The sequence below is a fragment of the Apium graveolens genome, chromosome 5, assembly GCF_009905375.1.
Source record: "Apium graveolens cultivar Ventura chromosome 5, ASM990537v1, whole genome shotgun sequence".
NCBI classification, from domain to species: domain Eukaryota; kingdom Viridiplantae; phylum Streptophyta; class Magnoliopsida; order Apiales; family Apiaceae; genus Apium; species Apium graveolens.
Window position 1 is genome coordinate 68,550,104 of NC_133651.1, and position 144,179 is coordinate 68,694,282.

Here is a 144,179-nt window from a genome sequence, read left to right on the forward strand (position 1 = left end):
AATAAAAATCATCTCCTGATTCATTTGTAGTAGGAGGATCAAATTCTGCTACTATCACATTTTCTTCAACCTAGGAAGACTGTACCATTCTTTCTGACTGTTGAGATTGTTGATGTTGTTGATCTTCAGCTACTAGAGCAGTAGACATGCTGACCACTCTTCCTTTCCCGTAAACTTCCTTCTGCCGAATCTGCTCCAACTCATAAGTCTTTAACACACCATAGAGCCTTTCCAAAGAAATCTCACTCAGATCTCTTGCTTCTCTTATGGCAGTGATTCTATGTTCGAGATGAGTTGGCAGTGTTAAAAGGAACTTTTTGTTGACCTCCCTGATGGAATAGTATTTACCATTAATGTTCAGGTTGTTGATCAATGCATTGTACCTCTCAAACACTTCAGTGATTCCTTCTCCTGGACTGGATTTAAAGTATTCATACTCAGAGGTTAGGATTTCTAACTTGTTCTCCCTAACTTCCTCTGTGCCTTCATTATTAACCTCAATGGTTTCCCAGATATGTTTGGAATCTTTACAATTCATCACATGTCTATTCATCAAGGGATCAAGGGAATCTACTAAAATTAATTGAAGGCTAGCATCCAGGGAGGCTTCTTATTTTTCAGCAGGAGAAAAATCCTCAGGATTCTTTACATAAGTTCTAGCTTTGGTGATCACCACATCATTTTCTATTACCTCTGGTTCAATAACCATTGGAATTTTTGGACCCTTCTTTAACACTTCCAGATATTTGGGATTAGTAAAAACAATAGCATCTTCTTCTTCCACATGATATAATTTTCTTTATCAAATAGTGGAATTTTAACGGTTCCAACTTTTTGTGAAGTCATTATGAATTTTTGAATAAATAAAAATTCAAGGAGTGAAAGAAACACAAAAGTCTAGGATCTTGATTTGTTCGTTAATCAGAAGGCTCTGATACCAATTGTTAGGTCCCAATATGTTTGTAGAAGGGGGGTTGAATACAAACTATACCGTTTAATCGAATAAAATGCGGAATAAAAAGGTGAAACAAAATTCAAGTTAAATAAAACTTTTATTAAACTTGAAAGGTGTTACAACAACGGTATCTGTTACAAGGGATTAATCTCAAATCAATTATTACAAATCTAGAATAAATTCGACATGAACTTTTTCTATTTTTGCAATAAAAAGATCAAATGCTAAATGCGATTTGAGATTAAGTTCTAGGGATTTTGATCCGCTAGATTGTTACACAAGAACAAGATAAATAATTCTAGTGGTTTGGATTTAACTTTACAATCTAGAATTTTGATCTTGAATAAAGCAGATGAAAAATGAAATGTTTTGCATTTGTTTCTGCTGTGTTCTTGACTTGGTTTTTTTGGATGATTGTCAGAATGAATGTCTTCTGCTTCTTTTATCAAAACAGCCGAATGGAAATGAACTGCAATGACAATCCCTTGGCTCAGCAAGACAATCGGTAGAACTATCTTTAGAGCTAGCAAGACAATCAGAATGAACTAGCAAGACTTTCGGTATGACTATCAATTGTCATACCGATTGTCATAGTAGTTCAAATCATATTGTCTTACTGAATTAATAATAGATTTTAATCTAATAAAAATTCTGTAAACCCTTAATATTAAATCTGAATTAATTAATCAATAAATTAATCTTTGCAGATATAATTTATTTTTTTAATTAAATTATATGACTTAATTAATTAATAGAGAATTAATATTAATCTTGAGCAGCAACCATTCTTCTGAATATCTTCTGAAAATCACTGAAAATTATGAATCAATTCCACCACTTCAATGTTGACACTCGATGTACTGTCTGGTTCATGAGTGACTAACTTCCGTGACGTTTCTTCATGCCTTGACCTTGATACTCTTGATTTTCTTCAGACTAAATCCTTGTAATTAATTGATACCCTGACGAGATCTCTGTCACTTGATTAAATCCACAATCTTGATTTATATCACTGAGGCTTGATCAATTTCTTGAGCTTCTTCCAGTGAATTAAGTAATCAAGTCTGTAGATGAACAATGCTTCTTAATCCTTTGACATATGTTACTCTGTGAGATCTCTCTGATGATAGATCCACTATTTACTTATTACATTCTTAATTGAGTTGAGTTAAATCCTCGAATAAACAAATAGGCTATAACATATGCCTTTCATTCTTGGATCGCTATTAAAGACCTCCATCTTTCCATTAACGTAAAGCTTCTTAAGGTAAACATACTGAACTACGAATTAAATATTATTTTTCGCATGGATCCTGCGGAGGGTTTCGGTTTTTTTTTAAGATTTAAATTTACGTTTTTGTTGCGTTTATGTGCTAAAAACCCTTCAATGGCATCAGAGCTACTTGCGAAAAGTTTTTAATTCGTTTATGTGTTTAACTATTTTCGATATATGAGCATGTACGTGATTCGCCGTGATTTGATGTTGATATTATATGCTTATATATGTATGATTTTGAATATATGATATTCATGTGAGTTGTATAATCATAAGATGATTATGTAATCTGTATATATACTGATATATACATGATTTATGTTTGTTCTAATTATGAGAATCATATTAGATACGGATTCTGAATTGGCTGCTGCAGATTTGCTAAAATCTGGGTCTGGTGTCCGATTTACGTAAATGAATACCCTATTCCATAGGTAAACGAGCGTCTGAACAAAACTGATAGCTAAAGCTATCAACGGCTCGTCTGTAAGGCGTTTGACGTCGTTTACTGCCCGTAAACAGTGATTCTTGTTTTTCTGATTTGATTCTAATTTTTCTGATTTTTGTCATTTTTTTATGATTAGATCATGGATAATATGATATGTTAAGATCAGATTATGTCTTTTAACATGCTTTTATGTGTTGTATGAGCATGGTGGATGGTTATGGCCTTTCGACCTTAGTGTAATGGTTTTGGTTTTAAATACGACTTGCATGTCGTCAATCTTTGTAATCATAAATCTCGAATGTTACTCGAGTTATTCTTGTAAGTTCATTAGATTAGTTTTACTTTCAATCTATGTAATGTAATTGAAGACTCAAGAAGGCTATCCAATGAAGGTGATACAAAGAAGAAGACGAGGCATACAAGAAGTCTAAATAAAGAAGAAGACTTATGTAATAAGTAGTTGTATTTATTTCCTTCACCATATTAGATTGACCTTGATCTTTATCATGAGCTTGATAAAGATCACATAGGATGGGGCCATAACCAAACACATTTACTTTATTGCACTTTACATTTACTTGTTTGTTTAATTTTATATATGAGATATATGCCTATGTTTACCATGCGATGATAGATTTAGGTGAACTTAAATTAATATAAGGCGTGCTCTAGAAAATCTAGAATAGGAATCGTTTCTTGCCTTAACAATAATATTATGAATACAATCATGAGATTCTTGTGTTTATGAAACACGTAATTAAATATGAATTTTCAATATTGAGAGAAATGATGATTCTGTCAAAAGCATATTTCTATCTGTAAGAAAGGGGTATTAAGTGACGCCTCTTGAAAATGCTCCCCCCGATCTGGGAATCATCTGATTTTCGATTATTGATTTGAAATATTTAATTTAAAAGGAAGAATCTCTTTATAATATGATTATGATTGTAACATAATATAATCCCTCTAAAATTAAATAATATCAAGTAATAATTGGCCAATGACACAACGGGCTTGTGTCGGTCATAGCCTTCCAACATGGTAGAAATTGGTTCTTATTTTTAAATCATTGTCGTTTCGTGCTACAGCCGAGGGCTTTGATTTCGAAATAAGAAATACTTGTCTATTACATAGAGATGTGTACATTGAATTAGAATCTAAAGGTCGTTACGTGCTACAGCCGTGGGTCGTTGGAGACTGATTCAATTGTACGAAATGTTGGGTTAGACTTGACTTAGAATATTGAGTTTGTTGTGCTACAGCCGTGACCCAATTATTCAAGAGGCCTAAGTTTTATTAAGGAATAACATAAGATATAATTGATAAGAGTTGTCTGCCTATTGAACATCACATGGCGTTTCGTGCTACAGCCGAGGTTGTGTGATGGAATATAGGATCCCTATTCCCACTAGCATTATGAATGCTTAATTTTCACTTAGGGGTTGTATAAATTAGATAAACTAGTGGGAGCCACTTATGAATAAAGACCCGATTCATATAGTGTCTTGAAATGAAATTGAATATTTGCTAAGTATTGTTATGTGTTCATCATTTACAGATTTACTATATTCGTTATGTCTTCTACACTATCACTCCGGAGTATACTAGATGCTCACAAGTTGACTGGTCCTAATTTTGCTGACTGGCTTCGAAATTTGAGAATTGTTCTCAGGGTTGAGAAGCTGGAATATGTGCTTGACTCACCTAAGCCTACTGAACCTGCTAGCGATGCACATAATGATGAACATGTTATATATCGTAAGTGGATAGATGATGCAAATGTTTCTCAATGCATCATGCTAGCTTCCATGAACATTGAGCTACAGAAGCAACATGAGCATATGGATGCTCACACTATCCTTATGCATCTACAAGAGTTGTATGATGTGGCAGGGAGGACAGCTCGATATGAGATATCGAAGGAGCTGTTCGGTTGTAGTTTGTCTTAGGGATCATCTGTGAATGACCATGTACTTAAGATGATCAATTTGATTGAACGTCTTGGACAACTTGGTTTTGCCATGGATGGGGAGCTGAGCCAAGACTTGGTCTTTATTAGGGCGAAAACACGCGCTAAAATACACACAAGTATACGCGTTCGCAAGTAGTATAAGATATAAATCAGATTCGTTCCCACAGAGACTGGTTTAGGTTAATTTTAATTTATGCACCTATGCAACAATGCATGGTTATCGCTCAATGCTAAGACAAATAACAATTTGGGTTTTGATTAAACTAAGAGATTATACTAAATAACAGTAACTAAGAGAATTGAGGTTGAATTACTATATATGACAAACATGGGATTCTAACTTCATTACTACTTCATTCAATAGCCTTTTCGTTCTTAACCTTAGCATGTGATGGTGATGACACTAATCAGATAACACGAAATTGATAAACGCCAACTTTGGTTGCACGAGTACCATTCTACCAGACATCCACAAAACAGATAGAAGCTGAATAGGCACCAATTATATTGAGACCCTATATGTCTATAGAATTTGACAACATAACGGTTTAAACATAAGTTATCTATCTTGATTACACAGGGCAAGTAAAACGGTTAGAGTTACCTACGAATCATGCATACACATAAATGAACCTATGCTAGCATGGCAAGTTCTAAACCTCTATATTCACTGTCGCTTCAATAGAGATTAACACGCTATCTTATATGTTAGCTACGCACATAAGACGAATAAGCACAACCAATACTAGGATATCAATCAATCACCACACACCAAGATATCGAAACAATTAACTATTGAAATCCATAAGTAAATCCGCTAGAATCCCACGATAACGATTAGTTCATAATTGAACTCATCATCACCATGGGTTCCAATGAAAGCATGGTATAAAACAAGGTCTTAATAAACTGAATAATGATTAAAGTACGAATAAACGAGATCTAGGTTCAACAAGAACGAAAACGAGCCTCCAAAGTTACAACTAATTCAAAGAATCACAAATTGAAAACAAGTTCTTTTTCGGAGTTATTCTGTGCTTCTAGGTCTTCTCCTTGGTATCCCAATCTTCCCGGATGATGAAAACCCTTTTTTTAAGTATATATACGCCCCTAGTGGACCTGGACCCTTAAAATCGTCAAATTCCACTCAAAAAAGGCTTTTTCAGCGAAATCAGCGACCAGCCGCGCCCTGAGCGGCCGCTCAGCAGCTGAGCGGGTGCTCAGCTCCTGGGCGGCCGCTCAGCTCTGCTGAGCGGGTGCTCAGCTACTGGCTGGGAAAAATTTCTGATGAATCTTGATTTGGGCCATAACTTGAGTTCTACTCGTCAGTATTAGGCGATTCAACTGCCCACGCGAAGCTAACGAGATTCTCTACAACTTGACAATGGCCTTGGCTTCCAAATCTGATCACTTTTCATCATATTTCCTTTAAAAGCTCATTTCTTCATATAACTAATACCTGAAATGCAATAACACAAAAACACATCAAAATACCAACAACCTGAGTCCAAAACACCAATTTAAGCTTGTAATAAAGCATTCCAAGTGGATATAAAATCCACTTATCACACCCCCAAACTTGAATCGATGTTTGTCCTCAAGCATAAACAGACTCAAAACTACAAAACAAACCTAATGCATGAATGCAACTACGTGAATGCAACTAAATGATAATGCAATCGATCCCCTCTGAATAACCATAACCAAATGAATAAGCCAATGCCTCTAAGAATGCAATAACTTGAAACAGAGTTCGAATAAATCCCACAAACCAACTCACAAACCAGAAACGTGCGTGTGTGGATGCTTAACAAATATACTCTCGATACTAGATCAATAACCATAACTTATCTATCATCAAAACAATCAAAAGTTTATAAACAGAATAGACAATAAACGCATTATGACTCACAACACCTCCTTTCTACTAGAGTTATACAAGGATTCACACTATTATTGAACACATAACAAAGATGCTTATTTGATCGTGCAATGAATGAGGTCCCAAAAGACTTATGCAATAATACCCATGTAGCGAGCGTTAGGTTAGCGGATCCCAGACTATAAAAGCCTTAGGTCACTAGGCACAAAGTCCCCTAGAACTTAATAACTCGAGTATTAAAGAGCTCACTCTTGATCAATTATGCATAATCACATATTTTTTTCTTTCTTTTTTTTTCTCTTTTTTCTTTTTTTTCTTTTTTTTCAATAATTTCTGAATGAGTGTGTTTCACTCCATCTCATTCAACCCTAGACTACTCATAAAAATATGAGCCGGCTACTAGCCATTTGACGCCTAGCCTTACAACAACTAGCAATGAAATCCAAGTTTTTCTCCAGATAAAAAAAATCAGTGTTTTTACAATAATTTCTGGAATATCACAAATTCTAAATATAACCAAGTGATTAAATCTCAACAACAAACAAGTATGATCATGATCTAGATCAAAAGCAACCCTATAAGACTTTGTGAAAATATTTGTTTCTGGCATGCATATCAATTCATTAGGTCTTAAACATCCCTCTATTCGTCATCACCACACTCAAATCATCATCAACTTATCAAATATCATAGTTCATCTTAAGGGATCATGCTAAATATGCATGCAAATGCAACTATATGAAATCACATAAAAACAAACACATATGTCCTAAATGAACAATCATACAAAAATATGAATGAACTACAACTAAACATGCAACATGAATCTATATGAATCTATATGGACACACACACTACTAATCCTTACATTCACCCACAAACTTAAAATTTTCATTGTCCTCATTGAAGGTAATAATAAGGATTTCAGGCATACCTAATTAGCGGGAGAATCACCCTCGTCGGGTGGAGGATCAGGTGGCCAATCAACCTCGCCACCAGTGTCTCGAACAACAGTACCGAAAACGTGTGTCAAATCTTCAGAAAAATATCGGTGGATGACATGCATGGCCTCCATACACCTAGTTAATCTTCTATACTGTGCATCACCAATACCAGTCCTATCAACTACTTGTGGCGCATGAGAAGAACCCTCCGTAGGCACTGGAAGATCCGTCCAACCACTCTCTACATCATCAAAAATATATCCCAAGCCCTTATCATGTGGTGCACCTAAGAATGCATAACTCAAGTGATCGGGTAGTGGGTTGAGCTCAAGTGTGGGAGCATCTTCAATAGACGGCTCGAGATGCTCTTGAGAAATTTTCAGCTCTGCTAACCCAAGAGAATCGAATGGTATATCCAACTTCTTCTCCCACGGAGGTGCATTCAAAACCTACAGTTGCTCTACTCCTCCTTCATCTTCAAAAACTGAGTCGACCCGCTCTATTTTAAAGCACTCTTCTTTTTCTGTGGGTAACTTTATTGCCTTGAGCACATTAAAAGTGACCTTCTAATCATGAACCTTCATCATAAGCTCTCATTTTTGCACATCGATCATAGTTCGGCCTGTAGCCAAGAATGGTCTTCCCAAGATGATGGGAATCTTCTTATCTTTCTTGAAATCAAAAATTACGAAGTCAGCAGGGAAGAAGAGTTTATCCACCTTAACCAAGACATCCTCCACTATACCTCGTGGATAAGCGATGGAATGATCAGCTAGTTGCAATGACATGTATGTTGGTTTTGGATCAGGCAGACCAAGCTTCTTGAAGATAGATAAGGGCATCAGATTGATGCTAGCTCCTAAATCACATAAACACTTGTCGAATGACAAGTTTCCGATGGTGCAAGGAATAGTGAAGCTTCCAGGATCTTTAAGCTTCGGAGGCAACTTCTGTTGCAGCACAGCACTACATTCCTCCGTTAGAGCAACTGTCTCTAAGTCATCGAGCTTCACTTTTCGAGAGAGAATACCTTTCATAAACCTTGCATAGCTAGGCATATGTTCAAGAGCTTCAGCGAAAGGTATGTTGATATGAAGTTTCTTGAACACCTCCAAAAACTTCTCAAACTGCATATCCGGCTTTTTCTTCTGCAGCCTCTTAGGAAAAGGAGGTGGAGGATAGATCTGTTTCTCCCCTGTATTACCCTCAGGAGGAGTGTGTTCCATAGTAGTCTTCCTTGGTTCCACCTCTGCTTCCTTCTGCACACCTTCTTCAGCCACAACTGCATTTTCTGAAACTTGAGATTTTTCAGGCTCTTCGTCTTGCTGAATTTGGGGGCTTGCGACCTTTCCAGACCTTAAGGTAATGGCGTTCACCTGTTCTTCAACTTCCCTCTTGACTGGATTGGCTTCTGTATCACTAGGAAGCATTCCTGGTGGCCGATTTAATAAGGCATTAGCAATTTGCCCTATTTGGTTCTCCAGAGTCTTGATAGAAATAGCCTGGCTTTGGCATATAAGAGCCTGGTTTTTGCACATAAGCCGCAACTCCTCCAATTCAGATTTTTCATTCGAAGATAGACCTGCATCATGATTTTGTTGTTGAATTTGGAGTTATTGTTTTGGTGTAATTTGTTGCTGAAAACCAGGAGGGTTGAATAGCTTATTTCCAAACTGCTGGAACGGTTGTTGCGTTGCATTCTGATTGTTGCTCCAACTGAAGTTAGGATGATTCCAGTTGTCAGGATGATAAGTGTCTAGAACTGGTTGTTGCGATCTCTGAAAGTTGCTCACAAACTGAGCTGAGTCACTAGATATAGCGCATTGCTCCGTCACATGCGTACCGGCACACAGCTCACAAACACTATTTATCTGTTTAACACCATAGTTAGCCAGAGAATCGATCTTCATAGACAACGCCTTTAGTTGAGCAGTGATAGCCGTAGCTGTATCCACTTCAAGAACTCCTGCTACCTTGCCCTGTGGATATCTCTGGGTTGGATACAGATATTCATTAGCAGCCATCAGTTCAATTAGATCATAAGCTTCCTCATAGCTCTTTGCCCATAATGCTCCACCTGATGCTGCATCGAGCATGGGTCTGGACTGTGCTCCCAACCCATTGTAAAAACAAGTGATGATCATCCAATCAGGAATTTCGTGATGAGGACACTTCCTAAGCATCTCCTTGTAGCGCTCCCAAGCTTCACTTAGCGATTCTCCCGTTTGCTGCGCAAATTGAGTAATAGCATTCCTGAGTGCAGCTGTCTTCGCCATAGGGAAGAATTTAGTAAGAAACTTGTGAGCAAGATCTTCCCAAGTAGTAATCGAACTAGCTGGTAGAGAGTGTAACCAGCTCTTAGCCTTGTCCCTCAGAGAGAATGAGAACAGTCTCAGCTTCACAGCATCTTCGGAAACACCATTGAACCTGAAGGTGTCGCAAATCTCAATAAAGTCCCTAATATGCATATTAGGATCTTCAGTTGGAGAACCCCCAAACTGGATTGAATTCTGCACCCATTGAATTATGCTAGGCTTGATCTCAAAGGTATTAGTTGTGATAGCTGGCCGAGCAATGCTAAATTGAATTTCATTGATCTTGGGTTGAGAAAAATCCATCAAGACTTTCGTTCGTGCTGCTGGATCTCCCATTGTAATGAGTACCTGAAACACAAACAAATAAACCATGAAAGTAAAAGAATCCGAGTCAGTGAACTATAACGCCTACTGATGATAAGCACATAAACTAAAAATTAACACCGAGTCCCCGGCAGCGGCGCCAAAAACTTGTTAGGGCGAAAACACGCGCTAAAATACACGCAAGTATACGCGTTCGCAAGTAGTATAAGATATAAATCAGATTCGTTCCCACAAAGACTGGTTTAGGTTAAGTTCAATTTATGCACATATACAACAATACATGGTTATCGCTCAATGCTAAGACAAATAACAATTTGGGTTTTGATTAAACTAAGAGATTATACTAAATAACATTAACTAAGAGAATTAAGGTTGAATTACTATATATGACAAACATGGGATTCTAACTTCATTACTACTTCATTCAATAGCCTTTTCGTTCTTAACCTTAGCATGTGATGGTGATGACACTAATCAGATAATACGAAACTGATAAACGCCAACTTTGGTTGCACGAGTACCATTCTACCAGACATCCACAAAAGAGATAGAAGCTGAATAGGCACCAATTATATTGAGACCCTATATGTCTATAGAATTTGACAACATAACGGTTTAAGCACAAGTTATCTATCTTGATTACACAGGGCAAGTAAAACGGTTAGAGTTACCTACGAATCATGCATACACATACATGAACCTATGCTAGCATGGCAAGTTTTAAACCTCTATATTCACTGTCGCTTTAATAGAGATTAACACGCTATCTTATATGTTAGCTACACACATAAGACGAATAAGCCCAACCAATACTAGGATATCAATCAATCACCACACACCAAGATATTGAAACAATTAACTATTGAAATCCATAAGTAAATCTGCTAGAATCCCATGATAACGATTAGTTCATAATCGAACTCATCGTCACCATGGGTTCCAATGAAAGCATGGTATAAAACAAGGTCTTAATAAACTGAATAATGATTAAAGTACGAATAAACGAGATCAAGGTTCAACAAGAACGAAAACGAGCATCCAAAGTTACAACTAATTCAAAGAATCACAAGTTGAAAACAAGATCTTCTTTTTCAGAGTTGTTCTGTGCTTCTAGGTCTTCTCCTTGGTATCCCAGTCTTCCCGGATGATGAAAACCCTTTTTTTTAAGTATATATACGCCCCTAGTGGACCTGGACCCTTAAAATCGTCAAATTCCACTCAAAAAAGGCTTTTTCAGCGAAATCAGCGACCAGCCGCGCCCTGAGCGGCCGCTCAGCTCTCCTGAGCGGGCGCTCAGCTCCTGGGCGGCTGCTCAGCTCAGCTACTGACTGGGAAAAATTTCTGATGAATCTTGTTTTGGCCATAACTTGAGTTCTACTCGTCATAATTAGGCGATTCAACTGCCCACGCGAAGCTAACGAGATTCTCTACAACTTGACAATGGCCTTGGCTTCCAAATCTGATCACTTTTCATCATATTTCCTTTAAAAGCTCATTTCTTCATATAACTGATACCTGAAATGCAATAATACAAAAACACATCAAAATACCAACAACTTGAGTCCAAAACACCAATTTAAGCTTGTAATAAAGCATTCCAAGTGGATATAAAATCCACTTATCAGTCTTGCAATCACTTCCGAGTTCGTTCTCGCAGTTTGTTGTGAACTTTCACATGAATAAGCTGGATATCAGCCTGCCTGAACTTCACAACATGTTAAAGACTGCGGAATCGAATTTTCCCCTAAGAAGAGTTTTGTTCTTCTAATTGGTGAAGGTTCCAATCCTAAGAAAAGGAAGAAGAACCCTTCGAAGAAGAAGAAAGTAGGTGAGAAAAAGCCGGTTCCACCAAAAGCTGAAGACCCCAAGAGCAAAGCTGTTTGCTTTCATTATAACAAGGTGGGGCACTGGAAGAGGAACTGCAAGGTTTACCTTGCAGAATTGAAGAAGAAGAAGGGTAGTGAGACTACCGCTTCTGATTCAGGTATGTTCATGATCGAAGTTAATATGTCACTAAGTCAAATTTCTACTTGGGTATTAGATACCGCCTGTGGTTCTCATATTTGCAATTCATTGCAGGGACTAAGGAGAAGTAGGACTCTTGAAGAAGAGGAGGTGATTCTACGGATGGGAAATGGAACAAGAGTTGCTGCTGAAGCTGTAGGATCATTTCATTTACATATGTCTACGGGCAAGACTATTGTTCTAAATAATTGTTATTTTGTTCCCTCGATTGTGAGGAATATTATTTCTATTCCATGTTAGACTTGGATGGATTTTCGTTTGTTATTCAGAATAATAAATGTTCAATTCTTAGAGATAACGTTCTTTATGGAAGTGGTATTTTAAACAATGGTCTGTATGTATGTGACGTAGAGCATAATTTACTACAAATTGAACATACTAATAAAAGAAAAAGGGATGATGAAAATCTCACTTTCTTGTGGCACTGCGGACTTGGTCATATTAGTGAAAATAGACTGCGGACATTGCATAAGGAAGGGTTACTTGACCCCTTTGACTTTGAATCATATCCTACATGCGAGTCTTGTCTATTGGGTAAAATGACCAAATCTCCATTTAGTGGACATGGAGAGAGGGCTACAGATTTGCTAGGATTGGTACACACAGATGTATATGGACCAATATCTACGCAAGCCATGGGTGGATTTTCATACTTCATTGCTTTCATAGATAATCGATCTAGATTCAGATATGTGTATTTTATGAAACACAAGTCTGAAGCCTTTGAAAAGTTCAAAGAATATAAGTATGAAGTGGAGAAACAAACAAAACATAGTATTATAACTCTTCGATCAGATCGAGGTGGTGAATACTTGAATGGAGAGTTTCTAGCTTATCTCAAAGAAAATGGTATAGTCTCCCAATGGACTCCTCCATATACTCCACAGTTGAATGGGGTATCTGAAAGGAGAAATCGAACTTTGTTAGACATGGTTCGGTCCATGATAAGCTATGCGAATCTTCCAGTATTTCTGTGGGTTTATGCATTGGAAACCTCAGCATATTTGGTGCCTTCCAAATCTGTTCCTCAAATTCCATATGAGATATGAAAAGAAAGGAAACCGAGTCTTAAACACGTTAAGATTTGGGGATGTCCAGCTTATGTCAAGAAAGTTGACCCAGATAAGCTGGAATCTCGATCTGTAAAATGTAATTTTGTGGGATATCCTAAAGAGACTTTAGGGTATTACTTTTACACTGATCATCGGGTGTTTGTCTCTAGACATGCTACCTTCTTGGAAAAGTAGTTTATCCTTGAAGGAAACAGTGGGAGCAAAATTGAACTTGATGAAGTTCAAGAAGCACAAACTACTACGGATCAAGTGGAAACACCTGTTCAGACTGAACAACCTTCCGTGGAACAGCCCATTCGTAGGTCAGGGAGTGTGTCTCGCCAACCTGAGAGGTATTATGGCCTTGTCATTGAGAATGATAATGAGTTGTCCATCATTGATGATGACGATCCTGTGACCTATAATGAGGCTATGAGTAGTGTTGACTCAGAGAAATGGCATAGTGCCATGAAATATGAAATGGAATCTATGTATACCAACCAAGTATGGACTCTGGTTGAGGTGCTAGAAGGTGTTAAGCCTATTGGGTGCAAGTGGGTATACAAAAGAAAGATTGGAGCAGATGGCCATGTGGAGACCTATAAGGCCAGGCTCATGGCAAAAGGATTCAAACAAAGGCAAGGGATTGACTTTGATGAAACTTTTTCACCTGTAGCCCTGTTAAAATCAATTCGGATTTTGCTTGCGATTGCTGTTTACTACGACTATGAGATCTGGCAAATGGACATGAAAACGGCCTTCCTCAATGGGGAACTTGAAGAGGAAGTGTATATGACACAGCTAGAGGGTTTTCTTTCCAAGGGAAATGAACACCTAGTGTGTAAGCTGCTGCGAACCATATATGGTTTAAGGCAAGCTTCTCATAGATGGAACATCCGTTTTGATGAGACAATCAAAGAATTTGGTTTTATCAAAAACATAGATGAATCATGTGTCTACAAGAAGGTTAGTGGGAGCGCGGTAACATTTCTTGTATTGTATGTGGATGACATACTTCTTATAGGAAATGTTTTGCGACGCTTTCATCAGATTAGGGAGATTGTTGAAAGAGGAGATGTCAACGTCAAGAGAGTTGACAGACATAACAACATAGCAGACCCTTTAACAAAGACACTTTCTAAAAGTCACTTTGATCGTCATAAAGACAAGATGGGTATTAGATACCAGAGTGATTGGCTTTAGTATAAGTGGGAGATTGAAAGAGATGTGTCCTAAGTCCAATCATGTATGATGATTTAGGAATAACTTTTATGTAATCTGCTTTGATTTCATTGATACTAATAAAAGACTTGTTTTGGTTTTATTACGGGCTTTATCTATTTAAGTGTTTAAATAAGATATATCATAGTTTAGAGTAAAGTTTTTTATGGATTATAATGTGATCATAATAATGAGACCTAAAAGATGATAACTCTGAACTTAAATATTTCCTGGTCGTAGGATTACTAACTGGTAATTAGTAATCCGCAAAGATCGGTACATACTATACTTGCTTCATTATGAAGGATGTCTGTTCTCATAGATATTTGTGTGGTGATACTATAGCTAGTATGTAGGTGCTTATTATAGAATAAGTTCACTGAACATGACTCGCACAGCTGAACAACTGATGGAGTTCACTCACGTGTAGCAGATGTTCACATAGTGATAGTTGTACAAGTGTCCTTAGACTTGAGGTCATCATAGTCATCTTGTGTACACTGAACTATACTTTGGTTTAGTTCTTAGTCTCTAGGGATAATAATAAGGGCTCTACTGGGTGTAGGAATTTGTACAAGAAGATAGTGTATGATCAATAAAGGATCTACCCCATCCAGTGAAGGAAGAGAATGTTCAATGCTCATCCACTTATGCTAGTTCAGGAATCTCTGGCCAGAGTGAATGAAATTAGAAAGGAGTTTCTAATTTACATTAATTAGAACTAAGCATAGTGAATGGGAAAACATATGATTAAATAAGATAGGCTTGACACAAGTTCCATGCCTTGTATTTAATCGTGACATTGCAGGGTAGAAGGAATTGATTGTACGGTAACTACTCACTGAATAGGTTCTTGGTATTCTAAGCAGTGAATTCGTATTATCCGGATAGTCGCGATATGCTGAGAAGTATCCCTCACGATGTAGAATAAATATGATTAATTTATTAATTAATCATATTTAATGAATTAGAGAATTTATATAAATAATGATAAAATAGTTTTATTATTATTTATTTCTACTACCGGCTTAATATTGAACCTACAGGGTCACACCATAAAAGAGAATGATTTAATGGTGGAGGAATTAATTAATAATGGCTGATAATTATTTATTTGTAAAATAAATAATTAATTAGCAAATTTAATAATTGATTAAATGAGATTTAATTAATTATAAATTAATTAAGAAAAGTTCTTAATATTATTAATTAAGAATTTAATTTTGGAAATTAAATCAAGTGCGAGAATTATTTTTCTAAAGTGTTTAGAAAAGGTATTAATGATTAAAAGGTGTTTTAATTATTAGTTAATTGGTTAATAAGAATAATCAATTAAAGGGTTAATAATAATAATATTTTATGGAAAATTTTCAGCTGAAAATTTTGCTTATAAATATACTATTATAAACCCTATTTGCCTTAACCCAAATAGTTAACCCTAATTCTAAAGTAGAACAAGTGGGAGGCAACTAATTCTCTCAACCTCTTCCTCCTCCATCACATTGTACTCTTGGTGGATACCGGTGGAGTGCTTCACACTTGAGGAGCAGCTACTAGGGATTTTTGTTCATCGTTCTTGGATCGCTATTAAAGACCTTCATCTTTCCATTAACGTAAAGCTTCTTAAGGTAAACATACTGAACTACGAATTAAATATTATTTTTCACATGGATCCTGCGGAGGGTTTCAGTTTTTTTTTTAAGATTTAAATTTACGTTTTCGTTGCGTTTATGTGCTAAAAACCCTTCGTATTCAACCCCCTTCTACAGTATTGTGTGACCTAACAAAGGGTGAAGTAAAGTTTATAATTAGAAGGGCTAGGTGGGATGGTCTCATGTATAACTTAGGTAAGCACTACTGCACACACCTCATGGGAGAGTTCTACTATAACATGAACATCATAAAAGGGGTAGATGGCATAATGCATTTCACTACATCAGTCAACAAAAAGGTCATTTGTGTTAATAACAAAAGCATTAATAGGGCACTGCATTTACCTTTGCATTTGTGTGAGTTACCTTGTGATAATAAACAAATCTGAATTTGAACTAATGCTTGGCACTTTTTTTAAATCTGACATTCCTGATGGTCTATGTGATGTTAATTGTGGTATTCATTTCAAACACTTCACTGGCACATTTCAGCATCTTGCTCTAATCATTAGGGCAAATGTTATGCCAAAACCAAATCAAAGTAAGTACTTTGATTTCTTTAATATGAAAATCATGTATCTTTTATGCACAAACAAAATTCACTTCATTATATTTTATGTTATTCTTCTAAACATGATCAATGCATATCTTGTAGATTATATGCCTTATGGTATGCTAATCTCATCCTTCTTTGCACTTTGCAACATTAACATGCTTGAAGCATTTTCTAATCTTGCTTATTCTCAAATAACTAATGAACACATTAGGCCATAAGTGCCCCTGATGCACTTTGAGCCTCAAGAGGCAACTCCCACAGTTATTCCTCAATTCATTAGAGAGGAAGATGTGTTTATGTCTAAGTTTGAGTCTGTCAAAATCATGTTTCATGAACTAAAACTTGAACTTAAGAGGGTTAAGGAAGAAAATAATGAGATTAAAGAAAAAGTAGGACAATAAGAGAGTCTCACTGCCTCTTGCAAACATAGGATTGCATATTTAGAGCATTTGGTTGCATCTACTCTAGGAACTCCTTGCATGAATGATCATGACATTGTCTCTTCCTTTCAAGTCCCTATGCATGATAACACTGCTATGATTTATGAGTTAGAAGAGGTTAATGTGGGTGCTAAAGGTCAACTGATTGATAATTTACCTGATTTGGTTCATATCTGTGATGCTGTTGGAAATGTGATTGGTTAAGTTTGCTTGATTCTGCTGGTTGATGAAGTCTGATCTGTGATGTTGTATTGGTACTTGTTGTTATGTACCACTTTTGTTGTTTTCTGATGTATTTGCACATTGTAAGGATTCTGTATTATCTGTTGCTATAAATATTCAAACTCTGTTGATCTTGAATTTCAGAAGTGTATGCACTTCTTTGGTTTGTATGACTTAAAACAGGTTCAGGATTTTGTTCTAAATAATCAGTGAACCACACTGATTATTTAGAACACTTTTGGTAATATATCATGGCTTGTTTCTCTATTATGATAAAACTGCTAGTATAAGAGTCAATTATGTTTTGTCTGATTCAGTCTTAGTGTACTCTGCCATATCTAGTGTTCTGTGGTACTAAGTAGCTTCTGATTTCTTCTTAACTGAAATACTTACAAAATCAGAAATCAATTTTTAACCATTTTACAGAACTTTCATGATAAATTTAAATTGATATATAAATTTGTTGTATTAAAACTGACAGATTACCAAAGGGTGGTCCTTGTACTATATTTAATTAACATGCTGGAAAAATGCCCCTGAGTGAACTCCAAAAGCAAAGAATGACAAGGTTAAGTCCTTTGAAGCCAGCAAGAACCTTTCAGAAGCATACAAGGGACACAACTTGACTTCCCAAGAAACCTGTCAAAGTCAACAAGGTAAAACAGGTATAAAAATTCTCAACTTTTGCTCCTTTTACTTCACATACACACACTAGGTTAATGTATGGTATCTCAGTCTCAAACCAATCCAACTGTGGAAATTGACTTTATAAAATTATTGAGTATCAATAATGTGGATTTATATGTACTGTTTTGGTTGTTTTAGAAATGTAAATTTTCCTTAGAATGTATTAGATCTCCAAACTGTGTAGTCTGTTACTCAGGCCTAGAATAGCCATAGATTGTATTAGTGTTAGAATTTGTAACATGACAATATCCAGCAAAGTCGATTTGACCAAATAGTATGTATTAGATCTCAGACTTTGTAACCTGAACATTGATTGTATTAGTGACAGTCTTTGTAAATTATGATTGAAAATTATGTATGCTAGACTGTAAATCACTAAGGTCGTGGTTGCATAAATCATGTTATGTTACAGACTGAAAAATAATAAAATTGGCTTAATACAATTGGTCTAAAGTTACATGTAATCAGTCAAACTGAAATGAACTTACTAAAACTAAAAAGACTGTTCTTTGATTTGAGTATAGTTCAAACAGACGGCTAAATCACACAATCATGCAATTATTCTTATAAAAATTGTTTTGACTACAATCTTTGGTAATCAAATTGAAAAGTGATCAACTACTGATAGATATAATTATTATTGGCTATTAAACATTACATCCTATCTTTTAAATCAAACCATACATGCTTAAAACAGTTCTTCTATTTTTGATCTGCTAAACTGACTATATCTCAACAGTATTACATTAACTGTTTTCTTTCAATACATGCAAAAATAGATCAACAATATCATGCATAAAACTCCTACTTGATCAAAATACATGTACTAGACTAGATCTATGATCCAATTGTCATGCTTACCTAGTCAATACTTTTAGATAAAACTTTTCCTCATAAATATATATACACTCATTTTGGCATATACCAAACAAAAGGGGAAGAGAAATTATGATCATATTATGATAAATTTGAACAAGGATAAGAGAATTGGACCCCTCTTTTTCAAAATTTAGAAAATTGCTATATTTTTGATATACAAGGATCTATCTGTGCTTCTATTATTGTATGATACATCTAACAAAGTATTTTGCAGGATCTCAAGAAAGAGATTTAATCTCTAAGTACATAAAAGCTTTATGTGCAAAATATTTTTCAAAAAAGCATGCATACACCAAGGGGAAGCACACACTATTAATTTTATGTTTGTTTGGCAAATACCAAAAAGGGGAAGATTGAAAGGATATCTTCGATATATTATTTATTTTGGTATTTGTACGATTAAACATAAAATTAAGAACATGTAGATCCTCTCCATTAGGACATGAATTTAATTGATCCGAATCAGAGTCAAAAAGTCAAACTAGCAAAATCATGTCTTTTAAACAGATAAAAGAGATATTCCATTTTTGCAAAATATCAAAATTATATCTTTATGGAATATATCTCTAAGGCAATATGATCAAAGAAGAAACATCAAGATATGATATTTCTTAGATCTGTGTTGCAACAGGAATATAGCAACAAGCTCGAATAAGGAATATTGCAGAAATATTATTTAGAGGTCTCGTGCTATATCAAAAATATTTAACTCTTCACTCCAAAATATATCTCTACATATATTAAAAGAGTTTTTATTCAAAAATTAATAATATTCAAGGTTGGAATATTAATATCCAGTTCTGCAACTCATTCATGAATACTTACAGTAATTTTCTCCCGTTTCGTAAAATCAGCATTTCTCGGAGAAAATTATTCAAAAATACTCAAACACATTTCCTATCATCCAAATATACTTTATATATTAGGAAATATATTTTAAGTATTTATACAAGTCAAAACTTTGGTCAAAAGATCCATCTCCTTTATTTCAAGACCAACGATATTTTTATTCGGAAGAAAGACTGACAGAACAGTTTCATTTTTAGATAAAATACTTCCACATGCTAGAATGACTTAAATTTGGTATGGATCATTTAAATGGTATTTTTTAAGTATGGTAAAAATTTCATAGCATTCAGAGAATTTTTGTCCCGGCACAAAAATCGAGGCAGTTGGTCCCACAGTTGACCACGTTTGACCTAGTTACCATTGACTAAAGTTGACCAAAACTTTTAGGACATCATTTTACATTATTTAAATATTTATCATATTTTTTATGGTATTTATTTAGGAGTTTTTAATATGGTCATAATTAATGGTGTTTAATCCTTAATTAAAGTGATTAAACAATGATTAAAAGAAAAGAAAAATATATATTTAATATATATATATATATATCAGCTGAGATTTGAATGAATACTAGCTTGTGTTTCCTTCCCACTTGCAAAGAAACACAACCTACTTGCCATGTCATCAATCCATGTGATACACTTCATCCACCATTCATTCCTTCTCAAATCTCAACCATTCAATCCACCCAACTTTTCCTATAAATAAACCCCCACCCCAACCCATTTACTTCAAGATAAAGAGCCACAAAGTTGCTGGAATTTTTTCAAGAAGTGCTTCTCTTCATCTCCTTCAAATTCTATACACACACTTCTTCTCAAAAACCTTCTCTCTCTTCTATATACTTACATATATACAAGGTTTTTGAAACCCAAGCTTAGTTTCACCCAACCAAACTTTATCCCACCAAGTGAGCTCATCCACTACCACTTTCCGGCCTCCCTAAGGGCTGCCCAAGTTCGACCAAAGTGCCAAAATCCGGCCGAACCTCCGGCGAATTTTTCCGGCAAACTTTTCCGATCGTTCTTCAAAAGTGGTAACTTTTAGCTTCTTATTTGAGTTCTTTTTATTTGAGTTTTGTACTTAATTTCTCTACTTCATCTTAAGCTCTAATACAAGATCTCTTATAAACAAAGTTCTCAAGAGAACTAAGATTCGAACTAGGAATTCGAATAAGTACTTGATCTTCACATAAATCATCTCAAAAAGAAGATCTATAAACAAAAGTACTTTATCTCCAAAGGGGAGATTATATTTGACCCAAGTTCACGAGTTAGCCAATTATTTTTATTATTGGATCTTGGCTAACATTATTCGTGCACATAAAATATTACGAAGTAAAGTTTTAATCCCTTCTAACATCTCTAGTGTTCCGGGGGATTATAAATCGATCTATAAATACTTCGTAATTTGTCAAATATCAAAATGGATTTAGTTCACGAGTTAGCCAATTACTTGCACTTTATTTAATTGGATCTTGGCTAACACATTTTGTTCACATAAATTATTACGAAGCATAGTTTTAATCCCTTCTAACATCTTTAGTGTTCCGGGGGATTATAACTCGATCTATAAACATTTCGTAATCATCCATTAAAATTAAGGACAAATCAAATCCATGAGTTAGCCAATTACTTTCACGCTATTTAATTGGATCTTGGCTAACATATATCGTGTATATAAACAATTACGAGTCATATCGTATAAGCCACTTCTAACATTTTTCAGTGTTCCGTGGGGTTATACTACGATATCTATAAAATACTCGTAATTATTCGTCCAAACTTCGAAAGCACAATCTTATGTCAATTACTTGCACTTATTTAATTAGATCTAGGCTAAGACTCATAAAATCTTACAAACGTGCTTGAAGTTAAAAGAGTATACTTTGACCTTATAATCGTTAATATACTAGTATACCGTAAAACCTTAAGTTGATATACTTAAAGGTAAATTACAACTCCGAGGTTGTAATTAAAGTACTCTTCGATCTATAAATACTTAATCGAAAGAAGAAGAATACTAAAGAAGTCATAAGCCATAAGTGCTTAACATAAAAAGGGACTTCTCATATTACTCCACATCTTTATTAAATCTATAAAGGAGTAATTATAAATATACTTGACCATCTTGTATTATTCTTAAGTCAAGTATTGTTAATTAGTTTTAATATTCTTATTTGAATATTATACTACTTGTGGGCTAGTACAGTAACATACTATTTCAAACCATCTTTTCTATACTTGGTTTGTTTCGTGGATTGTCTTATAGTTTTGTAGTGAGGTGAAGTGACGTGAGGTGATTCTCATTCTAAGACCCAAGTCCTAGACGTAATAACGGGAAGTTAGTAATCTTCGCACAGTGAAGAAGAGGAAAGACCCAAGACTGGATCACTAAGATCCAAGACCGGCAAAAGCTAAGGAAGCCAAGTCCACACAAAGGCTCTAAAACAACTTTGAAGAAATAGCGTGGAGTTATTGTCTAAGATAAGTTGTGTAGGTAATACATTTATTTTGAGGTGGTGACCCTTGTGTTACGCACCAAGACAAATACTTGTAAAGGGTGTAAAGGCTTCTCCGGCTACTAAAGGAGCGAGTTTATTAAAAGGGAAAATCCCGAGTCCGAGAGAGGAGCTCGGGGACTGGAGTAGGGGTGATCGAATCTATTAGAGGTTGCGTCATCGCAAACCAGGATAAAATCACCGTGTGGTATTTTCTTTCCTTACACTTTATTTTCCGCACATATAAACTGCATAACCACTCGGTAAAGTTTTAGAAAGGGATAAAATATTTTTAAAATGCCACAACAATTTTTAAATTGGTAATTAAGCTATTCAACTCCCCATCTAGCTTAAAATAGCCCTCTTACGGGACCTTACATTTTCCTTTATAATAAACTCACTTTTTTAGTAGGCGGAGAAGCATTTACACCCTTACAAATATTTGTCTTGGTGCATAACACAAGGGTCACCACCTCAAAATAAATATAATACCTACACAACTTATCTTAGACAATAACTCCCCACTATTTCTTCAAAATTGATGTAGAACCCTTGTGTGGACTTGGCTTCCTTAGCTTTTATCGGTCTTGGATTTTAGTGATCTGGTCTTGGGCATTTCCTCTTCTTCACGGTGCTGATACTACTAACTCCCCGTTAGTACGTATAGGACTTGGGTCTTAGAACGAGAATCACCTCACGTCACTTCACCTCACTACAAAACTAATAAGACAATCCACAAAACAACAAGTATAGAGAAAAAGATGGGTTGAACTAGTATGTTACAGTACTAGCCCACAAGATAATATAATATTCACTTAAGAATATTAAATATCAACTATGTATACTTGACTTGAGATATAGAATAGTATGTCAAGTATACTTTCGATTACTCCGTCTTTATAGAATATATGTTTCTTGGAGTAATATAAGAAGTCTTTTTTATATATAAGCAATATAGCTTATGACTTCCTTAGTATTTTTCTTCTCTTGATTATGTATTTATAAATTGAAGAATACTTTAGTTACAATCTCAGAATTGTAACATATCATTTTTAAGCTCGTAGGCTTAAGGATTTTAGTATACTTATATTTTGACAATTATAGAGCCAAAGTATACTTTTAACTTCGTGTACAATTTATAGGTTCTATATAAGCCAAGATCGAGATAAAAGAAGTGCAAGTAATTGGATTTGGATTTGTGTTTTTGAAGTTTAGGTGGATGATTACGAAGCTTACTATTTATCGATTTATAATCCCACGGAACACTAAAGATGTTAGTGGGGATTATACGATACTTTTCGTAATGGTACTATATACACAAACTATGCATTGGCCAAGATCTAAATAAATGAAGTGCAAGTAATTGGCCAACTCGTGTGATTAAATCCACCTTTGAAGCTTAGACGGATAATTACGAAATTTACTATTTATCGATTTATAATCCCACGGAACACTAAAGATGTTAGTGGGGATTATACGATACTTTTTGTAATGAAACTATATACACGAACTATGCGTAGGCCAAGATTCAAATAAATGAAGTGCAAGTAATTGGCCAACTCATGTGATTAAATCCGTCTTTGATATTTGAGAAAATTACGAAGCTTACTATTGATCGAATTATAATCCCACGGAACACTAAAGATGTTAGTGAGGATTATACGATACCTTACGTAATTATTTCTATATTCATGAAATATGTTGGCCAAGATCGAAATAAATAAAGTGCAAGTAATTGGTCAACTCGCGAGGTTTTTCAAATATGAAATCTCACTCGTGAGGAGTTATAGAGATTTATGAAATCTCACTCGCTGAGGAGTTATAGAGATTTAAATACTTGTATTTTGTATATCTTCTTTTAAAGCTTCTTTTTGAAGATCAAGTACTTTATTCGAATTCTGAGTTCGAATCTTTGTTCTCTTTTCTTAGAGAACCTTCTTTATAGGAGATCTAGTATTAGAGCTTGAGATGAAGTAGAGAAATTAAGTACAAAGCTCAAATAAAAGAAACTCAAAAAAGAAGCTAAAAATTATTCCCTCCATCCCACTGGATTGTTTACGTTACTTTTCGGCACACTTTTCAATGCTTGTTTAAAGTATAGTTTCATAATATTTTTTTAATTTTTTTTTTGAATAAAAGTTTTATGTTTAAACTTTTATTCAAAAAAAAAATTTGAAAAACATTATGAAACTATACTTTATAGAAGCCTCGAAATGCGTGCCGAATAGTAACGTAAACATCCCAGTGGAACGGAGGGAGTACCACTTTTGTAAAACGGTCGGAAAAGTTCACCGGAAAAATTCGTCGGAGGTTTGGCCGGATTTTGGCACTATGGTCGAACTTGGGCAGCCCTTCGGGAGGCCGGAGAGTGGTAGTGGATGAGCTCACTTGGTGGGAACAAGCTTGGTTGGGTGAAGCTAAGCTTGAGTTTCAAAAACCTTGTATATATGTATATAAATTTAAGAGAGAGAAGGTTTTTGATAAGAAGTGTGTGTATAAAATTTGAAAGAGATGAAGAGAAGCACTTCTTGAAAAAATCCCAGAAACTTTGTGGCTCTTTAGCTTGGTTGAAATGGGTTGGGGTGGGGGTTTATCTATAGGAAAAGTTAGGTGGATTGAATGGTGGAGATTTGAGGAAAATGGATGGTGGATGTTATATGTCACATGGATTGATGACTTGGCAAGTAGGTTGTATTTCTTTGACATAGCCATATAATACAAACAACTTTATGGGATTCAAAACTCAGTTGATATATTATATTTTCCTTTTTTTAATCATTGTTTAATCATTTTAATTGTTAGGTCTCACACACTGTAGAAGGGGGTTGAATACAGTGTTTAGCATAATCAAATCGAATATAAGAACTCAAGTAACAAAAAACAGATTTTATTCAATACAATAAACTCTGTTACAATATGGAACTGTCCTCTCTCAATGATGAACAAATTATCACGAGAGTTGCTAGGTTACAATGAATAATAACTTCGATTATGATAACACATATAGTGTAAACCCTATGTCTGTGTTTATATACTACACAGTTACAAGATAAATTCTAATTGATATCGAATACAATTCTACTTCCTAAAATATATCAATCAGTTATCTTTTCTTCCAAATATTTTATTCCTTATAGAATTCCTTATTCATGCATATCTCTTCTTGCGTTTGTCTTGATCTTCTTTCCTTTCAATCAGCCGCCTTCCTTATCTGAAAGTCTCCTTAAGTCCTGATATTATCTCCTGATAAATATCTCCTGATAACTTAAGTTCTGACAACTTAAGATTTGACTTCAGCATAAGTACTGATTTCCAGTTAAGTACTGATTTGTCCTGTTAAGTAAGATCTGAAAACTAAACACAAATCATATTAGTCATGACATTATCAAATATATCTAACAATCTCCCCCAACTTGTAAATTAGCATAATATACAAGTTTAACATATATTTGATGATGTCAAAAACATTAAGTACAAATGCATGAGAATTTGACTAGATAACTACAACTTACAGTCCTTGTAGCTTTACCATCTTTAACTTCTGATAATAGCTTCAGTCTGTATATACTTCAGAATTTAAGCAGTTGTAGATCTTTGACTTGGCTTCAATTACTGATCACTTTGATATCAGGAGTTGTTCTGACATAATTCCTTAAAAGACATCTCTTAGCATATTCAAGTTCATTAACCATCCTCCTTTTAGCATTCTTCAATTCAACTGTATCTTCACCAATTTGAAAGATAGCAGCCCTGAGATCATTTATTCTAGCTTTTCTTATGTCCTGATCTAGTCTGATCAAATATGCCTTGTCAGACTCAAGATTAAATTCCACTGCCTTATAACCCAGAAAAGTAGTTATAATCTTGGCAGAGTAAGGCTTCATCTCGACAATATCACCTTTGTGATCTCTGTACTTGGGACAGTATGTGTTGTCAGACTTTACAGAGTAAAACTTCTTCTGTCTTTGAATTTGGTCTTCAAATAATTTGCAGCACCATCTGTTACACTTGAAGTAAGAATAGAACATGATCCAGTTCTTTAAAATACTTCAGTGGTATAGCATTCTGCCTAATATGGTATACCCTTTCATCTGTCATAAAATATAACAAGATGTGTTCTTTCAAGAAGGTATGGTAAACCATCTGTACAGATTCAAGCTGATTCAATCTTTCAGGAGTTGTTCCAACACCTGGTTCACTTAAAGAAGTTGGATCATTGGTTGTGTTATGTATTCTTCTTTCATCAGCACTACCCAATCCAGATTTATCTCTTGCTTCTTTTCCTGTAACCACTCTTGCTTCAAAACCACTTGTTGCAGTCTTCAAAGGTTGAGTCTGTTTAGCTTTGGTGAATCCTGGTAGGAGTAACTTTGAGGGTTTAACATGAGCAATGTCAGAGGTTTCCTTTAACTTATCTTCTGATATCAAGCCAACTTGAGCTATGTCAGAGGTTGCTTGCTTCACTTTCATATCAGAACTTACTATATCTTGACTCTGAACAACTTGAGCCATGTCAGAGGTTGTTTGAGAAATCTTCTTTGAATCATAGTAAGATTAGCATCTTTATCAGATATTTCTTCATCCATAGCAGGTACATAAACCTTTATAGTTTCACCAACTTTTTCTTGCCCTTGGACCTTAGATCTATCTCCATTTGTGATTTGGCCTTTGTTGCCTCAGGATTTGTCCTTTCTTTTATCACAATGCCTTTAGCCTTAGGAAGTTTCTTTTCACCAACAGAAGCTTTAGATTTGGAGTTGACTTTTTCTAACTTAAGTCTAGCTTCTTCTTCTTTTAGACTCTCAAAGTCCATTCTTGGATTTTCTTTCAGAAATAACTGTCTTGAAATTTCCTCATCAAGTTCCAGATGTTCATCAGAACTTATCCTTTTACCAGTATCAGAACTTATTCTTCTCCCAGTATCAGAACTTGTTCTTTGACTTGTAGTTCCAGTTTTGCTTGATGAAAAACCTTTTCTTTGATCATGACCTCCACCCATTCCAGAGTTTCCCTGGTCATCTTTTTCATCATCCTTTCCCTTCAGTGTCTTAACAGTTTTGCATTTAGACTTAATTACTTTCTCCCCCTTTTTGGCATCAGCAGGTAAAAGAAGGGAGAGAAGCAATTCTACTGAGGATTGGATCTCATTGAGTTGATTTTGATGAGAAGCTTGATTCTTCAAAATTTCATCAATCTGAGCCTGTTGCTTCTCCTGAGTTTTCTCAATGTATTCAACTTTGTCAAAGGTAGGTTTGAAAAACCTTTTCTTGTAAAGCTTGACAAGCATATCTTGCTGATTTATAGATTCTTGAATCTTGTCTACCTTGGCCCGAGTTACAGATTGTTGACCTTGAAGGTGCCTTGTACTTAGTGCAGTAACTCTGAGCTGTGTCTTGAAATCATCATTGACTAACATCTCATCAGCTTTGGTCAAGTGATCAGCAAGTATGGTTGAAGAAGGAACAAAATCAACTTTGTTCCATTCCTTAGTCCATTTCTGTCCTCTAGGAGTTTCACTCCAAGGTACTGGTGCATCTCCTCTAACAAACTTTTTAACAAGATCAGCTTTTGAAGGAGCTTGTGGAGGTGCATGTCCAGATGGACCAGCTGCATCAGCATCTACAGTAGCAGCAGCTTCACCAGTAAGTTCATCATTAGCAGCATCAGAACTTATAGAATCAGCATCATCAGCATCCACTGATAAAAGAATAGTATGAGAGGCTATTGAGGCTTCAACATCATCCTCTAAGTGCTGATCTCCAACTAAGTTCTGATCAACATCCATATTCTGATGCTCACCTAAAATCTGATCTTCAGTATCTAGATGCAGAGAAGGTGTTGTAGGCAATTCTGGATTAAAATCAGCATCAAGAATTGGTGTTGTTGGTGGAGTGATCTGAGTTGGTGGAGCTTCTAAGTACAAAACCTCAAGTACAATCAGATTATGAATATCAATCTCAGCACTTGTACCTGGGTCATCAGTATGTACTTGTTCAATTACAGGAGACACGGGAGGTGTAGGCACTTGCTCTGAAATATTCCTTTGTTCTTAAATAGGAGATTTTTGAGTTGATTCAGCAGTAGGAAGTAATTCAATTACTATAGGTTCTGTTGGGATCAGAGATTCCTGACCCCCTTCCTTAGCTGATTCTTCCAGAGTTTTTTCAGAGTGTGATGATACACTGACAGCCCTCCTGGCTCTTTGCTTTTTAAGTCTCTTTGCAGAACTAGAGACTTTGGGAGCTTCATCATCAGAATTTAGCTTTCTAAGCCTTTTTAGGGGCCTAGAACTCCCAATTTCAGTATCCTTCTGAGAAGAGACCTTCTCAGCTTCTACAACAACAGGTTCTGATATTGGAACCTGTTCCTCACTGTCTGACTCATCTCTCTGAACAATCCTCCTTCTCTTCTGTTGTGTCTGAGGTACAGTCTTTGTCCTCTTAGGTTTTGAAGATGAAGGATTCACAGGATGTGCTGAAGGTTGAGATTGAGATGACTGTGATGGTTTGAAATATGTCCTGATTGAGGGTTGAGTAGGTTGAGGTTGAGAAGTTTGAGGTGTTTGTGTAGATGTGGTATGTTCTGATGGCTGTTGTGGTGGCTGGGTTATGGGTTGAACATCAGGGTAAACAGATGTGTAGGTTTGAGGATCAGCATTTACCAGTATCTGTTTCACTAACTGAGGTATTTGTAAGGGCCTAACCACTCGTTTCTTAATGTCAGCATTTAGCAAATCATTAAAAGCCCTTTTTACAAGCTTAAAGGGTGGAATTAAATCAGTGGTAGGTTGGGGTTCATCAGCACAACAAAAATTATATATAAGCTGACAGAATCTAGCAAAGTATACTACATTCCTATCCTCTGTCATCCTATCCCCTATGAAACCTAGCACATCACTTGTAAAATCAAAGTGAGTTTGATGAATAAGAGCATACCCGATTTGCTGACTCATGATGGGAATAGCATCAAAGTTGGAGCACTTATTGGCGAATGCCTTAGTGATACAATCGAAGAAAAAGCTCTATTCCTTCCTGATATTTGCTCTTTTCAATTGTCCAAGCTTTCCCAAACTTTTCTCATAGCCCAAACTGGCCATGAGCTGCTGTAGAACAGGGTCCTCCACTGTTGAGAATGTACAGCCTTCTGGTAAGTGGAGAGCTTTGCGAACTGCCCCAGGAGTAACTACATGTTCAACATCATTTACTTCAAATACGATGCTTGGAGTACCAGTAGCACCACGATCATCAAAATGCCCAGTCCGCCAAAACGTCAGTACTTGTTGGCTTAAAATAGTTTGAGGTTGGGTCAAAGCATACCCAATCTCACTATTTGCTAAGAAATCTTGCACAAAGTACAAATCTGATGGAGCTTCAGCCTTGTTCAAGATTGCAGCATAGTTGTTTGGTACAAACTTGGCTCCATCAACAATTAAATCCTTGGGTGCCATGAGAAATGAGTGAGAAATAAAATTGCTTGTAAGGTGTTTGATAAAATGTCTATAGAGAAACCGTCAAAAAAAATGAGAGAGAATAAGAAAGGAGAGAGTAGAATAAAATGAAAATAAAAGATTTAAAAGTCTTTTATCTCTTTTACTTAGACACCCCACGTGACAGCAGTTAATAAGGAGTGGAACAGACCTTTACACATGTCAGACATGCAGCAGTTAAGGAAAAAGTTAATGGGCACGGTAAATAAGCAATTATTACATTGAACGTTCAGTTTGAAAAAAAACTGTTCCCACTAAGTAAATGATTAGTACTACTTTATCTCTCATAAACCAATATTCTGAAAAAAATGACCGTTGAGGTAATGACCAAAAATAAACCAAGTAAATAAATACTGCCACCTCAGCAACAGAACTTGATTATTATCATAATTTAAAAGTCATCAGAACATGGCTTCTTAACTCGAAACGTGAATGTTTATTCCTGTAATTCTTCACACAAATACTGATGTGGGTACATCAGAACTTAATCATCGGAACTTCCATCAGAACTTGTCCTCAGAATTTATGCAACTAACACTTAAACAGTTCATCCAAAATAACATTTATCACCACAGTAATTTTCATCATTCATATGGAGTGTATGTGTGTGCATTAAGCTAAATATCAGACAAACAGTAAAGTCTGATTCACTTCAGTACATCTTAGAAATAAGGCATAACTAAGAACTTTGCTTAAAATCTGTCATGTTTCTGAAGTCTACTATAGAATGAGTTCATGTAAGAGTCCACCTCAACTGTTTTGTGCTCATTTTATGCATCTTTTGAAATTCCTTTTTACAGTGGCTTCTCAGTGTGAGTGAGTCACAAATACTTATCAGAATTTATGCTATTATCAGAGTATTTCTCCAGTAATCATAGAGTGTGAAAAGTCACCAAGAAAATTTTATGTTGCTTTTCTAATGCATATTACTTAATACCAGCAATGCACTTGGGTCTTCCCTTCCACATTTTTACTCTAGATCTCAAAGGAGTACCTGATTTTTATTTCTTTTCTTTTCTTTTTTTTATAAGTGAGGCTTATCAGCACTTAGTTCATTCACCAGATTTAATAACATCAGAACTTAAAAAGTAAGAAGCACTAGTCTAGTTTTTGACTTAGTAATAAGATACACAAAATAAACTTAACTAAGCTCAATATCAGAATTTGCTTGTGTTAAGAGATTTCCACCTAAATAATTACTTCAGACATGGGATCTGTAGTATATTAAAGACTACTAGTTCAGCATCTAGCATAATTATCCTCATTGGATTGAATAGTCACAGAAACATTCATATCACTATCAGTTTAGAAATTCACATCAGACAACAATCAGCACTTTGAAAATTTTCAATTAAACACAGAATACACAAAGATAGTAATATCTGTACATACTGATTATAAAGTCTGATGTATCAGAACATAAACTAAGCATATTTAGAGAAAGAACCTAAAACCATTCCAAGTTCATTTACCAATCTTGTAAAAGTAGCTTCACATTGTGGTTTTGTAAAGATATCTGCTAGTTGTTGATCTGTTGGAACAAAGTGCAATTTCATTGTATCTTCATCCACATGTTCCCTTATGAAGTGATACCTAATGCTGATGTGTTTTGTCATTGAGTGTTGAACTGGATTACCTGTCATAGCAATAGCACTTTGATTATCACAGTAAATAGGGATTTTAGAATATGTTAACCCATAATCCAGTAACTGATTCTTCATCCAAAGAATCTGTGCACAACAGCTTCCTGCAGCAATGTACTCTGCTTCTGCAGTTGATGTGGAAATTGACTTTTGTTTCTTGCTAAACCAAGAAACTAATCTGCCTCCAAGAAATTGGCAGCTTCCACTTGTGATTTTCCTGTCAATTTTGCATCCTGCAAAATCTGCATCTGAGTAACCTATTAGCTTAAAGTCTGATTCTCTAGGATACCACAATCCCAGATCAGCTGTACCCTTAAGGTATATGAAAATTCGTTTCACAGCTGTTAAGTGAGGTTCTCTTGGATCTGCTTGAAATCTTGCACAAAGACAGGTAGCATACATGATAGAAGGCCTACTTGCAGTTAAATAGAGTAGTGAGCCAATCATACCTCTGTAATCAGTACTATCTACTGATTTACCAGTATCCTTATCCAATTTTGTTGCAGTGGCCATAGGAGTGGATGCACTTGAACAATCTAGCATTCCAAATTTCTTCAACAAATTTTTGGTGTACTTAGATTGACAAATAAAAGTTCCTTCTTCATTCTGCTTGACTTGAAGGCCCAGAAAATAGCTAAGTTATCCCATCATACTCATTTGATATCTTGACTGCATTAGCTTGGCAAACCTTTTACAAAGTCTGTAATTTTAAAACCAAAAATGATATCATCAACATATATCTGCACCAAAAGTAAGTCATTTCCATGGTTGAGATAAAACAGTGTTTTGTCAATAGTCCCTCTATTAAATCCACTTTCCAGAAGAAACTGAGCTAATGTCTCATACCATGCTCTTGGAGCTTGCTTAAGGCCATAAAGTGCTTTGTCAAGTCTGTAGACTTGATTAGGAAATTTTGAATCCACAAAACCTGGAGGTTGTCCAACATATACTTCTTCTTCCAATTCTCCATTAAGAAAAGCACTTTTTACATCCATTTGAAAGACTGTAAACTTTTTGTGAGCAGCATAAGCCAAATATATCCTTATGGCTTCCAATCTAGCAACTGGTGCAAATGTTTCATCATAATCAATTCCCTCATGTTCAGAATATCCTTTTGCATCCTGCCTTGCTTTATTCCTTGTAATTATGCCATCACTATCAGTTTTGTTTCTGAACACCCACTTTGTACCAATAACAGATCTGTTCTTTGGTCTTTATACTAGGGTCCAGACTTTATTTCTTTCAAATTCATTTAACTCTTCCTGCATTGCTTACACCCAATCAGCATCTTGAAGAGCTTCTTCTACTTTCTTTGGTTCAGTCTGAGAAAGAAAAGAATGATAGAGACATTCATTTGATGTAGTTGTTCTAGTTCTGACACCTGCATCGGGATTTCCAATAATTAAGTCAGGTGTATGTGCTTTAGTCCACTTCCTTGCAGATGGAAGGTTTTCTCTAGAACTAGATGCTCCCCCATGATCCATGCTGTCTTCATCAACCTTTTCCGATGCTCCCCCTGAAATTATGCTCTCTGAGTTGGATCCTTCAAAATTGGAGTTCCCAGAATTATCAGAACTTGATGAATCAGAACTTAAAGAACCAGTTGTAGGTTCTGATGCTTCTTGAGATGTGGTTGTATCTTCAGTATGCCCCCCCTGCACAGGTGCATCTTCCTTTGGCGTAGTCACCACAGTTTCAATAACATCAGTGTTTAATCCATCAGAGTTTGCAGTATCAGGATTTAGATTATCAGGATTTAGACTGTCAGGATTTACAGTATCAGAATTTAAAACTTCATTCTCAAATCTCAGCTGATCATGATCATTGAAATCTTCAAGCCCTGTAATCTTCTTATCATCAAAAGAGACATTGATAGATTCCATGATAACCCTTGTTCTTAAATTGTAGACTCTGAAGGCTTTTGTGGAAAGTGGATATCCAACAAAAATTCCTTCATCAGCTTTTAGATCAAATTTGGATAGCTGTTCAGGATGAGTCTTAAGAACAAAACACTTGCATCCAAATACATGAAAATACTTCAGATTTGGCTTCTTTTTCTTCACCATCTCATATGGTGTCTTTCCATGCTTGTTAATGAGTGTTGTATTTTGAGTAAAACAAGCAGTCTGCACAGCTTCAGCCCAAAAATAGGTTGGTAACTTTGCTTCATCAAGCATTGGTCGTGCAGCTTCAATAAGAGTTCTATTCTTTCTTTCAACAACTCCATTTTGCTGAGGAGTTCCAGGAGCAGAAAATTCCTTCTTGATTCTATGGTCTTTGCAGAACTCTTCTATGATCAAATTCTTGAACTCAGTGCCATTATCACTTCTTATGATCTTCACAGAATCTTTGACCAATTTATCCAGTTGTTTGACATGATCAATCAAAATAGATGCAGTTTCACTTTTTGTGTGCAAGAAATACACCCATGTGTATCTGGTGAACTCATCCACTATGACCATAGCATATTTCTTCTTTGCAATAGACATGACATTCACTGGACCAAATAGATCAACATGTAGTAGGTGATAAGGCTCAAGAATTGATGATTCAGTCTTGCTCTTGAATGAAGATTTTCTTTGCTTTGCCTTCTGACATGAATCACAAAGGCCATCAGGAGCAAATACTGATTTTGGCAGTCCTCTCACAAGATCTTTCTTGACTAGTTCATTTATATTGTTGAAATTTAAATGAGAAAATTTCTTGTGCCAATTCCAGCTTTCTTCAATTGATGCTCTACTTAACAGACAGATTGTAGAACCATCAGTACTTATTGAAAGCTTGGCTTCATAAATGTTACCATGCCTGTATCCTTTCAGAACAACTTTGCCTGTAGATTTACTTACAACTTCACAGTGTTCTTCGAATAAATCCACATGATAACCTCTGTCACAGATTTGACTAACACTCGGCAAATTGTGTTTAAGTCCTGAGACTAGAGCTACTTTATTAATAATGACATTCCCAAAGTTAATATTGCCATATCCCAAAGTTTTTACAATGTTGCCATCTCCATAAGAAACACCGGGGCCAGCTTTCTCCACAAATTCTGATAACAGGGCTTTATTTCCAGTCATATATCCTGAACATCCACGGTCCAGAATTAGGATATTTTTCCTGTTGCCCTGCAATCACAAAGACCACTAATGATTAGTTTTAAGGACCCATACTTGCTTGGATCCTTTGGCCTTATTAAGTTTGTTAACATTTGCAGCGGATTTAGCATCAGAATTTATGTTAACAGTTTTCTTATCAGCATTTACAGTTCAGACTTTGCATCAGAACTTACACTAGAAGGAACAATGCTAACTTTCTTTAAAGAAGGTTTTATTTGATAATAATCACAGTACAAACTATGATATTCCTTAAAAGTATAAATGGAATGCCATAAACTACCACAATGAAAATAGGAATTTTGTGGCATATATCTAACAGACTGACTCTTAACTCCTGACTTTGAAGGTAAGGAGTTTATATTCTTATTCTTCCTGCAAAAAGAAGCCAAATGGTTAGAATTTCCACAGTTATAATATTTCTTTCTAGGAGCATTAGGAATAGGCTTATAATCATTGCTTTTATTTACACCTTCCTTTCCATTCCTATTTTTCCTAGGTGGCTTTACCCTGTTTACATTCTTAACATTTTTCAGCTTATGCTTAAGCTGCTTCTTTGTCATTAAGCCTATGTTTACTTCAGTTGGCTTACCCTGTTTTGGTTTGTCAGAAGTTAATTTCTCTTTAACTTCTGATTTATCAATATCAGTCTTTACAGCTACAAACTTAACAGGATTTACCTTTGGCTTTTATTTAACAACAGTAGGCTCAATCTCTACAGTTCCCTTATCATCTCCATAACCTAAGCCCTCTTTCCAGTTTCCACTACTAAGAATATCCTGAGTTGCTTTACCAGAGTTAGTCCAAGTCCTGATAATCTCTCTTTCCTTTTCTAACTCAGTTCTTAGAGATTCATTCATTTTAAGTACTTCATCCCTAACATAGAAAGCATCATCTCTATCTTTCGGAGTTTGATGGAACATGACTAACTCTTTTTCTAAATAATCATTCCTTTTTTTATAAGCAAGATTTTTAGAAGTTAATCTTTTACATGTTAAAGTTTGATTTCTATAACTAATGAACAAGGTTTTAAGATATCTTCTCAACTCATTAATATCATCAGTATGAAAGGCATAAGTAGTTTGAGGTACCTTTAACTCAGCAGCATCAGAACTGCTATCAGCATTTGCCATCAAGGCATAGTTCACCTCACTTTCAGAATCTGAAGTGTCTGTCCAGCTTTTCTTCTTTATGACAAGAGCCTTGCCTTTGTCACTCTTCACTTTCTTGCAATCAGGAGATATGTGGCCTTTCTCACCACAGTTGTAGCATTTGACATTTGTGTAATCTCCTCTGTCAGACTTTTCTCCTTTGTCTTCAGATTTTCTGAAACCCTTCTTATTAGAACTTGCACCTTTCCTGGAAAATTTCTTTCCCTTTCTGAATTTCCTGTATGCAATCCTTGTGATTCCTTTCACCATAAGAGCACACAGCTTCATCATATCTTCATCAGCATCCATCTCAGGTAAGCTTTCAGTTTCTGAGTTATCATCACTATCAGAACTTGATGACTCAGTATCAGACTTTTTGATGAGAGCTTTTCCTTTGCCTTTTCTTGAGGCAGCTTCTTTGGGGGATTCCTCCTCAGCCTTTAGAGCAACTGCCCTTGACTTTCTTCCATTCCTCTTGCTTCTTTGTTCCATCTCAAGTTCATGAGTCTTGAATATCCCATAAATTTTATCAAGAGTTATTTCTTCAAGATTATAGTTGTCTCTTATAGTGGTGGCCTTCAAATCCCAATTTTCAGGAAGAGTTAACAGGAATTTAAGGTTTGAATCTTCAAGATCATATTCCTTGTCAACTAGTGATAAGTCATTCAAGAGTTTGACAAATCTGTCATATAAACCAGTCAATGACTCATCAGGTTTTGAGTCAAAGTGCTCATACTCTTGAGTGAGTATAATCTTCCTATTCTTCTTAATTGAATTAGTTCCCTGGCATCTTGTCTCCAAGGCATCCCATATCTCATTTGCAGTCTTGCAGTTAATTACCCTGTTTGACATTACATTATCAAGGTCACTATGCAGCAAGTGTCGTACCTTAGCATCCTTAGCAATTGATGAGATATCTTTAGCAGTGTAATCACTCTTCTCCTTTGGTACAGACTTTGCTGGTTCACCTGCAACTACAATAGAGAGTTTGGTTGGTTTGTGTGGTCCTTTATTGATTCTATCAAGGTATCTGGATCAGTAGCTTCCAGAAATATAGACATCCTCACCTTCCATATGGGGTATTCAGATGGTTTTAGTATGGGAACTCTAATAGTCTCATATCGACTATGGATTTGAGTTTTTGGAGGTTCTTCAGTTTTGGTGGGCTTGGTTGGAGTTTGTTCTTCTTCAGACATGATTGTTTTTGGATCTTAAACTGTTTGTGTGTTAACAGATCTGCTCTTATACCACTTGTTAGGTCTCACACACTATAGAAGGGGGTTGAATACAGTGTTTAGCACAATCAAATCGAATATAAGAACTCAAGTAACAAAAAATAGATTTTATTCAATATAATAAACTCTGTTACAATATGGAACTGTCCTCTCTCAGTGATGAACAAATTATCACGAGAGTTGCTAGGGTTACAATGAATAATAACTTCGATTATGATAACACATATAGTGTAAACCCTATGTCTGTGTTTATATACTACACAGTTACAAGATAAATTCTAATTGATATCGAATACAATTCTGCTTCCTAAAATATATCAATCAGTTATCTTTTCTTCCAAGTATTTTATTCCTTATAGAATTCCTTCTTCATGCATATCTCTTCTTGCGTTTGTCTTGATCTTCTGTCCTTTTAATCAGCCGCCTTCCTTATCTGAAACTCTCCTTAAGTCCTGATATTATCTCCTGATAAATATCTCCTGATAACTTAAGTTCTGACAACTTAAGTTCTGACTTCAGCATAAGTACTGATTTCCAGTTAAGTATTGATTTGTCCTGTTAAGTAAGATCAGAAAACTAAACACAAATCATATTAGTCATGACATTATCAAATATATCTAACATTAATTAAGCATTAAGCACCATTAAATATGACCACCCTAAAAACTCTTAAATAAAAATCATAAAAAATTATAATTACCTAAATATTATAAACTGATGTCCTGCAAGTTTTGGTCAACCTTGTCCAATGTTAACTAGGTCAAACGTGGTCAATTGCGGGGCCATCTGCCTCGATTTTTGTGCCCGGACAAAAATTCTCTAAATATTATGAAAATTTTACCATGCATAGAAAATACCATTTAAATGATCCATACCAAATTTCAAGTCATTTTAGTAGGTGGAAGTATTTTATTTAAAATACAGACTGTTCTGTCAGCCTTTTCATCTAAGTAAAAATACCATTGGTCTTGAAATTAAATATATGGATTTTTTTACCAAAGTTTTGACTTAAATAAATACTTAAAATATATTTCCTAATATATAAAATATATTTGGATGGTAAGAAATATTTTAGAGTATTTTTGAATAATTTTCTCCGAGAAATACTGATTTTACGAAACGAGAGAAAATTACTTCACGTATACATGGAATGGGTTATAAAAATGAATATTAATATTTCAATCATGAATATAAATAAACTTTGGATAAAAATTATTTTAATGGACGTAAAAATATATTTTGGAGCGAAGAGTAAAATATTTTTGATACAGGACGAGTCTTCTAAGGAATATTTATGATACATCCCTTTTTCGAGCTTGTTGCCTTATTGATGTTGCAACTGAGATCTAAGAAATATCATGTCTTGATATTTCTTCTTTGATCATATTGCCTTAGAGATATATTCCATAACGATATAATTTTGATATTTTAGAATAATGGAATATCTCTTTTATATGAATATACTTGAAAATAATTTTGTTAGTTTGACCATTTGACTTTGATTTGGATCAATTAAAATAATATCCTAATGGAGAGGATCTACGTGTATTTAAATTTTATGTTTAATCGTATAAATACCAAAATAAATAATATATCAAAAATATCCTTTCAATCTTTCCCTTTTTGGTATTTTCCAAACAAACATAAAATTTAAATTTTTCAAGTGTGTGCTTCCCCTTGGTGTATGCATGAGTTTTAAAAATATTTTTGCACATACAGTTTGTGGGATTACTGCTTGATTCCTCTCTTAGGTAATTCCTGCAAAAACTTGTTAGAGTATTCATATAAATATAGAAACATAATATTTCTACTAAAATTTCAAATTTCTTTTAACTCCTCTTCCCCTTTTGTTTGGGAGATATCAAAAAGTGTTTATCAGACAGTGTTTATCATGTAACAGCATTAAAAAAATGTTGGTTATACAGTGTTTATCAAGGTAAAAGCATTATTTGCATATAAGCATGTAAAACAACATTGTTTTTGCCTCTTTTAGATTTACCGTGCTTGTAAGGTAGAGTATTTTATGATTAATTGAGGTGTAGTTTTATATCCCTAGAAGATAAGCCATGCATGTTTATTCAAAATTAGTTGCATAGAGAGGCATTGTAATTTATTTGATGCATATAGTATGTGAAATTCATTTATGGTTTAACACTTAGAGAAAGATGTGGTTGTTCCTTTTATTTAGACAGACATTAGTAAAGTCGGGTTTGTATTCTATTTAAGCAAATTGAGAATAATGTAGTGACACAGTTCCTTTTTAACAAGATTTATATAAGTTATATTTGTCCTTTTTTGCATGCATGTTTTTTTTAGAAAGACAACTTAGTTTTTGTTTACACAATTTTAATGCCGTTTATCTGATAATATAACCTGAATCTTTTGTTTCAACATTTAGAAGCATATGTTTAACCAGTTTGTACTATAAGTGATATATATTAATCTAAATACAAACCAAATGCTACTTCTTAGCAAGAGTTACATGTTAAAGAACCTACTACAATCTATCATTTGAGTAACTACAAACAGACTCGCAGAGTTTACACAATAGGATTGGCTTAATACAATCTAGTTCCTTTTAATCATACAAACTACATGTTTTACACATTTCTTCAAGCTAATACATTCTATATAGAAGAGGCTAAACTTAATTATACTAACCATACATCAAGTCTAATCCATTTAACTAAGTACATAATCTGAAGAGCTATACATGTTCTTACCTTGTCAATTCTGGATGATTATAGCTTTGGGTTGGTTTTGAACAAGTAAGAAAACAACTATATACTCTATTTACCTGGGTTTTGAATTTGGAAGGTGCCGCTGATCAACACAGGTGATATTCTCAGTAAGTCCATGTGTTATTCCTGCAGAGTATTAGATAGTGCACAAGTGCAAACTAAAGCCACAGTTAGTATTAATACATTAATTCTGATTATAACAGAATTCAATGTGCAGTACACATATAGAACAAAACCAATTTTTTTTAAGTTTCATGTTATTAGATAACCAGCAGTCTGAATAAGAGCGAGTATCATGACAATCTAATTATGCTAATAAATCAACCTGGTTAGAGATCATGAATTGGAATCAACAAGTTTAAGAAATTAACAGTAGTTTGAGAGTAATAATTTACACAACATATTTATAGTATTTTAACTTCAATAATCATCATGTCCTTGCATAAGTTAAATAATCATTATAATAACAAGGTCAGGTAGTATCATTTTGTGGGCACAAATAACTTAAACATAATGCAGATTATATTTAGATGAAGCAAAAGTGTTCATATCAATCAGTGTGGTTTACTGATTAATTAGAACAAGGTTATGCACCTGTTTAAAGATTACAAAGCATTAGGAGTGCATACACTCCATAAATTCAAAGTGAAGTTAAGGTTATAGTCATCCAGGAAAAGTACCATAACAAGCCTAAACAATACAAAGTTCTTAAAGTACAACAGAGCAAATACAGATTAGCAAAAGCAGTCCCGAAACAGTAGCACAATACAGCACATAATTATCCAACAAGCAGCACATAGCTCACCCAATTACATTTCCATCACCATCACACACATAAATTAAATCAGGCAAAGTTTCAATAGGTGGTCCCCTTGCATCCATACTTATGTCCTATAACTCATGAACCATAGCTAAGTCATCAGAAATTGGAACTTGGAAGGCATTAATATTCACTTGGTCAGTCATACAGTGGTCTCCTAGAGTAGATGCAGCTAAGTTCTCAAGATATGCAATTCTGTTTTTACAAGACACAGTTACACCCTCTAGGTAGGTTACCTTTTCCTTAATCTCACTATTTTCTGTTTTAACCCTCCTAAGTTCATTTTTAAGTTCATTTATCATGAATCTGACAGAATCATAGTTAGAGAGGAAGACATCTTCTTCTCTAATTATAGGAGGAATCACAGTAGGTTCAACCTCTTATGGTTCACAGTGCATGAGAGGAATTTGTGGCCTAATGTGCTCATTTGTGATGTGCGAATCACCTAGATTAGCACATTTATCAGGAAGATGAATATTGCACATAAGAAAGAAGCAAGTGATGAGGAGTCCATATGGCATGTATCCTACCAGATTAGCATTTATCATATTGAGAAGAATGACATAAGAAATGCTAAAGTTGATTTTGTTGTTGTAAAGAAGATAAATCGGTTTAACATCATAAAAGTCAAAGTATTTACTTTGATTGGGTTGGGGCAGGACATTTGCCCTTATGATAAGTGCAAGGTGCTGAAAAACTCCTTTAAAATGCTTAAAATGGATTCCATAGTTAACATTACATAGACCAGATGGAATATCAGACTCACACAAGACACCAAGCATAAGTTCATACTCAGCTTTGTTGAACACAAACAAGGAATAGATATCATGACATGGAAATTCACACAAGTGTAGTGGTAGGTGTAGTGCCCTATTAAGACTCTTATTATCAACACAAATGACTTTCTTGTTCACATTGGTTGTAAAATGCAAGACTCCCTCTACACCCTTAATGATATTCATATTACAGTAAAACTCACCCATGAGATGTATGAAGTACTGTCTACTCAAATGAAATACTAATCCCTCCCACTAAGCATGCCTAATAACCCTCTCCACTTCACCAGTTAAATTCACACAAATAACAGGCTGAACATTCTTGACTAAGTCAAGGAATTTCTTGGAATTAGAAGGGTTAGCAAGGTCTGGTGGTGGAGGCTTAGAGGTGTTAGGGTTTGTGTTTGTGTTTGGTTCCTGTCTTAGGTTTGATTTTCTGGTATAGACTCTGGCTTGAAAGGGTTTGGCTGGTCTAGGGTTTGGAGAGTGAGGAACTTGAAATTTCCTACTCTGATAGAAGGGAATAGTGTGATTTTTGAAACCTTTTCTGTGGTTTCTTGAATGATATGGCCTTTGGTGACTGTTCATTGGATTTGAAGAATTTACATTTTTGAATGATGAGGATTTGTGGTGAATAAACTGTTTCTTTTCCATATCTTCCAGCATATATGGATTTGTGATGGCTGGTCTTGGCTTAGGGTAGAATGGCCTAGCATTTGGGTTCATAACTGATGAAGTGAAGTATGCAAATGAACTATGTTTGTGTGTGAATGCAGCAAATGTAAATATAAGTATATAAGCATGCACATAGCACATAATTCAATATTAGTTAGGAAAATAATTTTCTGTGAAGTAGCTTTTACTGTTTATGAACAGTGATTTTCATTAAATGCAATTTGCAAAGAGTTGATGTGTAGAGGCACGGTTTGCATAATTATAGATCCTAGGTATCTGTATAATACAGCTAAGTTATGATGTGTGATAGCTGACATATGCAAATAGTGACAAATAGTGCTAGAAAATACTATTTTAGTACTGTTAGAAGTACAAAAAGTACACAGATTTGGGAGAATGTGTGACATAAAGGTGAAATGCAGCTCACTCTACAACATAGAACCTAACAAGTGACAAACAATGTATTTAAGAATGTTCAGTTTTTGAGAAAAGATCAGTGCAGAAAGGTTATCACCTTTTTGAGAGAAATTAATTTTATGAAAACTTTTGAGTTTTAATAAAGAATGTTACATTCATCTCTTTAGACATATTGTTATTAATGAGATGCAACCAGGAGACTGTTATGCACATTTATCACAGAACAATGCATATATATATTAATGCACAATCAGTTTTCATTTAATTCAAATAGCTTTCATGGTAACACAATACTCACAGAATAATCAGGTTACAAGTGACAACAGATATAATACATTAACTGCAATGATTTTTTACTGAATTTTCACCTAGAATTCTAAGTGGCCATTAATCACAGCAGTGATCCAGATACAGGGATGCTCAAGGCTCCCCTGCCAGGTCTTTCTGTGAGGGCTGGTGTGTGAGTGATTAATTTTTATCTTTGTTAATATGAGATTACACAAGCCAGTCTTGGTTATACTTTACCTGAGTTCTTATGACTGCACAAGCAATTGTAAAATGCATAGTATAGTAAACAGTGATGCACTCAAGTTCACAGATCATATATATTCAAGTAAGTATGATGCACATAGACTTAGTACAACTTTCAATAGACAAGTAGAGATTGAAGTTTAGCAAGACAGTTCTTGTCCAGATACATAGTATTCATCTCAAAACAGTAATCAGGATTACTTGCATATATTAAGGTGTTTAGATAAAAAAATTGTTTACTATATGAAGAGCTTTTATGAATACAATTTAGGGCACATACTTATACAGACTGCTTACTTAATTAATATCTTAGTAAGTATAGGTTAATCAGGTAGATTTTGAACAATCAAGATTTTATCAAGGAAAATCATAGATAACATATAAAGAGTCCAGTTCAAACAGGTAAGCAAGACTATCAATTATCATGCATTCAAACATATTTTATCAGTTAAGAATTGACAATTCAGGTTCAATTTTTCACTAGACTTTACTCTGATATTGGTATTAATATTATCTGAATTCAAATTTTATTACAATACACAGTTATACTATATCTTAGCATTAATGCACATAGATCATATAATGTTCAGTTTTGCACATAAACTTTTCTTCAATGAATAGAAATCAGTCAAACTATCCCATTACATAAGAGATACTAAGTGAAATTTCCTCAGAAATACAACTTTATTTAATTTAATTTATAAAACAGGATAAGATAAGTCATTGTTTATTTTTAGACCTTAATACACAGAAAACATATACTTTCCTAGCTTCCAAAAGCTGGTTCTTAGTTGTAAAATACAGTTTTGGTAATCAAAATCCACAAGCCCTTTAAGTAAGTACAATAATTAATTTTCCAGTTGATTCATTGAAGTAATTATACCCTTATCTTGATTATATATCAAAAGCAACATGAACCATATTCAAATCTATACTCCCTACTCGAGTATACCAAAAATATTCATTAATCATACTCGAATTTAACAACAAAAAAAAACTTGAATCACATTCAATTTTAACTTGAATATATCAAACACATCATGAACTTCATTCGAATTTAACTTAAATGTCTCAAAACCATAAACCATGTTCAGATTCGATATAACAAAGATAATAATCACAAGTCATATTCCGATTTCTACTCTCAATTATGAATAAGATCAACAATCAATCACATGCGAACACTCTTAATCACAGATTCATAAAAATTCCAGTATGAACATCACATTCTCACAATTTTAAGGACCATAAAAAATAACTCTTACCTGAGCCTATAGCCTGGCCTGGCTATTAGGACTTACCTAGTTGACTCAGTCGCGGACTGAGTCAGCATCCAATTCGTCGATTCAAGCTACATGCACCTTTGTATCTTCTTCACCGAATCGATTTTGAATTGATTTGGTCTTCTCCTGTTGTGAAACTAAAGTAAACGTTAGGTCTTCAGAGAGTTGATCAACCAAAACTGTAAATACATATATATATATATAAATTAATCAGTTTAATGTTCAATTTGATGATTCTCGTTCGATTTAGATAGAAATCGTCAATTTTTATCATCTAATTCGATTTGTTTTTACCAAACCAAACAATAAATTCATCGAATCAATCTTGAATTTGATGAATATGTATATATATATAAGTAGAGATTGCAAGAATATCTCTGATATTTCATCAGATTAGAGAGCGATTGATCGGAGAAGAGAGTTTAGGGTTTCGAAGAAGAAGAAGAGAGAAGCGGCGAGAATAGGGTTTGAGAGAGAGGTGTATGACTGACACTGTACAAACAATGTTTTGTATATATATTTTACTAAATCAACGATCAGGATTAGTTAGGGTTATAGATGAGTGGTTGAGATTGAAATATAGAGACTGGGCTTTTTTATTTTAAATGGACTGGGCTAAAAAAAGGATTGGGTTTTATTTTTGAAAATAGATATGTATTTATATATATGTAAAATATATATGGGCTTATATAGTGATTTGGGACAGATATAATTTATGTTTGGGCTGGATATAAAATTAACTCAGAAAATATATTTATATTTTTTTGTAAAAAATATTTTTCAGAATATCCATGAGTATAAGAATATATGTATATTGATATATAATTATAGCCTATGAGAATAAAAAAAACCTTTTGTAAATCTCACTGAGTAAAAATATTTACTCGGAATAGTTTTATTTTCCCGGTTAATCTGAGCTATTTAAGATCTCATTAAATCCGATCAATAAATTTCTTTATTAACAAATCTGAATTCACGAGACTTAACAACTAGATCGGGAAAATATCTTTTTCGTGAGATGGCTTAAATAAACCTCAGAAGGTAGATAATATACTTTCTTTTATTATCTATTTATTTTACTGATTCAAGCATTCCTAAATCCAGATGGAGTTTAGAGAATCTTTCGGAATTCAGTGGTTTCGTGAATATGTCAGCGAGATTAAACTCAGTATCTATATGAGTCATCTTTATGTCGCCTTTATTGACATGATCACGTAAGAAGTGATGTCTCACATCTATATGTTTAGATCTTGAATGTAATAAGGGATTTTTGCTAAGATCAATAGCACTCGTATTATCACATAAGATTGAGATCACATCAAACTTTATATTATAGTCAGCTAGTGTTTGCTTCATCCACAATATTTGAGCACAACACTTTGCAGCTGCTATATATTCAGCTTCTGTTATTGAGATGGATACGGAATGTTGTTTCTTTGAAAACCAAGAAACTAGGCATCCACCGAGAAACTGACAAGTACCACTAGTACTTTTTCTGTCGACTAAATGCCCGGCATAGTCTGAATCAGAAAAACATACTAAGTCAAATGGTATTCCTTTTGGATACCAAAGACCTACATCAGTGGTTCCTTTAAGATATCTCAATATCCTTTTTACCGCAGATAAATGAGATTTTTTTGGTGCTACTTGAAATCTAGCACACCTACAAAGACTATATTGAATATCGGGATGACTTGCAATGATATAAAGCAAGCTACCAATCATTTCCCGATATTTCTTTGTGTCTACAGGAATTCCTTTTGGATCTTCCGTTAATTTATCGGATGTCGACATAGGAGTAGAGATGGGTTTGGCATGATCCATTTCAAATTTTTTCAACATCTCTTTACAATATTTTAATTGAGAGATATGGATGCCTTCATCAGATTTCTTTATTTGAAACCCTAAAAAGAAGTTTAATTCCCCATCATACTCATCTCGAATTCTTTACTCATATTATCAGAGAATTCTTTACATAGTGCATTATTTGTTGAACCAAATATGATGTCATCTACGTATATTTGTACGAGCAATATATCATCTTTTTCTTGTCTCGTAAATAAGGTTTTATCGGCCGTTCCCATTTTAAATTTATTTTCCAAAAGGAACTTGCTCAACCTTTCATACCAAGCTCTTGGGGCTTGTTTTAACCCATATAGAGCTTTATGTAATTTATAGACATACTCTAGATGGTTTGTATCTTCAGTTTTACATATACTTATTCTTTTAATATCCCATTTAAGAATGCATATTTCACATCCATTTGGTATACTTTGATATTTTTATGACATGCATAAGCTAATAGCATTCGAATTGATTCAATTCTTGCTACCGGTGCATATATTTCATCAAAGTCTATACCTTCCATTTGGGTATATCCTTTTGCAATTAATCTTGCTTTATTTTGAAATACCGTTCCATTTTCATCTAATTTATTTCAAAATACCCATTTTGTACCAATTATAGAGGTATCTCGAGGCTTTGGGACAAGTTCCCAAATTTTACTACGAGAAAATTGGAGTAATTCATCTTGCATTGCAGAGATCCAATCTTCATCTAATAAAGCCTCTTTCGCGGTCTTAGGTTCTATCTGAGATAGAAAACTAAGATGATTCACAATGTTTTAAACTTGTGATCGCGTTTGAACTCCCTTCCTTAAGTCTCTAAGAACATTATCTAGTGGATGACTTTTTATAGTAGGAATTGCTTTGGGAAGTTCATCTTCTTTTTCGTCTAATTCTAATGGATTTTTATGAATGGGAATCCCGATATCCATATTTTTGAATTGTCGAATAATATTTTCAATATCATCTTGTTCGACATTTTCTTGGTCAACAAGATCTTTATATTTTGTGGGTAGTTTACTTTCATCAAATGCTACATTAATTGATTATTCCACCATGAGCGACTTTAGACTAAACACTCTATAAGCTTTACTATTATTCGAGTATCCAAGAAATATACCTTCATCCGATTTCGGATCAAATTTTGTAAGGTATTCTTTTGAATTCAATATGAAGCATTTGCTTCTGAATACTTGAAAGTAGCTTAACTTCGGAGTTTTGCCAAAATAGAGCTCGTAAGGAGTCTTTTGCTTTATAGGTCGTAGAAAACCCGATTAAGAATATGGCAAGCCGTTGACATAGCTTCGGCCCAAAAATATTTAGGTCAGCGATATTCATTTAGCATTGTTGTGGCACCCCCAGATCCGGGGTCAGGGATCCGGGTCGTCACGGTCTTTCTTTCCATAATATCACTTCACTTAATTAATAATAAATAACCTTATGTTGTGACCCCACACTAACACACACCACAGCCCGTTATAGTCTCAGAGATGAAATTGAAATAAGTACAAGTCCTTGAATCCACAATTTAAAAGTTATTACAACCCAAAATGATTACTTGATAAATTTACAGTTAGTTGCCATTATCTGCCACAAGTTATAATTATACAATATTTGGTTCCCAAAAGTAGAATGCCTGATCTACCAATAGATCTACCTCTGCAGCTATAACAGCTACAACATCAACGGGAAGACGCGGGACGCTTCCCACGCGCTTGCGCTGGGTCTGCTTGAGTCTGGCCATCTTTCCTAACTACTGTTGTGTGATGAAGAAATGAAGCAAGAGCGAGCATTACAGCTCGCAAGATAATATATAGTGTAAACAATAATGCAAGTATCTAAATGGATAACTTACTAGAATCCTTTATCAAGTGTAAGGTAATTACTTACTGGATATAAGTTTTAAAGAAGATGAAGTTACCAATTACTTCATTATACTTATACCATTTTTAGAAATCTACTTGAACTATTACTGTTCAGAGTATAATAAGTTTCAAAAGGTCATCCCATAGATGAGACAACAAGTTAAGACTTGAATAGATTCAATATTTGAAATATTTTTAAAGGAAATGAAGTTACGAGATACTTCATTCAATGGAAACACCATTATAACTGTTTGACTCTGTCAATGCTTCGAAAACCACCCATTCGTAGCCTTTCGATCGAAATACTATGGGTAGTGTTGCAGAATTATCCAACTGGATGATGAACTCATTACAGGAGTTTTGTCGTGCCAGGAAGACCACTTACGATGATCAGTCGTAGTAGTGCAACCCCACCATTTTCTACATGTAGAGGAGAACCTGTCGGATTTACTTGTCAACCGAACACTGGACTCCTAAGGAATGTACCGTCTTAGCGGAACTTCCAGGCCATTTGGGCCAATATAATAAGGCTGGGCCGGCGCCACTCGACCACTTACGCCACTCCTAGTTCAGATGAAATCCATGACTCTGAAACATAAAGCTCGTCCTCACCTTCCCTAAGTAGAACTTGTTGATACGACTCCACCAAGAAGTCGTATCTAGTTGGAAAGGAAAACTCACCGATATTTCCCAGGCGATGCCTGTTAATCGATTAACTTGTTCCAAGAATTTTACTTCCCGAGTATTGGGTAAGTAATCAAAAACTCTTTTATCAAGACAGCAACCTTTTTGCGAATATAAAACACACCACAGAGCCGGATCCCTCAGGTTTTGAGCGAGTATTTAAATCCCCTTCGAAAGGAGGATCTTAAATATAAAATGAGTTTTGGGATCCGCTCTAACTTTTAAAATCATTTTGAAGACTCGCAAAACATTTTTAAGAATGTTTGGAGTAATGCTGATTTAATAAAATAAATCAGTCTCAGTATATTAGAAAATATCTGAATATTATTATTTAAATAATATTCCCATAAAGAATAATCTTTATAATAATTGAAGTAGAAGTTGTAAAACTTATACTTGAAATTAATCTTAAATAACCAAAGATGTACTATGAAAGTATTATCTTTATTTGAATAATCAAAAGTAAGTTTGATTATCGACACATTATTCTTCAATAAAATAAAGAATATTATTTAGTAAATAATCGGAGTCATAAGTCCTCGAATGAATATTCAAATAATAATATTCATTAATAAAATAAACGGGATCATAAGCCCTCGAATGAATATTCAAGATAATATTCATTAATAAAATAAAGTTATCGAATAAATCTTATTCGATTCATAGTTTTGAAAACTATTCATATATATATATATATATGTATATATATTATACTCGGGAGCCTCGACTCCCGGTTTTAGAAAAAGTTCACCTTTGGGTCCCCTATACTAAGGGTATATGCAAATTACCGCTTATCTCTAGCATAGGTATTATCAACTGAATCAACAGATATATGTGTCAAGAATACGAAATAGGCATGCATATATACCATATCACATGCTACAATATATCGCAAGAATTTGCTAAATAACCATTATGCATCTATCGCAAGATCATGCATGTACAAATGTATACATCACAACAACAGTATAACGGATAGAAAACTTGCCTGAGCGACTGGGGGTTATAAATGGCTTGGGATGAGTCTGGTAACCTATAAACAACATATAAGTTGGAATTAAACCAAAGTCACTTATAAATCTATATTTTAACCAATTTAGACTCTAACGCTCGCTTTGCGCTTAACGATTCACTTAAGTCGCTCGAGTACCCTCGGCTCCATCATTTTTAATAAATTAACCATTACGAGTTTTAAGGCGATTCTTTTGCGAGTGTCTTATCAACTGCCTATTACACTTTACATAAATGTTTCATACTCCAATTAGTCCTTTAAGGTCTTTAACCTATGTTTCAAAGTAAGGCGAGGGGTAATGGTTCGTTCGCGAAATGTCATTACTTAAAACGGTCGTTTCTCCTAAACCGTACATCGGAATCAAACGAACCACATATCAAAACGAAGCTCGTAACATGAACTACCTAATCATGGCAATGGTCAAAACCTAGCAGGGAGTTATCGGGTCCTAATGTTAAGAACAAAAACAGCCTAAAGTAAATCGGACATTACGACGGCTATGTTTACGCGATTACCCAAATTTAAAACACTCCAATTCAACCCATAATCAATCCACAATCACAACCCAATCAAAACTCCATCCATACTACATCATAACAGCCCCAACAACTCAACATTAACAATTTATACTTATTCTTAAACTTGAATTTAACTACACTTAAGTTCATTAATCAACAATCCAAGAATTACCACTCCAAAACTTCATAAAACTAACTAATCTCTACATTCACAATAAGCAAGCCTCTCATGAATTAAAATCAACAAAACTAAACCTAATTACTCAAATAAAGTTAGGGTTTGGAGGGGTTATACCTTCCTTGGAGAGTGGAGAATCAAGAGAATGACTTGGAATCACCCTTAAAGTCCTTATCCAAGCTTAAACTAAACAAAACTTCAAGAACAAAAATTTTAGTTCTTGAAAAACACTATTCACCATCTTCTTCCATGATTTTTAGGAAGAGATTGTGAATGATTTAGGAGCTCAAACTTCTAGGATATCCATAACTATGCATAAGGAGTCTTAGATAATTACCTTGTGATTTAACAAAGCTTGGAACTTGGTTTTTGATTTTCTTGCTTTGAAGAAAAAGGAAAAGCCGAGAGCTCCTTGGATGAAGAAATGAAATTATTTTGTGTTTTGCTTTGATTTGTTTTGGTTGGTTGATTTTTTGATTTGTTTTGTTTTGATTTCTTACCTTTTTACCATGGTAACTTTTGTGTGGCTCACAATCATCCAACAATTCCTTCCCTTATGTCATGCTTTTGTCATCATGTGATGTCACCCTCCCTCCTTTGTCCTCTTCTCATTGGTTTGATGACATCATCCCCTCTGATCTCTTTGATTAGCTTCTAATTACTTGGCTAATGACCGCTGATCTGTTATACGGTTCGCTTAACTTTCATTTTCGTTTATCGTTTGAGGGATCATACCCGGGATCTTATTACTTAGGTTCCCTTAACCTTTCTCAATACATTATATTCCTTTTTATGATCCTCTATTAAAATCCTTGAATTTAAATCCTTTTTATCCTGTTACCTTATACTCAATTCTTTCGATATCTGGTGGATTTTCGGGAAAAATTAAAAGGTTCAAATTTGGATTCTGACGATCTTTACATACACTTATATATCATATAGAGTACCAATAAAATCTCAGAATATCCATAAAAGAAACCCTACATAGTGTGGCATGAACAGTTTTCTTATTCAGCAATATCAGCAAAAACACTATTCATAAGGGTTATAAAAAGTTCAAAATTTTGGGGTTATTACAATTGTGCTAGCCATTTCTTGGAGTGTTCTATTTTTCCGTTCAACTACTCCATTTGATTATGGAGTATATGGAGCGGAAAAATTATGTGTGATGCCATGTTCATCACAGAAATTGGTAAAACTTGAATTCTCAAATTCTTTACCATGATCAGTCCTTATATAGACTATGGTTTTATTTTGTTGATTTTGAATCCTTTTACATAAAGAAGAGAAGGATTCAAAAGCGTCACTTTTGGCTTTGATAAATTCCGTCCATATAAATCGTGAATAATCATCTACGATTACCAACGTATATGAGCAACCTCCATGACTTTGTATAGGAAACGGACCAATAAGATCCATATGTAACAGCTCGAGAGGACTTGAGGTACATACCATGAATTTTGCTTTGTGAGAGGCTCGAATTTGTTTACTAATTTTGCAAGCTTCACAAGTATGATCTTCATGATAGTTTAGCTTAGGTATACCTCGTACATGGTCTTTAGTTGATATATTCTTTATCAACTTCATGTTGGCATGTCCTAATCTTCGATGCCATAGCCATGGATCATCATTTATAGTGATTAGGCATATGCTTACTTGCTTGCTCATGTCACATGTATATACATTCTTATTTCGAGGGCAATTGAGGACCAACTTTCCATATTTATCAAGAATCGAGCAATGAGTAATGTAGAAAATTACCTTATATTCATTATCGCATAATTGACTAATGGAGAAAAGATTGTACTTTAATCCAGTGACTAATTGAACGTCGGAAATCTTAACTTTATCATTACCGATATCTCCGATGTCGACAATGTTTCCTTTGCTACTATCTCCAAATGTTACATTCCTTGCGGTGACTCTTTTAATGTTGTTCAAGAGTGACTTGTTTCCAGTCATATATCTTGAACACCCACTATCAAGGTACCATATGTCTTGTTTCGCGGCAAGACAAACCTACAAAACCGATTAATTAAATTTATAGGTACCCCTTTGTCTTGAGGGTCCTGGGGTTAGTACATCATACATAACATTTGATTTTTCATGAAAAAATCTAGGCATAGTATACTTATCATTAGGCACATAAAAATTTCTAGATGCATAATGCCTAGTTTGAGGTTGATAATACCTAGAGCTATCATGAAATCTAGAAGGATCATGATAAACAATATGTTTATTATTAGCATGGTAATTTGGATACACATTCCTATTGAGAGGTTGTTGTCTTCTAAATGCATTACCATTGACATGATATTTTACGTTTCTATCTTGAAACATGGGAGGTTGATGAGACCTTTGTTGCCTTTGATCTTTATATTCCCTATTCTTGTAAGGCATTCATTTATCATCTTTCTTGTATGATTCCTTGCGAATCCATACATGCTTCCCCTTAATTTCACCATTCTTGAATTTGCAATATTGAACGGTATGTCCAACCTTATTGCAATATGAACATTTATATGATGGTGATTCATGTGAAGTCTTTATTGGTGATACAAATCTCCGATTACTTTCTTTAGGAGGAGAATTCTTATTATATCCCAAACCTTCATGATTATATGAGGTTTTTGTATGCACCATTTAATCCAACATCTTATTGCCTTTTGTAAATTTTTGAATGACTTCTTCAAGATTTTTATTTTCTTTCTTTAAGGCATCAATCTTGTTGTTAAGGATTCTTTCTTGATCCATAACTTGAGCTATGAGTTTAGATTTTCTTCTTTTAACCTTAGAACTTCACTTTTAAGCTCATTGGTTTCTGATAGCTCATTTTCTTTATCAAGATTGTTTTTGTAAGATGTTTCATTATCTTGAACATTTGATTTATTTAGAATTTTTAAGCTCAATAGATCAACGTGAAGTTTACAAATATTATCATTCAATTGTATCTTTTCACGTTCCATCTCTTCATCTTTGAGAATCAGTGATATATTCTCTGTCTCAAGATTGAGTATATTTTCTTGAAGTTTATTTACCTCAATCTTGATGAGATGGTTTTGATCTTTTAGAGATGTAATCTCATTCTCATCTTGGACTTTTGAGTCCATCATCCTAGTATATTCTTTATTTTGAGTATGATGAATTTCCTCAATTTTCATCTTCTCAGACCATAGCAGGTGAAATCTTTGTTCAACATCTTTATACTTATTTTTATAACTTAATACAAGTTCAATTAAATCATGCTTATTCATATCTAAGAGAGATAAGTTAGATTCATCTAATAAAGATTTAATTGAGACATAGTTAGATGTTACCTCTTGAATTGAAGAGGAGATTTCCGTTGAGGTAGTTTCATCTCCGAGAGCCATTAAGCATAGATTGACCACTTCTTTACTAGTTTCAGGAGCTTCTTCATCTTCACTAAGATCCCAACCATTTTCGGCCATGAGACTTCGTCCCTTTGAGAGTTTAGAACATTCTCTTTTGTAATGACCAGGTTGTTTACACTCAAAATACACATCTTGTGTTTCCTCCGGAGATGGATCTTTAGGTTTTGGATGTAACGCCCTCCAAACCCGGGGTCTAGATTTGGGGGTCACTAGCCAATAAACTATAATAAAATAATCACAGCGGAATAATATAATAAATATGACCCATTGCATGCACTGGATCGATCACAGGTTATAGTATGAAGCAGGCACTAAAAACCAAGTGTTATTACAAACCATAAGTCTAATTAGTTTTACAACTTATTCAAATTTTATTACAAACCATTATACTATTCAAGCGTCCCAAACTGTCTACCTGGAAAACACACCAAACTATTTACAAGCACTTGACCTCTAATCAAACCTGGAATTCAAGCCTGCTCTGGTTTAGCTGAAAGATTAGATTAATAAACAGGTATGAGCGAAGAGATGTTCAGCAAGTAATATAAAGTTTGTAAGTGAACAACAATAATAATATCTGAGTTAAAGTCAAAGCTGATATAAACTATAAAGTTTAAGCGATAATTTAATCAAGCACAATTATGCACTATGTTGTTCCTGATGATCAGTCACGAAACAGCACCGGTATCCCGCAGCCATACCGTAAATATAGGTATCGATATCCCGTAGCCATACCGTACCTATTGGATATCCATAAAAAGGCATATACTCGCCTAGCAAGATATTACACTTTCGTATAATAGCTCACGTTGGACCGGTGCCTCGGCCTCTTACGCTAACCAATAATCAATTCACAAAATAAATTTTGATTAAAGGAGTCGGATCAATGACATCCTTATCCATTCAACTCCCCATGTCACATGGTCCGGAGTTATCTCAACAACTGATGGTGAAACAAGTAGAACAATTAGTTATTCGCTAATCTCAATTCAAAGTTTCACTGTATAGAGTATATCTGGATAGTATAGTTATTCACTATCTATCAAATCCAATGATTGGTTCTAGCAGAATGATTGCTAGAATAAGATAATGTCAATAAATATAGGAGTATTGATATTCAATGCGCTATCAGAGTATTTATAAATAGTTCTTATATTTTGAATATGTAAAACAACAAGCTATTCTGAATTTAGAATAGGGGAGAATACTTGCCTGATATGCTCAATAACTTTTCACTAAAACCCCGGCTTATAACTGCTGGCTATCAACTCCGTCTAGCACTTGACCACACTCCTTGCTACTCGATTCTATAAACAAAAGGACTATCTTAATTGACAAAACCAAATTTAATCGACGTAACTATACGTCTTGACATCTACCCGATCGTTTATAACTAAGCATCACATTTTAATATTGTAAACAGATAGCATGCATATCACATAGCACGTAATCATGTCATTCATATATCATGTAACTACATATTTCATGTAACATATAAGTCAGATCGTAAAAAGGTATGTTTCAGTACGTTCAGAATTAAAATCAAGTCAATAATAATATTCACCGATCAGATACTGACTCAAAAGGACTAACAAATCAAATGTCATTGCAATACAAAAGAAATTAGGATTCAAAAGTATTTTTATTGGAAGCGTAATGTTTTTCGTTTCGTATTAAACGGACGAACGGTTTAATTATTATGAATAAAATAAGAAATACATAGAATTAAATCAATTAATAATAATATTAATTGATTTTTAAATACCAAAATCTAATTTTTAAAAGCTTAAATTTTTTTTAAAGAATTATTTGAATTAATTATAAATAATTTATATTTTATTTAACTATTTATAAATAAAATTAATTGATTAAATGATTTTAATCAATTAATTAAATTCATTAATAATTAACCAAAATGAATTATAAATAATTAAATCAAATTAGATTTTTGACAATAATTAAAGAAAATAAGTTTAGGAATTTAAAATAATTAATAACTAATTTTTAGAATTAAATAAATTGATTTTTGAAAATAGGAAAAATGATTTTAATAAAAAGTAAAAAAAAAAGAAAAAAATCAGAAACGTTTCTTGGACTTTGGTCGTCCCCTTCAGTGAATCAAACCTCAAGAGCATTCGACGGAAACTGGAAACAATTCCAGAATCCGGCGAAACCACCCGGAAATCCGGCGCCGCCCAGCAACCACACCACAGCTCCAAAACATAGCCAAAATCGATGGGTTTTTATACCAATCGATTCCAATCTTTCCCAGAAACTCAACTTCAACCGTATTAACCTCCAACCTCAATCCGAACAACAACTCCGATCAAATTCGAACATTTTCCGACGAACCAAATCGGAAAACCCGATTATAACCAAATTAACACCAAAACTTGAGTTCTCGGTATCAAAACGAAGCCCAGAACAATTAAAAACTAACCCAATCATCAAACATAACCAAGAACATCACTATAATCAAGAAAATCGATTTGAAAAATCCATAAAAACTTAGAACTCGACTTTTACATTCCGGGAATCAAACAACACAAATTTATAATCAAATCGACTGGAAATCATCATCTAAATCTATTTGTAACATCAAAATCAATCAAAAATCAATACAACTCAAAAACGATTTCAAGACAAAAACAAAAAAAATGATTTTAATCATCAACTCACCTCAGTTTGTGATTTTGGTACCAAAAGATCCGTCTTCTCGAGAGGATTGCATTGATTACAAGAGCGTTAACAGAGGTTTAGTAAATCTCTCAAAATCAAGGGATTTGTGTCAAGAACAAGATTACACCCCCAAAATTATATTCTTGATTTTTGTTTTTAATGAAATTAAAATGAATTAAAAAGAAATAATGGGCTATTTCTATTTTTATAAAAATTATACCCCAAAATAAATTAAGGGTGTTTTTCCCCCTAATTATAACAATTAGGGCCCCAAAATAATAATTACGGGGAATAATTTTAAAAACGATAAAATACAAAATTAATGTCAAAATTCCCCAAAAATTGCGAATAATCCAAAAATGCAAAGATATTGGGTAATTGAGATACAAAAAATTTTATAAAAATAAAACACATATTTTGTGGGGTTTGACGTCCCGGTGGAGTCCCGGTCCGCTGATTTTTGGAAAACAAAACGATACCTAAATTAACCGAAAAACCCGAATATGCTTAAAATACATTCCATTGCATATAAATGAGATAAAACAGGTACATTGATAAAGACATACTTAAATACGGGTCCAAATTACAGACTAATTCATATAATTGCTGTTTAAACGCATTTTAATCAATCGAAAAATTTCCGGGTTCGCACGGAAACACACATAACAGTTATAACATCTAATATAATAGCAATAAGCACTTTAAATTTATAAAACACGTAATATTTATTTATGTAACACATAATATTCACATAATTTTCCCGGATATTACATTGGAGGAGTGTAAACAGGATGGTTTGCAGATGCATTGGCATTACTATAGGTATTTGTATTTTGATTATTTTTGCCTTTATTGTAACTCATTGACGGATAATTACTCTTATAGTTGGAAGAATAATTTTGAGAGTAACTTGGCCTTCCGTTAGAGTTAAAAACTCTTTGTTGATTATTTGATTTTTGGAAGCCTTTTCTGTATCTTTGAGCTTTGCTTTGAAGCACACGACGAAGTTGTCTCGTGAGTAGAGCAATTTCACTCTCATCGAGATTTTGGAGTTCCTCATTTAACTCCTCGTCGTTTTTATCTTCATCAATTAATATGGCCTTTAGAGCCATATTTTTCTTTTTATCCTCCACTTTTGGAGCAACTTTTTCCGGAATATTATCTTCTTCGTAAGCACGAAGATTTCTGAATAGGTTATCGATTTTATACTCATTTAAATTGTGCATCTCTTTTATAGTAGCAACTTTGACCTTCCAACTAGGAGGGAGAGATTTGAGCACTCTTCTATTTTTTTCATTTTGAGTATAATTCTTTCCATGTTGAGATAACTCATCGATTATACGAGTAAATTTTGATTCCATATTGATGATATTTTCTCCTTCTTGGAGTTTAAAGTTCTCGTATTTTTGGATCAATGTTTCCATCCGAGAATCTTTTATATCAGTGGTTCCTTCATAGGTTACCACTAATTTATTCCACATTTCTTGTGCTGACTTGCAATTATTTACTCTTTTATATTCTTTTTCTGTAAGTGCACTTGTGAGAACCATTTCCGCCTTGGCGGCTATATTCATTGTGGCTTCTTCCTCTAGATTGTATTCACTAACCTTCTGATGATGATGTCATCGACAGTTTTGGTAGGAACGCGAACACCATCTTCGATAGCTATCCAAACTTTGACTCCTTGAGATCTAGCATAAATATGAAACTTCGTTTTCCATGTTGCAAAGTTGGTGCCATCAAATAGAGGAGGTCATGAGCTTGACAGTCCTTCGCCACAACCAACGAGGTTAATATACGCCATTTAGGATCACTTTTTGTTGTGCCTGTAAATCACTTAACAAACACGTTAAAAACACTGCTCTGATACCAATTGATAGGTCCCGTAAAAGGGATATATTAAGCTAAGGGGGGGGGGGTTGAATAGATTAATTACCAATTTAAAAATTATTATGGCATTTTAAAATAATTTATCCTTTTTTTAAACTTTACCGAGTGGTTATGCAATTTATATGTGCGGAAAATAAAGTGCAAGCAAGGAAAATTCCACACGGTGATTTTATCCTGGTTCGCGATGGCGCAACCTCTAATAGATTCGCTCACCCCTACTCAAGTCCCCAAGCTCCTCTCCCGGACTCAGGATTTTCCCTTATAATAAACTCGCTCCTTTAGTAGGCGGAGAAGCCTTTACACCCTTACAAATATTTATCTTGGTGCGTAACACAAGGGTCACCACCTCAAAATAAATATAATACCTACACAACTTATCTTAGACAATAACTCCCTGCTATTTTTTCAAAGTTGATGTAAAACCCTTGTGTGGACTTGGATTCCTTAGCTTTTGTCGGTCTTGGATTTTAGTGATCCGGTCTTGGGCCTTTCCTCTTCTTCACGGTGCAGATACTACTAACTCCCCGTTAGTACATATAGGACTTGGGTCTTAGAACGAGAATCACCTCACGTCACTTTGCCTCACTACAAAACTAATAAGACAATCAACAAAACAACAAGTATAGAGAAAAAGATGGGTTGAACTAGTATGTTACGGTACTTGCCCACAAGATAATATAATATTCACATAAGAATATTAAATATCAACTATGTATACTTGACTTGAGATATAGAATAGTATGTCAAGTATACTTTCGATTACTCCGTCCTTATAGAATATATGTTTCTTGAAGTAATATAAGAAGTCTTTTATATATATAAACAATATAGCTTATGACTTTTTTAGTATTCTTCTTCTCTCGATTATGTATTTATAAATCAAAGAATACTTTAGTTACAATCTCAGAATTGTAACTTATCATTTTTAAGCTCGTAGGCTTAAGGATTTTAGTATACTTATATTTTGACAATTATAGAGTCAAAGTATACTTTTAACTTCGTGCATAATTTATAGGTTCTATATAAGCCAAGATCGAGATAAAAGAAGTGCAAGTAATTGGATTTGGATTTGTGTTTTTGAAGTTTAGGTGGATGATTACGAAGCTTACTATTTATCGATTTATAATCCCACGGAACACTAAAGATGTTAGTGGGGATTATACGATACTTTTCGTAATGGTACTATATACACGAACTATGCGTTGGCTAAGATCCAAATAAATGAAGTACAAGTAATTAGCCAACTCGTGTGATTAAATCCACCTTTGAAGCTTAGACGGATGATTACGAAATTTACTATTTATCGATTTATAATCCCACGGAACATTAAAGATGTTAGTGGGGATTATACGATACTTTTCGTAATGATACTATATACACGAACTATGCTTTGGCCAAGATCCAAATAAATGAAGTGCAAGTAATTGGCCAACTCATGTGATTAAATCCGTCTTTGATATTTGATAAAATTATGAAGCTTACTATTGATCGAATTATAATCCCACGAAACACTAAAGATGTTAGTGAGGATTATACGATACCTTTCGTAATTATTTCTATATTCACGAAATATGTTGGCCAAGATTGAAATAAATAACGTGCAAGTAATTGGCCAACTCGCGAGGTTTGTCAAATATGAAATCTCACTCGTGAGGAGTTATAGAGATTTATGAAATCTCACTCGTGAGGAGTTATAGAGATTTAAGTACTTGTATTTTATAGATCTTCTTTTAAAGCTTCTTTTTTATTCGAATTCCGAGTTTGAATCTTTGTTCTCTTTTCTTAGAGAACCTTCTTTATAGGAGATCTAGTATTAGAGCTTGAGATGAAGTAGAGAAATTAAGTACAAAGCTCAAATAAAATAAACTCAAAGAAGAAGCTAAAAATTACCACTTTTGAAAAACGGTCGGAAAAGTTCGGCGGAGGTTCGACCGGATTTTGGCACTATGGTCGAACTTGGGCAGCCCTTCGGGAGGCCGGAGATTGGTAGTGGATGAGCTCACTTGGTAGGAACAAGCTTGGTTGGGTGAAGCTAAACTTGGGTTTCAAAAACCTTGTATATATGTATATAAATTTAAGAGAGAGAAGGTTTTTGATAAGAAGTGTGTGTATAGAATTTGAAAGAGATGAAGAGAAGCACTTCTTGAAAAAATTCCAGCAACTTTGTGGCTCTTTAGCTTGGTTGAAATGGGTTGGGGTGGGGGTTTATTTATAGGAGAAGTTATGTGGATTGAATGGTGGAGATTTAAGGAAAATGGATGGTGGATGTTGTATGTCACATGGATTGATAACTTGGCAAGTAGGTTGTGTTTCTTTGACATAGCCATATAAGATAAACAACTTTATGGGATTCAAAACTCAGCTGATATATTTAATTAAATATATATTTTCCTTTTTTTAATTATTATTTAATCATTTTAATTAATCACTAAGCACGATTAAATATGACCACACTAAAAACTCTTAAATAAATATCATAAAAAATATGATAATTACCTAAATATTATAAAATGATTTTCTGCAAGTTTTGGTCAACCTTGGTCAATGATAACTAGGTCAAACGTGGTTAACTGTGGGGCCATCTGTCTCGATTTTTGTGTCCAGACAAAAATTCTCTAAATATTACGAAATTTTTACCATGCATAGAAAATACCATTTAAATGATCCATACCAAATTTCAAGTCATTCTAGTGAGTGAAAGTATTTTATTTAAAATACAGACTGTTTTGTCAGCCTTTTCATCCGAGTAAAAATACCATTGGTCTTGAAATTAAATATATGAATCGTTTGACCAAAGTTTTGACTTGAATAAATACTTAAAATATATTTCCTAATATATAAAATATATTTGGATGGTAGGAAATATTTTAGTGTATTTTTGAATAATTTTCTCCGAGAAATACTGATTTTACGAAACGAGAGAAAATTACTTCACGTATACATGGAATGAGTTATAAAAATGAATATTAATATTTCAATCATGAATATTAATAAAATTTGGATAAAAATTATTTTGATGGACGTAAAAATATATTTTGGAGCGAAGAGTAAAATATTTTTGATATAGCACGAGTCTTCTAAGGAATATTTCTGATACATCCCGTTTTCGAGCTTGTTGTCTTATTGATGTTGCAACTGAGATCTAAGAAATATCATATTTTGATATTTCTTCTTTGATCATATTGCCTTAGAGATATATTACATAACGATATAATTTTGATGTTTTAGAATAATGGAATATCTCTTCAATATGAATATACTTGAAAATAATTTTGTTAGTTTGACCATTTGACTTTGATTTGGGTCAATTAAAATTATGTCCTAATGGAGAGGATCTACGTGTATTTAAATTTTATGTTTAATCGTACAAATACCAAAATAAATAATATATCAAAAATATCTTTTCAATCTTCCCCTTTTTGGTATTTGCCAAACAAACATAAAATTTAAATTTTTCAAGTGTGTGCTTCCCCTTGTGTATGCATGAGTTTTAAAAATATTTTTGCACATACAGTTTGTGGGATTACTGCTTGATTCCTCTCTTAGGTAATTCCTGCAAAAACTTGTTAGAGTATTCATATAAATATAGAAACATAATATTTCTACTAAAATTTCAAATTTCTTTTAACTCCTCTTCCCCTTTTGTTTGGGAGATATCAAAAAGTGTTTATCAGACAGTGTTTATCATGTAACAGCATTAAAAAAATGTTGGTTATACAGTGTTTATCAAGGTAAAAGCATTATTTGCATATAAGCATGTAAAACAATATTATTTTTGCCTCTTTTAGATTTACCGTGCTTGTAAGCTAGAGTATTTTATGATTAATTGAGGTGTAGTTTTATATCCCTAGAAGATAAGCCATGCATGTTTATTCAAAATTAGTTGCACAGAGAGGCATTGTAATTTATTTGATGCATATAGTATATGAAATTCATTTGTAGTTTAACACTTAGAGAAAGATGTGGTTGTTCCTTTTGTTTAGACAAACATTAGTAAAGTCGGGTTTGTTTTCTATTTAAGCAAATTGAGAATAATGTAGTGACACAGTTCCTTTTTAACAAGATTTATATATAAGTTATATTTGTCCTTGTTTGCATGCATGTTTTTTTTAGAAAAATAACTTAGTTTTTGTTTACACAATTTTAATGCCGTCTATCTGAGAATATAACCTGAATCTTTTGTTTCAACATTTAGAAGCATATGTTTAACCAGTTTGTACTCTAAGTGATAGAAATTAATTTGAATACAAACCAAATACTACTTCTTAGCAAGAGTTACATGTTAAAGAACCTACTACAATCTATCATTTGAGTAACTGCAAACAGACTCACAGAGTTTACACAATAGGATTGGCTTTATACAATCTAGTTCCTTTTAATCATACAAACTACATGCTTTACACATTTCTTTAAGCTAATACATTCTATATAGAATAGGCTAAACTGACTTATACTAACCATACATCAAGTCTAATCCATTTAACCAAGTACATAATTTGAAGAGCTATACCTGTTCTTACCTTGTCAATTCTGGATGCTTATGGCTTCAGGTTGGTTTTGAACAAGCAAAAAAACAACTGTATAGTATATTTACGTGGGTTTTGAATTTGGAAGGTGCAGCTGATCAACAGAGGTGCTATTCTCAGTAAGTCCATTCGTTATTCCTGCAGAGTATTAGATAGTGCACAAGTGCAAACTAAAGCCACAGTTAGTATTAATACATTAATTCTGATTATAACAGAATTCAATGTGCAGTCCACATATAGAACAAAACCATTTTTTTTAAGTTTCATGTTATTAGATTAACCAGCAGTCTGAATAAGAGAGAGTATCATGACAATCTAATTATGCTAATAAATCAACCTTGTTAGAGATCATGAATTGAAATCAACAGGTTTAAGAAATTAACAGTAGTTTGAAAGTAATAATTTACACAACATATTTATAGTATTTTAACTTCAATAATCATTATGTCCCTGCATAAGTTAGATAATCATTATAATAACAAGGTCAGGAAGTATCATTTTGTGGGCACAAATAACTTAAACATAATGCAGATTATATCTACATGAAGCAAAAGTATTCATATCAATCAGTGTGGTTCACTGATTAATTAGAACAAGGTTCTGCACCTGTTTAAAGATTACAAAGCATTAGGAGTGCATACACTCCATAAATTCAAAGTGAAGTTAAGGTTACAGTCAGGAAAAGTACCATAACAAGCCTAAACAATACAAAGTTCTTATATGCGATTTACCTTGGTTCACGTGGTTTGCCGGTTATTGTGTGAGCACGTGGGGTTTATCCAGTGCGCACCCGAAGGGTATCAGCTGCGGGTTCCGTACGATAAAAAATAAAAAAAACAAAAAAAAACTAAAATGGGCATAAATAAATTTAGAATGTACAAATATTATTATTCCTTTCGGTATTTTTAATACAATAAAATTTTGATAACAAAATCATAATATAATAGATATATTATTTTTTACCATCGTAGATATAATTGTATTTAGATATTTTTCAAATGTAGGTGATACGTGTACATTGTAATTTATAGATGCACACCCCTTTATAAAGTGAAGAGACCAAATTATCCTTATACACATGAAAATAGTTTAAAATCGAATTTATTCACTATGTTGCTCTAATTTTAATGTTAATAAGGGATGTAACCCTATAAAAAAGGGTGTACATATATGAGTTACCATTTTCAAAATTATTTGTAGACTAAATGTAATAAACTTTTCTAGATTTTTTTTTTAATATTTTTTGAAAAACAATTTTGAATTATTTTGTTAAAAAAATACTATTTTTTGAAAATAATCTGTGAAAATACAAGTTGCAAGTTTTCAATCATATTTGCAACTGAAATTAACCAAATTAACCAAAATCAACCATAAATAAACTTTAAAATTTACTCCATTCAAATTGTATAATACGTTGCTCAATAATGGTAAGTGCAATCTTAAATGCAATAGAGAACAAATTCTAACAAATTCCTGTATATTTGATTGCAGGTTACATACCGTTTTTGTACGTATTTTAAGAAATAATAAAGTCGTAAAAAATATAAAAAAATAGTATTTTTAATAATTTATAATTCATTTAAGTGCATGATTTTTTGCAGGGGAGGAGTAGTATTATTTTACCCACAAACCCACCCCCATGATCGACTCTTTAAATTATTTTTAGCCCTCTAATTTTTTGTTTGTCAAAGAATTTTTTAGGCCTTTTATTTCTACTACAAGTCTACAACTATTATTACTGCTATTGCTATATACTATTTTCTCTTTTATTTTAGCTTGTTGCTTCAAATTTATTTGGGCTGTAAATTCTAATTTCACACCTACTGCATCATACTTCAATCGAAGCAACAACAAGCATTCCAGATCCCCCAAGGTACTCTTTTTTCAACTAACCCCTTTCTACTACATTTGCGTTTTCACTTGTTATTTGTATGTATCTAAGCTCCCCTTTTTGACTGTTTCTTGAATTTTCAAAGACTATTTTTTTGTAACTGTGTGATCTTGATAGTTAGATCTGTTATTCAATGCAAATTCACTCTTTTTACGGTTTGGGTTTTGATTTTACTTGATTTGAGTTAATGGGTAGGTAAAGATTTGATTTAATTTTGATAATGAAGTTTAATTTGTTAGTCTAATGAAGTTAATGAATGTTATGTCAAGTGGGATTTGTAAGTACTAATGGACCAGTGGTTTTTTTTTCTTTGCGATTTTGTTTGTTGGGTTATTAGAGAGCTTACATTGTAGTTGGTTTTCAGGAAGTATATGATATAAGTTGTTTGCATGAGGTTTTGCAATGGAGGGAGATGGGGGAGTAGAGAATAACAATGGTTTGGTAAAGGGTTCGGAAATTGATGATGAATGTGAGATTTTAGATGGTACAGTAGAAAATCTTAGTTCAGTGGATTTAGGTAGTAATGGGGATTTGCTAGGGGTTGAGAGCGTAAGCACAGATGTTGATGGTGATTTGTTTGAGCAAGTATCTTTGAAAGATGGAGTGCAGACGGGTGATATTAGACGATTATCAGGTGGTAACTATGAAGCATCTGAATATTCGTTTGAGAAAGTTGCGTCAGGGTTTAGTTCTTTGTCAAGTCCTGGTTTTGATCATGATCCAGTTCCTGAGCCTGATAGACAATCTGTTGATGATGTGGGACAGAACGCTTCTTCATCTAGTCTTGATTCTGCAATGGAATTGTCTGGGGGTGGTCACTCACCTCTTACTTCACCGCAGAAGTCCAAGTCAAGGGCTTCTGTGCCAAACGTGTCTCCAGAGCTCTTGCATTTAATAGATTCTGCTATAATGGGGAAACCTGAAAGCATAGATAAATTGAAGCGTATTGTGAGCGGTGTGGAGCCTTTTGGGAATGGAGAGGAGCAGGCAGAAACTGTTGCTTTCTTGGTAGTTGATTCGCTCCTTGGTACAATGGGAGGTGTTGAATCTTTTGAAGAGGATGAGGCCGACAATCCTCCTAGTGTGATGCTGAACTCGAGGGCTGCTATAGTCGCAGGGGAGCTAATTCCTTGGCTTCCATGTCAAGAGGAGCATGAAGACTTCATGTCAGCCAGGACTCGGATGGTTAGAGGATTGCTTGCCATATTACGGGCTTGCACCCGGAACAGGGCAATGTGCTCTGCTGCTGGTCTACTGGGAGTTCTTCTGCATTCTGCTGAGATTATTTTTGTTCAGGAAGTGGGTGTATCGGAGAAACCGTCATGGGATGGTGTTCCTCTATGCTACTGCATCCAGTACTTGGCTGGACATTCTCTCAGTGTGATTGATCTGCATAGGTGGTTTGGAGTGATCTCAAAAACACTCACTACTAAATGGGCGGGTCATTTAATGTTCTCATTGGAGAAAGCCATGGGTGGAAAAGAGTCAGCAGGTCCGGCGTGTACATTTGAGTTTGATGGTGAAAGTTCTGGATTGCTAGGTCCAGGAGAAAGCCGCTGGCCATTCATTAATGGATATACTTTTGCAACATGGATCTACATTGAGTCATTTGCAGATACTCTGAATGCAGCCACGGCTGCGGCTGCAATAGCTGCAGCTGCCGCAGCTAAATCAGGAAAATCATCTGCCATGTCTGCTGCTGCCGCAGCTAGTGCACTAGCTGGCGAAGGCACAGCCCACATGCCTCGATTATTCAGCTTCTTATCTGCTGATAATCAGGGTATGGAGGCTTACTTTCATGCTCAATTTTTAGTGGTTGAAAGTAGTAGTGGGAAGGGAAAAAAGACTTCGTTACATTTTACTCATGCTTTCAAGCCGCAGTGTTGGTATTTTATCTGTCTGGAGCATACTTGCAAGCAAGGGTTACTTGGGAAAGCAGTGAGTGAGCTTAGGTTGTATATAAACGGATCCTTGTATGAATGTCGCCCATTTGATTTTCCCAGAATATCCAAGCCACTTGCATTTTGCTGTATTGGGACTAATCCACCACCAACAATGGCTGGTCTGCAGCGCCGTCGTCGTCAATGTCCTTTGTTTGCTGAGGTGGGACCTGTATATATTTTTAAGGAATCAATTGGTCCAGAAAAAATAGCACGATTAGCTGCTAGAGGAGGGGATGCACTTCCTTCTTTTGGCAGCGGGGCAGGGTTACCATGGCTTGCAGCAGACAACTATGTTCAAAGTAAGGCAGAAGAAAGTGCACTACTTGATGCAGAAATTGCGGAATCACTTCACCTGCTTTACCATCCTAGTTTACTTAGTGGGAGGTTCTGTTCAGATGCCTCCCCTTCTGGTGCTACAGGTCAGCATTCTTTTTCCCTCAATTGCGCAAAAGTAAAATTAGCATTAAGCCTCAATGTTCTTTAGCAAGGAATTAAGTGGTAAGTTGAAACTGAAAATTCTATTTCCAACATAGGGCCCTGTTGTAACCCCACTCAGATTTTTTAAATGTCCCTGTCTTCATAATTTAGGTGCTTCTTTTGGGCTTTGTTTAGAATTCCATCCTACTAGCAATTTGCTTCTGAAGGTGTAATTGATAACTTAATTTTAGAGTATGCCATTACTTGTGTTTTTCTTCATTACTGATATCTAAAGGTTAAAAATCGAATTAAAGAGTAAAAACAATAAACTTAGTGTAATCACTACGCTTCTTGCCCTATGTCAGAAAACCCAAAACAACCTTAAAATGGAGTAGTCTTATGGATTGGTTCTGTATCTCTTAAATGGTATAGATACTTTTATAATAGTAAGAAACTTTTTTCGATAGTTGTTGCGTTTTATGTCACTTAAATACTTCACCTATGTAAAATTATTTGTTCATGTTTCTAAATCTTAGTGTGATCAATCTTGTATTTCTCTTCTTTATATTTAAACATGCGACTCTTATCTATGAAATGCTATTGATTGTTTCACGGTCTGCTCTTTGGTTTTAATCCTTCAATACAAGCTAGCTCGGAAGTTTTCTGGCTAGAAGTGAGTATGTTATTACCAATTTTTCATGTCAATCTTAATACTGATTTTGTCTTTGCAGGCATGCTCCGAAGACCAGCAGAGGTTCTGGGACAAGTACATGTTGCTACAAGAATGCGACCTGCAGAGGCCTTCTGGGGATTGGCCTATGGAGGACCTATGTCCTTACTTCCACTGGTAGTAAGTCATGTTCATGAAACTACTTTAGAACCTCTACAGGGAAAGATGTCGTTGTCAGTGGCCACAACTGCTCTTGCTGCTCCTATATTTAGAATAATTTCAATGGCTATTCAACACCCTGGTAACAATGAGGAGTTGTGTCGTACAAGAGGGCCCGAGGTTTTGTCTAGAATTTTAGATTATCTTCTACAAACTCTGTCTTCCCTTGATGAAACAAATCATGGAGTGGCAGATGAGGATCTTGTTGCAGCAATTGTTATTTTGTGCCAATCGCAAAAATTAAATCATTCACTCAAAGTCCAGCTGTTTAGTACATTATTATTAGATCTGAAAATTTGGAGCTTATGCAGCTATGGACTGCAAAAGAAGCTCTTAGCATCTCTTGCCGATATGGTTTTCACCGAGTCATCTGTAATGCGAGATGCTAATGCCGTTCAGATGCTTCTTGATGGCTGCAGGAAATGTTATTGGACCATCCGTGAAAAAGATTCAATAAATACATTTTCTCTACAAGAGTCAGTTCGCCCTCTTGGCGAGGTTAATGCTTTAGTTGATGAACTTATGGTTGTCATTGAACTCCTAGTAGTTGCAGCTCCTCCATCCTCGGCTGTTGATGATGTTCGTTGTTTACTCGGATTCATGGTCGATTGTCCGCAACCAAATCAGGCATAACTTTATCCTTATTATTTATTAAAGTATATCTGGTCTGTCACACCAAATAATTAGTAAAAGTAAAAATGTAAAATGATGATCGGATTGGCAGGCCAAAACGGAACCAGATAAGAAATCTTGTACAAATTGTTCTAGCTGAGTTACTGGATAGAATATTATGAGCATCTCATGTTAGTAATAATTTCTGAAAGAAATACAATCAGCATGAACTTTAACGACATACAATATAATATGTATCTTATAGGCACATACAAATGATATATTTAAGCTGATCGAGGTGATGTTTAATCAGTTGTTAATTTTTCATTTTTGGATCAAGGCACAATGACATGTGCTGTACTGGAAACCCTAGGATCATTTTTTGATTTGTTTTTCACCCCTAGCTTTTTACACGTTGGACTGTGGCAGCTCGACAAGCTTTATCCGCTATGATGTATTTATGTACGATTTTTCTTTTGTCTGACGTGTATATTGGGATTGTCCACTCCAGGTAGCAAGGGTTTTGCACTTGATACACAGGTTAGTGGTACAGCCGAATACTTCCAGGGCTCAAACATTTGCAGAGGCCTTCGCATCATCTGGTGGCATAGAATCGCTTCTTGTTCTGTTGCAGCGTGAAGCAAAAGCTGGAGACAACAGTTTTGACCCTTCAGTTGCGAAGTCAACAGAGTTAGTTGTCCACACGTCGGAACAGAATAATGATGATGAAGTTCTAGAAATTTATCACAGCGTTAACATTGAGGAGACGTCACTAGCTTTGGAAGAAGGATCAATTGAAACTGAGTCTGGAAGCAAGGGTAGCAATCCAATTACCATTGGTGTAACCTCAAATATTGAAAGGATGACATCTGCTTCTGAGAAGTCTTTTGCTAGAAATCTTGGGGATATACATTTCTCAATAAGTGGTGAAAATGCAAGAAATAATGCCTACAACTTTGAAAATGGGGATGGTATCCTTGTTGCTATTATCGGCCTGTTAGGTGCATTAGTTATATCAGGACATCTGAAATTTAATTCGAATGCTACTCCGGATGTGACAGGAAACCCTCTTGGTTTGCTTCAAGAGGGTGGTACCATGTTTGATGACAAGGTTTCCCTTCTTTATTTTTCCCTACAAAAAGCTTTCCAAGCTGCACCAAACAGGCTTATGACTAGCAAGGTTTATACAGCTTTATTAGGTGCATCGGTATGTGGAACTTATTCCTGCTTTTCTGAACTCTGTATTTCCCGTGTTAGTGGTAGACATGTAGCATAAGTTAGGGTTTCTGCGTCATCTAGCTAATGTGAAATCCTGCTCAAGCATACTGTGTAATGAAGCTAGAAACATTTAAGCTACTTGGATACGTTGAACATATTCAAATGAGACACATGTACGGATGTACCATTGTGTGCGACTATGAAGAGAATGAATTAAATTAAAAAACTACATAATTCCCTGAAAATAAAAGATCACTTGACCATTACAGAACTCCAAAATGACCAAAACCTAACAAAATAACTAATAAGTATCTTATATATAAACTGCCTAAACTATTCTACCGGACCATCCTATGTAAAGCCAAAATCCCATCTCCGCTTCATCTTTTTCTTTCCCACCAATCCCCTATGCCACCAGGTAAAAACTCTTCGCACCATGTTGGTCCTCATCAGACTTTTTCCAGTCAAATTGCCACCAGAATATAGGAAGGTGTTAAGAGGTATTAGACAAGTATAGGGTATTTAACAATTAAATTACCGAATTTTCATCCCACCATTAGAGTTGTATATTCTGTATTTATATATGCAGGAATCATTTCTCTCTCCATGCATGGAGTGTTTTTATCAATTTGTGAGCATTAAGTTTTTGCATTTCAGATAAATATGTCATCAACTGAAGATGCGATGAACTTCTATGATTCTGGTCACCGGTTTGAGCAGCTGCAAATGCTGTTGGTACTTTTGCGTTCACTTCCTCATGCTCCCAAGGGATTGCAAAGTCGAGCTTTACAGGTAATTTATGTAAAATACTATGTGGTCAAATTGTCTTCCATTATTCAGAAGAGCTCAATCTATGATTGGTTTATAAACCGCATCTCTCTTTGTATCTGTTTATTATACATTTGCATTATATTCAGTTGCAGAACCGTGCAGGTAACAGAGGGTAATTCTGTTTAGGGTTGAATCAATTGTCCAAATGGCTAAATGTTTCACCCGATTCAGTTTCAGGCCAGTTTATGTTTTAAGTGGTGTGACTAAATCGCCGAATTGCAAAATCAGTTAACTAGTCGATGCCTCACTTGGCCAGTTGACCAACTTGTCCCCAAAATCCAAGTTACTTATAAATTTCCTACTAGTAGGCAGTTATTTGTCAACGGCCTAACAAATATGCCTGTAGTCATCTTATCATTCAAAATCTTTTCAGAATTTTAAATTCATGTTCTGACTAGATTTTTTTATTCATGTTCTGAAACGATACAAGGCACCAAGTCTTGAGAAAGGTAAGACCACACATATTTATATTAGTTATTCATTTTCTGCAATATAGTCAGATTTTTTTTGTTGATTATTACTGGGACCAATATAATTATGAATAGATTTTCTTTTTTGTCGAGAATCTTCAGGAAAGTATCTTCGGTTCCCATCCTGTGATATTTTGGCTATTTTTATGATATGTAAAATCCTCATAAAATAGTGTCTGCTTCTATGCTCAAAATAGGCTAACTGTAGGATAGTGATATTTTATGTGCCTGATTACACAGTTCCAGCAAGGAAGATGCAAATTATGTGTGTCTAGCAAGTGGCACTTGTAGAAAATTTATGTGTTCTTTTGCTACGCCTTTGCTCTAGAAGCAAGCGTGGATGTAAATCTTGATCAAGGAAGTCCTTGTCCCAGTTTTAGTCTTATAATTGGCGCCGTGTATTAGATATTAATTGGAGTGGCCGAGTGGGACCACTGGTCTACCTCCTAAGTCGCTATGTGGTGTAGCAAGAAACTAAATTACAAGTATGTTTATATTCTGATTTTTTTTAGTAGACAAAGATAATTTGAAGGATAGTCGAATAATGGGTTTTCAATCTCTTTTTATCATTTAAGGTTTTCATGTTGAGCTTTTTCGGTAATCATTGTATGGTATATAGCATCATTACTAAAACTGATGTACTGATATCTAGTTAATATGCGTGGCCTTACCGTTCTCAAGACTTGGTGCCTTGTATCGTTACAGTTCCAGCCAGTTAGATTCGTTAATGCTAAATGCATATTATTATAAAATTCATTCTAATTTTTTAATTTTTTCTCGATTTACTGCAGGATCTTCTGTTTTTGGCTTGTAGTCATCATGAAAATAGGAACAGTCTTACTCAAATGGAGGAATGGCCTGAATGGATTTTGGAGGTTCTTATATCTAATTACGAGGTAATACCTTGCCTCTTATGCCTCATACCCTCTGCTGTCTTTCATCTTTTCAATTTTCAGTTTTCTATGGAGTACGGACGATAGTTAAATTGTAGCCTAGGTGGTTCAAATTCATGGAACGTATTTACATGTAATCAGGTGTTAGGTGTTTTTATTGTATAAATTTTGCATGCAGGCGGGGACAGGTACAAATTGTGAGGACTCCAGAGACATAGAAGACCTCGTACACAATTTTCTCACAATCATGTTAGAGCATTCAATGCGTCAGAAAGATGGATGGAAGGTTGGTTAATACTTAGTAAATGTCTATTTCTTTGGTTCATGTATATTATTTAGGGTGTTGGCCCCAAATGTCACTTTTTGTATTCAAATGACCCTCATTGTCACTTTCTGAATAATTGGCCCCAAATGTCACTCCAAAACGTAGTTTCAAGTGAAGTTTTTGTTATTAATGAAAAACGCGATTTCGTGTTCTGTTTTCAATTTTTTTTCAAAAAAAAAATTTGAAAACGCAACTTCAATTCGTGTTTATGGGGGCAAAACGCAATCTCAGGATGAGTTTCTCATATTAACTCATTTTGGATCTGCGTTCTGATTTTTTTTTTTTTTGCATCCTGAGAAAAACTCGGTTTGAAACTGCGTTTTTACGAAAAACTCATTTTGAAACGCCGTTTTTATATCCATAAACTCAAGACGAGACTGCGTTTTTTACCGAAAAAAATTCTGAAATTGCATTTTCAGCAAAAACTCGGTTTGAAACCACGTTTTTCAAGAAAAACACGAAACGAAACTGCGTTTTCCTTTTATTTAAAAAAAATAAAAAAAATTTGTTATAGAAAAACTCAACACGAGACTGCGTTTTTCGTCTATTTTTAAAAACTTCACCCGAAACGCCGTTTTCAAGTGACATTTGGGGCCAAAAATACAAAAAGTGACATTGAGGGCCTTTTGACTCCAGAAAGTGACATTTGGGGCCTTAATTCTATTATTTATCCTCTGAACTACTGCTTTTGTTGGATGCAATTAAATAGAGTAATTAACATTTCAATTACTTACACAATTTTACTCATAATCATGATAGAGCATTCAATGAGTCAGAGAGGTGGATTGAAGGTCGGTTCTTATTTCCTACCTTTTTGCTTCATACTTCATTAAAAATGGATGAATGAAAATTGTAGTATTAATGTTTAATGAAGGTATTTTAGTAGTATTCCAAATCAAAGACTTGGATATTAATATGTTAAGTTCTTGTAAGAATATTATATATATAATCCAGAATAGTTTTTAGTATCGTGCAAACTTGTGTGGTTATATAAGGAGGTATCTGAAGTTTTCAAGACACAAGTCATACAATTTTGTGTTTTATAAGTAGCTTGCATAGTCTGAACTCTAGTGATGTAGGACGGGTGGGAAAAGGGTAAAAGAAGGGTTAAATTACCTTATCTCCGCGACTCAGTGGTGTCACAAATAAATCTTCATATTTATCTAAAAAAACAATTCATATTTATCTCTCCCTAATATTTAAAGATTATAAAGTTCGTATAGATATTTAACTACTTGAGAGCCTAGTAATTTCCTTGGTATACTAAGTTTCTACTAATATATAATTAATTTAAGGAAACGAATCCTTCCATTATTCTAATTGAATAATCTAGAATCTTCCTAATAAATTTACTTAATATAACTAAATTATCTAATCATTTATAATTACTTTTAAATCTAAATAATAATGTCAAATATATACAAATTAATTTACTTTTTCTTTGCATCTAGTTTCTCATCTTTGTTAGCTATAATAATTATGCACATATATCAAATTATATGTACTTATCAAATATGTATACATGCACACATAGTTTGAAGACACCACCCCCACCAACAATGTCGGCTCTACCTTCACCAAAAATGTCACAACAATCGAAGCTTCGTCGTGTGGGCACACGCCAGTAGGTGCACGAGGACTTAGGATTGTTTGGCCCCCTTGGGTTGTCATGTTGTTTTATTGTCCGACAAGTATGAGTGCGTTTTAAGTTCCCATTTAGACTTATTTTAGCATGCCTAACTAATTAGGTGATACCTGTCCTTTAAATTGTGAATTTCTCTTAATTATATGTTTGTTGAATATTTTCTTTCTATGCATGTTTTTCCACACATTGCTTATGCAGCCATGATTTTCTTTGACAGGATATTGAAGCTACAATTCATTGTGCTGAGTGGCTTTCTATGGTTGGGGGATGTAGTACAGGTGACCAACGGATCAGGTGCTTGTCAAATTTTTTCTAATGCTGAATTTTTTTTTTGCAGATTGTTTGATGTATAATCTGTTAAGTACTGTTTTTGGCATCTAGATTTACGAATTCTTTTTATCTGTAGTGGGATCACATTTAAGAGAGGATAATAGTAAAGGGTGTGTGTATGTTGTTGTTTTTCTGGAGATATAAAAAGATTTTTGTAGTTTTTGCTAAAATAGCCCTTTCATATCATAACATACTTTATCACTATTGTCTTTTGTGATTTCGTTGTATTTTGTTATTTTTGAGGGCATGTGAGTTCATTGTAATTAATTTTAAAGTTTCTTATCAAATAAAACTATAATTATGATAAGGTGTTATGAACCATTTTTTTAAAAAATTAACTTAAAAGTGCACTAGGTTTGGAAATTCTTAATATAAATTGGACAATACATAATTGATCATATATTCTCAAACTTGGGGAGCATGTATATTATTAACGTTTCTACTTTACGTTTCCTTGGTAGTCAATTTATTAATGTTTCAGATTTATTATTCTTATTGCTAATTAATTTTGGGTATACATGTACTTACCATTTCTTTAACATAATTATTTTAGCAACTTATTCTGTGTTTTTCAATCTTGTTCACGTTTTAAAGGCGTGAAGAATCACTACCTATTTTCAAGCGAAGGCTCCTAGGGGAGTTGCTTGAATTTTCTGCCAGAGAACTGCAGGTTCAGGTATAACGTTGATTCATCATAGTTGGAAACATAACTAGAAAAAATTCAGCAGATATGAATCTGTTTCTGCTTCAGGAAAAAAAGCAATTTAATAGATTCCAGCTCAAATTAAACTGCGGACAAAGAAATAAAGGTTTTCAAGTTGTGCTAGACATTTAACATAGAGGAGTCTATCTCGTTACTATATTTAAGGGGCCTCAGTCTCACCCTTCATTACGGGAGTTATCCCTTTTTTTCCAAGTGGACAAGGATAATTTACCAATACAAATTTTAGCTTACTCCTGTAATGTTCTTTACTACGCATTTAGCAAATGAATAAACGTAGATGGGCTATTATTTGTGGAAATTGTTGTAGAACTGATTAAGAAAACTAGTATTCTATTTCCTATGCATTCTTCTGCCAATAAAAAACAGTTGATATTATTTTCTGAATTTATGACTCATTTTGTAGCTATCAAAAGACTCATGATTGTAAAACTATAAGCACTCTTTATTTTTACGTTCTTATTTTGCTCCATGTTTAAGTGATCCTCCCTCATAAGTATAATTAAATGGTTTTTTTCAATTTTAATCTTCTTAGTTCTTACGTAGTTAGATGAACTTTTAAGGATCCCTTTTTGAAAGAAACATCATAGTGACAAATCCTTGGCCTCACTTTCTTTTGTTGCAGACCCAAGTTATTGCCTCCACTGCTGCTGGTGTTGCGGCTGAAGGCTTGTCACCTATGGATTCTAAAGCCGAAGCAGAGAATGCAGTTCAACTTTCAGTGGCTTTGGTAGAAAATGCAATAGTAGTTTTGATGCTTGTTGAAGATCATCTACGACTACAAAGTAAATTATATAGCAGTTCCCGTTTTTTGGATCCCACCGCTACTTCCATGGCATGTGCAAATTCAGAAGGAAGTGCTGTTAGTAGAGCTTCTTTCAACAAAGAGTTATCTGCATCGAGCCAAAGATCATCATTGCGTGATTCTGGAGGGCTCTCGGTTGACGTATGTTCTCAACTTCCTATCATTTGCTTATAAAAAATTCTGTGCAGCTTCTTTAGTTCTTGAAATAAGAATATTAGGGGCGGATCCTAAAATTTTAATAAGGCAATGCAGTGGTCAGAAAATGCTTTTGGTCAAAATAACAAATAGCTATAGTACATAAATATGGGATGGAATTGTTCAACAGCAACCTTGATGGTAGCAGCCTTATTTTTTGAAAAAGTAAAAGAAAAATATCTTTTCTGACCCTTGCGCCTGATGAATCTCTGCATTTTCTTGTCTCATTTACTTTCTTCCCTCGTTGTTTTGAAGATTTTACCCTTGCGTACCAGATACGCAAGGGAGGATTGTAAGCAAGGGAGGATTTTTATTTGGTATTGATTTCCATTCTTTTGATCGTACAAATATATTTAAATCTAATAAAATGTGTAGCAGGAAAGCTTAAGGGAGGACTGTAATGACCTGTCAATGTAGCTTTTTTTTTTGGAAAAGAGACACCGCCATCTTTCTTAGATTATGTCAAGCTTATGTTAAATGTCCGGCGCTTTTGATTTTGTATAGTTTTCTTACCTATTTTATTTTATTTACTGTGTTAAAATATCCCATAAACTAATTCAGGTACTTACTTCAATGGCTGACTCCCAAGGGCAAATTTCAGCCGCAGTGATGGAACGACTTACTGCTGCAGCTGCAGCTGAACCCTATCAATCTGTATCCTGTGCCTTCGTGTCATATGGTAGCTGTGCTATAGATTTAGCTGAGGGATGGAAGTTCAGGAGTCGATTATGGTATGGTGTTGGCCTCCCTTCAGCAACAACCTTTGGTGGTGGGGGAAGTGGTTGGGAATCTTGGAGCTCTTCCTTGGAAAAAGATGAAAATGGAAACTGGGTTGAACTTCCATTGATAAAGAAGTCAGTTGCCATGTTACAAGCTTTGTTATTGGATGAATCTGGACTTGGTGGCGGGCTTGGCATTGGTGGTGGATCAGGTACTGGAATGGGAGGAATGTCAGCGCTATACCAATTATTAGACAGTGATCAGCCATTCTTATGCATGCTTCGGATGGTACTTGTTTCGATGAGAGAAGAAGATGATGGTGAAACTAGTATTTTAAAAAGAAATATAAGCATTGAAGATGGCTCATCTGAGGGCATCCATCAACGATCTGGAAGCAATTCATCGCTCGATAGCAATGCTCGGCTGTCAATAAGGACTCCACGATCAGCTCTATTATGGAGGTAATTGCTTCAGTTTCCCTTATTTAGACATTAAGGGTTAAGAATGCGGGCTTCATGATGGCAGTAGGACATATTTGTTAGAAAAATTAAGGTGAGATAAAGAAGGCAAAAGCTTTCATTTGAGAAATTGTACAAAATCTTAATATAATTCTTAAATCTTGACTGATTTAAAACTTAAATTCACAACCATTACCTGGGATTTAAAATTTAAAATTGAATCTAATCATAATCAATATCTTAAAACTTATTTCATAGTCCTAGTAAATGTAAACTACTATTCCTAATTCTATAACACTTATCCTAATAATATAATTACCTATTAGTTGTTACAACTTAATATCATATGTAGAGAATAATGGATATTAGTACTTCATTACTATTACTTCTATTTGTTGGTCCTCATAACTTGACTTCTTTCATAAATTATTTTGTTGTAGAATACGTATGTCCAAAATTCATTTTTATTTACAATAAAGTAATATGTACTCTTCATTAAAAGCCAATAGACCTTAAAATTGTACATGTGTATGTGTATAGTACTATATTTGGTTTCATATTCACAAATCCATTTCATAACCATTCCTCAAGAAAATCCTATCACTTCAAATATGTCTTTCAAAGAATCCTGCGTATTTTCCACGATTTTATCAGATGTTAACTAGACTTCTATTTCGTACTACAAATTTGCAGATTTTTATTTGAATTATATTAGACTCAATAATTTCTCCCCATTATAAAAAAACTATCTACATATGTAAGGATTGAAAAACAATTTAAAGAGTACAAAGAAAAGAATGAGGGATCCGTGATTCCATTGATTCCGTGGTAGGGGTGAATGTTGGTGTATTTTAATCTTTTTTTTTTTCTAATTTGAACTAACGCAGGAGTTGGGTGCCATTCTTTATGTGCTTCATGTAACCTTACATGGTCTCACATTTGTAGAAATCTCTTAAAATATTAGAATATTATAATATAAGCTCCCGGTGAGCCATTCTCCTACCACTTTAAGGTTTTGAGATTGGTTACTTAACATTTCACATGATAGACATGTAAGAGACACAATTCTTTAAAAAATGATTTTTTTTTTTAATATTTAATAGCCATTTATAAGGAAAATATCATAATGATTTTTTGTAAAAATTAGTTTAATCTAAATTTATATAATTTATGAGTTCAAAACCGACTTAATTTACTATAAACGTCTTATTTGGATGTTTTTATTATTAAGCCAAGATCTTAATAGTTTAAATATTAAATGAAGGCAAACAATATTTTAAAGAAAAAATAGAAAAAAAGATATAAATATTATGAATCATCGTCACTGTGGTCTTTTTAGTATTATGATGCATTGTTTAATTCAACTACAATTTGCCTTCAAAAAATTCAACTACAATTTGATATATTTTTCTATTTAGTGGCATGTGCGAAAATATTAATATTCTCAAGAGAATTATGAATATGAGATTTTTTTATAATATGATGGTTATAGATTCAAAAATTTTATAAATAATTAAATACAACTTAAAAAAGATTATTTTGATTTGTAGAAATTTCCTATAACATTTGTAAAATTTAAAGATAGTAGGTAGGTAACTGTAGTAACACATATTCTAACTTGTAATTTGAAATTAATATTAATGATTTTTTTATATTTGTGTAAATGTTTTTTAATGTTATCGAGTGCCATTGTCACTACTTTTTTCCTGTGGCAAGTTACTTTGTTATTATTGTACAAGAGCTAACATCTCTAAAACAACTAATGAAAAGAAAACAAATAAACAAAAACATGTTTTGTTAACTATCATGATCATAGATATATTTTAACAATTGAATTCGGAGTCTTTCTAAAAGTTCAAACAAAAACTTTACTATTGATTTTACTATTAATGCAAACCACCGTTTTCAGCAAAACATATAGTGTTTTGCATGTGAAAACACTCAATTCTGCAGTAAGCATAAATTAACTATTGAATGCATTATTTATGGAAAACACCGAGTTGAGCTGCAAACTTAACAAACATTTTATAATTAAATGTAATTTTTATGCAAAACACTTTGTTCAGTAGTTGAAAAAATGTTTTGCATGTTCAGTAGCTGAACAAGTGTTCTGCACATACAAAACATTGTGTTTATGTAACATTTACAATGATGCAAAAAGGTGCAGGCATGTATCTAGGTTTAGAAATGTATATATAATACAATGTTCAGCTGCAGAAAACACTGTTGTATTTCTACTACAAAAATCAAGTGAATTTTGTTGTGAAGCTCTATTGTCTTTATTATTCTAGGGAACTTACATGAGATACAGGTTCCTTATTCGCAATGTTCAGCTACAGAACACTGTTGTCCCTGGGATAATAAAGACAATAGGGTCTCACAACAGAATTCACTTGATTTTTGTAGTAAAATACAACAGTGTTCTGCAGCTGAACATTGCGTTGCTCGTTGTTGACCATGATGGTCGTCGTAGACCGTGGTAGAGATGAATGTATGGTCGTATAAAAATTCACAACTATATATGTTCATGTATGGATCTATGTATACGCACACACACATGTTTGTGTGAGGAGATAAGAAAGAGGTATTGCTTAGATGCAGCAGCAGAGGGGAAGGTAATTGGGTAAGAAAAGGCTAAGGAAAATGTGTGGTCAAGATTAATAATAATTAAAATAGATCTATGGATGAGATTAAGTCCGAGTTCTCTTAATAAGGTGGTTATCATTTGAGCATCACCCTAATATATTGTAGATTATTAACAGTGATACTTCATATAATTCAAAATATATAAGACATTTTGCAGTTTTTGTTTATTCCATATTATATTACCATAAAATAAAAATCTGAAATAATTGTATACCTCCAATTTGTGAAATAAGTGATAATTAAAGTTCTGAAGATACTCCATTCCATATTATTTCACCATTATACAATAAAAACCTAAAATAATTGTATACCTCCAATTCTATAAAATAAATAATGATTAAAGTTCTGAAGAAACTCCTATTATAAGATGTCTTTAGTGCCACAAAAATGCATCCCAAACAAAACAGGAAAATTGTTTATCATCGTAGAATCTTAAGTAAACATAACTGAGACAAGTATTGATATTGAATTTAAGCAACTCACCAAAGAAAGAGAGAGCCCAGTCTCCCCTAAAAGCAGTAAACTAGAAGTTTAATTTTGTATGCACTGACGTGTATCATTAACATTGTTATTTTCTAGGACTTACATTATTCAATTCTCCAACTAGCTCCATATTTTTTTGGGAGATTTATTTCCTTGTATAAAGTTTGTACTCATTTTAATTCAGTATTTTAATTGTATCATAATAATCAATTTAGTATAACTAAAATATATAAAAAAGCCAACAACTGACCCTAACAGTATTATAGATACAATAAATGTACAATTAAAGATATCATGCCATTTACACTTATATAGTTATGAGTATGAAAAGCTATATCACATTTACTTTTATCAAAAAGATTATTTATATTTTAAATGAATATTTTATCAATACAAAATCAAGTTTATTGCAGGAGGAAACCCATGTGAGGCACATGGTGATTCTTAATTTGACAAAGCAGTAATAATTTATGCTTCATTTTATAGATAATTGATGTTAATTGTATTGTTAATTTTGACACAAGTTATTAAATGTGTTCTTATAAGATACTGAGATGATGCTAAAATATGTAGTTTTCAAATATGTCACTATACATGGTATATTTTATATGTTAACATGAGTGGAATTTGTTTGAAGAGAATAAGGAACCCTAATATCTTAAGTAACTTACCTAGAATATATCTTTGGTTCTTTATTCTCTTTTTTTAATTATATGTTCGTCAATGAGTTGAAGTTGAGTTTTACCATTCTAAGATTCAAACTCTGGCAAGCCTCAGCTCAGTTCATGGTTGACTTGTATATTAAGCCTTATGTCAGTAGTTCAGAACACTCTACTAATATTCTAATCTCATTTATTTTTCCAAACAAAATTTCTCTCGATTACATTTACATACAAAACGTTGTACATTATTTATAAAATTTGCTTTACACTTTTTAAATATCACCATCACTTCCCCAGAGCAGCTCTTTCATATTATATTTACTAGCACGTCAATTTGACCACCTCATTTTTTTACCCAGAGAGCTAACTTGTTGTGTACTCGTAGTGTGCTTTCACCTGTCCTCAACATGCCTGTTTCAGAGTCCCGGAGACAGAGAGTACTGGTTGCTTCCTCTGTTCTATACTCGGAGGTTAGTACCATTGCATTTGGTTTTTCGTCTTGGTGGCTTCTGAACAATTTTTTAATATGTATATGTATTTGCCTTACAAGTTGACGGTTCCTTAATTCCTTTTCTAGGTGAGTAGTAAGCCTAAATCTTATGGTTCTTTAATTGCCAGGTATAACTGTCTTGTTCTTTACTTTTGTCTGAATATGTAACTTGTCTTGCAGGTGTGGCATGCTGTTGGAAGGGATAGAACCCCTCTTCGTAAGTTGTATCTTGAATCAATTTTGCCGCCATTCGTTGCTATTTTGAGGAGGTGGAGACCTCTACTGGCAGGTATCCATGAACTTGGGACTGCAGATGGTTCCAATCCTCTTGCTGTTGATGACCGTGCACTGGCTGCAGATGCATTACCTATTGAGGTTGAGTATCAAGTTTCCTTTTAATACAAAAGTAAAGAACTGAAAGAGAGATATTTTGCTATGAATTTAAATTTTTTGATTGATTATTAATAAGTATATCTATTCAGTATATAATTATTATTTATGGTAAAAAAGGACGGACCACACAGATGATACAAGTAGAAATGAAGAATATCTAGTTTGTTAATATTTTGAAGTTGCCGTGTCACTGAAACAAATCATCTATTTAATTGTAATCGGAATTTATGACTTAATGTCATCCACTCTACAAAATAAAGCTAATAAAATTATAGAATCCGAGCAACGGGATCCTACAATGAGGTGAATATTTACCATTTGGAGTAACATTGTATTTTTGTTAGATCTCTAAACAGAGTCGAGAAATAAATTTGAATACAGAATATTATTATTACTGAATGCCTTTTGTCCTTGTCATCTACTCGTTGAAAGCCGAAATTGGCACCAATGTTTTCGTCTAGAGTAATGTTGTAACTTCTATATGGATTTGGGGACTATGATCTCTTCAGATGGTTTATTTGATTGTTGAGGTTGTGTTGTGTTTAACACTTCTGCCAAATTTTGTTTGCATAACTTGTATGCACAAAATTTTAAGTCAATTGTGATGTCAACATCTTGGTTATACATCAAATGCAAAGATTGTGGGTTGTAGCACTGTATTCACAGGAGTAAATAGCATGGTCTGGCACCATGTGGAAGTAGTTAGCTGAACACATATTGTGAAGCAGTGACTTCAGTAGATTCTCTAATTTTATGCTAAATGTCTTGTACTCAGTCGTAAAATTATCTTCATTTTGGCTGTCTTGTAACCCTACTCTATATTATCATTTAGGGTGCTCTTGCCATGATTTCTCCTGGATGGGCTGCCGCTTTTGCATCACCTCCTGCTGCAATGGCATTAGCGATGATTGCTGCTGGTGCTGGTGGAGGAGAAAATATTGCACCTGGATCATCTACAAAGCTGAAAAGCGATTCTTCGTTGCTAGAGAGGAAATCAAACAGACTGCAAACATTCTCAAGCTTTCAGAAACCCTTAGAGGCCCCTATCATGAAGTCACCTGCCATTCCAAAGGACAAAGCTGCTGCAAAAGCAGCCGCCCTGGCTGCAGCACGAGATGTTGAACGCACTGCTAAAATCGGTTCAGGAAGAGGCCTTAGTGCCGTGGCAATGGCTACATCCGCTCAGCGACGAAGTAACAGTGACAGGGAACGAGTAAAGAGATGGAATGTATCAGATGCTATGGCAACGGCCTGGGCAGAATGCTTGCAGTCAGTTGTTTCCAATTCAGTCTACGGGAAGGATTTAAATGCTTTGTCCTATAAATTTATTGCTGTCCTTGTTGGAAGTTTAGCTCTAGCTAGAAATATGCAACGATCTGAGGTAAATGTTCCCACACGTCGATTAGTTTTTATTTACTACTTGAGGAGAGTAAACTGAATATCTTGTTTGTTTAATACTTTCAGGTTGACAGACGTGCACAAGTTGATATAATTGCTCAGCATCGTCTATGTACTGGCATACGTTTTTGGCGGAAACTCCTGCATTATCTTGTTGAGTTGAAATGCCTCTTTGGTCCATTCGCCAATCATTTATGCAATCCTGAATGTGTATGTTGACAATTTAAACCATTACAATTTTTTTTTTGTAAGAAAAAGTATCTTTAGATATTTTAAATATCACGCTTCTTGAGTTAATCTGGAATAAGCAGGTTTTCTGGAAGCTGGATTGGACAGAAAGTTCTTCAAGAAAGAGACAATGTTTGAGGAGAAATTTCTGCGGGACGGATCATTTGGGTGCTGCCGCAAATTACGATGATAGTTTGGTATCTGATTATGATCAAAAGGTCACCAGTCCATCTAAAGCGTCTGCCTTGGCTGCAGAGGCTATCACAATGAACGTAGAAGATGAAGATGATGAACAAGGTGACCTAATTAATGTAGACGACAAGAAATATGATGCAGGACATCGTGAAACACAATTTAAACAGTCGGGGACTGCTGAGAAATCCTTGAAGGTTTCCATAGAATCTTCTGATCCTGAGGTTACTACCAATCAGGAGTTTGTGCATAACTCATCAGCCTCTATACCTGGCTATGTTCCTAGTGAGCAGGGTGAAAGAATTCTTTTTGAGCTTTCATCTTCAATGGTCCGACCATTAAAGGTCTCAAGAGGAATGTTTCAAGTAAGTTATACTTTTCATCTTTGTAGATGCATAATTTGATAAAATTACTACAATATGTAGTGTCTAATAAACAATTTTGGTGAACACCGGAATGTATTATAGCAAGTGCAATAGCTAAATAACCAACATATATAGCATCTTAAAAACTATGTAGTTTTGAACTAATCTTGTGATACCTGTTTATTAGTGCTAAATCTGTGAACAATTGTCTTTACAGATAACAACAAAAAGAATAAATTTTATCGTTGATAAAGCTGAAAGGAATCCTATTGAAGATGGTTTCGACTCTAGTGAAAATCAATTTCAGGAAAAGGATCAGAGTTGGTTGATGTCCTCCCTTCATCAAATATATAGCAGAAGGTTAGATGAAAATTCTTTTATAATTCGAGTTGAATCTTTGTATCACAACACATCTTTATCTTAAGTTCTTGTTTTTGTTATCCAGCATACAAAGTTTCATTATGATTGCCTATAGATATGCTGAGATACATCTGGATTCTTGTCATGAATTAGTCAGCATGTCCATGCTTAGTAGAAATACAACTATCCTCACGAGCACTCGAAGTCATTCTTTCTCCCACTATTGAATATAAAACCATAATCATCATCTATGTGCTCATCATTAATAGGAACAGTTACTTCTTCAGTCATCTAGAGCATGCAAACTTGATCCTCTCCGGAAAGAATTCCCGGTTCACTGAGTGTAGGTAGCTATGTTCCCTGTGCATATTGAATCTAGTCATCTCTTTTGTACCGGTTGAGAACTTGTGAAACACCGTCTTAGGTTCCATTAGGTAGCTAGAAGTGAAGAGACATCAGGCGGAGCAAATCAAGCAACACCCAGAATATAAGGAGGTATAGGGCCAATTATAACAGCGTAGATGACTAGATTGATTTGTTGCTGTGTGTCTACCATCTTGTGCAGTAGTTTGATTTGATGTCTCATCTTTTCCAAACTAGACATGTGTCCTTTGTTTGGAATTAAAGATTCATTTATGAGCAATTTGTACAGCATGGGCATGGTTGAAATGAAATTTCTGGTATGACTTTACCACTTTTAAGGTAATTAGAAATTTAAATTATATCCTTTTAGCGCTAATATATATTCATTCATTTTTTAATCTAATTGTAAGACTAAAGTGATCAACAAAAACTAACTTCTGCAAACGTATTTTGGGATTAATTAAGGTAGTGGTATATGTATCTACTACAGAAATACAGCGTCTAGACTGCGATTATTTCTTTGCTTAAGGCACTCTTTCATCTTGGAAAGTTGATTTTGTTTCTAATTTACACTTGTTTTTTTAAATCCTCCTGCTTTGTCTCCCCTTTTTTTAATCAGCCGCCTATTAGTACAGATATCTTCTGAGAAGAAGTGCATTGGAATTGTTTATGGTGGACCGATCAAACTTCTTCTTTGATTTTGGGGTAATTTGTTGTAAGTTTGTTTTTTGAGAGTCCCTTTTACAGTTTGAGTTGACATAGAAGCAACTAACCTGTTTAGTTTCTTATTTGTCCAGAGCACTGACAATAGAAAAGATGCATATCGAGCCATTGTACAAGCGCGACCGCCACACTTGAACAATATATACCTGGCAACTCAGGTCTTTAGGCAGTACCTAATTGTTTTTTCAGTTAAAAAAGCTTTGTAGTTTATACCTTTGAGTAACTGATTTACTTTATATTGACTTGATGTAAATTAAATTGGAAGTTTTATGATGAAATAATTGGTCCCTTGATGTTTTGAGGGTAAAATACTGAAGCGCGTAGTGCTTTGTCTAATTAGACGGTGTTGTGGTTATTTTTGGATGATGTGAATTTGTTTCTTTTAGTATTGGATCTTTCAATCTCCTTCAGCATCATTAACAGAGTTGTGCCTTAGCTTATTATTATTAAAAGAAGGTTATGTCATTATTACACAATTCTAAAGCTATTTAATGCTTTTTGTATAGAGACCTGATCATCTACTGAAGAGAACTCAACTTATGGAACGCTGGGCTAGGTGGGAGGTAAACCAAACTAAACTTGAGATATATCTTTCTTCTTTTCTTTGTTATTGTGCTGTTTTAAGTCTACTGTCTTCTTTTACCGGAATGTCTCCTTAAAGTCCTGTAATTTAATTTGCAGATCAGCAATTTTGAATATCTGATGCAGCTGAATACACTAGCCGGCCGTAGTTATAACGATATCACTCAAGTAGGATTCTTATGTTGTTTAAACAAGCTCTTTTGTCCCAATGACTAATTCAAGGTCTCTCGAATTAAGGTTTTTTATTGGGTGTGTATGTGCAGTATCCTGTTTTCCCATGGATTCTCTCTGAATACGATTCAAAGACCTTGGATCTTTCTAGTCCGACTTCTTATCGAGATCTTTCTAAGGTAGCTTCATACTTCAAAATTTGGTTTTAATTTATCATTTGATATATGCTCTTTTCTTATAGATCTTTGTACTGCCTGCAGCCTATTGGTGCACTAAGCCCTGATCGGCTGAAAAAGTTCCAGGAAAGATACTCTAGTTTTGATGATCCAGTCATCCCAAAGTTTCACTATGGTTCACACTACTCCAGTGCTGGAACAGTAGGTTTCCCTACAAATTTATTCATTGTCTTAATATTAATTGTTTGTTTTGTTATGCAGTTTATATAGTTTTTATTTTTTTAGATCAATTTTACTGATTTGTACTTGTTGATTATAGTATTAGAATCACCAATGCATTGTTGGTGCAAGTTATTTCAAATTTGTACTTGGTATGTATTTATATGTAATTGCGTCGAACATGGCAGAAGACGGAAGGAAATCCAAATAGAAAAGGAAGGTAAATGCATAAGCGATATAGAATGTGGAAGGAGCCGATCTACTTGTCTGATCCTAGTCAAAGATATGAATGACTCATTTAGAGCATCTCCTAGAGTCTCCTAACTCATTCTTCAAAATAATATTAAAAAAGTGACTCTTAACAAGTTATTACATAGGTTAATGTGTCAAACTCCAACAATACTCTTTATATTAGCTCTTTATTCATAGTTTATTAATAAATCAATTCCACTATGACCAAAGGTTGTGTCATAATTGGTAGGTATTCAAATTTTATCAATAAAATATAAGTTAAGAGCTGCTAGTTGCTCTTAAAAGAGAGGAGTGAGAAGAGCCTCTTAGAGTTTTAAAGAGTCTCTTGGAGTTTCATTTTGAGCCATACTCTTTATTTTTAGACTTAAGAGCATGTTTAAAGAGCCTATTGGAGATGCTCTTATCTATTTACTCTGAATTAAAAAAAGGTACAAGGCCATAGGTAGCTATTCTGATGCCAGCTAGTGATACCGGGTCTAAAGATGACCAATGAAGTTGTGAATAATTTTCACACTTTGGCATATCATAGGAGTTCAGGTGCTGAAAGAATGATGCGTCCTAAAGCTAAAAATATATCAGCGGGTAAACTGAGTTGGTAAATATACAGAGGTTTCTCGAATTATTTATAAAAAATAAAATCTTTAACAAATCAGATGTATCTAATAAATTTTGACCTTGGGGTTAATCATCGTTCAAAATCAATATAACAAAAGTTGCTTTACGGATGGCAAAGCAACTTGAGGAGCTAAATGTGATGGGCAAAAGAAACAGCTACAAGTTTCTAATTGCCAAGCTTAAAGTAATTTGGTGATTCCAAAGAATTTTACGTGTACAGGTGCCAATAATCAAATATAAAAAAAACTGAAACTGCTTAGTTTTAACTAAGATCTGAAAATGTAGTCGCTCAGGTACAAGCGAAGCACCACAGCACATTGTGAACTACATCTTTGACAACCCACAAATGGTCGATTTGTAAGTGCTAGCTACTTTGGTTTGTGAACTTCCGGTTATTAAGGCATGCAAAACCAACCACTTCCAAATAAATAAATTAGGTAGTTATCAAATGTTTGTATTAATGTCGGAACATTTTGTATTTTGTATTTCCAGCACCTTGCAATATCACTGTAGTTATCTTTTTCAAATTTTCTTTATTTTACAGGTGTTATATTATCTTACCAGAGTGGAACCTTTTACTACTCTAGCAATACAATTACAAGGTGGGAAGTTTGATCATGCTGACAGAATGTTTTCTGATATCTCTGCAACCTGGAAAGGAGTTCTTGAGGACATGAGTGATGTGAAGGAATTGGTATTTTCTGAATGAACTTTCCAAAAATATTATTAGAAATATAATGAGATAGTTTAGGCTTTCATTGAATGTCGATGTCTTGCTATCAGTTTATAAAGTCACAAGTATATGGTAACCCACACAGAATTACACTATTGCCTTTCTGTGATTTCCCAGACTTAATGTTTCCTCTTGGTAATATTCTGAAACAGCTGTTTCAAATACTTCTATCATATACTCGTATCTGGTCCATACTTCATTTATATGTGTATATCTGAACATATATATTTTTCTTGACCAATTCTATATTATCTTGCTTGCTGCTTGTGAATTCATGCATAAAATTATCTATAAATAATAGGCGATACTTAAGATTTCTTATTTTTCTGCCATAGGTGCCTGAGTTATTTTACCTTCCAGAAATATTGACAAATACCAACTCAATCGACTTTGGTACAACACAACTGGGAGAAAAGCTTGGTAGGCATCAACAATTCTTATTGTATCTGTACAATATTACTGAATAACCAACACGCTTCAACTTTCATCATTAAATGTTTCAGATTCCGTTCGACTCCCTGCCTGGGCGGAAAATGCAGTTGATTTCATTCATAAGCATCAAGAGGCTCTTGAAAGTGAGCATGTCTCTGCACATTTGCATGAGTGGATCGATCTTATTTTTGGGTAAGCTGTGGTGGGTGTATTAGCCTCAATTCCGATTTTTTAACCACTTCTAGGTCATTATTTCTGTATATATATGTTGGTAATTCTGGAGCGGTAATGGTTTCTCCAACATTATTTTGGTAACCAGTAATATCATTTTTTTTTCAATATTGTAGATATAAGCAACGTGGAAAAGAGGCTGTATTAGCAAACAATGTTTTCTTTTACATTACCTATGAGGGCACTGTGGACATAGACAAAATTCTGGATCCTGTAAGTCTGTCCATTCATTTTTTTGTTCTGGTTATATCCTTAATATCAGGCTTATTTGAGCAATATCACAAATATTTTATATTTCAATAGGTACAACAGCGTGCTACACAAGATCAGATTGCTTATTTTGGACAGACCCCATCTCAGCTTTTAATAGTCCCTCACCTAAAGAAGATGCCTCTAGCAGACGTCCTCCATCTACAGGTAATTCTTGATTAAATGTTAAACTTCCTCTTATGCTTCCAAGGTAGATGTGTCATCTTCATCAAGTCCTCTCTAATAGTGTATAATGTATCTTGTCAAATACATCCAGCAAATACTTTAACCAGATTGACTTACTCATAAACAAATAAATTAGTTTTCCATGTTTATGAATTTTAATTATTGCTGTTTGAAATGTGTTCACTAGTTTTTGAGACTTTAGGAGAAAGGTGCAGACTGTATTGGAGCCGAGGCGATAATGCAAGGCGTACACCTCATTAACGCTAGGCTCATGCTTTACAGTATATATATAGAGAGAGGGCTACTCCAATGAGAACCCTCTTATTATGAGAACTGAGAACTCATTAACCAACCACTAAAATTGCTACAACAAATCACCCATATTATCATGTTATTTTATATTTGTTTATTTCACATACATGTATCATCATTTGTACATTTTACATGTACAACCACCACTACCATCAATCCATAAACAACAATCATCGCAACACACCACCACATTAGAGTCAGCCATCAACATCACAAAGGATATCAACTGAAATCACCAAATTTGAACATAAAAATCACTAAAAATATTCAAATTGGGAACAATAGAAATTAGAATAATATCACAAAAATCATCTGAATTTCAAGAAGAATCGTCACCAATGACGACTGATTGTATTAATTATGAGCATATCAGAATATTATAGATCGACTGCGACTATGTTGGAGGTGACAACAAAAATTGATTTCTCACCGATTGAAGGTTGACTTCGTCGGAGATAATGCCGGATGTGGTCGGAGATAATGGCAGTGTGACGGCGGCAATGGTGGAGAAGAATGATGGGAAAGAAAATAACATGACTGGGAAGAACAGAAAATAACGTGGGAGGGAGGGTGGTGGGTGGTTGGGTCGGGGGCTGCAGGGAAATGTTTGTGGCAGTGGGATGGGGAAGACATATGTAAGGTTAGGATTAAAAAGATCAATAAAAAATAGAGGGCTGAGATTAGATCTTAGTTCTCATAGTGAGGGTGAGGGTTCTCATTTGAGCACTTGCCTCTTTATATATAAATAAATATAGGGGTGCGCTCAACTTAGAACCAATACTTAAAATAGAAACTTAGAACCATTACAATATAAGGCGAGTTCTGCTGCAGAACCCTAAATTTTAAATTGACTTTCAAGATCTAAATCTAAATACATGTTTTTTTGCATTGTTGTGTGTATTTAAAAATAATTTCAAAATATAATACATGAACACAATATTTTGCATGTGCAATTCTGCTCCAGAACCCTAATTAATACTAGAAATAAGACACAGTTCTATGAACTCTAGAAAATAGCATATTAATACTACAGAATAAAGCGAATTTTGCTAAAAAATGTTATATTCTACACCTTAACTCTACGTAAATAGCACAGTAATATTGCACAATAAAGCGAATTCTGTTGGAGAATCCTAATTAATACAAATAAGGTAAAGGCAGCTGCAGAACCCAAATTTTGAATAGATTCTCAGAATTTAATTGTTAAAATATCTCATGATTTGTGTTAGGTCACACTCACTGTAGAGGGGGTGAATACAGTGTATAATACAATCAAATCGAACTTTAATATCGTAAGTAACAGAAAACAAACTTTATTGAAACAATAAACTCTGTTACAGTATGGAACTGTTACCTCTCAGTGATGAACAAATATCACGAGAGCTGCTAGGGTTACAATGAATAATCTTCTCGAATATGATAACACTTATAGTGTAAACCCTATGTCTGTGTTTATATACTACACAGTTACAAGATATTCGCTAATTGATATGGAATATAATTCTGCTTTCTAAAATATATCAATCAGATATCTTTTCTTCCAAGTATTTCATTTTTCACGGAACTCCTTCTTCATGCATATCTCTTCTTATGTTTATCTCGATCTTCTTTCCTTTAATCAGCTACTTTCCTTATCTAATCGTCCTTCAGCACTTAAGTTCTGATATCCAACTTCTGATGATTATCTCCTGATAATATAAGTACTGATATTCTTAAGTCCTGACTTCCAGTATAAGTACTGATTCCCAGTTAAGTACTGATTTGTCCTGTTAAGTAAGATCTGAAAACTAAACATAAAACATATTAGCCATGACATTATCAAATATATCTAACAATCTCCCCCAACTTTTAAATTAGCATAATATACAAGTTTAACAGATATTTGATTATATCAAAAACATTAAGTACAAATGCATGAGAATTAGACTAGATAACTACAACTTACAGTCCTTAAAGCTTTACCAATATTTAACTTCTGATAACAACTTCAGTCTGTACAAATATCAGAATTTAAGCTGTTGTAGATCTTTGACTTGGCTTCATTTTCTGATCTCTCTGATGTCAGGAGTTGTTCTGAGATAGTTCTTCAACAAACATCTCTCAGCATATCTAAGTTCATCAATCATTCTCCTTTTGGCATCTTTAAGCTCTGCAGTATCTTCACCAATTTGAAAGATTGCAGCCCTGAGATCATTAATCTTTGCTTTTCTTATATCCTGATCCAGTCTGATCAAATAAGCTTTATCAGACTCAAGATTGAATTCCACAGCCCTGTACCCTAGAAAGGTAGTTATAATTTGAGCAGAATTGGCTTCATTTCAACTATATCACCCTTGTGATCTCTGTACTTTGGAACATATATGCTGTCAGACTTAACAGAATAAAGCATTTTCTATCTCTGAATCTGATCCTTCAAATAGTTTGCAGCAGTTCCTGTCAATCTGTCATCCACTTGAAGTAAGAATAGTACATGCTCCAGTTCTTCAAAATACTTCAATGGAATGACATTTTGCCTTATATGATAAACCCTACCATCTGTCATGAAGTACAACAAGATGTATTCTTTCAAGTAGGTATGGTAAACCATTTGTACAGGTTCTAGTTGATTCAATCTCTCAGGAGTTGCTCCAATACCTGGTTCACTCAAGGAAGTTGGATCATTGGTAGTGTTCTGTATTCTTCTTTCATCAGCACTTCCCAATCCAATTTTATCTCTTGCTTCCTTTCCAGTAACTACTCTAGCTTCAAAACCACTTGCAGCAGTCTTTAAAGGTTGAGTCTGTTTTGCTTTAGTGAATCCTGGTAGGAGTGTCTTTGGTCTATCTTCTGATATCAAGTTAACTTGAGCTATGTCAGAGGTTACTTGCTTCTTCAAAATATCAGAACTCACAGTTTCTTGACTCTGAACAACTTGAGCCATGTCAGAGGTTGTTTTAAGAATTTTTCTTGAAGTCAGAGCAAGATCATCCTTTTCATCAGTAATTTCTTCATTCTCAGGAGGTACATACACCTTGATAGGTTCACTAACCTTTTCTTTACCCTTGGATCTTGGATCTATCTGCGGTTGTGATTTAGCCAATGTTGCTTCAGTATTTGTCCTTTCTTTGATCACAATGCCTTTGAGTTTTGAAAATGGCTTTTTACCAGAAGCTTCAGATTTAGATGTGACTTTCTCTAATTTAAGCCTGGCTTCTTCTTCCATTAAACTCTCCAAGTCCATTCCTGGATTTTCCTGAAGAAATAACTGTCTTGACATTTCCTCATCAAGATCTAAAAGTTCATCAGAACTTATCCTTTTACCAGTAGCAGAACTTATTATTTTCCCAGTATCAGAACTTGTCCTGTGACTTGTGATTTAAGCTTTTCTTGATGTGAATCCTCTACCTTGACTATGACCTCTACCCATTCCAGAGCTTCCTTGATCATCTTTTCCATCATCCTTCTTTTTCAGTGTCTTGTCAGTCTTGCATTTGGACTTAATTACTTTCTCCCCTTTTTGGCATCAGCAGGCAATTGGAGAGAGACAAGGAATTCCACCGAGGATTGGATTTCAGTAAGTTGAGATTGTTGAGAAGTTTGATTTGTCAAAATATCATTAATCTGAACTTGTTGTTTTTCTTGAGTCTTCTCAATATCAGCAATCCTGTCAAAGGTAGGTTGGAAGAACCTTTTCTTGTCAAGTTTCCAAACTTCTCCTTGCTTAATAAATTCTTCCTGAATCTTGTGTAGCTCTGCATGAGTAGTTGAATGAAGATCTTGTAGAGGTTTAGTACTCAATGCAGTGACTCTAAGCTGGGTTTTGAAATCATCAGAATTTAACATTTCATCAGCTTTAGTCAAGTGCTCAGCAAGATGAATCTCATTTGGAACACAGGAAACTGAGTTCCATTCCTTAGTCCACTCCTGTCCTGCAGGAGTTTCACTCCAAGGCACTGGTGCTTCACTGGTAACAAACTTCTTAACCAGTTCAAACTTAAGAATAGTCTGTTGAGGAGCATGTCCTGAAGGACCTGCTTCATCAGCATCTGCAGTTGGAGCAGCATCACCAGTATCTCCAGCATTTGCAGCATCAGAACTTACAGAATCAGTATCCTCTGATAAAACAACAGTGTGAGTAGCAATGGAGGCTTCAGCATCCTTTAATTGCTGATCTGGTTCTAAGTTCTGATCAACAGTCATATCCTGATGCTCACCTAAATTCTGATCATCAACATCTAGATGCAGAGAAGGTGTAGTAGATAACTTTGGAGTTTGAACAGCATCAGTAACAGGTATTGTTGAAGGATTAGTTGCTGTTGGAGCTTCTAAGAGAATTACATCAGGCACAACCAAGTTTTGAACATCAATATCAGCACTTGTGCCTGGATCAACAGGAGATACAGATGGTGTGTTGACCTTTTCAGAAACAGCTTCCTGAGATGGAGTTGATGGAGAAGAAGTGACTTTAGCAAATTCCTTTTCTTGTGAGATCAGAGATTCCTAATCCCCTTCCTTAGCTGCTTCCTCTTCATCATCTGAAACTGGCCTATTTACCCTCTGTTTCTTGTATCTCTTTGAAGATTTGGATTCCTTGGGAGTTTCAGAAACTGTCATTCTTCTAAGCCTTTTGAGAAGCCTAGATCCCCAAATTCCAGAATTCTTCTGAGAAGTCACTTTCTCAGCTTCTTTTACAACAGGTTCTGAAGAAGGAACCTGGTCCTCAGTATCAGATTCATCTCTCAAGGCAATCCTTCTTCTCTTTTGAGGTGTTTGAGGAACAGTCTTTGTCCTCTTAGGTTTGGAAGATGAAGACTTCATAGTGGATACTGAGGGATGAGGTTCTGATGGTTGAACATCATGATAAAGTGCAGTGTACTTAACAGGGTCATAGGTGATTAATGCTTGTTTGACAGATAAAGGTATTAAGAGGGGTCTTAACACAGGCTTCTTATTATCAGTAGATAATAAATCAGTGAAATCTCTTTTAGCTAGTCTAAAGGATGGAATTAAATCACCAAAACTTTGGGGCTGATTACAACAGAACCTATGAATAAGCTGACAAAATCTGGCAAAATATACAGTATTTCGATCTTCTGTCATCCTATCCCCAATAAAACCTAAGACAACACTTGCATAATCAAAATCAGTGTGATTTATAAGAGCATACCCGATTTGTTGGCTGAATATGGAAATTGCATCGAAATTTGAGAATTTTTAGCAAAAGCCTTGGTAATGCAGTCAAAGAAGAAACTCCATTCCCTTCTTATGAAAGATCTCTTCAACTTGCCAAGCTTTGCCAATGTTCCCTCATATCCTAGACTGGCCACCATGTTCTGAAGAACCGGTTCGTCAACAGTAGAATAAACACAGTTCTCAGGTAGCTGCAGTGCTTGTCGAACTGTAGACAGAGTCACAACATACTCATTGTCCCCTGATAAAAAGATAATACTCGGGGACCCTTGAGCACCACCATCATCATATACTCCACTTCTCCAGAACTCCAGTACTTGAACTCCAGAGACCGACTCAGGCTCAGTTAGAGCGTACCCAATATCAGAACTAGTGAGAAAATCCTGAATGAAATGAAGTTCAGAGGGTGCCTCTGATGTGTGAAGTATAGCAGAGAAGTTATTAGGAACAAACTTTGCTCCATTTAAGATTATGTCCTTAGGTGCCATGTGAAAAGTTGAGATTTAAGAGTGCCTGATAGGTGTTTGATAAAATGTTTGTATGAACAACCAACGTGAGACGAAAAAAGAGAGAGTAAAAGCAAGTAGAGAAAAAGTATGAAAGAAAATAAAAGATTAAAAAATCTTCTCTCTGTCTTACTTATACTCTTTAAAAAAAATGTTACCGTTGGACACCTGTCAGACATGCAGTAATAACGGATAGTTACTGGGCGCGAGAAAACAGTAATCATTACTTGCCCACTTGCCTTTTTTTCAAGGAAAAAACCGTTCCACTTACCCAGATATTTCATTAATTAAGGTGAAACAATTTTAATTCAAAATTGAAACCGTTCCCACTTATTTAATTATTTTTCACTGCAACATTAATATTCTGAAAATAAATCAAGTGAAAATAACCAAGATAAATCAGATGAGTAAGTGCTGATAAAGTAAAATCAGAACTTAAGTTAAAACAGAATTTATATGGTCATCAGAATATGAATCGATATCAGGATTTATCAATGCATTACAAAATAACTTAGAGACAAAATCTTGAAATAAAAACAAATTTCATTAATATATCAAGTGAATACATTCATGAAATTGGAATTACATCAGAATTTATATAAGATTTCCCTAAGCTGCTAGACCTAACATCAACAGCCTTAGTCTTAGCTCAAGAAGCAGGGCAAGGCTGATGATGAGGAAAAACAGGAAGAAAATAAATCATTTCTTCTTCCTACTCCCGATAAACAGAATGGCGAGTCGAATGATTCGCTTTTGCTGGCGGAGAGCTTCCAGCCTTTCCTCCTCCAATCGCTCCAGATGGCGACGGTAGTCCATATAGAAGAACAGGAGGTGAGTGAGTACCTCCTGTGGGACAGAGTCCCATATCTCATCAGGAATGGTAGTAACGTGCCATTCCTGCTGCCAATCGGCACAGCTTAGCTCCATATTGAAGTTTTGGTAGTTCAAAAACATGTTGTATCTGATCATGGTGTTTTTGAAGGAAAAAGTATGAAGGTAAGTTGATGTTGAGAGAAAAGATTTGATGAAAATACTGATGTGAAGTGGTTGCTTATATAGGCAAGAGAATGCCAGGAGACGCAAAAAAATTTAATGTTGATAGATAGAATTTATTCTACCTCGTCTCCCCAGACTTCGAAAAAGAAAAACATTCATTGGAAAGAGATACCATGGTTTAATGCGCACAAGAAGCAAGTAAAAGTTGACTGTCCAAATACATGAAAGTACTTCAGATTTGGCTTCTTTTTCTTCACCATCTCATATGGTGTTTTTCCATGCTTGTTAATGAGTGTTGCATTTTGAGTAAAACAAGCAGTCTGCACAGCTTCAGCCCAGAAATAGGTTGGAAGCTTTGCTTCTTCAAGCATTGTACGTGCAGCTTCAATGAGAGTTCTATTCTTCCTTGCAACAACTCCATTTTGCTGTGGAGTTCCAGGAGCAGAAAATTCCTGCTTAATTCCATGGTTTTTGCAGAACTCTTCCATTATCAAATTCTTGAACTCAGTGCCATTATCACTCCTTAAGATTTACACAGAATCTTTGACCAATTTATCCAGATGTTTGACATGATTAATCAAGATAGATGCAGTTTCACTTTTTGTGTGCAAAAAATACACCCATGTGTATCTAGTGAACTCATCCACTATGACCAATGCTTATTTCTTCTTTGCAATATACATGACATTTACTGGATCAAATAGATCAACATGTAGTAGATAATAAGTCTCAAGAATTGATGATTCAGTTTTGCTCTTGAATGTAGATTTTCTTTGTTTGGCCTTCTGACAAGAATCACAAAGACCATCAGGAGCAAATACTGACTTTGACAGTTCTCTCACAAGATCCTTTTTGACCAGTTCATTTATATTGTTGAAATTTAAATGAGAGAGTTTCTTGTGCCAATTCCAGCTTTCTTCAATTGATGCTCTACTTATCAGACAGATTGCAGAACCATCAGCACTTGTTGAAAGTTTAACTTCATAAATGTTACCACGCCTGTATCCTTTCAGAACAACTTTGCCTTTAGATTTACTCACAATTCCACAGTGTTCTTCAAAGAAATCAACATGATAACCTCTGTCACAGATTTGACTTATACTTAGCAGATTGTGTTTAAGTCCTGAGACCAGAGCTACTTCTTTAATGATGACATTTCCAAGATTGATATTGCCATATCCAAATATTTTTCCAATGTTGCCATCTCCATAAGAAACACTTGGGCCAACTTTCTCCACAGATGCTGATAGCAGGGCCTTATTTGCAGTCATATGTCCTGAACATTCACTGTCCAGAACTAGAATATTTTTCTTGTTGCCCTGCAATCACAAAGACCACTAATTATTAGTTTTAAGGACCCAGACTTCCTTGGATCCTTTGGCCTTATTAAGTTTGTTAACATTTGCAGCGGATTTAGCTCAGAGTTTATGTTAACATTTTTCTTATCAGAACTTACACTATCAGACTTTGAATCAGAATTTACACTAGAAGGAAAATTGGAAACTTTCTTCAAAGAAAGTTTTAATTGATAATAATCATAGTACAAACTATGATATTCCTTGCAAGTATAAATGGAATGCCATAAACTACCACAATGAAAACAAGGATTTTGTGGTTTATATCTAACAGACTGACTCTTAACTCCTGATTTTGAAGGTAAGGAGTTAATGTTTTTATTCTTCCTGCAAAAAGAAGCCAGATGGTTAGAACTTTCACAGTTATGACATGTTTTCCTAGGAGTATCAGGAATAGGTTTATAATCATTGGTTTTATTCACACCTTCCTTTACATTCCTATTTTTCCTAGGTGATTTTACCTTGTTTGAATTCTTAACATTTTTCAGCTTATGCTTAAGCTGCTTCTTAGTCATTAAGCTTACGTTTACTTCAGCTGTCTTTTCCTGTTTTAGTTTGTCAGAAGTTAATTCCTTTTTAACTTCTGATTTCTCATTATCAGACTTTACAGTTACAAACTTAACAGGTTTTAACTTTGACTTTTGCTTAACAACAGGCTTAATTTCTTCAGTTCCTTTATCATTCTTATCCTCTCCATAACCTAGGCCCTCTTTTCAATTTTCACTACTTAACAAATTTTGAGTTGTTCTGCCAGAGTTAGTCCAAGTCCTAATTATCTCTCTTTCCTTTTCTAACTCAGTTTTTAGAAATTCATTCATTTTTAGCACTTCATTCCTAATATAAAAAGCATCATCTCTATCCTTCTGAGTTTGATGGAATATAACTAACTCTTTTTCTAAGAAATCATTTCTTTTCTTAAAAGCAAGATTTTCAGAAGTTAATCTTTCACATGTTAAGGTTTGATCTCTATAACTAACAAACATGGTTTTAAGATATCTTCTCAACTCATTAATATCATCAGTATGAAAAGCATAAGTAGTCTGAGGTACCTTTGTTTCAGCAGCTTCAAAACTGCTTTCAGTATTTTCTTTCTCAGCATTTGCTATCAAAGCATAGTTCTCCTCACTTTCAGAGTCTGAGGTGTCTGTCCAGCTTTTCTGCTTTGTGACAAGAGCCTTGCCTTTGTCACCCTTCACTTTCTTGCAGTCAGGAGATATGTGACATTTCTCACCACAGTTATAGCATTTAACATTGGTATAATCTCCTCTGTCAGACATTCCTCCTCTGCCTTCAGATCTTCTGAAATTTTTCTTATCAGAACTTGTGCCTTTCCTGGAAAACTTCTTTCCCTTCCTGAACTTTCTGTATGCAATCTTTGTGATTCCTTTCACCATAAGAGCACACAGCTTCATCATCTCCTCATCAGCATCAGTCTCAGGCAAGCTTTCAGAATCTGAGTCATCATCAGTTTCAGAACTTGATGACTCAGTATCAGACTTTGTAAAAATAGCTTTACCCTTGTCTTTCCTTGAGGAAGCTGCTTTGGGGGATTCTTCTTCAGCCTTAAGAGTAACTGTTCTTGACTTTCCTCCTTTCCTCTTGCTTCTTTGTTCCATCTCAAGTTCATGAGTCTTGAGCATTCCATAGATTTCATCAAGAGTTGCTTCATCAAGACTGTAGTTGTCTCTTATTGTTGTTGCCTTCAAATCCCAACATTCAGGAAGAGTTAACAGGAATTTAAGGTTTGTATCTTGAAGATCATACTCCTTATTAACCAGTGACAGATCATTCAAGAGTTTGACAAATCTATCATATAAATCAGTCAATGATTCATTAGCCTTTGAATCAAAGTGTTCATACTCTTGAGTGAGTATTGTCTTCCTGTTCTTCTTAATTGTGTCGGTTCCCTGACACCTTGTTTCCAGAGCATCCCATATCTCCTTAGCAGTCTTGCAGTTAATTACCCTATTTGACATTACATTATCAATGGCACTATGCAGTAAGTGTCGTACCTTAACATCCTTAGCAATTGATGCGATATCTTCAGCAGTATAATCACTCTTTTCCTTTGGTACGGTTTTTGCTGCTTCACCTGCAACTGCAACAGCGAGCTTGGTTGGTTTATGAGGCCCTTCCTTGATTCTATCAAGATATTCTGAATCTGTAGCTTCCAGAAACATGGTCATCCTCACCTTCCATATAGCATATTCAGATGGTCTCAGTATGGGAACTCTGATGGTTTTATACCGACTTTGAATTTGTGTCTTTGGAGGTTCTTCAGTTTTGGTAGGCTTAGTTGGAGTTTCTGTGTCAGACATGATTGTGTTTGGATCTTTAACTGTATGTGTGTTAACAGATAGGCTCTGATACCACTTGTTAGGTCACACTCACTGTAGAGGGGGTGAATACAGTGTATAATACAATCAAATCGAACTTTAATATCGTAAGTAACAGAAAACAAACTTTATTGAAACAATAAACTCTGTTACAGTATGAAACTGTTACCTCTCAGTGATGAACAAATATCACGAGAGCTGCTAGGGTTATAATGAATAATCTTCTCGAATATGATAACACTTATAGTGTAAAACCTATGTCTGTGTTTATATACTACACAGTTACAAGATATTCGCTAATTGATATGGAATATAATTCTGCTTCCTAAAATATATCAATCAGATATCTTTTCTTCCAAGTATTCCATTCTTCACGGAACTCCTTCTTCATGCATATCTCTTCTTATGTTTATCTCGATCTTCTTTCCTTTAATCAGCTACTTTCCTTATCTAATCGTCCTTCAGCACTTGAGTTCTGATATCCAACTTCTGATGATTATCTCCTGATAATATAAGTACTGATATCCTTAAGTCCTGACTTCCAGTATAAGTACTGATTCCCAGTTAAGTACTGATTTGTCCTGTTAAGTAAGATCTGAAAACTAAACATAAAACATATTAGCCATGACATTATCAAATATATCTAACAATTTGAATTCAAAATACAAAGTTGAGCAAAAACTACAAAACAAGGCGAGTTCTGCTGCGGAATCTTAGTTAACTTACCCAGGAGGTATAATTTCTAAGAGTTCTTAGGCTAAGGGTTCTAAGAGGAACATGACCCATATATATATGTTTGTGTGTGCGTGCGCGCGCAGTCGCGGAGGGAGATTTATGTATAATAGCTAGCTGGTTGATTTTGTTAAAAGGGTATTTGTTTTGATTAGTAAGGATACTAATCTTTTGACCAGGTTCGTTCATAGCTTTAGTCTAGTACTATTTTTGGTTTTAAACTATTATCAATTATACTTCCTCTGTCCTAATATACCATCCTAATATGCATGTCCCTTTTTAAAAAAAATTTGTCCTAAATTACTTCTTCATTTCTTATTTCTATACAAATTTAAGGGCATTTTTTTAAAACCTTAATATTCGTAATTATTTCAAAACGGACATGTAATATGAAACGGAGGAAGTAATGTTTTACTAAAGTTTTTTGCCCCCACTACCATTTATGGCTGGCTCCGCCACTGTATGTGTGTGTGTGTATAGATCTGCATGTAAATTGCAAATCATAACTGAGAACTCCGTAAATAAAATATCTATTATTTTTAATAAATTATATATATTTATCAAATACATTGGATGTGTTTGGTTCTGAAAGCTGATGTGCAGTTTTTTTGAGTTTTTGCCAGTTCTCCAAGGGCATATATTCTATTTTCTTATGTTTTTCTTTTAAACCTATTTTTAAACTTCTTAAATCCACAAAGATTTTTTTATAGAATGTTCATTTTCTTTTTACATGCGACTTTTATCATAAAAATATGGTACAAAGTGAAAGCCAAGATCTAATATAAATGTTTTTTGGATTTTGAATGTAGACTATCTTCCGGAACCCCACAGAAATAAAGCCATATGTTGTTCCTTCTCCAGAACGCTGCAATCTACCCGCTGCCAGTTTATTTGCATCCTCAGATTATCTAGTAGTTGTTGATATTAATGCTCCAGCAGCACACATAGCACAACACAAGTGGCAGCCAAACACCCCTGATGGTCAGGGCATGCCATTTCTTTTTCAACATGGAAAGGCAGGTCCTAACAATCCTACTGCAACTTTTATGGGCATGTTCAAGAAATCGCCTAGCTATGGTTTTGATGATTGGAACTTTCCCCAAGCACGTGCATTTGCTACTTCTGGGATTAGAAGCTCAGCTGTGGTTGCCATCACATGTGACAGAGAAATTATCACTGGTAAAACTTGAAGAAACATTATTTACTGCAGAAACTTTAACATGATTTAATGATAGATGCCACATGTAAAATTGTGACATATTACTTTGATTCTTGATTCATGTAGTCTGGTTACCACGCAGGTCTTCTTTATGACTTAACATGCAGATACAGCCCGTCTGATCTGTTTTTCTGAATTTTTTTTTAACCTGCACAATTTTAATTTTGCAGTCTTACTGTATTTCTAGTAAAATTTTCTTATCTAAATGTTCATATTTTAAACTTTATATATGCAGATCTCAAATAGGTTGTTATACATCTGTGATACCGAGTTACAAAATGTTATATCTCATTCTCATCTATTTGCTATTTCCACCTCTTTCTTATACCCCGGATAATTTGATTTGCAAAGTTGCAATAGTTAGTACCTGTTTTGATGAGGCGCTGGAACATTTCCTGAATTTCTACTCTTCTGTTTTATGCATCAATTTTTTTTTCTTTTTCACTAAAAATGATTTAGATTGACCCTGTTGGAATACATATTATATTATTACATAAAGTACAAATCTGAATATGTGGCTTCAGAAAAAAACGCCAAGTGCTATTTTCGAGTTACCTTGGAATTACCAGAATCTAATATAAAGAAATTATTTTGCTATTGCTAGGAAATTTCTGTTCTGCCTGACCAGAACATAAGACATGGAAATTTAAGACAGTACTGGAAAGCATACCCTTGAGCAATATGTTTAACCTTGATAATTGGAAATTGGTCTACATTTTTTATTTTTGTTTAGTTTTTTCCTTTATTAAGCTCTCTTGGATTGATGTACTAATTTGTGATCAGGTGGGCATGTGGATAACAGTGTCAGGCTCGTATCACCTGATGGAGCAAAAACATTGGAAATAGCGAGAGGGCATTGTGCTCCAGTTACATGCCTTAGTTTATCACCTGATAGTCATTATCTTGTGACTGGTTCCCGTGATTCTACTGTACTACTTTGGAGGATACGTCGTGCATCGGCTGCTCGCTCAAGCAGTCAGTCTGAAGTTTCTACTGGCTCAGTGGAGTCCAGTTCAGCAAATAGCAATTATACAGCAAGTATCTTATCAGACAAAGGTAGGAGCCGACGTTTTGAAGGTCCAGTACATGTCCTTCGAGGCCATCTCGGTGAAATACTCTGTTGCTCTGTCAGTTCCGAACTTGGTATTATTGTTTCTTGCTCCAAGTCATCTGATGTTTTGCTGCATTCAATAAGAAGAGGCCGCCTGATCAGAAGACTGGTTGGTGTAAAGGCCAATTTGGTTTGCCTTTCATCATATGGTATTATTATAGTTTGGGATGATTTGTTGCATACTCTAAGCACCTTTAACCTTAATGGGACTCTAATTGCTAAGGCACACTTGCCTTTGTCCTCAACTATTACTTCCATTGTTGTCTCTGTTGATGGGCGGAGTGCTGTAGTCGGACTAAATTCATGTGTAGAAGGAGAAGAGTACAGAATTAGTGACAATAGGTTAAATATTTCGACACCGTCTATTTGCTTCTTTGATCTGCATACTCTAAAGGTATGATGTTGAATAAATATTAAACTTACTGTCCCCAATATTCAAATCAATGCAGGGATGGCTTTGAAACTATTTAAACTAGCAAAGATTTTTAATATACAAACCTGCGGGCCCTTGTGCATGTCACTAACAAGCAGATGCTCTTTCAGGTATTTCATAGATTCCAACTAAAAGAGGGGCAACATGTGACAGCTCTGGCTCTTAATATGGATAATACCAATCTTTTGGTGTCTACTGCTACTAGAGAGTTAATAATCTTTACGGATCCTGCGGTGAGTTAAAATACTTCTCCATTGGCTACTATGATCATGGTATTAGTGCATAATTTTCCTTTAGAAATAAATGTAAAATGATAACATGCCTTTTTTTCCCTCATTTCCTCTATTGATACAAGTACGTCAGGCTAATAACTAGCAAGAAAAAAAGCCTGAATTTACTATATGTGTTGTAGTTTTAATACCCAATCGGGCTATAGACCTGGCTAAAAGTTCGCTTACTTCGTGGTTCAACATATAACAAAGCGTAAAAGAGCATTTAATTTATTTTTTTCATTTAATGTTGGGAAAAGAATTATGTTTTGATTAGCTAGAGTGTAGAAATGAATATTGATACATGTGTGTGACTTGTTAGTCAAGCACAGTTGGCATGATTGCTAAATCTCCAAGTCAAAGTGTAGACGATTTGCTTGCAGTTTTTAAGCTTTTAGACTTTTAGTATTAAGAGCGAGTCCATCAAACTAACTATCTGACCTCCTAAGTCGAAATGTAAGGAATTTGACTTATAATTGTTAGAACATAGATCCGGTTGGGCCTTCCTCTAAAACCTGAGTGATTGGTTCCTTAACATGGTATCTGGCAGAGAACTCAGGTTCGATCCCCGCCACCCTCAATATTTCTCACAATTTATCGTGAACACGAAAGGCAAATTAACGTCCCAAAGATGGGCGCCCGTGATCCACTCTTCGACCCAAAAATGGGCTCTCGAGTGAGGGGGGGTGTTATAATATAGATCCGGTTGGGCCTTTTTCTAACACCTTAAGGTTTAAGGTTTTAGAGTAATTGGTTCATTAACAATAATTGTACTCCAAAGGTCTCCTAAACGGTTCCTTGAAAGTTAAGACTTAGGACATACCTCTAATGTGATATCCTTTGTGGCCTTTATAAGGACAAACTTACAATTATGTATACCAAATTGCTAGCTCTTTTGGGCTGATCTGTGGTGGGTTGTTGGGTTCGGTATGCATTCAATTGTGGGCTTGGATGTTATAAATGGTATTAGAGTTTTTCCGGAAACATCCCACATCGATTAGAAGAGAGTATTTGTGGCCTTTATAAGGATAAACTTACAACTTATGTATACGAAAATTATAAATCTTTTAGACTGACCCGTGGACCGTGGTGGGTTTTTGGGTTCGTTAATGCATTCGGTTATGGGTGTGGATGTTATATCTCCTTTTTATATTTTTAAGGAAGCACTTGTCATTCCTTATTTTGTTTTCACCAATTAAATATTAATTTCCCTCCTTTTTTCCTATACCTCTTTTCTACAACTTTTTTTTGACAATTATGGCTTATAGACGATAGCCATACAAATGAGTATCTGTTCTAAAAGATTTTCGGGGTTTTTAAGTTAATATTATTATATCTATAAGGAACAGATATAAGGAGTATTGTTGGAGTTCACATGCAATATAATATCATAAGTTACTAAGAGTTATATTATTTATAATAAATTTAAGGAACATATGAAGAGACTGTTGGACTTGCTCGAAGCATAAATATAAACTGAAAACGTAAGATCCTGACGAATCAATCACTCAGCGGCTTGAAGTCATGCCACATCACGTAGGTTGACTGTGTTTAATGTATAACCAGTTTTTTACTTGTAGTCGAATTGTATAGCTCAGTGAATCGAGGTTAGACAGCTTGATCAGCCGGCTTAGTTTAGTTAAAAAGCTGTGCCCATCACCAGCTTCAGGGCATAATGATTTTTTTGGCTAAATATGTAATTTTTGATTCAGAGTTTCAACATCTATCCAGTTATTTTGTGGTTAAATTTTCTTCTCTTTTGCAGTTGAGCTTGAAGGTTGTAGATCATATGCTCAAACTTGGTTGGGAAGGCGACGGACTTAGCCCCCTTATATAAAGTGATCAGTTTTTGTCTCTGTATTTTATCCTTCTGGCAGATGCAATATTGTAGCTGCTGTTCGTGAGTGTTAAATATGTTTCCCAACAGGAGATAGATGGAAACTGTATAGATAATATAACACATTGTTGTCTATTAGATTTACTACAGAACTAATAATAGGTACCCCATTCATCAGTTGTAATCTCTCTCTCTCTTTTTTTTTTGTCTCTGTTGAGAACGTATGTATGTCCTGGGATTTGAGATTGTAAATGTTTGATTCTTATACATCAACGGATATAAAAGTTTAATATATGGTCACTTGTGTGACATTTTGATTCCTTGGCAGTTGGTACTAGTAGGAATGCAAAATTCTCATGCTTCTAGTCATATTTTCTATATAATATGTATTGAGTAACCAGATTATGATTGATGGATGTATAGAGTTGATAATTAGTGATCTCAATTTTAGAATTGTCAGAACCAAAGGACTCTTAGTTTGTGAAGCTTGATCCAGCAGTGTATACTAATTGAAGAGAGAGATTAAGATATATATATATATATTTTTAATAATTTATACACTCATGCATGCATCTTTTTTCATTGATAAGATTTGAACTTTGAACCCTGGACATTTTATAATCAAGATAAAATTCGATGATATATTAACAAAGCTTTAACCAAGCTACAGTTTTTTGGTTCATGGTTTGAATCCAGATTGCGGTTGCTCACCAAGAACAAATACCTACTGAATATGCAGTGGTTGCTTTCTATGAACATGCTAACCCTAAAATGTATTGGAATCATCCTCAATTATGTGGTTGTAATATCTATTCCAAATAGGTCAACTATTCACTCCTCCAGTTTAGTAGATACTACTGGAGTACTTTGGTTCGCACCTACTGTACTCGTACTGACTTTATTAGTCATTCTTCTGGCTTTAACAAATTAAAAAAGTGTTCGATTATCACTCACCCCAAGATTTGTGAAATAGATACTTACTTACAAGGTGCATAGCCTAATTAATAAAAAAAAGGGAATTTTGTAAATGACTACTCTTGTGGTAGCTGTTTTTGCTACCTATCCGTCACTTAACTATAGACATCCAATGTTGGCAGTTTTAACATCTTTTGCAGCTTCCCTCTGTAATATTTACAAAGTTTGTCCTCATTGTAATATACAATGCCAAACTCTACGCCTTAAAGTAGTCAATTGTTTCAGATTCACTTCACTTATCCTTCCATGTTCAGGTTTAGGGTTAGTTGCAGAATACATGATCCATGCAAAGTCTTTTTATAACACCTTAAAGATATAAAAGTGAAATAAGGATATTAAATGTGATTCAAAAGCTAAGCTATGTATGTATGTATATAATAGTTCCTACCGGCCCTTTTGAATAGTAACTTCCACCCCTTTTTAGCATTGTACCCACCAATTTGTAAAAAATTACTAAAGTTGCCACTGATTAGTTTTTTAAAATTACATATTGGATGAGAATAAAGATTATATTGGATGAGAAAAAAGCTTATGTTGAAAGCTTTTCAAGCTTCTCTCGGAAGGTAAGAATGTGTCCTATACACTTTTTGAATTTGAAATTCAAATTCTAATTAGTTTCTTTAGGTTAATTAGTGACTTCTCCTTCTCTTTTGAATAGTGTCTTCAACCACTTGAATATTGTGTATATATGTGTGCACTTGAATAGCTTCTTACCTGTGTCTTCCATTTGAGTACGGGTTGATTCATTGTGCAAGGAATGGGTGGTGAAGAAGGTGACAAGTTCTTTAACCTGGAAGATTTGAATGCAGATTATGGTCGGAAGTACAGAAGAACGAAACAATTGAATCGTAACAAAGAGAATGTGGTTGTCGACTTTGCTGTTGCTGATCGTTGTGCTTTATCTTCTTCCACAGGTAAGTAGTACTACCACAGGTAAGTTTGTTGTTATTGAATACCTTCTGTTCGTATGTGTGAATATAAGTAAGACTTCTGTTTGTGTTTGTTCAGCACCCGTGTTAACAGGATCAATGGTCAACGTTCATACTCCGTCAACCAAGACGAACCGATCACCTCTGTTTACCCCAGCAATAGTTAGTAGTGGGAGCCAAAACAAAACACCTACAAGTACAGATTTTAATTCTTACAAAATTTAAACCGCAAACATACTTAGGCTTTTGTTCTGACTACCCATTGTTTTGTCTGCAATGCAGGTATGTTGACGGAATCCACGCCAAATATTGTTAGGTTGGTGGGAAAGAGGAGGAAACTTGGTGACTTGCCTAGGTCAGGCCACTTGAATGAAACAGCTGCAAGTACTGTTTATTTTCTTAATTTACTCTGTGTTTTTCTTGCAAAACAACTGCTATTTAATGTTTATGAAGCAATAATGCGTTTAATATTTGGTTGGTAGAATGTAGTAGTCCTATTGTTACTCCCCGATCAAATAGCAGAGTAAACTACATGAATCCTCTTGAAGGTAGTCAGGACATAACTCTTTTATCAGATGTAACAAATTCAGGTAGCGCCTCATTTTCTATAAATATGTTGAGAGGTAAATATTAGATTCTAGCATTGTTAAGCTTTTGTCTGTCTATCCTTATGGTAACAGGAATAACTAATTAATAGTTGTTTTAATTATGAAACAGAGGAAACGTGATCAAACATTAATGATGTTTCGTTAAATGGACGTGAACCTTTCAACCGGAAAGGGAAGGAAAATTATCTTGGATTTGGTAGAGAATTATTCGCAGATGAGATTGTTAGTGATGATGAGGAAGAAAGTAATGACTTTAATGAAGGTAAAATGAATGTGATATTGCGTCATTGTTATGTCTTACGTAATTACGATTTACCATTTAATATTTTCTTGCAGGTCTGAATGTAGTTGCTCCTTCGTTTTTGTTTGATGATACTGAAGGATCAGATTATGAAGCAAGTGATTGTGAATCAAGTGGTAAGAAAAACAAAGATGTACTCCAAAAAAAGTATCCACGTTTAATTTTGTCAAACTAAAATAAAAAATGCAGATGATGCAGATTGTCTTAGTTGGTCGCTTGATGGTGTTGATGAAGTCTTTGTTGATGGGATGAATTCGGATTGTAATTTGATGCAGAGCAGACGTGCACCGCGACGTGTCGTTCCTGAGGAGTATGCTTCTTTGGGTGGTCCTACTGCCATATGTTCCAAATGTCATGCTCGGATGTGGAAGGAAGAAAGGGTAAATAAAGATGTGACTAAAGGCTGTCCTATATTTTCTCTTTGTTGCATGAAAGGTGCTGTGAGATTGCCTCCAATCCCTCCTACCCCTGAGTATTTGCTGGATTTATACAACGACAAGAAAAGAGGTCCTACTTTTCATAGATTGATACGGCTCTACAATGCAATTTTTGCCTTTACATCTACTGGTGGTAACATAGATCATTCAATTAAAAATGGAAGGGCGCCTTATGTATACAGATTAAATGGTCAGAACCACCATGTTTTTGGATCTTTAATATCGAATGACAATGAAACCCCCAAATTTTGTCAACTTTACATTTATGACACCATTAACGAAGTTGATAATCGTCTTCGGTGGGTTAGTGTTCATGACCGAGAAAGTGTTGATAAAGAGGTTGTACGAGGTCTTATAACAATGTTAGATGAAACTAATCAATTGGTTGGTGAGTTTAGGCAACAGCGTGATTTGTATGAAAGCGATGAAATAGTTGAGCTGCAGATTACACTCACATTATCAGATCTGAGAGTGGAAGAGAATGTCATATTTCTAGCACTAATGAAGTTTCTGGCATTATGGTTGGTGACACTGAAGAAACCTGTGGCGACCGTGATATAGTTGTTAACGAAAAAGGTAAAGGTTTAGTCCGTGTTTCTTATGTTCATCCGAAGTTGATGGCTTTACAGTACCCTTTACTCTTTCCACGTGGAGAAGATGGATTTCACCCAAAGATTAAATTTCAAAAGACTGCTGATAGTTCTTGTAAACCACGTGGCTTTTTGTCTCTGAAGAATTACTACTCATATACTTTCCAAATTAGAGAGTCTGATGGTAAGGTATATTTAGAAATTAATATATGTTTCTTTATGTTCCCCAGAAATAAATAATGAAAGTTGTATTGTAGGTTTGACTCCTCGGCTAGGTGGAAGAGTATTTCAACAGTATATGGTAGATGCTTTTTCTACCATTGAACAAACACGACTATGGTGGATCCGTACTCACCAAACTACTTTACGGAATGAATTATACAGTAATATTTGTAGATCTGTTAGCAGAGGTGATGTGGACAGTTCAAATACCGGTAAAGGTATTTTCAAGATACGTTGGCCGTATGACGTTACATCGGACATCCTGACATATTCCTGACTATGACCTGTAATTCTCTTTGGGATAAAATTCAGAAGATGATGGAGTATGTGCCTGGTTGCATTGCTCCAAACTGTCCTGACATCATATCAAGGGTGTTTAGGCTAAAACTTGATCAGTTAATGGTAGATATTAAGGACAAATATTAAGGACAAAAAACACTTTGGTGTTTGTATTGGAGGTAAGATTGTTTACCAGGACTTTCTTAGTTTAATTTCTAATTACATTTTTGTTTGCATATTGCCAATATAATCTAAATTTTCCCGTTTTGCAGTTATGTATGTCATCGATTTTAAGAAAAGAGGCCTTCCACATGTACATATGTTAATATGGCTAGACGCTGATTCAAAAAAAAACCTCAAGCAGAATGTGGATAATTTTGTATCCGCAGAAATCCCAAATCCTTTATTAGATCCGGTTGGTTATGCAGCCGTGAAGGAATTTATGATCCACGGTCCATGTGGTTTACAAAATGTAAAGTCTCCATGCATGAAAGATTTACGTTACATACGTCATTTTCTGAAAAAGTAAGATATAGGCATACCCTTTTTTTGTGTCATTTCAGAATCCAGTAAGTTACCCTAATACCTAAACTTTGTAATAATTGAATGGTTTCAAGTACTGTGCTCGAACTACTTTTGATGATAGTGGCTTCCCGATGTATATGCGACGCAGGACAAACATTACTGTTGAAATAAGGAAGGTTGAGCTGGACAACCAGTGGGTAGTACCATACAACCGGGATCTTTTAGTCAAGTATCAATGCCATATGAATGTGGAAATATGTTGACATGCACGCAGTCTTAAGTATTTATTTAAATACTGTTTGAAAGGCCATGATCGTGCTACCGTTCATGTCCAGAGAAAGAGAAAAAGGCAAGCGAATGACACTGATGAGGGGGAATAGATGAGATAAATGCATATTTTGATGGGAGATATTTATGCGGTGCTGAATCAGCCTATAGGATTTTTGGCTTCCCTATCCATCATAGAAGTATATCTGTTGAGAAACTTCAATTTCACTTACCAGGTGACAAAAACTGCACCTTCCGTGCCAATGAAGTGCTAGGGAAAGTTGCTGCCAGGGAGAAGAACAAGTTCAGTAAACTGAAAGCCTTTTTCTATTTAAACTCTGTTGATGTTAATGCACGGAAGTACACTTATGATGAAATCCCACGGTTTTATGTGTGGAATGATGGTGAGAGGAAATGGACCATGAGGAAGCGTGGTTTTCAAATAGGTAGATTATGTTATGTGCATCACAGTACGGGTGAGCCTTGGTTTCTTCGTTTATTGCTTATGAAGGTACGTGGTGCCACCTCCTTTGAGTCTTTATATACCGTTAATGGAGTATGTTACAGTACTTTTCGCGATGCCCGTAAAGAGTATGGTTTACTTGACGATGATAAAGAATGGCATGAAGTGTTGACTCAAGCTTCTGCAGGTGGATTACCTCCCCAGGTTCGACAACTTTTTGTCCATATTATTGTCAATTGTAAAGTCACTGATTTGAAGACTTTATGGAGTACACATTGGAAGAGCATGGTTGATGACATTTTACTCAGACGACGTTAAAGTTGTCCAAATACCTTATTCACTCTTAATGACATGCAACTGCAGTTCTATGCTTTAGGAGGTATGACACCTTTTTACATTATAGTGTAGGACAAATTTTAAAATTTTTGTGGGCTGGAAATGCAGTCCATTAATTGTTCGTCATTTTTTCTATAATTGGGTGAATGCAGTTAAATTGTTTTAGATATCAAATATTGCAGAAATAGATGAGTTGTTCCGGTCAGTTGGTAAATCCTCGAAGAAATTTGATCAATTGCCTCAACCTCCTCGCAGCTATTTGAACAATGGAACAAACAATTTGATAATTGAAGAGACAAGCTATGACACCAGGAAGATGGAGTATGAAACTGCCAAGCTATTACAGGACTGTACAGAGGAGCAGAGGAAAATATATGATGCAGTAATACAATCTATTGACACTAACGTTGGAGGGATTTTCTTCGTTTATGGTGTTGGGGGTTGTGGAAAGACATTCTTATGGAGAACTCTTATATGTAAGTTACGTTCACAAGGTAAAATTGTGCTTCCAGTTGCTTCTTCAGGGATTGCTGCCACATTAATGCCCGGTGGTCGGACTGCGCACTCCAGATTTAAAATTCCAATAGTTCTTGATGAATGTTCAACATGTAATATTTCCCATGATTCAGATGTTGCGCAACTCATAAAGCAGACACAACTAATAATATGGGACGAGGCGCCTATGCAGCACATGTACGTATTTGAATGCCTAGACCGATCGTTGAAGGATATCATGAAAGCTGTTGATCTAGAACGTTATGCCATGTCGTTTGGCGGTATTACCGTAGTTCTGGGTGGTGATTTCCGTCAAATCCTCCCAGTAATTACGTATGGAGATCGTGCTGATATTGTAGCTGCTTGTATCACTAGGTCAAGGTTGTGGTCCATTTGCCAAGTATTCTTGCTGACAGAAAACATGCGCTTGAAACAAGGTGAGAGCGATAGTGAAAGTGAAGAGCTTAAAAAGTTTGCAAAATGGGTACTTGACATTGGTAATGGCCAGGTCGGTCCACCTCGAGTCTGCAATTTCCCAGTCACTGAAAATCAAATTTTGATTCCGTCTCAGTTCTGTGACGTACAAACTGAAAATACAGTTGATAACATGATTCGTAACACGTATCATAATTTTGCTCACAAAGGGCAGAGTACACAGTACTTGAGCGAGAGAGCTATTTTGACCCCTACCATCCAGACTGTGGGCCACCTCAATTCGCTTATTGTAGACAAGCTCCCCGGAGAATCTGTGTCCTATTTTAGTGTTGATGCTGCAGAGGAATTTGGTGGGACAGATGAGAATCTGAATGAAGCCTTCCCAATAGAGTATTTGAACTCCTTAAATGTAGCTGGGATGCCACCTCATGATCTGAAACTGAAGGTTGGGGCTGTTGTTATGCTAATGCGTAATTTGAACCAAACCCTAGGTTTGTGTAATGGTACAAGGATGATTGTGACCAAATGCCTGAGATTCTGTGTGGAGTGTGAAGTAATCTGTGGTACGTATGTTGGTTCAAAGCATTTCATTCCACGTATGGAGCTTTCTCCCTCAGATACAAAGATGCCATTCAAATTGGTATGGAAACAAATGCCTTTACAGATTTGCTATGCCGTGACAATCAACAAATCTCAAGGTCAATCCCTGAAGACAGTTGGACTATACTTACCTAAGTCAGTGTTCAGTCATGGACAGTACTATGTTGCTATTAGTCGAGTAACCTCACCCACTAGCCTCACTATATTTGTTGATGATGAGTCTGGTGCAGCTACAAATATCACCCAGAACGTTGTTTACAAAGAAGTTTTTTACGGCCTTCCAGAAGCTTAGTTTGTTTGAATTTATCAATGTGTAGGAATACATTATTGTTATTAAGTAATTATGTAAATCTGATTATGGGAAAATGTTTTACCGTGTTAAATACTTTGCTCTTAACCATTATATATTGTAAATTACGTTACGGATTGGTAGTAGTTTATTCTTCTACAAATGTATTCTTAATTGTTTCATCTTACATGTAACATAATAAAGAAGAATTACGCCTATGACCGTAGAAATAGGTGAAGAAAGGGGGTATAATTAAAATGTGAATAGTTGATGAAACATAACAAACTTCAAAAATACAAATAAGTACCGAATTAAAGTACAAATAACCTTCATGCCAGATTGGAAGTGCAATTAAGTAAGGATTACAATTCTGAATGTGTAGTTATTTTGGTAAATGAATTGTAGTCTGTTGCCTGCAACAAAGTTATTGTCGTAAGTGAAATCGTTCCACCACAATCCAAATCGGCATGTTTTCCTCTTTCGCTGAACAGCGACATACCAAGTACCATCTCCAAATAGAAGTCTGATGAGAGTAGATTTGGTCCATGGTCGAAATACTTGGAGCATGTGTCTTGGAAAATACTATATGGAAGATAAAAAAAAGTTAAGGGGACAAGTACGGATTAAGCATGATCATATTTTTACAAGGACTGGGTACAGGTAATCTTACCACTCCGTGTCCTCTTTAATCAACATGTGACGGAAACAGAGTTACTGTGAAGGAAATGGTATTTTCTTCTTCACCAAAATATACTTCTGGATCCCCTTGGGTGGCTTCTGAAGCGGCATGAAATTTTACAATTACTTATGTAACTATAACAAGTCATTAACCCATCAATTGAAATGTACCTTCGTCCATATTTGCTTGAGCCGCATCATGCAAAATCCCAGGTATTTGACTTCCTCCCGATGGTATCTCATTAACCAATCCTGAAATACAAATAATTAGTTATAATATTGCATACATCCCAACGATCACCCGCACAAAATATACACATACGTATGAAACTATAACAAGTCATTAAGGCATCAATTCAAAGGTACCTTCCTCGACATTTGCCTCAGCCGTATCATGCAAAATCACAGGTAATTGACTTCCTCCTGATGAAATGTGATTAACCAATCCTGGAATGAAAATAATTACTATTAATTATGCATACAGGCCAACAGACATCCTACCTAAATGGACAGAGTACTGTTGTACCTGTTGTTTGGCCTGGCGATCTCTCCAAATGAGCATCTGTTATAAATGAAACAAAATTGGTTATTCTGTACGGTTCTTTGGTAATATACTACATACTGAAATGAAAAGTACCTGAAGAATCTGAATCTGACGTAGACATATCAGTAACCTCAAATCACATTCTTTTCCCCAGCTCTTTCAAAGACACTTTAGCGGGTGCAGAATGAAGAATATCCATATAATTTGTGCTAAATATTGTTAAGTATAGAGTTGATGGACCAACACAATCGAAGAAAATCCAAAAACTCTCCCTCACAGAATAATTGTTGAAAACTTCATCCAAATCGAACAAACTTTTATTGTGCTCAGAGAACTAAGCAATGTACTGCCACCCGTCACCAAACGACAGCCTAACTTTGTCACCCAGCATTGAACCATAAGTGTCTATAAACTTTGATGGTAATTCCTATATAGTACAAATATAGATGTGAAGAACATAAATGTATTAGCCACTCCCTAAAATTGTTACAACAAATATAAGTTATGCAATTACGTTACCAGATTCCCGTCATGCAGCATGTCATGACTAACCATTTTGAAACATTTTTTGGCTGAAATTCCACTTCCATGAACTGCCCAGGAAGAATACAACATGGTTAACAATTTTATCATATACAGTTAAAGGTTTTTGAGGTTTGATAAAGATCTGCAAATATACCATCAGTTTTTGATTCATTGTCATTATCATTGTCAATGATACTTATATTCAACCTCTGCGAATGCTCTGTACGCGAAAACACACAAACATCCCCTTCTTTCAAGTTCACATATTCACAGAATTTTGTCCACTCTTTGTTAAAGAGCAAATTCCCATTCTCCCATTTCAAGTTTATAATCCAAGTACTTTTGTTCAGGCATAACTGAACCCAGGTCATTTGTTCATGTACATTTAATCGGGCGATTACATCATTGGGCAGCACCTAACCAATATAGAATTAAAATTGAACTTAATAGTAGAAATAGCAAGCGGAATTGACATTCGATTGAGAAAAATGTAACCTGAGTGTAAGCATTTTGTTGAAGGTGTTTTTGTCAATGTAAACTTTGTCACTTAGGCGGCTGTCACCCATTGCATTATAGAAGAACCTTGCTGCCAGTTTGTCAATTTCAGCCGGAGTAAAAATTTCTCGATCATGTCCTATACCGCACACTTTATGATACTGAATAGGCCTTAGTGGGTAATCAATATCTACCGTATTACCATCAAATATTTGGACATGAAAACATCCATGGTCTTTGTAATCAAGAAGGAAGACACAATATGGTTTCATTGCATAGAAATCCATAATTTTCCTAACATTTCCTATGCATGCATTGGAACTATCCAATGAAGATTGCCATGCATCACTATTTTTAACCCGGAGATATACTGTTTCGGTCAATTGATTACCCATATTTTTTATAAACTCCTCAGGCAAAGGCTGATTGGGGAAAATATAAATACATTAATTGTACTGACTAAGCAAATTCGAATAGAACTGAAGTACAAGTACATGCCATATAAAGATTTGTAGGAAATAACATACCAGCTCTCCTTTGTCATATGCTTCCACAAAAATAGGACATAGCAATTGCATTCCTTTCATTCTGAATAACACACTCCTCCTGCGTCATAGTTAGTCGCCATCAGTACATATATGTCTAATAGTTTAATTGATGATATATATTGCAGACATGAACAAATACTGAAGATTGAAGAAAATAACTTCTTACCTCTAACAATGTGCAATGAACCAATCAGAACCTAAGAATCCCTTTTCTCAGTTTGTGAAATACTCTACAACCCCTTTCCCTCGCCTCTCCCCCTGTGTGTTCAATAACTGCAACTTGCAACTGCAACTGGGTTGTATGTGGTTCAGTTCAACTTTTTTTTAATTAAAATGTAGAGCTCTTTTATAATTATAAATTATGTTATGCACTTATTGAATTTAAGCTAACTCATATATTCGGTCAGACATTATTTCAATCCCTTATCATATGGATTTGAAGGAGTGTACAATTTTTTTACCGCAAATACTAGATTCTAAAATTCTATTATTATAATATTGCATTATATATTTTTATTAAGTAACTATTATATATAATTAAAAATTAAAAAATATATTTAAAAACTATTTAATATATATATAATAACATTCAATCAACAAACTAACGAATATATAAACATAAAAAGATAATATTTATATTAATAAAAAGATTTAGGCCGGCGAATAGTGCCGACCTAAATTTAGGACGACACTATTCATTGGTCTAAATTGGAATAGGCCACTGCTGGGTAGATTTGGACCGAAATCGGTCCAAATTTAGGCCAATAGGCCAGTCTATGAGATGGCCTTCCATTTGGTCTAAATCTACGTCCCAAATCATATATCAATTTATATTATTTCGATAAATAATATTATGTTATTATAATTCGTTGATACTAATTCAGTTACCTATTTATATTAAATAAAAACCTAACAATATATAATATTATAAGAATTTCGAACTGTAACCCGCTAAAAATATTCAATTATTTGACAATTTTTGAACTTCTTTGAATTAGTATTTTTATTCCAAAGAAAGTCGGTTAATGCATCTTAAAGGGCAAAATAAGTTTATCAATGATTTAAATTTTTAATATATTCAAATAAATTGTTCATATGGAGTATTGTCATTAATATGGAGCACTAACATATGTTAATGTGCAGCCAAACATATTATTCATTCGAACTCAAAATTTAGATCAGTTAAAAAACTATTTCATATATATAATTACATTTAAAAAAAATTGTAAACAAAATATATTTACTGAGATGTTATTATTTTATGATGATTAAATATATCTATTAACTTATGAAATTTTGGTTTTGGACAATTGGTCCTACAAGTTACTTCACTAACCCACTCTTTTATTTTAAATACATCAAGATTATAAATACTCCCTATGTCGCTGTTTAGTTGTCACATTTGACTTTGACCCAGTCAAATTGACTAAAATTTGACTGAAATGGATTAATTTTTTATTTTTAAACAAAATTAAAAATGTGACATCACCGAAAAGTAGATTTAATCTACGTTAATATATAATTTATAGTTTTTAAGTAATATAAGAGTAATGTTTAATCTTCGGTAAAAAATTGGTCAATTTGACTTCTATAAAAGGAAATGTGACAACTAAATAGGGATGAGGGGAGTAAAAGGAAATGTAACAATACAAATTGTTACGCATGTAATTTCATGTGTCTAAACTTTGGCCTTACGAATTTTGACTACCTCTTCAACTTGAGCACTCACATCATATGTTAATCTTTAGTCAAACATATTATTCATTTGAATTTAGAAAATAGTTTTCTTAAAGAACTGTATCATATTTAGGTGAAAACTAAATTTTAATTTTTTACAAAAATATATCATATACATAATAACATTTAGCAAAAAATGTAAAGAATATATATTTTCTGAGAAGTTATTAATTTATGATGATGACATATATGTAATAAGTTATCGAAATTGGATTTTGGGCATTTGATCCTACAACTTAGTTCAGTAACCCACCTCTTTTATTATAAATACATTAAGATAATAATTTATAAAAATGTAATCATATACAATTAAGTGGGTGTAATATATTGTCATCTAAAGTGATAGAACCACTAATATATTAATGTAACATTCATCATGGATAAACTAAATTGCCTATTTTTTAATAATGATGTCTAAAATACATATTCGTTCCTCAAATTTTTAATTATTGGAGGGTCCCATTGGCGTGCATCCAGTAGGAATTGTACTAAATAAAATGTGTAAGTTTGCTAAATATTATAACTTCAACTAAAAAAGAAAATCAAATACAATTGAGTATGAAATTAAAAAGAGAAAAAAATGAGGCTATTTATGCCCGAACTTACCTTTTTTTTCAAAAGTTACAATTTCATGTTAGAATTGTACTTGATAAACAATATTCCAAGGAAACTAAATAGAGATGAATAAGATACTGAATTGTTAAATGTAATATGACCTTAGTATTTCATTTCAAAGATTTTTTTTAACTCCCAAACTAAGTTTTTAACAAATATATGTATACAAGTACATTTATAACAAGAAATATATATACATCATATTGAAGGTTGAGTTGTGAGTGGAAGACAACAGCTGTTTCAGAAGCAGCAGCTGCAGAAGATTATCGAGACGTCAAGCATGTTTACCAGTACATCAGCCATCATTCCTTTGAGTGGCTCGATGCTGCAGAGTATTAATGACCTATTCACATCATGTCTCTTTAGCCCAACTGGTAAGTTTTAATGAAGAAATAGATCATGCAGACTATAGAACCTTGAGTATCTTTACCTACCAAGTACAATTACTTCTTACATCACTGTGTTGGACTTCCCCTTACTGATAGTTACATACACACGGCTGTACAAACTCTGTTTCCATTTATAATTTTTTAAAGTTCTGTTTACTGTAATCATAGTTAGGTTAGCATAACTTTTAGGGTGGTAATAGATGATTGAATCACTTGGCAGAGAAATTGGAAAAAATTAACAAAATTCACATTAAACATACAGAAATGTAAGCATCATAAAAACCATGAAACTTCCTTACATAAGACAAACGTTCTTAACATGCAAATAAAAACCCCATTGTTCATGAATATATTAAAAAAAATTAGAACATAATTAAAAATACACAGACTTCAAACCATCCCAACTGCTAGCCATTCAGAACCACTCATTCATCTTCCTGCGAATCTCACCATGCTCAATCCTCAGTAGCCTAATATCCTCAAGCAGAAGCTGCTGCTGCGCCTTGAACACCGCGTTAAACTCTTCCTGCTGAACTGTCATGTGCCCACTGAACTGCATGTGCTTCTCCCCCAGCGCCTCAACCATCCTCGACACAGTAGCTAGGTTAACATTGAGATTGGTCATGCTCTTTTCCATATTCTCCGATCTCACAAAACTGCGGTTCTCACATCTTGCACTTTGGCACTCATCCGAACTGCTGGCACTGGAGGAGATATTAGGTTAGGCAATATCATAGGAGTAAAATAAAGAAAAAACTAACTGCAGCAATAATGTCACACCAGGAAATGAAACGATTAGAAGGCCAAAAGTCATTTCAAAGAATAGGGAAAGGAAGCATATGACATGTATTGATGTATTGAAAAAGAACCAAATAATGTAAAACTACGGACTTTTACCAACCGATTTAGCACTTACAAGACATGAATCAAATTTGTAATAATTATACAGATGGACTAAAAGTTCAGAGGAATTGGAAAATTTATATATGTATCAACATGCATAAGTGAAGAGGATGGCAAAGGGTGTACAAGACAAGCAAAGAAGTAAGAAGAAGACATGGAAACCAAATCATAAAACATGTTACAAACGCTAAATAAACATATAAATGGACTAAAAGTTCAGGAAAACATGATCATTTACATATGTATATACACGCACAATGTTATTCCCAGTGGACTAACAATGAGATTTACAGAAGGGGGGTTGAATGTAAATCTCAAAACTTTTTCAAGTTTTGAGCAGTTTGTAAGGCTAAGTGTTTGAGTGATCAAATGTGTGTGAATTGCTTGGAGCTGATGCAGACAGATATATATTCAAACACAAATGTAATGAACACAAAGAACTTAAAAACTTTTCTGGTGGATTTGTTGTTCCACCAGAGATGTGTTATTTCAGAAAATCTGTGATTCAAAATTAAATCACAGCTGCTTCCTAGTACAAACTAGATGATTTTCTCTCTTGATATTTCTAAACAGCTCAGGGAAAAATTCACATCTAATTACTAGCTACTACTTGGTTTATATATCACCAAGTTTACAAGTGAAGACAAAGATAAAGTACAATAAGACAATAGTTCTCCACTTGTTTCTATTCCATTTTTATCCAGTGTAATATGGAATTATCTGTTGACTTTCCATTTTGAACCAGACTAAAAACGGCTGCTTTTTCTGCTGTTCCTGAAATAGGCTACCACATCTCTGTCAATCCATGTGCCTCTGTCAGCTTTGTTAACTGTCACTATCAACTGCTATGAGACTGAGCATCCGTTGAAGCTTTCATCCATTGATGGCTTTATCCGTTGATGCTCTAGCAGTTGAAGCTTTATCCGTTGAAGCACTTATCCGTTGATGGATATTATCCGTTGAAGCATTAGAGACATCCGTTGAAGCTTTGTTTCTTATCCGTTGAAGGTCTTCAATATCCGTTGACACTTCTTCACTTATACAAAATTACAAGGCATGAAATATTTACAATTAGCCCTCCTATTTGTACATCCATTAGTAGTCAACATGACTGATTATTTCCTAACAACATCTAAGAATTATAGCTTGAAACCAGAGAGTGAAATGTGCTACAATACCAAACTTATTGCTAAGTAAGGCTACTCCTTCAACGGATAGCCAAGATGGTCTTATCCGTTGAGGCTACACACACTAGATTTCTACTTAAGTGTTTTGCTTAACTTATCATCAAACTAATACACATATTCCTAACAATCTCCCCCTATTTATGTCTACTAGAACTGTAGGCATAAATTTGGGTTTAGCTTGATGATAACAAAACACTTAACAAATATATAAACTTTAACAAAGCAGAAATTTAAAAGTGCTACAAAAATGTATATGCTGAGATGAAATTGAAGAAATACATTGTTTCCAAGGGTGCTCCTTTAGCCTGAGCAAATTACTTTCTTTTCCTTTGATCCCTGGTTTTCTTTCCTAGCCTCCTGTCATTCTCCTCTATTTGAAGTTGAAGTTGTCTGTAGAATTCAGCTTCATCTTCTTCATTGATATCTAACTTAGACTGCATATCCTTGAGAGTTTCATTACTGGCAATCTTTAGCTGATCTTCAATTCTGAAAAATCTTCTGACTCCTTTGTTGTCTCTGAACTCCATCAACCAATGACGTGATTTGTGAATTGTAATACCTCTCTCTTGAATGAGTAAAGTTCTAGGCAAGGCATTGGGCTCCCTCCAAGTTTTCCTTATGTTGGCAATCTTGTTAAGAATCTCAGTCCTGGCAGTCCTGGTAAAGCCAGAATCCTTTTGTATGGCTGAGTAGACTCTAATCAAGGTAGAGTAGCCTTCATTCAGAATTCTGTGAAGAGGCCATGTTCTTTCCCCAGCTCCTTTGTATTTGAACACTAGTCTTTCTGGTAGCTGTCTGTAGCCAGCTATTCCCCTTACATCCTCCAGCTCATCCAGATAGAGTTCAATGTTTGAAAATTCTTTTATGTCACAGATGTGAACATAATCATCTTTAGAGGTTTGAGGTTTAGGCTTAGGCTTCTGTGTGAATTTGATTGAGGCTTTAGAGGGTGTTGATTTAGTTCTTCTTTTCTGCTTCTTTGGTGGTGTAAAAGAGGTTAGGAAGGTGGGCAATTTGATGGTGTCCCAATCAATTGGTTCCTCTTTGGAAATGATTGTTTCACCATGAATGTTTATGAAGGGGTTTCAGGTATAATGGGTTCAGGAATAGAGGGTAGTGGTTTGGATATTGATTGGTTTTCTTCAGTCTCATCTACCATCTTTCTCTTTGCATTGACCTTCTTTCTATTCCCTTTCTGCCATTCTTCCTTACTTCTTTCCTCCATCTCAGTACCAACCATGTCCCCCATAGCTCTATCTTCACCTTTGTCTTCAGTTTCTTTCTGTTTTCATCCTGACTTAACTTTAGCTGTTTTTCAAGCTTTGCTTGTGCTCTTTTGTTAGCCTTTAGCTGTTTGGCTTCTTCCTTCAACCTCTTGGTTTCTTCCCTCTTGGCTATTGAGAATTTGGGATGTCCTTGCATCACATAGATGCTGTTTCCCTCTCTAATGATAACAGCCTTGTTCTTTCTTACAGCCTCATCCATGTTCTCTTTGAGCTTTATGATACTTCTACCCAAAAGCTTGTCTTCATCAGGCTTTGGAAGAGGAAAATCCACTCCTTTCATTTGAGCAAGGCTTAGAGGATTCTTTGTAGAGTCCTTGTTGAAGCTGTTGTTGGGCTTGAGAACCATAGGTTGCAGATCTTTGAAAGAAGTTTCTCCATCCTTATGCCTCCCTACTGGCTTGAGTTCCATAATAATTGATTCCACTTTTGTGCTATGCTTCACAGATTGTGATTGAGAAGTTGTAGAACCAAATATTAGTTGAATCTTTTCATCAATCTTCTTCCTTTGCTCTTTGACTTGCAATTCAGCTGCTGCTATCTGTATTAGATCAATTCCATCTAGCTTTCCTTTGACTTGAATTGGTGGAGAAGTTGTGATCACAGGAACTAGCACTTGAGAAATCTGAACTGTTGTTGTTGTAGATGGCTCTCCTTCCCCTTCCCCTTTATTCTCCCCCTTTTTGTTATCATCAAGGGTAGGGGTCAAGCCTTGTGCTTTTTCCAGCTGCATCAGTAGATTTGTTTGAGTTTGTTGATTCTGAAGAATGGTGACCATAGAGTCTTCAATGATTTGAACCCTATCTTCCAATCTGGCCAGCCTCTTGTCAGCATCAGATGCTTTCCTTAGTCTCCCCAACAGATCTTGCATAGTACCATAGGGTATAACTGAATCCAATTTCTCAGCATTGTAGGATTTCAGATCAGCAATGTCCTGCTTGAGCTCATCCACACTTAGATTTTGCTGGTAATGCTGCAACTGTAAGAGATGCAGAGATTCCAGATGAGCTTGAAGAATTGCCTTGGTACCAGCATCTTGAGTCTCCTGAAAGGCCTTCTGAATTGTCATGACTTGTCTGACCAAAGTGACACCAAATTCTCCTGGTGTTGGTGATTTGGCCAGTGCCCATTCAGGAAGAGCAGGAGCAGAACTTGGGCCTTCTACTCCCCCTAAGTTCATGCTCTCATTCAAAGAATTAGAGTCATCATCATTAGAATTTACTCCAAATTCTTCAGATGGCTCACCAGCTTAAGAAGGCAGCCTGTTGACAGCAGCTTTGTCTCTGAGAAGAGATTCTGAAGTGTGTACAATGTGTAGTGTCTGTTCTGCCTCCACATTGCTCTGAGCAGCCGAAAATTGAAAGGCTGAAACAGGGTGAGTAAAAGTGTCAGCATCCAAGGAAATGTTATCAATGACAGCTTTGTAATGTTGCTGAAATTGTCTTTCCTTATCTGCATCATCCACTTTCATTAACTCACTAGCAATGGCTGGATCCACCCTTATAGCTTCTGTACCTGCCTTTCTCTCAATTTCTCTCTGTTCTTGCATCAGGGGCTCCCCCTGGCTCACACACACCCTCACACCCTCACCCTCACCTTCTAAGGTGGCACTCCTCTCACTCACTTTTGCCATGCTGGAAGAAATAGCATGCATATGGTGACTCTCAACCTCTCCTTTTGCCTGGGAGCAACCCAGCCTCTCACTCAAAAAATCACTCCCTTCCCTCAAACCTAAAAGTGATTGTGCAGTTGCCATGTCCTCTACAGTTGGAATTGTTTCTGTTAAGTGTGTAGAGACCATCAACGGATAGGGAATATCCGTTGAAGTGGAAACTGATGGTATCAACGAATAACTGCTGTTAAGCTTATCCGTTGAAGAACAACCACTTGTCAACGGATGAGAGATATCCGTTGAAGAAGGAAAAGATGTAGATATAGAAAGTGACATAATTGTTGAATCTGTGTGGATTGATTTTAAGTGTGGTGACACAGATTCTGCAACTACATCTGAAAGAATTGGCTGATGATCCAACAAATCATCTAAAAGATGATGATCACCAGGTTTTGAGTGGGGCTCCTCCCTGAGTTTTAATGAGGGAGAATCAGGAATTGATGTGAATATCATATCCACATCCAGAGAGGGTGTTGGAGAGTTTGATGAATGGTGTGTTTCTATATTGAGAGAATGGGGCTGTGATTCCATATTTGCTGGAATCACATCAAGCTGAATTTGAGAAGGCACAGATACTGGTGGATGTATCTGTGCTGTGTGTGTCCCTTGTGTGGAAACTAGGGTTTTGGCCTTCTTCTTCCTTGAAAAGGCTTGAATTGGTGAATGTGTAGCTTCAGTATCCCTCCCTCTTTTGTTCTGTGTCCCTGGTTGGGGACTATTTTCAATAGTTACATCCTTTTAGGAGGATGCAACTAGGGATGTGCTGGACTCCTTTTGAACCACCACAGTCTTTCGAGAGACTGTGGCTTAGCTGGTTTGGGTACCACTCACCTCTCCCACCTTATCCTGGGGGGCTTTTTGATGTTCACCCCTCCCCTCACCACTCACACCCTGTTCACTCCCTTCAGGGTTTTTGGTAGTTGTTACAACTGTTGTCTTTTGAGAAACAACAGAGGTAGGTTTCTTTGACTTGACTTTGGAAACTTTAGATTTGGTGGCTTTGGTAGGAGCCTGTTTGGACAATGACACAGGTTCCATAGCCACACTAGAAGGTAAAGAAACATTGGGGTTGGAAATAGTAGGAGTTATAGAAACATTTACCTCACTTACATGTGGTGCATTCATGATTGGCAAGTATACCAATGGCACCTGGCTGTTGAGGTTCATTCTCAAAAGGTCTGCAAGGACCCTTTTCTCTTGTGCCCATCATTTGAGTTTATTATTCTCATTGGATATAACCAAACCTTCAGCAACATGGTTAGCCAATAACATAAAGAATCTAGCAAAGTAGATGTTATGTGGTCTATTAGCTTTGTTGCCTAATCTGGAACCTAATTCTAGCATAACACAGTTGCTAAAATTAAAGTACCTATCAGAAACTAGCATATAGAGCATATTAACAAGAGATGAAGTGATAGCATCAAAATTGCTAATCTTCCCAGAGAAAACCTTAATAAAGGCATCTCCAAGAAAACTCCATTCTTTCCTAAGGCCTTTCCTTCTAATACTACCTAAACTAGCAGAATCAAAAGCATAGCCTATGGAATCTAGCATTGCAGAGACATCTTTATCAGTATGTGGTGTCATGGCATTATTCTCAGGCAACTTAAAGCAAGATTGTATATCATCACAATTAATGCAATAGTCCTTACCTTTGAGAGAGAAGGCAATAGTCATATCTGTGGAGTTGAACTCTGCAGTTGTCCAAATTTCCTCAATCACTTCACAGTAGATGGTTGGGGCTTCCAGCATTGCATAGCTCAGTTTGCAGTTCTTGATGAAGTCCATCATCTTGTGATAATCAGAATGGGCTTCATTCTTTTCAACCAAGACTATGAAATTATTCTTTTCATAAACAAATCCTGTTTGAGACATAATTTTGACTACTGGTGCCATTGTTGTGAGTAGAGGTTGCAGAGAAAAACTTGAGAATTGAGAGAGAAAGAGAATGATAATTGCAAGAAAGCGTAAAGTGAAAATAAGAATTCAATTGGGCTTTTATACTTTCTTGAATTAAAACATAAATAAAATAATTAAATGATACTTTTAAGTAAGTGACAGCCGTTCAGGAATAAATAAAACTGTAGAAATTCTAAAAACTACCGTAAATACAAATACATACAACACTGTATATTTGTATCAACGGTTGAGTAAAAGAATCAACGGCTGTGACTCACTAACGTGACACATCAACGGATAAGGTAAATAGTTATCCGTTGATGAACAACACCATTTTATCCGTTGAAGGATAAAATTACCAGAAATGTATTTGTCTTTCAACGGATGATGAATATCCGTTGATAGAACAATTTTGGCTTTCAACGGACAGGGAATATCCGTTGACAGGATAAGTCTTGATTAAAGCCAACTTTGTTCTTCCAGCAAATTCATTTCAGGCTACAAGGCAGATTACATAGATGACATAGATTATGAATAGTTAAGCATACCTAACTCACTTACTAATCTTATGAATGTTGATTCATCAAGTGGCTTGGTAAATATGTCTGCAATCTGCTTTTCACTTGGAACAAAGTGAAGTTCCACTGTACCTTTCATCACATGTTCCCTAATGAAGTGGTACTTGATATCAATGTGCTTGGTTCTTGAGTGCTGCACTGGATTTTCAGTAATGGCAATGGCACTTGTGTTGTCACAAAATATTGGAATTTTGTCAACAGTTATACCATAGTCAAATAACTGGTTCCTCATCCATAGTATTTGTGCACAGTAACTACCAGCTGCAATGTACTCAGCTTCAGCTGTTGATGTGGAAACAGAATTCTGCTTCTTGCTGAACCATGATACAAGCTTGTTCCTTAGAAATTGACAGGTGCCTATTGTGCTTTTCCTGTCTATTTTGCAACCTGCATAATCTGCATCTGAGTAGCCAATTAGATCAAAACCAGACTCTCTAGGGTACCAAATTCCTAGATTTGGAGTCCCCTTGAGATATCTGAAAATTCTTTTAATAGCCACTAAGTGAGATTCTTTAGGGCCAGCTTGAAATCTAGCACAGAGAAATGTAGAAAACATAATATCAGGTCTACTGGCAGTTAAATATAAAAGTGAGCCAACCATGCCTCTATAACTTGTAATATCCACAGACTTTTCAGCCTTGTTTAATTCAAGCTTGGTGGCAGTGGCCATGGGAGTTTTTGCAGGTGAACAATCCATTAAGTCAAACTTCTTTAAAAGATCATAAATATATTTAGTTTGACTAATGAAAATTCCACCACTAACTTGTTTAACTTGTAAACCAAGAAAGTTAGCTCTCCCATCATGCTCATTTCATATTTACTTTGCATTAATTTAGCAAACTTTTTACAAAGTTTATCATCTATAGATCCAAATATAATATCATCTACATAAATTTGTACAAGTATCTTAGAGCCATTAACATTTCTAAAGAAGAGAGTTTTGTCAACAGTACCTCTTGTGAAGTGATTATCTAGAAGGAACTTTGATAAAGTCTCATACCAGGCTCTAGGTGCTTGCTTTAGTCCATAGAGTGCTTTCAACAAATAATACACATGGTCTGGAAAATTTGGATCTTCAAAACCTGGAGGTTGGCTTACATAAACTTCTTCCTCCAATTCCCCATTTAGAAATGCACTCTTGACATCCATCTGATAGACTTTGAAATTGGCATTAGCTGCATAGGCTAGAAAGATTCTGATGGCTTCAAGTCTGGCAACTGGAGCAAATGTTTCATCAAAATCTATTCCCTCTTGTTGAGAATAGCCTTTGGCAACCAATCTGGCTTTATTCCTTATGACAATGCCATTTTCATCCATCTTGTTTCTGAATACCCATTTTGTGTCAATAGAACTCTTGATTTTTGGCTTGGGTACCAGCTTCCATACTTTGTTCCTCTCAAATTGGTTTAGCTCCTCTTGCATTGCTAAAATCCAATCTGGATCCAAAAGAGCTTCTTCCACTCGCTTAGGTTCCTCCTGTGATAGAAAGCTACTATACAGACATTCATCTTGAGTAGCCCTTCTAGTTTGTACTTTTGATGTAGCATCACCAATGATCAGTTCAAAAGGGTGATTCTTGGTCCATTTCCTTTAAGGTGGTAGATTAGCCCTTGATGAGGTTGCCTCAGTATTGTCATGATGTGAGATAGAATGTTGATTTATTGAAACTCCCCCTGAGTTGCTGATCCTTTGAAAGGAATTGGGAGTTCTATCAACTGATGAGGTGAATTGATTATCCATTGACAGACTGTGATCAACGGATGCTTCGTTATGAACTTCAACAGATGATGCACTTTGTCTTTCAACGGATGCTGTATTGCTTCTTTCAACGGAAGCTGAATTATGACTTTCAACGGATGCAGCATTCTGTGCATTATCCAAAGGCAGACTCTGGTTTCTTCTTGAGATGCCTTCTTCATCATTCTCATCTTCACTATCATCACAATATATCTCAATATTTTCAAATTTGAGTCCTTCATGATGTCCCTCATCTGTTAGTCCATCAATCTTTTTATCATCAAACACAACATGTACAGATTCCATGACAATGTTGGTTCTTAGATTGTAGACCCTATATGATTTTCCAGCAGAATAACCAATAAATATTCCTTCATCAGCCTTTGCATCAAACTTTCCTTTGTGATCAAATTGATTCCGTAAGATGTAGCATTTGCAACCAAAGACATGTAGAAAGTTTAAAGTTGGTTTTCTTCTCTTGAATAATTGATAGGGAGTCATGCATTTTGCTTGATTGATTAGAGAAATATTCTGAGTGTAACATGCACAGTTAACAGCCTCAGCCCAAAAATAAGTTGGGAGTTTTGACTCCTCAAGCATTGTCCTTGCAGCTTCAATTAGTGATCTGTTCTTCCTTTCCACCACACCATTTTGTTGTGGAGTTCTTGGAGCTGAGAACTCATGCATGATCCCATTTTCTTCACAGAACATCTTCATGGTTGAATTCTTGAACTCAGTTCCATTATCACTCCTAATATTCCTTACTTTGAAATCAGGATGATTGTTGACTTGCTTGATATGATTGATGATGATTTCACTAGCTTCATCCTTTGATCCAAGAAAATAAACCCATGAAAACTTTGAGAAATCATCTACAATCACTAGGCAGTATCTTTTCCTTGAAATTGACAATACATTGACTGGTCCAAAAAGATCCATGTGTAGAAGTTGCAGTGGTTCATCAATTGCAGATTCAAGCTTCTTACTGAATGATACTTTCTTTTGCTTTCCTTTCTGACAAGCATCACACAGTCCATCCCTTGTGAATTCCACTAGAGGCATTCCTCTAACTAAGTCCTTTTTGACTAGATCATTCATTGTCTTGAAATTCAAATGGGACAGCTTCTTGTGCCATAGCCAACTTTCAACTGGACTTGCTTTGCTGAGAAGACAAGTAATGGATTCTGCATCTGTAGAGTTGAAATCAGCTAAGTACACATTCCCTTTTCTAACTCCAGTTAGAACCACTTTATTGTCCTTTTTACTTGTGACAATACAGGCTTCAGAATTGAAGGAAACAGTATTCCCTCTGTCACATAGTTGACTGATGCTCAATAAATTGTGTTTGAGACCATCAACCAATGCAACTTCATCAATGATGACATTTTCTTTTGAAATCAAGCCATATCCCATAGTGAATCCTTTGCTGTCATCTCCAAAGGTTATGCTAGGGCCAACTCTCTCCTTAAACTCTATGAGCAGGGTGAAATCTCCTTTCATGTGTCTTGAACAACCACTGTCCAAGTACCATAGATTCCTTCTTTGTCCCCGCACACAACAAAATCAATCAAGTTGATTTTGGTACCCAAGTTTCCTTGGGTCCAACCTTGTTAGTCTTTTTCCTAGACTTCATTCCTCCTGCATCTTTTGACTTAGGTAACTTTAGGTCAACCTTGGTCTCAGATGTAGTTGGTTGAAGTGTAGGGTTAGTCACAGAATCATTTAACATATTTGATTGAATTTGATAAGGCATAGGTTGTGCAAATATGTTATTCCACATAGGCATATTGTATGGCATTTGAGGCATACTAAATGCAGTAAAGTAAGGATTGTTAATGTATGGCATGTTTGCAAAATATGCATGGGGATTATGGTGAGACATAACAGGCATAGCATGCAGAGGTGACATAGACATGTTAGACATGGAGGAATTTGAAGGCATGGGAGCATTTTTAACAGATTTGCAATTATCAGATAGGTGATTAACACTTTTACAATGCACACAGCTTTTTCTAGGAGCATACCTATCAGGTGTGTAATTGTTGTGTTTATTAATCCCTACCTTCCCATTTCTTTTAGATTTTCTTTTAGTTTCCTTCTTATCCTCAACCAACTTAAGTCGATCTTTTAGCTGATCTAAAGTCATATGTCCTATATTCACCTCACTAACATCTCTGGATGTGCTAGCTCCTTCTTTGACAAAGTTCTTGAGAGTTGAATCATTCTTTTTATTTTTAAAAGAACTTGCCTATTTTAATTGATGAGCCTTCAACGGATGCTCCTTTTCTTCCTTCAACGGATAACTTTCATCATCCGTTGATTCCACATCCGTTGACAATCCATCAATTAATTCTAACTTCTTTTTGTTTTTCTTCCAGGCATCCTCACAGAATGATTCAATTCCCTGGACCTTTGCAATCTGAACACTGACATCCCTAGATGTTTTCCAGGCCTTGATAACCTCTTGCTCACTTTCTAACTGTTTAGAAAGAATTTCCACTTTCTTAACAGCTTCTGCTAGTTCACTCTCAACAGTCAGGCATTTAAGTTTTATTTTTTCAAGCTCAATTAGCTGATCCTCTAACACAACATTCCTATCACTTAAAAACAAGTTATTCTCCTTGATCCTAGTGTTTTCTTTTGCTAGAGATTTAAGGGAAACACGCAAATGATATAATTCATTGGTCATATCATTTATGGCTTCATTGCATTCATGTTTAGAAAGCTGAGAGAGATCAGTAGTAATTACTTGGTTGCTTGATGAACTAGTTTCATTTTCATCAGAATTAGCCATCAGGGCTAGGTTGACATATTCCACATCATCATCTTCATTTACCCCATCTGCTGCCCAATCATCTTGAGTGAGGAATGCTCTTTCCTTTTGTTTGAGCAAATCAAAATACTTCTTTTTGTAATCAACTTGCTCAAATTTCTTTTTCTCAGAATTTGGCTTCCTACACTCACTTGCAAAGTGTCCACTAATGCCACAGTTGTAACATTTGAACTTTGATTTGTCCACCATGTTCTTGTTTGGCTTAGTGAATTTTGTGTTTTTCCTGAACTTCATCTTTGCAAACCTCCTGCACAGAAAGGCCAAATGTTCTTCAATATCATCAGATTCATCCTGACTGGAATTGTCTTCATCCTCAGCAACTTGCTCTTTACCCTTGCTTGATTCTGATTTGCTTGTGCCAATTTTGAGACTTGGCATTGTCTTCTCCTCATTCCTGGCTTCCATCTTCTCACAGTCAGCTACAAGAGCAACTGTTCCTCCTTTTCTCTTTCCCTTTTCCAACAGCTCATCCTGCTCCATTTCAAGTTCATAAGTCTTCAAAATTCCATATAATCTTTCAAGTGTGAAGTTCTTATAATCTTGAGAGTTTCTCAAAGAGACAGTCACGGGCTTCCATTCCTTTGGCAGAGACCTAAGAAATTTTAAGTTGGAATCCTTGACTTGGTACACTCTACCATACAGCTTCAATCCATTCAACAGTTTCTGAAACCTGTTGAAGGTATCATTTAATGATTCACCTTCTTCAAAGTGAAAATATTCATACTGTTGAATAAGAAGCTGCATTTTGTTCTCTCTGACCTGCTCAGTACCTTCACAGATGATTTGTACAGTGTCCCAAACTTCCTTTGCAGTTTGGCAATTAATGATATTGTCAAACATATCTTGATCTAAGCCATTAAACAAAATGTTCATGGCTCTCTTATCCTTGCGGATTTCTTCCATGTCTTCAATAGTCCATTCTGCTCTTGGCTTGGGAATAGACTGTCCAACAGCAACCGTTGCAGTAGCAGCTGTGGCTACCTTGTGAGGGATGTGAGGACCATTTTCAATACAGTTGATGTAGCTTTCATCTTGAGAAAGAAGATGTAAATGCATCTTCACTTTCCAGTGATGATAATTATCCTTTTCCAGGACTGGAATCTTTACACCAATATCCTTCCTATTCATGATGGTAACAGGAGAGTTCTTCTGTGCACTCATGATGTTAGCAGAATAGATCTTTAAACTCTTTATATGTTAAGAGCTTGCTCTGATACCAATTGTTATTCCCAGTGGACTAACAATGAGATTTACAGAAGGGGGGTTGAATGTAAATCTCAAAACTTTTTCAAGTTTTGAGCAGTTTGTAAGGCTAAGTGTTTGAGTGATCAAATGTGTGTGAATTGCTTGGAGCTGATGCAGACAGATATATATTCAAACACAAATGTAATGAACACAAAGAACTTAAAAACTTTTCTGGTGGATTTGTTGTTCCACCAGAGATGTGTTATTTCAGAAAATCTGTGATTCAAAATTAAATCACAGCTGCTTCCTAGTACAAACTAGATGATTTTCTCTCTTGATATTTCTAAACAGCTCAGGGAAAAATTCACATCTAATTACTAGCTACTACTTGGTTTATATATCACCAAGTTTACAAGTGAAGACAAAGATAAAGTACAATAAGACAATAGTTCTCCACTTGTTTCTATTCCATTTTTATCCAGTGTAATATGGAATTATCTGTTGACTTTCCATTTTGAACCAGACTAAAAACGGCTGCTTTTTCTGCTGTTCCTGAAATAGGCTACCACATCTCTGTCAATCCATGTGCCTCTGTCAGCTTTGTTAACTGTCACTATCAACTGCTATGAGACTGAGCATCCGTTGAAGCTTTCATCCATTGATGGCTTTATCCGTTGATGCTCTAGCAGTTGAAGCTTTATCCGTTGAAGCACTTATCCGTTGATGGATATTATCCGTTGAAGCATTAGAGACATCCGTTGAAGCTTTGTTTCTTATCCGTTGAAGGTCTTCAATATCCGTTGACACTTCTTCACTTATACAAAATTACAAGGCATGAAATATTTACAATTAGCCCTCCTATTTGTACATCCATTAGTAGTCAACATGACTGATTATTTCCTAACAACATCTAAGAATTACAGCTTGAAACCAGAGAGTGAAATGTGCTACAATACCAAACTTATTGCTAAGTAAGGCTACTCCTTCAACGGATAGCCAAGATGGTCTTATCCGTTGAGGCTACAAATACTAGATTTCTACTTAAGTGTTTTGCTTAACTTATCATCAAACTAATACACATATTCCTAACACACAAGTCAAGACATTCACCTATTCTTAGAAGCTGATGCCATTGCTATGATTGGTCTATTGATGGATGTTTTGGAAGAGAAGAAGAAATTTGAGTGAGAGGAGATGATGAATGAACAATTTTCAATCTGATGCAGTTTGCTTTAATAGAGGTATTGGGGTAGATGAATGGTCCAGTTGTAACACATGCAATTGTCTGTCTATTCGTTCACCAATACACGGTATCTAACAGGTGTGACTATTCAATGAATGTCACGTTTTTCATTTTATTCTAAAATTCACACACACGTTTCTAAAAAATACAGAAATAAACAAAAGTTACAAATTCATATAAATAATAATGAAATACTTAATAGTAATTGTTATTTTAATTTCATCATTTTTTATTAAAAAAATAAACTTTATTAATTCATCAAAGTATTTGACTGATTACAAATATTACTTAATGATTTTAAATTTTTTTAAAAAAATATATGACCTTATTTTAAAAGTCCAATAAATGCGCCAGTAATGTCAATAAAATAGTCTGTTAAATAATAGTAATTATTTTTTCCCGTAATGTTGTGCCCATATTCAAATACAAATATACAAATATTGTAAATTTTATATGCCACTACGATATGAATACGACCTAATATATTTTTTTATTAATTTAACTATATACATAATTTTGAATGAAAACATATTTAGTTGATGTCATAATTTTAAATGAAAACATAATTACCTATACAAAATAAAAAATATTAACTCACTGTAATCATATAGGTTGGTTACAGTAACATATGTACATTGGTTTTTTTAATTTTTTTTTGTAGTTAACCCAAAGCCGCAATACTTTGGCTATGAACTGGGTAAATCATTATGTTCATGTCGAAGATGTAATTTAAAAGTAAAGCATAATTTCTATTATTTTCAAAATTTGGTTTATACAAGAAATTTGAATTATGTTGTCCAACTGATACGTTTTTAATCAACTATGTATATAAATATTTGATTTAATTGAGAAATTTGAATCCGTTGGAACTAAGATTCCACAGCGCCGTAACTAACAATATGAAATATTTACTTGGTCCAATTCATAGTCACAAATTTTATGTAGATGGTAACAGTTCTATGTCACATGATATAATTTTCATAACATCCTAATGAAGAAACTGTTGTTAAATTTATTTATTTAGCGTGTATGAAACATAGTTTGACTAACTTTAGTCAGGAGTACGACTACGAAAAGCCTTAATTGGCAATTACTTTATATGGTACATATAATAATACATAAAAATACGTGGCTACGCGCATAAGAAATTAAAGATTAATGCAAAATTGTAGTTTTAGATTCCTTCATTGAATTAAGATATCCCAAGTCAGTAATTAATAAGTTTAATGAAACAAATTTAATTAGAAATATTAATTCTAAATAATTTTATTACATAATTAATAAAATTTTTTAATGACAAATAGTACAATAATTTATTAGCTCCGATTTTTAAGATTGGTATTGTATTTTTCAAAAAGTTAAAAATAAAAAAAATTAAATTACAATTTGCTATACATCATTAACACATGGTTTAGTTATATAATTGATGGCGTTTGGATTTCAAAAAAATCACAATCACGTAATGAGCTGGATGAAGCAACGTACAACCATTATAAATTACTTTGACCACTGGTTTAAAATAAATGAACAAAATGTGTATAACGTAAATTAAATTTGAATTTTTTTTATAATGCCAGAATGAATAATTTAAAGAATCTAATTTTGATCAAATAATATGTTCAGTACTACAAAAATAACAACCGAAGTTATGAAACAAATAAATAGACATATTACTATAATTGAATTAGAATATTATCAATACTTTGAATATATTATACTTATATGAGATATAAGTTATTTTGGAAATATATTAGAATAATTTGAAAGCTAGGTGTTTAACATATTTTACTTCCCTGAGGTTATAACATATTATTCAATTTAAGTATAAACCTCTCCCTCTATCAGTTAAGTTCAAGTTGGAGCTACGAGCCTACGATGCCATAACTGGCCACAGGTTGAAGCAGTCTTCAAGCAACTGACATGTAGTGTTACTGTACTAACTTACCCACTAACTAGATCATTATTAGGTAAAGGGTACATACTTCTCTACTTACAATTAAGAAGCCAGAACTATACATACCATTAAGAAGTTAGATGAAGACTTTTTGAAGCTCCGCCTACAGTACGCAGCATATCAGGTATGAATCTTTAAATCTGGCATTTACACTCTGCTTTCATTTATCTTACTTGAGTGACCTCTGAAAATATTTATTGAACGCATCTGCAGGTACCTACTACTGAAGCAATAAGTTTCCTACAAATGGATCTACACTACTACGACAATTTATGTGATGTGGATAGCTCAAGTTATGACTGGAAATGTAGAGTAAGAGTGCAGGCGCTGTGGAAATGAATGAACAGAGAAACACAAGAATTTTGGGGTTTTAATATGCTTCTCATCGATGATATGGTAAGTACCACATCATAATTACAACTGGGGACTACATGTCTCTCTTCCATAAAACCTTTTAATATGATGCTGATTCACAATATGCAGAACCATCGAATTCACGCTTTTGCAAATGCAAAATATTGTGCTGAGTTGACTTACCCTTTGGTTGAAGGAGGCATTTACATAGTTGACAACTTTAAAGTGAAGGACTTTTTAGGTGACGAAACATATCGCCCTGTGAGAAACAAAAAACACATATTCTTCACCAAGGACACAAAATTAAGCAGAGCAACTGAGTCGGGATTAGTAATTGAAAAATATGCTTTTGATCTTTTCCACATGACTGAAATTGAGAAACTTGTAACAGACAATAGGTTCTTAGTAGGTATGGATGCTATACTATTTTTGTAATTGATAACAACACCTGTTACTACTAAAATGTTTTCAATTTTAGACATGGTTGGTTACTTGAAGAACCAAAGACCCCTCATTACTTCAACTAAAAATAGTCAGGAAAAACAAAGGCTGAAATTTGATTTGGTAGATGGGAGGTTTGTCTTCTAATTCAACAATGTCTTAGTGTTCTTTATAATTACATACTGGGCTACTTACTTAAGCAGCTTTTCGTTACGTAGGTGTTGCGTGTCTGTCACTTTGTTTGACGAATTTGGAATTATAATTGACAAAGCTCTGCAACAACTTGAGGAGGAAGAACCTATTATTATTATCATCAGCTGTGCTAGAGTGAGTTCGTATGAAGGTATGGGTAATGGTACCCTCATAATGATTTGTATTACGTTATTAAGTTAAAATGTTGAGTAATAATATGTGTTACGGATATAGGCAGAGCACACCTTACAAACTACCCTGCAATAAGGATTTTTATCAATCCCGATCATTACAGTGTTCAATACCTCATAAACAGGTTAATTTTTTACTTAAGAAAATTTAGAAAATATAATATACCTTCCTATTTATGCTATGCAATGCCTTCAGATGCGATGAAATGACTGAAATGTCTGATATTGATGAAGAAGACACCAAACAGACACTAACTGTGAGAGATATTACTCTGTTAACTGAAACACATATTCAGGTACTGTAATTATTTAGGTGGTATTATCATTGTCATTGAAGAGGAACTAACTTATGATATTCCTCTTCAGAGGGAAGTTGTGTGCAAAGTTGTGATTGACAAGGTGAATGAGGATGCTAATTGGTACCTAACAAAATGTACAAGATGTCTCCTTCAAGTTCCATTCATAGTTGACAAATTCAAATGTCAAATTTGTAAGAGGATCATACCACATCCCAGAAGAAGGTAATATGACAAGTAATTAACTTACAATACTATGAACATTGACCAGTTTTTGCATGCATAATCAATTTCTTTGTAATACAGTTTTCGGTTGGAAACAAAATGCTCGGATGACACTGGATCGTTGACAATAGTTTTACCTCACGCAGCCGTTGCTCAAATTTCACAGAAAACTATTGAAGATCTGTATTGTCCAGACAAAGAGGTTAACCTCCAACATTGTGCTACAATAATTTTGTAAACTAATATATACATTTTACTGAAACCAGTCATTTACACGTGTAGGAACTGGGAGAACAACAATTCCCGCCATTTTTGAGAATGTTTGAGAAGCAGAAATACAAAATGACGGTCATCATTAAAGAGGAAAATGTCATGAAAGCTTCAGAAGTGTACGAAGCTACTAGAATTGGTAACGAAAATGAATCTGGTGGGAGCTTCACTCCGTCTTCTAACCAAACTGTTGATACAAATGAAATGTCAGCTATGAATGTAAGAGATTAACATGAGAAGTACAATATAGGTTTAAAAAACATCTAATGTATGACTACCTTCTTGCATGTAGGTATCACTGAATGAAGATACATTAATGCAAGCCCTGAACACAGCCAAATCTACAAGCAAGAAGGTTCGAGCAAGGAAACTTCACGCACCAGTGCCATTTGATGAAGAAGGTCAGATTAAGAAGGAGCCTAAATTAGACAAAGTATGTAACCTGAATTTGACATTTGACAACATGTTATAATATCCTTAATTTTGTTGTCTGACCATCAATAAACTTTCTCCAGAAAAAGAAGGCTAAGTGAAGAGACTCAGGAGCTTCATTTACATGGCGAATTTTGTCTACGTAAAGCCAATGTTTGCAGTTGTAACTATTCAAACAATGTCATTATCTATTTTATTAAGAACATCAGTTGTAATTGAATGCATTTAATTATGATAAGATAAGAAAGAAGTAGTTGCCCATATTGCTGAGGCCAAACAACAAGTAATTACAAAGAAATTAGCATACATTACAAACACCTTACAAGAATACAAGATTTGCAAAATTGTCCACCTATGGCTACAAGCTATAAAAGATAAAGTGTGACAGAACAATTGTTCATTTTTGCCATTTGGAGAAAATAAATAGGTAATGTAAAGGAAAATAAATAAAATTTTCCTTCATCATTTATAGTTGTGGGTAAGTAAATGTTGTTATCAAAATAAACATAAGTGCAAATGCTGGTAGGTGATAAACATAACACATTATGCTTCTCTGAGTATAATGAAAGTTATTTACAGCAGAGAACTTTCATTTACCAAACAATTGAGCATTGTACCTACCCTGTGAAGAGCAACATGTCCAAAGAAAAGTTTGACGACCTAACTAGCCTCAAAGTTGGGAAGTTTGATTGGAAAATCAGAGTAAGAGTTACAAGGTTCTGGAGAGGAGCTACAAGAAAAGGCGAGATTTTCAAAAGTTTTAACATCATTCTCTTAGATGACAAGGTAAAGTATGTTATGAACTTTTACTATTATACATACAACTGCAGAATATAATGTCCATTTCCTGCAAACCCCCCAGAATAGCAGGATGCACACTTTCATCCCTGGAAACGCAGATGACGCGCTAAGAGAGAAGTACACTGTGGGCAAGTGCTATATCATTAGGAAGTTTGTTATTCAGGCATACAAACCCGATGACAAGTTTTTATGCCTCGCAAATGATGTGCAGTTGGTTTTCTCAAAAGACACTCAAATTAAAGAGATTCAGGAAAGTACATGTACTATTGAAAATAATGCTTTTGATTTTTATGATCATAGCGAGCTGATGGAGCTTACAAAACAAACAACTCACTTGGCAGGTGAAATCAATAAATAAATGTTTTTAACATGTAAACCTTGAACTGAAACTAACAATTTCAAATAATTGTATCCACAGATGTAATTGGAATTGTGAAATTTTATCAGCCACTCACACATTTGGTTAACAAATTCAATGATGCTCAGAAGCAAGTTAAGCTAATCCTCACCGATGAAAGGTTACATTTTCCTTCTACGTTTCATTTCCATATTTTTAGGTTATTTTCATCCTTAATCGTCAAATATCCCGGAAATAATGCGTAGGTCCTCAATCAATGTCACTTTCTGGGATACATTTGCTGAAATGTTTGATGAACAGATGAAAGAAGTTCATGAAAAACCTACTATACTGATTATTGTAAGTAGCCGAGTAGGATTGTGGAATGGTATGAAAGTAGTAAGTTATTCCGTGTATTGATGATTTCATAACCTCTTTACATTTTTTGACGCTTCTCTATATACATTGTGCATATGTAAACAAATGTTTCCCTTCCAAGATCAAGTCGATCTTTCAAGTGTAGGGGGGACTCAATGTTATATCAACTACAATCATTACAGTGTGATGCAGCTAAGACAGAAGTAAGTAAATAAATTAGATTGACATAATCCTTACACTAATGTCATGCATCTAACAATTTCAGCATTCGCCAAATATCATTAGATTGACACAACCTGCTTTCCAACAAGAATTGTATGCAATGGACAAACATGCATCGGTTGAAATGCTTAATGTTGCGAGGATTATAAGCCTGGGGAAAGAATACATCATGGTAATGCAAACCTAAACAAGTACCAGTTCTTTCTTCGTTCAATATTACAGTTTATGTACTTATAGAGACAAATTTGTGCACACCTCATTATCACTGCGGTCGAAGAGACCGATCCATGGTACAAGCCAATTTGCACACAATGCTTTGGAGAAATAGAATTTGAGGAAGATCAATGGTACTGTATGCATTGCAATCGTATCCTGCCTTGCCCCGACAAGATGTAAGTGACAGATTACAAACTTCTCCACCACAGAATTTTATGTCTACATTTGACAGCAAATTAATACCTTCTTCGGCCTCTTTAATATACATATATTCAAGTTAACTGTAAAGGCATCAGATAACACGGGTTGTATTGACATCATACTGAACGACCAGCAGGTAAGAGATGTCGTTGGAAAAAGAGCTGTGCACCTCCTCAAACAGGTAACATCTAATACTTTTACCTATGATTTCATGCCTCATTCCAAAGACCGCTAACTTCTTACTATACTTTCAGATGGGAGAAGATAAGTCATTCCCTTCAGAGTTGAAAGCATTGGTTAACAAGAAATATACCATCAAACTTATCATAAAGGAATTCAATGTATTGGACAAGGCCAAAACATACTTCGCAACAAACATTTGCACAGCCTTCATTGATCCAAACCAACATCTAACAGAGGCCACAACCTCTATGCAGCAACAGACAGCAAAGGTAAGGAATTACAGCCCAACCTTCCCCTGTCCGTATTAAACAACGTATTTTCTCAATACCATTCTTCGGTTGACTGCCTTTTATAGGAATCAAGCAGCAGCTACCACCTGGACATGATATCAAATCTTGCCTTTCGGTCTCCAGCAACAAAATAGAAACCCAATCCATGAAACCAGTAGAGGACAAAGAATCATATTCTAATGATTTCCACAATCTATTTTGCTTGCATTTTGCATACTGTACAATGTGAAACTCTATATCCCCATGCTTCTACTTTTCCCTCCAACCTTCAAAGTGAGGAGGTTAAAGTATTATGTAATGAATTTTATGGTTTTGAAGTATAACGAAATGCTTTAAATTGGTAATTGATTCCCACATCAGTTGTGTTATGACATTAACCATATACTACACATACCACTTTATGTTTAGCGATACTACTGTATCACTCTTATTTCATTCTCAAGTTCCATTACGGACCAAAAATAACAAAGAAGAGGGAGTACTCCAGCAAAAAAAAACAATAAATACAAAATAGTCGTACTCAATCCTTTTTAAACGGTTTTCACAATAATGTAATCCCATTCATTTAACCTTCTTCCATTTCCTGGCCATCCTCATAAAAAATTGACATTACGCATCCAAACTCCTAATTTTGAAAAAACAATTCTGTGTAATCACTTGATTGTCCTCTTAATTTATTAAAAAACCAACGCCACGTGAAGCGGACATCCATGGTAGGCCATTTTGTACCTGAATCACTCCAACTTTAGGCCGATCAGCCACTATGGGAGATGTCATAAAGGGGAACAGGACAATGGCACAGTGTTCGTAACATTTGGACCAAAATCAAGCTAATTAATTCTTCTACTAATTATGGAAAGTGTAATCACCCTAAACTGTTATATTTGACAAGTTTGACCATGTATACGTATAATAATAATATAACAGTATGCGTAATTGCATAAATAATTGTATAATATCTTATGATTATGCTGAAAAATTTTATTACCTAATTTCTAGGATTCGGATTATGTGCATTTGGTACTACAACTAACTTGACAAACCCACCCATTTTATTTCACACATATGAAGATCTTAATTAAAATTAAATGTAACCATACAAATTGTTATGGCTGTAATATATTATAATATATGGATAAATAAAATTGTCTCTTCTTTCATAATGATGTCAAAATTTTGTCGGTTTTTAAATATAGTGTTATATAAAATACATGTTCCTCCCTCCAGTTTTTACATTTTTTTCTCAATAAATTGATTAACTTTGCTCGCTTTAATAGCTTTGACTGAAATAAATAATTTTCAAATACAATTATATTACATCCTACGTTTAAAGGTACATTCAAATCCGAACCAAAATTGTAAAACTAAATTTCAGAAACGAAATATAAATTTAAAAAAGAAAAAAGAAAATTAATGCCATAAATTATATTCTTCTTCTTAAAAATTACAATGTAATGTTATAAATTAATACGAGAAGCAATATTGGCACAAAGCGATATAGAAATGAATAAGTAAGAGTACTCATTTGTTAGTTGTAATCAGACCTTATGGAACAATTCATTATACGTATTACTAAAATTGAAATCAAATTATTCAACACTTTTAATATATACATTATATTAGATTTAGTTGAATTTGAAAATGTATTTATTATTTGCACAAACTACCTGTTGTACAGGAATGATTTGATAGTTCCGAGTAAAGAACGCACCCTCTCAAGTACGGATCTTTGACTCTTAAATTACATTTTACATTATTCATGTACTAAGGAACACATTATGACATTACCATATTATGTTTACCACTACTACTTTATAACTGTTAAACGTACAGTTTCTATAGCTGAGAAAACCGTCAACGTAATGTTAAAATCTTCAACTTATTTCGATATCAGGTTCCACTACGGACTGAAAATAACAAAGAAGAGGAAGTAATTCGGCAACAAAAAATATCGTCCCACCCAATCCTTTCTTAATGGTTTTCCAAATATGTAATCCCATTCATTTAACCTTCTTCCGTTTTCTGGGCACCCTCATAAAAAAATAACAATACGCATCCAAACTCCTAATTTTGGAAAAGGAGTTTCGTGTAATCACTTGATTGTCCTCTCAATTTATTAAAAAACTAACGCCACGCGAATCGGGCATCCATACTAGTATGTATTCAAAGTGAAAGCTATAAAATTAAGATTGATAAAACTGGGCATTCTACATCTGCTAGCAGAATTATTTGGTAGACTTTGTTGAATACTAAACAGTTGTCAGCCACTATTAGGTAGTAGAAACTTCATGGCCACCTTGCTCCATCCCTGATTCAGCAAGAAAATCTTAATATAGAAAAATAAGATAGAAAAAAAAGAAAGATAAGTTGGTGGTAGACTGATAGTATACCATATAATGTCCTGAAGATGTCGAATCTTGAACCATTCTGCCCCGCTCCCCTTCGTACATCTTTCTTTCAGAATAGGACTCCCATTTATCTCCAGGAATCGAAGGGTATGCGACTCATTAAATGTTGGCAAACTCCTCAAATTCTCACAATTCCAAATATGTAAGCCCTTGAGAGATGGAAGTTGTGCTATTGTTTCCGGAAGAGCTTTCAATCCTTCAAAATCACGTATATTCAAATGAGTCAAGTAAGGGAAGGTGGAGGAGAGACGATCATCCAGTTTGCCTTTTGGCATTATTAACTCTACCTTCTCCCACCCAATCAGTGCTAGTTTAGTTAGATTAGGAAAGGAGATCAAAGAAGAAGAAGAAGCAGGCCATGGAAACTCATCTAATTCCTCTGAGAAGCGACTTAATGACAAACTTAGAAGTGTGGATCTCATGCTTTGAACAAATGCCCATTCTGAAAAAGAGGGACAAATTGCAATCATAAGATACTTTAAACCAACCGAGTGTTCAAGTACAAAAATACTAGTTAAATCACGACAATTAACCACTCTTAGTCCCTGAATAGCCACTCCAAGTGTTAGACGTGTCAAGCCCTGACAGTCATTTAGGTTCAAAGTTGTCAAAGACAGAGAATTGTTTTTCAGTAGCTTGTCAAATATGGCATCCATATTTGAAAAAGAAGATGTGCCTCCTCTGTTACTGATATTCTTGAGTCGTAGATCTGAGAGAGAGCTAACCTTTCTGCTCAGTGTTTCGAGTATCATGCTGTTATGTCTTATTTTTAACTTCTTTAAGGATGGAAAACTACTACTCGGGATCCTTCTCAACTCTGTACAACTCACGATTTCCAACACCTCAAGTTTAGGAAATACTAGTACAACACTTCGGTCTTTAACTCCTGTACTCACAAGTGGTTCTAGCCACTCTTCTAACTTTGGCAAATCCCACAAACTCAGTTTTTTTAGTGCCGGATACAATGTTGTAACAATGTCTGGTGGCCCACTTTTACTGAACTCACTACTGCCACTGTCAACACCTACATAAAAGTCACTCTCGATAACCTTGACATCATTCATCCTATATATCTCCATTTCCCTCAGTTTAGGAAGATGACCTAGTGGTGGAATTTCTTCACATCCGTTACAATCACTCATTGTGATTTTAACTAAGTTTGTCATCATTGCAATCCATGATGCAATGTACTTTCCCCTGAAGTGAACAATTGTCAACTCTTTCAGATTTGAGTGAGGCGCCAATCCTTCCATCACATCCTCGTCGTTGTATTCTACTTCTTCCATTCCATCTTCATTGTCACTCCAGAAGAACTTCAAATGCTCAATATTAGACTTTGTACCTAAACTTGCTTTTAGTCCCTTAACAATATAGCAAGAATTATAGAAGGGGGGTTGAATGGAATTCTTGAACCTTTTTCTTGAAATAAAAATATTCAACTCGATTATAGATATATTTGTTTTGATTAGCATAATGTGGAATGTAAACTTAATTGAATCAAAACATAATTAATTAAAAACAAGAGTCTTTAAAACTTTCTG

At 34.8% G+C, this 144,179-nt stretch overlaps 3 protein-coding genes, 1 long non-coding RNA gene and 1 other non-coding gene across 5 annotated transcripts; 4 read left to right on the plus strand and 1 right to left on the minus strand.

Moving 5' to 3' along the window:
• Window positions 1–9,631: 9,631 nt before the first annotated feature.
• On the plus strand, window positions 9,632–9,738 carry LOC141663206 (small nucleolar RNA R71). The gene has a single exon (XR_012551287.1). It is a non-coding gene; the product is annotated as a small nucleolar RNA R71 (small nucleolar RNA).
• A 54,640-nt stretch (window positions 9,739–64,378) lies between these two features.
• On the plus strand, window positions 64,379–105,765 carry LOC141724148 (BEACH domain-containing protein C2-like). Its single transcript, XM_074526154.1, has 32 exons — window positions 64,379–64,531; window positions 64,914–66,911; window positions 67,641–68,425; window positions 68,922–69,617; window positions 70,286–70,420; window positions 71,721–71,825; window positions 72,001–72,108; window positions 74,010–74,086; window positions 74,717–74,798; window positions 75,469–75,789; window positions 76,405–77,024; window positions 81,198–81,282; window positions 81,483–81,677; window positions 82,528–83,076; window positions 83,160–83,303; window positions 83,405–83,878; window positions 84,096–84,238; window positions 85,237–85,306; window positions 85,399–85,482; window positions 85,831–85,887; window positions 86,006–86,074; window positions 86,170–86,256; window positions 86,338–86,454; window positions 87,884–88,033; window positions 88,408–88,492; window positions 88,576–88,696; window positions 88,852–88,948; window positions 89,039–89,152; window positions 101,386–101,755; window positions 102,579–103,300; window positions 103,450–103,572; window positions 105,374–105,765. The coding sequence occupies exons 2-32, from the start codon at window positions 64,952–64,954 to the stop codon at window positions 105,443–105,445; spliced, it is 8,817 nt and encodes a 2,938-aa protein (XP_074382255.1). The 5' UTR covers window positions 64,379–64,531; window positions 64,914–64,951; the 3' UTR covers window positions 105,446–105,765.
• A 1,428-nt stretch (window positions 105,766–107,193) lies between these two features.
• LOC141659652 (uncharacterized) lies at window positions 107,194–107,686 on the plus strand. The gene is made up of 3 exons (XR_012549850.1): window positions 107,194–107,334; window positions 107,429–107,545; window positions 107,666–107,686. It is a non-coding gene; the product is annotated as an uncharacterized LOC141659652 (long non-coding RNA).
• Window positions 107,687–109,312: 1,626 nt separating this feature from the next.
• LOC141660160 (ATP-dependent DNA helicase RRM3-like) lies at window positions 109,313–113,199 on the plus strand. The gene is made up of 5 exons (XM_074467119.1): window positions 109,313–109,474; window positions 109,914–109,965; window positions 110,059–110,247; window positions 110,815–111,245; window positions 111,544–113,199. The coding sequence occupies exons 1-5, from the start codon at window positions 109,313–109,315 to the stop codon at window positions 113,197–113,199; spliced, it is 2,490 nt and encodes an 829-aa protein (XP_074323220.1).
• A 29,278-nt stretch (window positions 113,200–142,477) lies between these two features.
• On the minus strand, window positions 142,478–143,987 carry LOC141661501 (putative disease resistance RPP13-like protein 1). Its single transcript, XM_074468526.1, has 2 exons — window positions 142,621–143,987; window positions 142,478–142,538 (listed from the first exon to the last, which is right to left on the minus strand). Exons 1-2 carry the CDS (start codon window positions 143,922–143,924, stop codon window positions 142,517–142,519), a joined length of 1,326 nt encoding a protein of 441 aa, XP_074324627.1. The 5' UTR covers window positions 143,925–143,987; the 3' UTR covers window positions 142,478–142,516.
• Between the last annotated feature and the right edge of the window lie 192 nt (window positions 143,988–144,179).

Bases quoted from the DNA above. Each gene is read 5' to 3' on its own strand.
- LOC141724148 (XM_074526154.1), top strand. From the start codon at position 64,952: ATGGAGGGAGATGGGGGAGTAGAGAATAACAATGGTTTGGTAAAGGGT. The intron at 70,421-71,720 runs GTAATTTATGTA...GATTTACTGCAG, and splicing joins TGCAAAGTCGAGCTTTACAG to GATCTTCTGTTTTTGGCTTG. The intron at 86,075-86,169 runs GTAGGATTCTTA...GTGTATGTGCAG, and splicing joins GTTATAACGATATCACTCAA to TATCCTGTTTTCCCATGGAT.
- LOC141660160 (XM_074467119.1), top strand. From the start codon at position 109,313: ATGGCTTTACAGTACCCTTTACTCTTTCCACGTGGAGAAGATGGATTT. The intron at 109,966-110,058 runs GTAAGATTGTTT...CCCGTTTTGCAG, and splicing joins CTTTGGTGTTTGTATTGGAG to TTATGTATGTCATCGATTTT. The intron at 110,248-110,814 runs GTTTACAAAATG...TTCACTTACCAG, and splicing joins TATGATCCACGGTCCATGTG to GTGACAAAAACTGCACCTTC.
- LOC141661501 (XM_074468526.1), bottom strand. From the start codon at position 143,924: ATGGAAGAAGTAGAATACAACGACGAGGATGTGATGGAAGGATTGGCG. The intron at 142,539-142,620 runs GTATACTATCAG...TTGCTGAATCAG, and splicing joins CATCTTCAGGACATTATATG to GGATGGAGCAAGGTGGCCAT.